We start from the raw sequence: 125,102 nt of genomic DNA, 5'->3' as shown, positions 1-125,102 counted from the left end.
GCTTTCCCTGCCTTCCCATCATGAGAGCACTTACAAAAAAAGGCTCTATGTCCTTACTTCCTTGCAAAAATGCAACAAAATGAGGAGGGAGGTAGCAGAGGGATGGTTGAGTTGACTTAGGAAATTGGGGGAGAGAACAGCCCTAGCAGGGTGGGAGGGGGCTGCTGTCGGGAGAGGGTGCAGCCTGGATCTTGGCCACCTCAACTGATAAAGAGGTTAAAACGTGGGGAGTGATTTGGGGTCTTAGAAAGACTCCTGACATTGAGCAGCAGGAAGACCCCATTAGGGATGATATGAATCTTACCAGGGTCTTTAACACATTTGTAAACCGTTAGTAGAGTTCATGGCATCCTGACATGCCCCTGGTAAAATCACACCTCTTCCTGAGCTGTGGCTCTTTCGTTCTTTGTATTTTTGTCTGTTCTGGTCAAAGATTGTTATTTTACATTTAGAGAAAAAAACTGAAGAAGAGGAAACAGATTTCTTGGAACAAGTGGACTTTAAAAGTGGAGCTTTGGGGACAGAGGTGCTCAATTTAAAATGCGGGCAACAACAAATAAATAAGCAAAACAAAGAAGGAAGTAATAGAACACATATACATTCCTCCAATATCACATGTCTTATATGCAGTGACTTTAAAGTCTTTCATTTATGCAATAAATATTTGTTAAATACTCTGCCATGACAAGGAACTGCATTGTTTGCTATGGATGAAGCATACGTGAACTAGACTTGGGGAACCCAGGGTCTGCCAGGTGAGCTGAATTGGGTAATATAGGTAGATGGTGATAAGTGGAAAATGGAAACCCAGAGCCAGTGCCGTGGGGCTCAGAGGTGGTGAGATCTGTCTCAGCTGGGACAGTACAAGAAAGCCTTGGGGGAAGGAAGCCCGAGAACTAGGACTTGATGAATGGTGGGTGGGATTTGGTCTTGTTGTCCAGGTTGAGGGACATCCTTGGGGGTGGGGGGAGACTAGCAAGGACCAAGGCACAGAATGAGGCCGTGCAGGGCTCAGGAAGAGGAGAAAGCCCGGAATAAAGGAGGCCTGATGTTGGCCGGAAGAAACCCGTGTTGGAAGGAAGTTCAGAACCAAGATGTGGAGGTGCCTGAATTCCTTTATGGTCACTGGGGAGTCATTGGAAGTCCTGGACTTGTCGAAAGGTGGCTGGAAGGAGTAGCGTGCAGACTGTGGGTAACGATCTGGTCTAGGGTGACTGCAAAGCCCCTCTCCTGCTTACTGGAAATGATGGCGTTGTGGGGGTGATTATCAGTGGAGCCAGGCAGCATTAACCTGATTCAGGCTGCAAGTGGCTGTGGCTGATGGGAAAAGAACTATGAGTGAGAAAGAAGTTATAAAAGTCAAGGACGTTGCCAGGCAACTCTGTGTGATGGTGAATGATGAACACTTCCAACCCCATCAATAGCTTCTCAGTTGTGATTTGCTCTGAATCCTGCTAGCTCAGCTCATGCTTCCCTCTATTACCATTTGGAAGCTGAACAACCTCGTTTGTGGAGAGTTTGCACATTAAGCTTCAGAGAATGGCCTGGCGGCACGTATCCTTTAAACAGACACAGATGGTCACTGTTCTTGGGATGGTGGCTTTGCCTCCCCATCATACTAACCTTCCAGGCTGAGGAATTCTGAAGAACTAAGTGATTTGGAGCAAATGTATGGAAAGATACAATCCCAGATCGTCATGACCAAATCATGCATGTTCCTAAGTGTTGTTCCCCCACCCCCACCCCAGGTGAGCAATCCTGTAGCTACAATAAAGTAGTGTTATCTAGCAGTTGAGGATTTGTGCATCTTATGGCAGTTCAGCACATCAGCACCCACGCTCCTTTTGAGGAAGGGTCGTCCACATGTATATTTAAAGCTGTGGTCAACCACTCTGGGTCCCTGGCTGATGGCGCCAGTAGAGTTCCCAGTCGACAACCAGCTCAAAGTAGCCACGTGATAAGCCACGGCTTTAAAACATGTGGCTGATCCTTCACAGAAATTCCCAGACATTTGGTGGCATCTGGCCAGTTATCTGTGCATCATAGGGAAAAGATACAGATCATCATCTTTTGATAACCCTTCAGCTACTTAGAACTGACCTCTTACAAGCTTACTCCATAGAAGGGAGACTCTCTTTCATTACTCCCTAGTCTCATTCACCTTTCTTGTTTGAAATTATTCTGTTTATTTGTTTGCTTCTTGGTTTTCTGTCTCACCTGCTGAGAATGTAACCTCCATTGGTTCATCCGCTCCTGCTGAGTTCATGCCTGGAATAGTGGGGAACTTAACATTTTCCTTTTTTCCGTTTGCTGGGGCAGGGCCTCTGCATGCCTCTCCGTGGGTCTGACCCCTAGGTGTGAACACTTTTCATCAGCCCCCTTGCCCTTCATCTTATGTTAAGCATTAAATAATGTACCTATTTAAGTGCACATTAAAATCTGTGTTCACAGGTAAAAGCACTTACCTTTCCACTCACACCCTTTGACATTGGTTTATAATGTAGTTACACAGAAGTCCTGATCTTTCAAGAAGGATTAATTGATTTATGAATTATGAAATGTGTTTCCTCTGGTTTTCTAAATTTATGATACTTCTCAATGACGTGGGATGGCAAGTAGCCAGTGACATCACTCTTTGGCCAAAATCCATCAGGAACTCACCTATATTTGAAGAGATGGGAATTTTTACTCATTGCAGTGGGGGAGGACACCCACAATGGGGTGTGAGAAAGAACTGATAGGATTTGGGCTTGTGTTTGGTGCTACTGGGGAGGGCTAGAGGAAGGATGGTTTTGCTTTGCAATGGATGCTGTCAGGAAGTGGGGGAAATTCTATGGTTGGGTATCTTAATAATTCTTACCTAGAAGGCAGGAAGAACGCAGGAGCCTAGAGCTGTGATTGGTAAAGAAACAGCTTCCCTTCATATTAACTAGGACAGGGAGATGTTGGCCCTTTTGTTCAAGCGATGTTCTCATGTTTGTTTGTGTTCAGATATGATTATGAGAGAGCCTTGTTTTCTCTTGATCCATCCTGGTCACACCTAGCATTGATGTTCTGCAAAATTATTTTTATTCAACAGAAAAACATCAGGAAGGGCCTTGCTGTGGGTGTCAGGCCAGCTCCTGGTGGTCCAGGGCTTGTCTCTTTCTCACCAACATGTCACAGAGAGCTGTAGGGCGGCCTCAACCTTGATTTGGGTGTAACTGCAGGAGGCAGATAAATGACATTTGAGCTGCAAACTGAAAAAACCTACCTTGACACTTGGTCCTGAAATGTAGGTTACTTTCTCAACACACAAATGTTCTTTCATGAAGGTAAAATTTGCATTTAACATTTTAGTCGGTTCTGCTTGTATGGGAACGTGGAAATATGTTTTTTCTCTAACTTTGCCCAAATAAATGGGTCTGGGTTTATTTAAATGATGACAAGAGCCTTGCCTTTCTAAGTTCTCTGTTCCTCCCACACCCCTCAGCATCTTCGTGGTGCATCGTGAGGGATTTCTTTTCTTGGGATCCAAACACTACAGAACTACCGGGTGACCCTTCTGCCCACTGGCTGAAGCAACAAGCAGGTCTGAGATGGGATGTGGTTGCATGCGTTTAAGGAAGAATGCTTTCTGTTAAAACCTGGTAGAGGAGGCAGGAGTGTTATTGTTTAAATTCACAGACTTTGGAGCCAGACAGACTTTGGTTTGAATTAGTCAGGCCTTCCACTTACCTGCCATATGACCTTGGGCAAGTTACTGAATCTCTCTAAGTCTCAGTTACTTTACCCGCAAAGCGGGGACAGATACACTTACCATGAGTTTGTTGAGAGGAGTCAACCAGTTGTGACAATGGGGAACACATTGCTTGCGTGCAATATACATGGAATATGTGGTAGCTTTATTTAAAGTTACCAGTTAACTATCACTCAGCAGTCATTCCTCTGTGTAAGTTCAGGGGGAGTCAGAGGGAGATGGCAGTGAGAGTTTTCCTAGGGTTTTCCTTTAATCCTTGCGTGAAGGAGACATGGCTGATGGTTGCAGAAGGATTCTTTGATTTGGATTCAGGTGATCTGAGTTCTAGTCTGGCTTAGTCATGAATTATTTGTATACCTTTGAAAAACCTCTTGATCTTTTTGAGTCTCAATGTATTTGGGCTGTTTCTGGCTTCTAGCTTTTATAAGTAAAGCTGCTATGAACTTTCTTACCTTTTAATGTTGGTTCCTATTATAAACTTTCAGATGTATTTCCTGGAAAGCATTTGGACCTTGATGAGTAATAACGGAACATCAAACATTTCAAGTGTAAAGAATGATGATAATTTTGAATGGCATCTTTCTTGTAAGTAAATCACAACATTGTAAGGCAGAGTCTCTGGCATTATCTTTCCCCTTGGCACACAAACAGAATAGTCCACAGCAGTGTTTTTCATATTGCAGACTGGGAACTATCAGTATATAGTAAAGACAAAAATGCTGGGTTTTTTTTTAGGAAATAGAAAATAAAAGGAAAACTCAAATTCTTTAGACTTGGGAAGAGTAAGAAACATATCTTAGGACTTCCATTTCAATGATACATGCCTGTGCTTTCTGGGTTGCAACTGTAAAGGGAAAATTGTCTCAAATTTCAGGATAAAACCTTGAATATGATGGAATTCACAACCTCCTTCTGGGAAGAAATTAGCAGTCCTGATGGAACACTGCTATGGTTTTCTGATGAACTTAATGGGATTAAGATTTGCTCAAGGAAACTGGTTACCTACTTACCCAGTTGACTGTCAGTATCAGTCAAGAGTCTAGTGACCTTTTCCCAAAGATTTATTTTCTCTTAGTAGTTAGTCTAATAGTAACCATCTTCTTTTTCTATAAAATGTTCCCACCACAAATCTTTGAGTGGGCTCCTGGAGGCCTTTCCTTTGCAGCAGGATTGTAAAAACAACTTTGAAATGTGTTCAGAATTAGATTGATGAAAAGTTTCTTTGACAATATGTTATATATGTTTCTGTGAATCAGGATCAAAGAATTCTGAAGGTCATTGATTTAAAGGGGCAGGACCATGGCCAATGGATGGGGCAGGACTCGTGGGACTCAGCAGTTTCCTGGATTCGGACACCGATCTCTGCAGGGGTCAGAAGCAGGGCTGCAGGGGCTTCTCTCATCCTGGGACAACACCTACAAGAGAGGAGACCAGGTGAGGGGCTCGATGGGGGAGCTGTAGCCACGCACAAGGATGAGGCAACAGCTCTCCATCAGGATGTTACCTTTGAGCCAAGTTGCATCTTTGCATGGGTGGGCTGAGTGGCCTCAGACAGAGCTGACTAGTGTGGCCAGTGGGTGGAGGGCGAGACCTGAGGGCAGAGGGCAAGAAGCTGAATTCTGCAACAGCCATGGGGGTCATCATCCGTGGGTCTTGTTTCCTCTTGGGGGTCTTGACTGTGGCAAGCAGCATCTTGTGGCCTCATTCAATGGTAGGATCTACGAAGGCAGAAAGTTTCCTGTCTTGTTCAGTGATGTGTCCTCTAGCATGGAGTAGGTACACAGTAACCACCTGTCAAATAAGTGAATGTGGCCTTTCTGTCACCAAAGGGTCTTGACATGTCTCCCTCTGCCTGGAAGTCCTCTCTGTGCTTCCTCAGGCAGGTCAGGGCCCAGCCCATGGTGGGCTGGTGGTTGACCTCTCTGTTCCTGGGTTCCCACCTTACCTGCTTCTTTCCCAAAGGGGTAGTGGCTGGAGCCTCATAGGTGGGCCCCCAAAATATGTGATTCCCTGGATCCTATTTTCAGGGACTTTGTGGCAGCTGCTAGCTCTTAGTATGACCAGTCAGAGGAGAGAAGAAATTGACAGAGAAAGAAAAATAAAGAATAGATGATTATTGTGCACAAGACAGAAGGTGAAGGAAAAGGAGTGTGTACTGACTGTACCAATGAACAGCGGTTGAAATGCTGGATGAGCAAATTCCTGAAAATGACTGGAAGTATCTGAACATTCTATAAACGGGGTCATTAGGCAATATGTGTTGAATTGACTTCCTGATAAATACATTTTGAAATCATGAATGTCAGGATATAAAATCTAAAATAAACCATGCTGTTGACTCTGCTGGAAGTAATTTGACCTAGATTATAAAAACCAGTTTTCAGAATGGGCTGGTAGTACTTAGTTCCAAAAGTATGTCATCTTCTTTCCTTTTTCCACATAGTTGAATATTTAAAAGCAGATGGATAGTTTTATTTCTTCACTTGCTCATTTCCGTTGTGTTTTACCTTGGGTTCTGCAGAAAGCAGAGGCTAAATAAAAGGCTTGTGTATGAGGATCTTACTGGGGAGTGTGATCCCAGGGAAGGAAGGAAGGTTGTGTTACTGAGTTGCCGGCAGCAGTGGCCACTGGTTCACTGGGACCACCTGAGGAGCCATATGTAATGCATCTCAGGACTGTCCATCAGGGGAAGAAAGGAGAAAGGACTATGCACCCACTGCTGTTCTCTGCAGATCATAGGTTTGTCCTGTAAGGTGTTAACTTATTCATCTTGCAGGTTGGAAATGCGCAGGCACCAAGTCGGTTCCTGAGGCATCCCACCCTATAATGTCAACAAAGAGGTTTTGGTTTGAGTGATGAGAGCCTTGAGGTGTAGGTGAAACTGACTGAGCTGTCCCAGAGCTGGTTCCCCAGTGGAGGCTGAAATAAAATGTAGGTGAGGCTGAGGGAATCCAAAATGGTAAACGAGAGATGTCCGATTCAGATGGGGAAGCAGTGACACCACACAGCATTATTTTGGGGGACAGTATTCTGGTCAGCAAGATAGAGAATGACAATACCTAGACACTGGCTTCAGCCTTGGTTTTGGATTTTTCTCAGTAGGGATCTTAGTAGAGCATGTTCTTCTCAGTTAATCTGCTCAAAGCTAGGAAAAAGGATACAAAGTTCCAGTTGTGTGAAGATTTACCAGCAGGTCTCACTTTTGAATGCCGTCCAATGATGGTGCTTTGCAAGGTATGTATTCTTCCCAAGAGATCCTATCCATACCCTGGGTATCTATACAGTTCCCAACTCTGAAGTTCCATCTCGGCCTCTCTTCTGAACTGAGAGTCCATTAACTTTATTACCTTTTAGAAGATTCCACTATGGATTTCCAGTATAACCTATTCAAGACAGAAATCGACACCAGAATCTTCCCCTCTTCCCTTCTCGGACTTATAAACGGAACCCACAGAGTCAGAAAACTGGGAGGGAGCCATTTCACTCCCCACTTTCCTCCCTGTGTCAGCCAGCTGTGAAATCCTATCAACTCTACCGCCTTCTAAACTTCAAGTCTGTCCTCTCTTTTCTGTTCATTGGGGTAGAATCGTTCAGGGCTTCATGTCCTCCTGCTTGGATTGTAGCCACAGATGGCCTCTTACCTCATCTCCCTGCCTTTGGTCTTCTCGTTTGCCAATCCACTGAGAAGAATTTACTGACTGCCCAGAGACTAGGGGATGACATGAGGAGTCATATGGTCTGGTGATTCTCAACCAACAAAATAATGAAATTGTCTAGGTGGGACCTGAGTTTTTTCTGTCAATTAAGATAATTGCTCTTGCTTGTGCTCTAAGTCCAACAGTAAGTGTGATAGGATTCCTGCTCCTCTTTGCTGCCGTGGTTTATCCACCTGTATCTTCTGGGGGGTGGGCTCTTGGACACTCAGTATTGTTCTTAATCTCCCACAAGGGTTTATGACATGCTGCCGCTGTGACTACATTTATGTATTTGGTGGTTTGAGGTCTGGGGATGATGTTAGACCTACAACACAGAACATTCTTCGCAAATACCACAGGAAGGTGGATGCCAAGAAGGCAGCCACTGTCCATCAGGGACCTTCCTAATTCATAACCCAGCCTTGAGTTCCTGTCTCCCTGGTTAGGGAGGGAAAAAAAGATGGTTTTTGTCAAACTCTGGAGAGGAGGGAAAATTTAGAGTGGATTTTGGAACACATTGTTTGAAAGTTTAAAAACCACTGACCTAGAATAGCCCTGTACTTTATAACATATAACCTATCCCCTAATGTTGTAGTAATGAGGATTTCCCTAGGGCCAGCTCTGTTCAGTCTCACAGGGCACTGTGACTTAAAACATGTGACATATACCCCTCTCAAAATGCAGGAGGCAATGTATATGCATGGACCATTAGTACAAGGTCAAGGAAGCAAGTGCTGAATTGTATGGGGCAGAGATGGAACTGTTAGAGAAGATTTTACAACACCCGGAGGAGCCGATCATGGGGAAAAAAATCTATGAAGGAACCACCCTGTATTTTAGAACTGTAGCTCACAACATATCCAGTGTATTTGTTTGTTTGGTTTTCATAAAGTAGTATGGTGAGAACATATTTGACCTGATTGGAGTTTCACTGAAAGTTCATAAAGCACTTTTTACTGTAATTCTAGTCACTGGCTATTTTTTTCTGTGGTGATGAGACATGGGTACAAAGAGAAAAATTCAGTCATCTGCCTGTCTTTAGCTTACTTTGCAGGATTGAATTTTAAACTGTTCTTTTGAATGTTGGCAGCATGTAGACTGAGACATGGCAAATGATAGCTTCTAATCATACGCTAATGAAAGCTGTAAGGAGATAATCGTGGACATGTTGCCTTCTGTCAGTGTTTACTGCATGACGTTGAGATTAATTTTATTTTAATTAGGATCATTACTGAGGCCTCCATTTTTTTAATGAATGCCAGGCTAAATCCATTATTCATTTCGCAGCTATGAATGGTTCCATTCTTTGCTAACATTTGTATATTCCAGAGGTCAGGTTTTTTTCTTTCTTTACAAAAGAGGAATTTTTCCTTTTGTTTCATGTTTAGGATGTTTAACTTGTTGGTTCTGTCAAAAACTGAACAGAAATAACAAGCATGCTCACTGTTTCTTAGAGTGAATGGACTCATTTGACTTAGGGTAAAACTTTCCAAAATCTAACAAAAATAATTTATTCTTAAGACAAACTTTAGGTAATTCCTTCAGATAGGTCAAACTGAACATATCTACTATGAGCTGAATTGTGTCCCCTAAAATTCATATGTTGAAGCCCTAATCCTCAGTACCTCCAAATATGACTCTCTGGAGATAGAAACTTTAAAGAGGTGAATAAATTAAAATGAGGCCATTAGGCTTAGCTTTTATCCAACCTGACTGGTGTCCTTTTAAGAGGAAGTTTGGATGCACAAAGAGACACCAGGGCTGGGTACAGAAGAAAGGCCATGTGAGAACCAGTGAGAAGGCAGTTGTCTATAAGCCAAGGAGAAAGGCCTCAGGGAAAACCAAACCTACCGACACCTTAATCTTGGACTTCTAGCCTCTGTAACTGTGAGAAAATAAATTTCTATTGCTTAAGCCATCCAATCTTTGGTAATCTCTTATGCAGCCCTTGCAACCTAATACCACATCCAAAGCCAAATTTGTTATTTTTCTGTTCAAAGCCATTCATTCTGCAGCAGAGGCATTTCCTGCGCATTTAATATCCATGTAATTCCCCCTGGAAGAGCTGTCCACCTGCCGTCAGGTGGGGCTGTGCGCTAGCTCTGGTCTGTGGGCATCTACAGCCTTAGCCCTGTCCCAGTGACCAAGGAGGCTATTGTTCCAGAGGGGAGCTCCAGTATGGTGGGGTTTCCATCAGGTCCCTGGGAGACTGAGCAGAACAGAACCTCCCCCCAGCCAATGTAGGGTATGTCCCATGTGAGAAATAATTCATTACTTTATTGGGTCTGGGATTTGGAGGGTTTAATTTGTTTCTTCAGTTTAGCTTTGCTTATCATGACCACACACTCTCCAGCCTCTTAGTTCACCTGGGAGTGTAAACTTAGCACATATTTGGACTCATAACTTCATAATTTCACATCTGACTGATCATTAGTCCTTTCCAGTCTACTTTCACAACGTTGCACAGACCTACCCCCACTTGCCATTCACAGAACTGCCATAGTTCTCTCCCTAAACAAATGATGACAATGACGATGATGATGAAGATAAAACACTGTTCCAGGCACCGTTCTTCTGCTTTATGTATATGTAGTCATTTACTCTTTTAACCTATGAATTACATACTATTATCATGCCCTGTTTCCAATGAAGAAATTGAGGAACAGAGATTTTAAGGAACTTGTTCAAGTTCACATAGCTGGTAAGTGGCAAAGCTAGGATTTGAACCTTAGTAATATGGTTTCCATTGCTTTCAAGTAAATTAATAGCAATGACCCTTCCAGTCCTAGTCCCAGTGTACTCTCTCCATCTCTTCTCCCATCAAGGACAACCATCCACTACTGACCATGTCAACCCTTCACTCTAGTTACAGTGTAGATTGTTTCTGTTCTCCAGATAAATCCTGCATTTGCCAACCTCTGTTTCATTGTTCCAGATCTTTCATTAGTGTTGCTCTATTGCCCATTCTCTTTCCCCCTTGGCTCTGCCTATCAACAACCTGTGCATCCTACAATGCCCCATTCATTTGCCACCTCTTCTGGGAACCCCTCCTTAAATCATCTATATTCAGCACTCCCATAGTCCTTTGCCTGTACTTCCCTGTAGGAACTCATGGGTCACTTATTGGTACGTGTCTATTTCTCTCTCTAAAGAATAGCTCCCTGAGCACTGGGGGCATGTTTTTCTTTGTCTCCAAATCTCTTCTGCAAGCAATGAGCACAGTGCACACACACAACCCTTGGGTTATAAATCTTAATTGCAATTAAGTGAAAGGAAAGTTTCCCTGAATGCTTTGCTACTTAACAAACGATACTAATGTTACCTGTTCTCACACTGGCCACCATGACTTAGGATTCCCAGTCACATTGTGTGAAAGTGACTTTGTTAACATCAAATCGTTTTTCCTTCATTCTTCTATCTGCGCTCGTTTCTCTGAGTTTGATGCTATCCCTTCTCATCTGTGTCATGTTAGCAAACTGCCCCTTTGGTCTTTATAGTAGAACTGAATTTCACTGGATTTCAATTATTTCTTACCTTTGATTTATTGATTAAGAGCAGTCTTTTATCCTGGTGGCACTTTTCAAGCAGGTGGTAATATACGTTCCAATCAGTTGCAAGAGAAGAGAATAGTGTTCCTTCCTCTCTTCTTTCCTGCAGGTCTCCCCTTTGAGCCTTTTCTGCAGCCTTTAGTCCTCATCTCTCAGGGATGGACTGAAGGTTGAAAGGAAAGTGGAGTTCTGTCACTTCTGCCACAAGCATTTCTGGTTCAGATGCAGGATGGATTTGAAACGTGAAAACAATTGGATTTTCTGAGGATTTCAGTTATCATTTTCCCCAAGAATGTATTTGTGTTTGCCATGTTCTTACGTAGACATGCATTTTCCCTGACATGGCCCCCGGGATCTTCCCCTCATGCCATTCATGCTTTTGTCTGGTCCCCTCCCACAGTAAATAGGGGAGCAATCCTGTTTAAACAGTCGGATATAGCAGGAGAGACAGGGTGTGACTTCCAATGCTAAATTATAAAAGACATTGTGGCTTCTACCTTCCACCAATCAACTGGATTCCTTGCCCTAGGGAAAACCAGTTTCTGGGTTGTGAGGACCTGAGCCATGCTGTGGAGAGATCCATATGGCAGAATTCAGACCTCCTGGACGGCCAGCACCAGCCCAACCTGACAGCCACGTGAGTGACCCATCTTGAAGCAGATGCTCTGTCCCCAGTCAAACCTTCAGATGACTGCAGCCCCAACTCTAATTCATGAGAGACTGGATCTGGGTCAGCCCTGCCAAGCTGCTCTGCAAATCCTGACCTCCAGAATCTATGTGAGACATTAAATGTTTATATTTATTTTAAGCCGCTAAGTTTGTCAGCATCATTTGCTGTGCAGCAATAAATAATATACATGGCACAGGAAGTTTCATTTTACTGGTTCTTTGAGAATCCATAGTATTGTGTTTTCAGTTCTAACAGTATTTTCAGCATCATATAGAGTAGAAGTAAAAGTCTGTGGTATAAAGGGAGAATCACCATGGTTTGGTCAAATGCTCCGCGTAGAGAGACTGCATCCGTTTCTTGCTTCAGTGGTGTCTGCACTCCTGGAACTGCCCCAAGACGTGCTCCCCTGTCCTGTTCCACCCCACGCTCCTCTGCTGCCTGCTCTCAGCCCCCTTCACCCCTCTCACCAGTGACTATCACTGCCATCAGGACTCAGAGGCAGCCACCACCCCCCAGGTTGACGTGGACCTCCACGCTCCTTACCTCTGCCAGCATCCCGACGGCTCTGATGGGGATGCCGTGACTTTGTACTTAGTGAAATATTTTCTTCATCAACCCCAGAAGGAGAGCTGGCATGCTGAGACACGGATGCAAGTGCGAAATCACAGAAGAGGCCAAATCTTCTCTTGGCAACTGAAAGAAAGCACTGAAAGCAGTGAAGTCTGCATTTCACTGGGGAAGTGAACGTGAGTCATTCATTACTTCATCAGAACAAACTAGCCCCAGACACAGGCAACCCCATGCCTGAGTGAGCCAGATATTGAATATAGTTCCCTGTGCTATACAGTAGGTCCTTGCTGTTTATCTATTTGGTATATATTTGGTAGTGTGTATCCGCTAATCCTAAGCTCCTAATTTATCCCTTCCTACCCCGTTTCCTCTTTGGTAACCACAAGTTTGTTTTCTATGTGAGTCTGTTTCTGTTTTGTAAATAACTTCAGCTGTGTCATTAAGACAACCACAGCTGGAGTCCAGTCGTGGGCTGCTTCCCTCTGGCTTTGAAAAAGTTGGCCTTGCCGTTCCTCTCTGTTTCAGGAGGGGCCCCTGGCCATGCGGGGCAGTCTGCATCACCTGCATGAGACACTGAACCTTTCGTGCCTCCTCCCTGTCCTTCCTCCCTCTGCCGTCCTCCTTCTCTGCACTCTTATACACTGGCACGATTATACAGCCCATCTTTAGCATTCTAAATAGTGTGTTTAAGGCACTTAGTTATTTAGTGGAAATTCTGTCTTGCTTTATGGGCCATGAGTATGGAAAACTGTGGAAAATTCTTTAAGAATTAATTCTATTACTTGATAAAGATCAAAGCGAAGCGAATATATATTAAGTATATACACGTTTCCTGTAAAATGTTTAAGAACACAAGCCATCTCCAACTTAAATATTTGCCCTGGATCCAAACAATTTAGGGAGAAATGAATGTTAAAATCTACATGGTTAATGTATTCAGTGTTTGAAACCATACTGGGTAATTTAGGCAAGAAAATATACTTCATCTACTTTGATTAAACCTGCAAGACACCATAGCTGCCAAATTTTCAATTGGCTCCATATCACGTGGATAGACTTTTGGAAAGATGTTCTCAAAAGTTCCTGGAGAAGGATACACACAGCACCCGTCACTACCCACCTCAGATCACTGAGGCTTTTAATGCACTGATGCTCATGCTGTGAACAGGCTGGACTTGGCTAAGTGCCCTTTGACAGTGGCCTTTGGTGGTCTGAGGCAACTCTGGTAACTTACCTGAGCCCCAGGGCCTAACGGAGGATGATTCTGGTCCTTTCAGGCCTCCTTGGAAGCTCAGGTCTTCCCTGAGGATTACGGTCAACTCCAGGTCTGCCTGTCGGGGCAGGGTCAGCTGTCCACCCCTCCAGCTCCTGCCTCCTCTTCCTCCCTTGCTCAGAGCTGGCCCACTCAGACAGCTCCAGGTAACACAGCACATTCTGGGATGGGCTGGTGTCCGACTGCCTTTTTCTATTCATGGTGTCAACCAGGTGCTTTACAAAGTTGTCCCCCACCCTGCCCCACCCATACCCAACAAGAGCTATTGTGTTACTTAAACTTCCTGGGAACGTGGAATTCATCAAACAGAAACCCACAATGAGAGGTATGAACAACTTCCCCAAGTGTTTGCTCCCCTGAGTGCTGCCAGGGAAGGAAAGCACTTCGTGCTTCTTGCTCTTGGAGAGACACTGGGCTGCCCAGCTGGCTGACTCTAAGTCACAATCACGAGACATGTTTAGAACTGTCTGCAAGGGCACACTGTTCTCCAGGAGAGCTATCCATCAACTAGGACCACAGCCTCATTGTGACCAGTGCTCTGATGAGGCCTGGACACCAGGGGCCAACCTGGTGAGCTGTGCTGTGGGTGGGCTCATCTCACTGTCTCCCTCCTCTGGGCCTCTCTCCTCTGGCGCATCCTTTCCAAGTTTCCCCATCCTCTCCTCTCACCAGCTCTGTGCCACCGGCCACACCCTTCTCACCACTGGTCCCCAACCACCCGGGGCCAGCTGGCTTCACTCAAGGCCAGTCTCCCTGGCTTGTTCAGACACCCCAGGCTTCAACTCCTCACCTTCTGCTCCAGGCTTGTAACCTGGTAAGGTCCTCCCCGCTCATGCCCCTGTCAGAGACCACAGCACCTTCCAAACCTTTTCTGCATTTGAGGGAGCAGACACACATCCTATGATGCTCTGTGTGCACATGGGTAACATTCACACCTTTCTGTGACCCAGGAGTGACTGTTGGAGAAGAAAGTGCAGCCTTAAGGAGGGGACACTGTCACAGGCAGGCTTCGGGGAGGGGCTGTGTAGGTCCTGTGGAAGTAACCCTCCAATGAGACAAAGTTGGTAAACTGCAGCTCACGACTGAATAGGACTTATCTTTTGTTTTGCTTGCACAGTTTTCTTAAATTTTTATTCAGTGGACAATATTTTAAAAATAGGAAATTTCACATGAAAAAATCTATTTTTGGTTTCTAGCTGAATTTAATATACACACGGTCTGCTATGCTCCCTTCCTGGGGCCCTGAGGGCTGCCGGCTGGGTAAGTTCTTGCTGGCAGGGACGAGGTGCTGCCAGGGTCGGCTTTGCTGGCAGGTAACTGGTGCCTGGGGAGAATTTGTGTTACGAGTCCAAACTCGTTCTGCTCGCTTCACGACAAGGCAATAAATCGGGATACGAGGTGTTGGGGCAAGGAATAGCAATTTTATTTGGAAAGCCAGCACACCAAGAAGATGGCAGACTAATGTCTTGGAGAACCATCTTACTCAAGTCAGAATTCAGGCTCTTTTTATACTAAAAAGTGGAGGGAGTGTGGTTGGTTGTTGTAAACTCCTTGGTGTTTGAATTCTTTGTTCTTGTAGCTGTCCACGTGGGTCAGGTCATGGTGCCCCTGTAAAATCTCTAACAAAACAAATGTTATTTTCTATTCTGCAACTTGTTATCTTTATATAAGGACAAAAGTGTTAATATCCTTAAAGGTCAACGCCTTGAGGATAGGCTTTCCTGTATATTTCAGGCTAAAGGCAACATTCCTCTACAAAAGGTGCAGAGCCAGCAAGACCAAGCCTAGAAAACAGGGCACAGGATTAAAGCCAAAGAAACAGATCTAATACGGAGTCAGATTTGTTCTTTTCTGTTACATTTGGAGGAAGTTGGGCAGGGAGGGTACAGCGCAAGTGGTAGAGCGCATGCTTAGCATACACAAGACCCTGGGTTCAATCCCCAGTCCCTCCTCTAAAAAAAAACAAGTAAACCTAATTACCTGCCCCCCCCCCACCAAAAAGCTGAACAAATTAAAAAAAAAAGAAAGAATGGAGGAAGTTGGAGTCAGGATTCTCTGCTCAGAACCTGCATGCCTAGAATTAAGAGGTGACAAATGGCTTTGCACCTGAATTAAACATGGTTTCACAATGGAACTGATGTCAACGCTTCTAACCGACTCAGAGGCTGTATTGCCTAGGAAGTTCCTAGGCTGGGTGGAGCTCAAGGCTGGCCTCGGGGGCACGTGACATGTGCAGGGTCCGTGCTAGGCTGGGCCTCAGACGTGGTTTAATACTCCGCTAATGTTGTCTTGAAGTGAATGATAAGTTTTGAACAAGGATCCCAGTTTCATTTGCACTAAGCCCCCTCCCCGAATTATGTAGCCAGACCTGACAGAGTTTACCCAAAGCAGGACCCCCACCTGACCAAGAAGATATTTTTGAAATGAGTTGCTTTAAAGAGACTTGAAATGTTGATGGATGCCCTGTAGCTCTGGTGTTCTGAGCAGAGAGTAATTTTGTGTAATACTGTGCTGATCAGTGAAATTAGAGCATCCACTTGTTTGAAGATAGTGCTTCCAGGAGAGTGTGGGAATAACTGAACACACTGTTAAGTGATCAGAAGGCTACTGCTGTCTCAAGGAGGGTGAAGGTAACATCTTTTCTGCTTTAAGAAATTTTGCAGTATTTTGCAGAAACCAACCTAGAACATACAGGTTTTCCTCTGTTGGAAGGATGGACCAGAGCCAGCTAGGACCACATGTGGAGCAATGGTGGTGGGAAGCAGCAATGCCTCAGAGCCTTCATGTGTAAGTAAATGCTTTGGAACCCTCTGGGAAGTATTCTGCTCAGGGTTGCTACTTTCCTTCCAAAGGAGTGCAGCATAAATGTCAGGCTTCCTCAGCGCTAACTCAACCAAATGTTTTCAAAATTTAAACCCCCCAAATGGAATATTTCTGCAAGTGTGTTATCTAAGAGTCTCGTGCTAAATATCAGAATTTATATATAGTGTTTATAGTAATTATGAAGTGAATTGGGAGGTTGTTATGGGTTGAACTGTGTCCTCTCCAAAACGTGTGTTGAACTCCTAACCCCCAGTGCCTCAGAATGTGATCTTGTTTAGAAATAGGGGTGTGATGGATGTAATTAGTTAACATGAGACCCCACTGGAGTTGGAAGGACCCTTAATCCAATGTGACTGATGTCCTTATAAGAAGAGGAGAGACCACAGACTCACGACACCATGTGATGTGAAGCACTCCAGCTACTGGACGGTGAGTGTCAAGGTTAGGTGCCCCCTCTCCCCTCAGCAGTGGGGGAGGCAGGAAGGCTTCTTCCCTGCAGATCTCAGAGGGCTGTAGCTCTGCGGCTCTTGATTTTGGACTTTCCTCTGGAACTGTGAGAGAATACACTTCTGTTGTCTCAAGCCTCCCGGTTTGTGGTATTTTGTTACAGCAGCCTGAGGAATCCAACCTAGAATATATAGGTTTTCCTCAGATGTATATATTTTTTCTTTTTGGGTAAATCTAGTCCTTTCTAGATGTCTAGATTTAGAATAAAAAAAAGAGGCATTCTATATTTTTTGATATCTGTATCTCATTTTAAGCTCCCCAAATTTTGGCATCATGAGTAAACTTCAGTTTTTTTTTTTTTTAATTGAAGTATAGTCAGTTTACAGTGTTGTGTCAATTTCTGGTGTTCAGTATAATGTTTTAGTCATACATATACCTACATATATTCCTTTTCATGATCTCTTTCATTATAAGTTACTACAAGATATTGAACATAGCTCCCTGTGCTCTACAGAAGAAACTTGTTTATCTGTTGTTGACTTTTCATGATTAAAATGGCAGCCCTACTCTTGTTTATGTTAATAGCTATCTTATCTCCTTGGAACTCATCATCTTCTAACATGCTTTTTATTTTACTTATTTGCTATATCTATTTTTTTTTTCTGTCTCCTCCCACTAATAGATAAGCTCCACAAAGGCAAGATCAGTGTTTTGTTCACTGATGTGCCCCAAGCACCTAGAAGAGCTCTTGGCGATAATAGGTGCTCAGTTAACATTTGTTGAAGGAATGTATGAATTAAAAAGGAATGCACCACTTTTCTGAACTTGATCAGCTTGGAAAGCTAACTTTTTATTTTTATGCTTTTTTGTGACTTGGTGGGAGTTCCCCCTCCCCCAGCCCAGTCCCAAACTCATATCACTGGGGTCTCTGACTCGCGGCTCTTTAAAGTGGGCGAAACACCTCTGTGGCCTCTGGTCAGTTTTGCTCCATGGCCCCTGATCCCTGGAAGTACTTCTTCAGCTGCTTTATGCTGAGATTCCCAAACCCTCCCCAAGGGCCCTCCAGTCAGGGAGGGGCCAGCCTTTGCCTCAGCTCTCTCTCCGCTGCCCCTGGTTCTCACTGATGCTGACTTTCGGTTCACAGAAACACATGCTTTCTGGACAGACTCTGGGCTAGTGACTGATCCCCGCGCAGCCCTCTCCTCCTGCTCTGCTGACCCAGCAGCTGGCCAGCCAGGCTCAGTTAAGTTCCTAGGCCTGACTCAGGCACTAGCCCACCGTGTCCCCAACACCCCCCCTCAGCTCTGAAGTTAGGGGCCAAGCGCCGTCACCTGTCCTCTTGGGGGTGGGTGAGGGGGTCTCTCAGCAGCAGCGCTCCCCTCCAACCCCTTGCTATTAATACCCTTAACGGGAGAGAGGGGTTGGAGAGTTACATGACCCCTCCCCCACAATCCTACTTGTTACACGGTGGTTGCACCCCTTTCTTTGGCAGTTGGTATCTGTTGTCATTTGGGGTCTCCGTGAAACATGATTGAATCCTGTGACAAGGGCTCACTCTGTGCCAGGCCCGGTTCATCACTGTCATAAGGGTGTGATCTCAAGCCCTGCTCCCAGCACCTCCACCAGAGAGGGGCTGTCCTTGCACCTGTCTTACTGAGGCTATGGAAATTGAATGTCTCGCCCAGATCAACCAGCTACTTCCTAAGGGACAAAGCTCAGATTCAAATCCAGGTCTTTCAGACTCCAGGGCTTAATATGGATTACTGCAATGGTTCAGATTTTTGTCAGTTTTTATTTGTCTGGAAAAGCCCTAAAAACCGAACTTGAAAATATTAACTGAAAGTCTTCATGCAGCCTACAGCATCAGAATGGTACATTGTTACTGAAAGTGGAAAATAAGGATCAGGGTTTGTCCAGAATCAGACAACTTGTTGTATAGCAAAGATGCTAAGGGCTCATCAAAACCTGTGTTCTCATTTCCTTCCCAGAAAGTTCTCAGCTCAACACCTTTTCCCAGGTCCTCACATCTTTTGAGTTTCTGGACCCAATTCCAGCATGTGTCGAGGAGCTTCCCACACAACAGCAAGCAATTCAACTCAATTCTGACAGTGTCTACCTGGAGGCAGCATCAGATTTCACAAGTTAAGCGTTCGGTCCTACAAGATTGCCCCACCTCAATCCTGAATCTGATGCCAATCACAGGTCCATAGTGTTACCTGTGCTTCTGACCGACTGGCTGTAAATCAGAGGTTCCCACAACCCCTCTTTGGGTTTAATTAATTTGCTAGAGTGGCTTACAGAGCTCAGAGAAACATTTTACTTACCAGAGCACTGTTTATTATAAAAGGATAGACCTCCGGACCAGCCAGAAGGAAGAGTTGCACAGAGCATGGTGGAGGGGCAGAGCTCCTGTGCCCTCTCCAGGCCTACCACCCTCTCAGCACCGCCCCGTCCTCACCAGCCTGGAAGCTTTCGGAACTTAGTTCTTTGGGGTTTTTATGGAGGCTTCATTACATGAGCACGATTGGTTAAATCATTGGGCGCAAGTGATTGATTCAACCTCCAGCCCCTTTCCCCTTCCTGGACCTTGGGGGTGGGACTGAAAATTCTAACCTTTTAATAACAGGGTTGACTGTACTGGCAACCAGCCCCCATCCTTAGGTGCTTTCCAGAAGTCAACTTACTAACCTAACGAAAGACACCTTAATCACTCTCAACACTTGAAACAAAGTTCCAACGGTTTCAGGAGCTATGAACTAGGAACTGTGGATGAAGCCAAATATAAATGAGAAATGTAACTCTGGTCACCTGAATGATTTATTTCTCATAAATCACAACATCACAGCTTGCAATTAGGAGTGGCCCACATGACCGAGTCTTACCTGTTGGAATATGATGTGTACCGTTTCCTGGCCTGGCTTGATTCCAAACCTAGGGCTACATTGAAAGTCATGAGTTGAGCATGGAAGAGCTCTCATGGGTCTGGGTATATTTTAAGTGACTGCATGGAGGAGGCTGCCAGGGAGGAGGGCTGTTCATCCATCCAGGATTAATATGTCAGCACAGATTGAACATCTGTAGTGGTGGGGCTGGTACACATTTTGGGGCTTGGCCATAGCAGTTAGCTGTTCTAATGAACACACGCTGTGTTACTGATACACAAGCAGGTGCATAAGCAGAGCGTGTAGCTCAGGGGCCAGATGGAAATGAGTGCTGCATGAATCCATGTGTGATATTTATTTCCCAGAAACATAATGTATGGATTAAAGTTTTTCTGAATAGTTTCAAGATAACGTTTAATGCCAGTAAAAGCTCTGCTAACTAGCTAGAGCCTGGGAGGTATCCTGGGGATGGTGTAGGGAGTCCATAAAGAAACATGACCCACATATTATCTTGGCCACATCAAGCAAATGATCCCCATTAGCAAAAATCCCTCATTCTCATTCTGATTTCTCACGTGTATTCAGAAAATTTACTAAAATCACCAGGAGGTTTGGCAAAAGGAAGGCATCAGTCTTGATCCTGCAAACAGAATCATTGCTGCTGGCCTCCTGCTTGTCTGTTTAAAATGTAATTTCGGTTGTGGCCATTCCATTCATGTCCAGGGGAAATGTGACATCTGGGAAGATAGCTACTTAAGCAAACAGACAATTTGGCTTTTAAAATAGGCTAAAGGAATTTATTTGCAAACACTGACTTTCCCCCTTAGGAAGACAAGCCACTGGCACTAGGTCCTTCCTAGTTAATGCCCCATGATTCACACCTTGGATATAGGGTGTTATATCTGAAAGGATTCTCCATACCTACCTGCCTTGAGGGAGAGAGAGCTGAGTAAGTGACAGCTTGCCAAGTCTGAACATCAGCTTTACAGAGGAGGCTGTGCAGTGTCAGAAGCTTGGATTTGGAGGAATGTGAGTGGGCGGTGATCTCAAAGAGACTCCGTGTGATGGCTAAACTGGGTACTCACATGTAGTGGATACTTCATAAACCTTTGCTGAAGGAATGACTCCTCACGAGAGGCTGCATGATGTAGGGGGCTACACTGGCTGGCTCTGCCCCTTACTAGCTGTGTGACTTGGGCAGGTTACTTAACCTCTCTGTGTTCGCATTGCCTCATTTGCAAAATGATGGGTTTTTGTGAGGATTAAACAGTTAGTAGATGTAACAGAAGCAACGGTGACAGTAGCTGGCATTTAGTAGGGTTACATGTGCCATGTGTTGCTGTTGTTATTACAGTAGCAGTATTAATATTCTTGAATGCTGACTTTCAGAATGTTGAAATGGTTCTGCGTCTCTCTCTTAATAAGCTGAGGAAAAGAGTATAGAGGAGTTACAGCTTATCAAGATGATATTTCTTATGTCCAAATAGCATTTGGTATTTAAATACCTTTATTTTTTTTTTAAATTAACATATGCAGTCGTGTACTTGTTCACTGAATTTGCTGCTTGCCAAATCCCGAGCTAGGTACTAGGGAAATCAAGCTTACACAGTGAGCCAAATCCTCCTTTGTTTTTCTTCTGAAATCTTATAATCTAAATCCTGTTGGTTAAAAACCATTTTTTCCAGCCTCACACATTTTCTGAAACCACATTTATTTGTTTATTTATGTACTTACTTACCTACTTACTTACTTACTTATTTGAAGTATAGTCAGTTTACAGTGTTGTGTCAATTTCTGGTATACAGCATAATGTTTCAGTCATACATACACATACATATATTCACACATCAACCTTATATCTTAAATATTCAAACTTTTATAAGCTGGTCCTGTCTCGCAAGACCCTTCTGCAACATTCTTTGGCTTCCTAACCAAGTTTCCACTGATGAAATCAACCGATATTCAGTGTGTTTGTTTAAGAATTCATATTCCACCTTTTTAAGAGATTAGATATATTTGAAAAAGGTTCTGAGTGTGTTATTTGTAGTTATTTCCTTTTTTCCCCCCATAAAGTGGAAAACCAGAAAATGTTTCAACAGAGTAGGACAGCGGGTGATCGTGGGAGCCGCTGACTATAATGTGGGTACCGAGGCTCTGAGCCCTGAGCTGGCATTAGGGCTGTCACTCCCTCTTCTGGGTTCACGGCAGAGAACACTAGTGTCCAAAGGCATTCTTCTTTGTAGAGCCTGGACACCGCCTCACAGCCCAACTCCAAGCAGAGCACTAAGTGGCCCCCGGGAAGCAACATGAGCCACAATATGAGATGAAACTTACTTTCCACCCCAAGTCTGCAGGAGACTGTGGTTAGCAGCCCAGCACACGCTTACCTTGAAAGGCTCTGCAGTAGTTCCTCGGGCTGGGGCGACAAAGTACTACAAATTGGTGGCTTAAAACACCAGAAATGTATTCTCTCCCAGTTCTGGAAGCTCAGAGTCCGACAGTCAAGGTGTAGTCAGGCCATCATGCTCTCTCTGAAGGTTCTGGGTGCCTCTGGCTTCTGGTGGTTCCTGGCGATCCTTGGTGTTCTCTGGCTTGTAGATGCAATCCTGCGATCTTGCCCGTGTCCTCACACGGCAGGCATCTCTTGCTCTCTTCACACTGTCTTCCTCTGTGTTGTCTGTGTCCCTGTGTCTCTTCCCCTCAGTAGGGCACCAGTCATGTTGGATTAGGGGCACACCCTACTTCAGGATGATTTTTATCCTAGCTACTTGCATCTGTAATGACCTTATTTCCAGTACAGTCACATTCAAGGTTCCAAGAAGGAAGCGAATTTGGGGGGTGGGGACGCTACTCAAGCTAGGACAGGTTCTGTGCCTTCTGTCATGATCACACAGCCAGTTTATCCCCGTCAGGAGTTACTGCCTTGGTCTTGGAGGCTGGCAGTAGGCAGAGAGGGGTGGGGCATGTGATGGGGGAAGGATGCAAGAGGCTCTGTCCGCCCGGCAAAAGGTAGTGATGGCAGACAGGGCACTTGGCATATGCACTGGCGTCGGGGGGTGGGGGGACCTGGAAATCAGGAAGAGGGACACTTATCACCCACTCACAGCTTGGCTCACAGCCTGGAACCAGCCCGCAACTGCATTCTAGGATTAGCAAGTGCAGATGGTGCAGCAAACCCCCCGTGTGTGGGGTCTGGCTTGTTCCTTGCCCAGCCTGACTGATTTTACGGGACAAAATAGGGGATACAGCACAGTTGGTAAATTCGATTCTTACCCTGTTTCCCAGAAAGTCTTCACATTTCTTGGTTCACTAGAACCATGAATTTACTAGAAGTTTTATTTTCTAAAAATATGGCTGCAGTCACAATCACAGTCCTGCAATATCTCCAGTGACAGATTTGAAAGGACCTTGAGGCTTATCTTCATTCATTATGCTCAACAGCATTTCTGGGCTTTTTGGTATGGAACTTCTTTCTAAGGGTTCAGCTAGCCAAAGGGCATCTGTGGAATTTTTAATAATTTCCTCTCTGTGGGCTGGGCATTTGGGGCAGAGGAGGTTAATGCCACTTACTACTTATTCTGCAGCTTACAGCTTTGCTGTTTACACTGGGGACGTTATGCGCACTTACTGCTCTCTTCTTTTTCTGGGCTGTAGCATTATTGCTATACCCTGACATACAGTGTTATAATTTGGCCTGGTTTTCAAACATAATGTATGCAACATAGTGCAGTCGATTTTTCTGTTATCTTAAATATGAAAGCTGGGAAGAAATGCCATTCTCTACTTTTCCAACATATTATGTTGTCTAGGATCAACACAATTCTCTACCCAAGGTTCTTTTATTTTCTTCCTAGTTAGATAATTAGATTTCTTGGTGATATGATAGATTTACTTATTTATACAATTATGTAACTATTTCTGATCCTTTTATGAGTCCATAATTGAGATGTTTTTATCTGTCCCTAAAGATCCACTCTTTTTATATTTCAAAACAGTTGCCAAATTACTTCACCAGTTTCTGGCTGTGACTAAATAGTCTTTTCTATAGAAATCGACGTATTTGATTAAGTGCTTATGGGGGAGTTGATGATGATGGTTCTGAGGTTTCCGTGAAGCAAAGCCGGAGAGAGTAGTTAAGGGCAGGAAAGAACAGGAAGCTGAGAAAACAGGGCAGTGTCTGGGGAGTCTAGTTGTCATACGTAAGATTCTCCCCAGATGGTCTTGGGGGGGGGTGGTCCTCCACCCTAACTGTACAGTGGACTCTCCCCGGAACTTTAAACAGCACCAGCGCCCAGGCCTGACCCCCAGAGATTTTGACTTCATTGATGGAGGTGGGACTATTTGCATCCCACGTGTAAGGGAACAGGGAACTGGGAGCTGCACATCTCGCAGGTGCCACGTATAACTGCCAGTCGATTTCAGAATGTCTCAGTTCTCAGCGCAGAGAAGTGGAAAGGAAAAACTGGCTTCCTCACTTAAAAACCACACTTGGCTACTCCAAACTTGGAACTGGGCCAGAAATCTCTGTGAGGAGTGACCTCTTGGTCCTCTGAGGCTGCCTGTCCCCTGAGGCTCCCTCACAATGACCCCAGGCTCAACCACCGCAAGCTCGAGCCAAAGCAAAGGGGATGCTCTGTGTCTATACCCCGTGGCTCTGCCCTAAGCTCACAGCCCTGCCCGCGGGCCCCTGCACAGAACTGAGAGGAGGCTGGAGCTTTCAAGCAAGACCGCACTACTGACCAAGTGAGCTGATAAAAAATAGGATCACGGCTCCATTAGCCACAAAACCTCAGAGCAGAAGCAGGGGTCACTTTGCTGCTCGCACTTGGTTTCTTTATCTTTGAAGTGAGCATAATCACCAACCTTGCAGATAGATTGTCATGCAGAGTTGTGGGAAAACTTAATGAGACAGCATTTATAATAAAGTGCCTAATGCAGGGAGGAGGGCATAGCTTAGTGGTAGAGCATGTGCTTTGCATGCACAAGGTCCTGGGCTCAATCCCCAGGACCTCCAATAAAAAAGTAAATAAACCAAATTACCTCCCCCCTCCCAAAAAACAACCCTAAAAAAATTTTTTTAAAAAGGTGTCTAACGCATAATAGATACAAGCGATGGAGAGTTTTTGGTATTTTAAGACCCAAACTGTTATAAACTTGGGCCATGTGCTCTGCGTAAGACTAACTCATGATTTGCTGACCTGGCTGTGGGCCCACTTCCCCGTGGGCACGGTTAAGTCTAAACATCTCCTCACAGTCTTATTATAAGGCTAAGGAAACATCGCTTCTCCCACCTCCTTGTGCAGCGCCTAAAGAGTTTGCCTTCTAGAAAGGCCTTCCAGTTGTCCAGATAATTGACAGTGGGAACACCAGGCCCTTCATGGACACCCAGCCCTCTTTCCACTGGGATGGAGCCCATTGTAACACAGTGCAACATACAGTACAACACAACACAATGCAGTGATCCCAACAGTCCTGAGAGACAGGCAGGACCAGGGATGCTGATTTCATCTTTTCTTTTAGATGGAGGCACCGGGGATTGAACCTAGGACCTTGTGCATGCTAAGCATGCACCCTACCACTGAGCTACACCCACCTCCGAGATGCCGATTTCTAAAGGAAGGATTCTAACACCATCCCCCTCAGCACACGGTGTGCGAAGTGTGGAGGCCACGCAGCCTCATCAGAAGGTGAGCCTCTTTCTGGGTCACTAGGATGGGCTCTATTTTTATCAACGATTTCCAGAAGCAGAAATTAAAACCAGCTCCTCATTCTCTCAAGCTGGAGGGCAATGCCCAGCTATTATTGCTATTACCACAGCGATTAGGGTTGATAAGCCAATCCTAATTACAAAATGGGACCTTTATCACAGAGCTTTTCAGAGGGTGGTTCCTGAGCTGGTGCCAGTTGGTGAACTGTTTTGTTTTTGGGCAAAGGCAAGACAGGTTTGGAGCATGAGAGCAGATGTTTAGAAAGTCTTAGAGACATTGGACCAAGGGTACAGACTGGTACAGAACAGCACCTGGAGCAGGTTAACTGTTGCCAGACTTGCTTGGTGAGTCGAAGGTGTCACAGCGGCAGATTAGTTGTGCCTGTAGGACCACGCCTCGGTCAGTCCAAGGTGACCTGACCCTTCACCACAGATGGCCTGGGGCGGCGGCCTTGGGAATCATTCCTCCTTTTGTAGATAGGAAAACAGCTACTCGCTGATGGCAGAGGCAGGTAAGAATAGAGCTGGAATTACGATTTGATTTTACACCTGATTCCTCAGCCACTGTCTCCTAACAGCCTCAAACCACTAAGGTGCTGAAAAGCTGAAACTAAATACTAGAAGAAAAGGTGGTTAGAGCTCCAGCTGGTGTGTAGGACCTTGGGAGAATGGAGTGACAGTTATTTCCTTTGTTTACTATGGAAACCCAGGAGTGTCTCTGTAGCGGGGAGAAGTGTGACTTCCTATGATTTAAAAGAACAACCACCACCAGACTGAGCCTATCCTGAGGAGAGACGAGAGAGACCTGCAAGTCTGTATATTTGTATTAGAGAGTCAAGAAAACAAATGTAAAGCCAGAAGTGGAGATAGTTTTACTCATGTCCTATTTTGGGGCACCTACCACGTGGTAAGCACTGTTCCTGGTCCTGAGAAACAAACCCCAATTAGCCTTGCCCTTGTCTTCAGGAGTTTGGAGTTTACAATCTAGTGGGAGGGACAGATGACTCAACAGACTCTTGTCAACAGTGAGACACTGGGTGCTACTGGTGCTCTCATGCGGTTTTAGGAAGCGGAGAAAGTGAACAATGGAATCCCTGCCCTCATGAAATTTACTTTCCAGTGGGAGAGCGAGGCGGTTAACAAATCACTTTTCAAGTCATAAGAATGAGGAGGAGAAAGAAAGAGATCGAGGGGATAGAGGGTGCAGAGAGAAGACCTACCCAAGGAGGTGACATTGGAGCAGAGACCTGATTCCAGAAAGGCTTGATGGGGGATGTGACAGATGGTGGCCAACGGGCAAACAGGAGAATAGTCTCCTAGCTGAGACCGAGGAAATCACAGAGAGCTTAGTCAGGGAGGCGAGACCAGGAGCTGATCCTGGAGGGGCGTGGTGGTGGTGGTGTTGGGCCAGTGGTCATCCTGGGACCATGGGAGCTGGGAAGGGAGGTTGGAGGCACAGGCAAAGGTAGACGGGGAACGTTCATATTTGGGAACAACACATTCAGTAAGGTATTGGGCAGAGGGAGGCGTGTATGCGCATGGGGGTGGAATGGGGAGTGTTGGAACAGATGCTGAAGCAGAAAGCAAGGGCCAGAGCAAGAAAGGCCTTGTGTACAACGCAATGTTGTCTGGACTTTAGCCTGGAGGGAATGGGGAGCGTGGGGGTAATTTTAAGCATATGATATAGATTACATTGCTTTTGGAAATCTCTCTGTGGGAGCAATACAGAGAATGAGGTAAGGCGGGTGTGATGATAAACTAGGACAGCACGGGAGAAATGCAAGGAGCATGGAGACCAGAGGAGGAGGCAGGTCTGAGATCCAGACAAACATGGAAACTTTAGGATTTGCTTATTGATTGGGCACGGTGGATAAGAGAAAGAGGTAGATGGTTCTCAAGTGTTTAGATTGAACAAAGAAGTGAATAGTGCTAAACAGTCCTGGCAAAAGGAAGCTAGGAAGTGAAGCAGGTCCAGCTTGGGAAGATGGTGATTTCCCTTTGAATCGGTTAATTTGAGGTGACTTCGAGGCAACTGGGTAGAGGTGCCAACTGAGAAAGCAGTGGGTATAGGTGTTTACCTCCATTTATTGGGACTTGACAATGGGAACGCTAACTGGATTGTGTTTTATAGTGATTGGAGCAGGTTCTCTATGGAGATGTTTTACCACTGTTCTTTTCACATCCCTGAAGTCAGGGTGTGCCTGTGGCCATAATTTCTCTGGGACGTTGTTGAAACTGTGGTGAGTCAGTCCTCTCTGTGGTGTTTACAATCCTTGCACACATAACCGCAGGCACTGTTCTAGGTTCTTTTTCCCCAGTAACTCCTTTTCCCTCAGAAAAACCTGTGAGACAGACCTGTGCTACTGATCATTTTATAGATGGAGGAATGGAGGGACAGAGAAGTTAAGTAACTTCCCAAGGTCACACAGTACCTAAGTGGCAGAGGCCAGATTGAATCTAGGCACTTGGGTCTGGGGTTTGTGCTGGTAACCACTGCCATACACTTGTCTTGAGACTGGAGGCTCTACCAATATTGCCCTAATAGCCTTCTATTTTTACCCTCTAGGCACTCCACCATTTCCCAAGAGAGCGTGGAGGTCCAGCAAAGGCCCATCTTAATGTTCAGAATATTCTTCTTCTTTGCTGTCTTGTGGCACTTCTAGAAGGATCACATGCATGCTCTGTGTCAGTTATTTTGGGTCAAAATTGTTGACCAAACACTTCACTTAATTGTGATAGAAGAGAGTGTCAGGGAAATAAGTCACCAGCCTGGAGTATGCCATTAAGACTGAGGAGAGCCAGGACTGGCACTTGTAGGCATAGTTCAGGCCAACAGCAGCGCCTCTCAAATTCTGGGTTGAAACCCTTTAGTGGCTTGGGATATTGTGAGTGGCATTCTTTAAAAATAATGAAACAGAACAGAACTGAACAGGACATGTCAGAGTGTATTACATGTGATATGGGTAAGTTATGTGTGTGGATATATATTTAGGTCATGCCAAAAATGTATTTCTTATTGTGGCTTGTGGTAAAAAATGTTTGAAAAAACTGGACTAGAGCAGCCTTTACTGTGCTGACCATCTATGGCTGAAACAATATTCGCTGTACCGTTTTGCTCTCTGATGAACGTCTATAAGTGTCTGTTGTGTACTTTAACTATCAATGTATTTGCATAGTGCATGGGCACTGAATGTGGTGTACCTGTGCATCTGAAGCTTGGACCAGCAATCTGCTTGAGGTTGTGATTTGGGGAGTCTGTGGCAGGTAGAAGGTAGGGTGTCAAAGCAAAAGCTTCAGCAGGAGACAGAATCACCTGGGGCGAGTGTATGGATGAGCAAAGAGGAGCTGAGGGTAGAACCCTGGAGAACCACTCAGCTCAGAGGCGGGAATGTAGGAAAAGGAGTTCACCAGAATCACTGCGATGGAATAGAGAGAGGTGGGAGCAAAACCGGGGGTGTGTTGGCAAGGAGAGGTTCAAGATTGTCAAATGGGGCAGGAGGTCAAGTCAGGTAAGAGCTGAAAAGCACACATCGAGTTGAGCAACACGGAGTTCGCTGATGACCTTGGTCGGCTGCACTGCAGAGGGCTGAGCAGGAGCAGGGAAGACAGGGGCATGGGGAATAGATAGCTCTTACAAAACACTGGAAGTGAAAGGGGGAGGGCAAGAGGCCATCGGCTAGACAGGGTGTTACAGAAACGTGAATCCCGTCGACACTTGGAGGGTTAGAGAACTCAGGTTTTATTACACCGGCGGCGCAGAGGAGTTAATACTCCAAGCTCTGGACCCCGTCTGTAGGTTTTCACAGGCTTTTATAGGGTTTTAAGTTTCAATTAAATTCGTGCCATATGCAAATGAGGTATTAGAAGTGGACCAATCAAGAGTGAGCTTTTGGGAACCAGTGGAATTTTAGGGGTAAGTTTCGTTTTCCTAGAAGCAGGCTGTTTCACAGAAGCGCAGAAGCAGGAAGGCAGTGGCCCTGCCTGGGAGGTCTTGCTGGTCCCTTTGTGGGCTTTGCCCCCTTCAAAGGGATAACTGGCTTTACAGAGACAAACTATTCCACAGGCTGGAGGAAGGTGTAGGGATACTAAGTCTTTGTTGAAAGAGATGAGATGAAGCTGTAGATTTCTCCTCCTGCTTTTCATCATCTCTAAACAGTCAGGTAAGAATATTTGAGACAAAATTCTAGAATTGCAACAAAGGCTGCTATTGGCTCTAATTATTTATGCAAGCAATGGCTAAGTTTATTTTGGAATTATGATTCCAAATTGTAGTGCATGATAAAATCAAAGGCCCAGAATTAGGAAGGGAAAAAAGGGGGATGAAACAGTAGCCCAAAGAAAACAGCACTGATAATGCTGTTGACAATACTGCCACTCTCACTCCGTAAAGAACAATGAAATAATGGTGTGAAACAATTTTCAGAATACAGATATTCTGAAAACTGAAAATGCTGTGAGTAACTGATAGAATCCTAAAGAACAGATGACTTTTTTTTTTCTGCTTTCATAATGAAAACCAGACTTAAAATTACTTTTTGTTTGTCTTTTCACTTTATCAAATCTTTGAGGGAAATCAGGTGCCAACATCTTATCACTGACTTGTCTTACTCAAGAGTTCTCTGTTGAGGTTTGTAGACCTTGGAGGCTGAAATTATCACAGTCTCAAGGTAGATTACCAAGTATTGCATAAGTATTTCAACAACTAGTCTTTCATGGGTAAGGAAATTTGCAGCTGAGTATAAACATTTGTAGTTAGTCCTCGTTTCCCTGGGGAGTTAAGAAAGCCCTGGGACCCCTGGTTGTCACCATTTCTAACAACCCTTGGGTATAAACATCCTTTTCAGGGATAAAGGACCTATATAATTCCTAAAAGAAACTTTCCCCAACTCAGAAAGCAAGTAAAACATGGCCAAGTTAAGAAAACACAAAGCTATGAAGAAGAGATATGCTCACAGCAGGGAGTAATTGCCTTAAGGCAGAAGGTAATCTCTTGTGCTCTAGAAAATTCTCAGACCTTTCAACTCATTAAAAATTCTTCAATGTTTTAAAAAAGTATATTTTTTAATTGAAGTGTAGTTGATTTACAGTGTTAGTTTCAGGTGTACAGCAAGTGATTCAGTTATACATATACATACATATATTTTTTTCTTTTCAGATTCTTTTCCTTTATATGTTATTACAAGAAACTGAATATAGTTCCCTGTGCTATACAGTAGGTCCTTGTTTATCTAATTTATATACAGTAACATGTGTCTGTTAATCCCCAACCCCTAATTTATCACTTCCTGCCCTTTCCCCTTTGGTAACCATACTTGATTTTCTATGTCCCTGAGTCTGCTTTTGGTTTGTAAATAGAATTTGTATCATTTTTTTTAGATTCCACATATAAGTGATATCATATGATATTTATCTTTGTCTGACTTACTTCACTTAATATGATAATCTCTAGATCATCCATGTAGCTGCAAATGGCATTATTTCATTCTTTTTTATGGCTGAATTGTATAAATATACCACATCTTCTTACCCAGTCATCTGTTAATGGATGTTTAGGTTGTTTCCATATCTTGGCTATTGTAAATAGTGCTGCTGTGAACATTGGGGTGCATGTATCTTTTCAAATCATAATTTTCTCCAGATATATGCCCAGGAGGGGGATTGCTGGATCATATGGTAAGTCTGTTTTTAGTTTTTTAAAGAACCTCCATACTTTCCTCCATAGTGGCTGCACCAATTTACATTTCCACCAACAGTGTAGGAGGATTCCTTTTTCTCCACACCCTCTCCAGCATTTATTATGTGTAGACTTTTTAATGGTGGCCATTCTGACTGGTATGAGGTGATACCTCATGGTAGTTTCGATTTGTATTTCTCTAATAATTATAGATACTGAGCATCTTTTCATGTGGCCGTTGGCCATCTGTATGTCATCCAATGTTTTTGATTAACTACCATTTTTAAAAACTTGTTTAAGTTAGAAATGAAAGTGCTCTGAACAAATATATACATTAGTCTTACTGTTGAGAAATATCACTGGTTTTGCTGAATTTAGTCATCTATGTAAAGGGTTTCTGGTCTGGGAATAATTCCCTTGTTCCCAAATATTTTGTCTTCAATATTTGAAATCTGCAAAAACAGTAATTCTACTGTCTGTCAAGATTTGAACACTGAGTTTTGATTTTTCCAACATGGAGTCGTGTGTGTGTGTGTGTGTGTGTGTGGGAGTGGGGGTTATGGAATTCATTTCAAATGCAAATTATGTCCTTGGTGGAGCTATTGGATTTATAGGATGAGGAACTCTTGTTTAGGTCAACTCATAATTCCAAGTCAAAGTGACTCATTTGGGCATCTGAAGGTCAGTGTACCTGTGCCTGTGGAAAGAGACTAACTCTTCCCTGGCTACTTTTCTACAAGTTAGGATACCTAAAACCCTAAATTTCTTCTTAAATGTCTCTTAGTACTTGTCATTTTTGAAGTCATACATGAAAGCTAAATTTTAAGCACAGAGGAAAAGCATCTTATGCAGTGAGAAAAAAATTGACATAAGAAATTCTCAGAAAGAACTTAGTGAATTTTTATAAATCCTTTGAAGTTATTCTTGAATGACTGAATTCATTGTCCAAAGACTCAAAGGAAGGAGTTGGAATTTCCCACTCTGCCACACTCCTGGATCACAGGCACAATTTTCAAAACAATTGGTATAGCCAGACTCCAGCACCAGAATGAGGCTGCGGGTTTATATAGTTTCTCCTTCATTAAGTAAAAGTTTATCTGTTTTTGTTTCGATTGAAATTCTCTTGTTAGTCCAGTTGGTTAAAGCTGGTGCTGGCTAACTTGGCTAAGTGCCAGATGTCTGGAGGGAGACAAACTTATTCTGTGTGGGGAGATTTGATTTGCTGCCCTCCCGCCTCCTCCTCCTCCTGGCTGACAGAGTTCCATTTTGTTGAGGTGCTTGCCTTCTTGGCTCTGTGAACAGGGTTTAAAATGATCTACCCTCCGAGGCAAGTGAGGGTGGAGGTGATGTGGAGAACAGCCATCAATCTCTAGGAGCCAATCCGGGTAGCTTCATCTCCCTTCTCTGTGTAAGGTCGGTGGGAAACTTACCACTTTAAGGACAGCTGACTCTTCCAGGGGGGCAGCGACTTTTAGCCTTGACCCCTCTAATTGTGAGAGGGGCCCAAGACCCACCTTATTTACACAATCCCCGCTAGATCTTTCCTTTCACTGTCCAAGACCAGACCTGTCTTGATGTTGAGCTTCAGGCATGGAACACTGGGAAAATCCCTTCTCAGGTTCTGGCTGGAAAACCCCAACCAAAGGAACAAAGCAGACACAAATCTGGGTAGAGCAGATTGGGGTACCAGCTGCAGAGCCAGAGGAGTCAGGACAAAGCTACTGACTACTTTTATTTTCATTGTCTGTAGCTGGGAGTCTAGGAGCCCACACAGAATCCTCTCTCCATGGTAGAAAGTATTTAGAGGAAACTGACTTGATTCTTTATTTTATCTCTGAGAAACTTATTTGAGTAGCTGCCAGTAACCTTTACCAGCTTAAAAAAAAGTTCATAAAAGCTACTTGCTTGTGTTTGAACATCTTTGTAGTTTCTTTCAGTTGCCTGAACAGAAATGTATTGTATATAGAATAGAAATACATTAGTGTCCCCCTCTTAATTTTACAAACATACACATGCAATTTTCTGTTTACAACTTCCCTCCTCATCTCCATGCCCTAAGCTTTATAATAAGCTCATTCATTTGTAACTCTACTTGGCTGCATGATGTTTTAAAAGTAGTTAGTGTTGTTGCTTTCCTAGCTAAAAAGAGGTTGTTTGGAAATAGTATTAGGAGAGAGGAAAGCTGGCTATGCAGGGAATACTAGAAATGTAAGGTCAGTAACCGCACTGACTCTTAGAGAAATGTTTGCTGTCAGAATGTCCCCAATTCCTTAGCCCAAGAGATGATCAGCCTCCTGCCCTTTAGATATAAAGATAACTTACTACTCTGCCTAGGATGACACAAGACACTGTGTAAGGGGAGAAAAACTGGTCTGAAGGGAATTCCTTGGGCGCGGTGATTGCCTGATTGCACAAACATCGCCTCGTCAATTTTTCTCACAATCCCTGAGGGGAAGTGGCGTGAATAGGAATGGTGTTTGGAGTGGCCGGGTGGGGCCGAGAGGGGAGGAGACACTTTCCTGCCATCCGAGGAGGCGGTAGGGAGAGGAAAACCTTTGCAAGGAACCTGCAGGCGCGATCCCTTCCCGCGTGCCCTGCCCAGGCGGTCGCCTGTCCCCGGCTGGGCCGGCCGAGGGCGCGGGAGGTGGCAGGTTTCGCGCGCTTCGGGACGGCGGGAGAAGCGCAATCCCGGCGTCCAGGAGGACAGGACACGGTGTCCAGGAGGACAGGACACGGTGTCCAGGAGGACAGGAGGCGCAGAGGACCATCCCTGGCATCAGACCCCACCCGCTACTCCTCTAGGTGTCTACACCCGTGCGCCCGCGCGTGTCTGCGCGCACACATTCCTGCCGCCGCTCGCAACTCCCACATCCCGGGCCCGCTGTCTGCCAGGCGCCGGATCCGCCTCCCGGCTGGACCGAGAGGGTCCTCGGCGGCGTCTTTAAGGCTTCGGTCCCCGCCCTACCCTCCTCCCCGCCCTCCCCCGCCTGAGCTCCTCGGTGTCGCCTCGGCTCCTCCCGACATCCCCACGAGCCTGGCGGTGGCGCGGAGCAGGTGCCGGCGAGCCCCTCGCATGCCGCTGCCCGGCCCGAGGTGGTAGCGGCGCCGGGCGCGCTCCGCCTGTCCCTCCTCCCGGCCGCACTAGGGCTCCGGCGCGCGCAGGGACATGTCGGTGGCGACGGGCAGTAGCGAGGCGACCGGCGGGGCCGGCGGCGGCGGCGGCGCGCGGGTTTTTTTCCAGAGTCCCCGGGGCGGCGCCGGTGGCAGCCCAGGCTCGAGCAACGGCTCGGGCTCCTCCCGGGAGGACTCGGCGCCCGTGGCCACGGCGGCCGCTGCGGGGCAGGTTCAGCAGCAGCAGCAGCAGCAGCGGCGCCACCAGCAGGGAAAAGTGACAGTGAAATACGATCGTAAGGAGCTTCGGAAGCGGCTAGTGCTGGAGGAGTGGATCGTGGAGCAGCTGGGACAGCTGTACGGCTGTGAGGTACCTGGGCGCGGGGCCGGGAGGGTCTGGGGCCTCCCTCGCCCCGCCGGGTTAACACAGGAATTCTCCAGGGCTCCGGCTCCTGGCCGCGCACTGACCTGGCTGTGCGGGACGCAGGGCTGGGAGCGCGGCGCAGCGCGTTCTCTCCCCACGGTGCCCTCTGGTACCAGGGCGCAGCGACTGGGACGCCTGGGTTCAGCTGCCTGGTGGCCGGAGAGCTCCGGGCCCCCTTGGTGGCCGTGGGGAGGGCTGGGTCTTGCTCAGTGATTTTCCTTTCTCTGAGCTCTGGGCGCTTCTCGGCTCCAGCTGCAGCTACCCGAAGTGGGGCTCGGAGGGACTCACCCCAGCTGCGCACAAGCCCACGAGAACAACACTCACTGCTGGGGTCCCGGCAGCCCCGATATTGGTGGAGAGGGAGCAGGGAAAAGACTGCAAGCTGCTTGACGAAGAGGAGAGGTTCTGGGGATCTTGGGGGCCCTACAGGTTCCTGAAATAATACATCGAAATCATGAACGGAACACTTTCCCTTTACCCGCGGGCCCCGACGCTTGTCCCCATAATTAGTCCTTGCATTACCAAAGCTGCACACGTTGGGCTTTGTTGAAGCAGCTTTCTTTTTTCCTGCCCAATTTCATTTCGTCCCGTTGATGGACGCAGAATGAGAGCCTTGGGCAACCTGGAAGTGTGCCTGGGTGGAAGGAAGGGAGCCTGCGGGTGGTGTGCGGGATGCCTGGAATCCCCCAGCTCCCCCTCCGCCAAGACATTTACTTCCCAGAGTTCAGGGGCTAAGCTTAAGGAAGTCTGATTGCCGTGTATACATTCGATGTAAGGAGAAATATTTAGAATAAGCTATATCAAACGTGTAGTAGAAAAAAATGAGTGAAGCCAGAATGATCTCCCATGAGTCTTTCATGACAGTAATTGTAAATGAAGCATTCTACTACTCTTAAGGGAGTGAAGTTTGGAAAGGGTGGAAGAAAGAAGAGGGTTAATAATTAAGGATGTGGCTTCTGAGTTAAAGATTGGTTGCATCCATAGGACTGTTACCTTCTTCAGCAAAAATGAAAGCCAGATGAACGCACTGGCTTTTCCACTGGTTTAGATTTCACACATTTTATGGCCTGTTGTGAATACATATTTTCCTTAACATTCTCATCCTGCAAGGAAGCAACATTCTCATTACAGGTTCCTGATGAATTATTATGATATAATGAAGCTTGACTATTTGACTAATGGGCTTGTAAAAATATAGTATTTCTCCAGACCAGCTCTTATAAAAAGCCATTTTAATTGCATAAATAAAAAGTGGCCAAAATAGAAAGTGTTTATGGGATTTTTTAAATAGGAAGTTGGCAAAACTCTTTAAAGAAACAATATATTTGATTTAGCTGGGATTACTTGAGGGGGATGGCTGTGCTCAGTCTTGCCCCTGTAGAATCCAATTAATTTTCATTTATTTCATACTGGTCTTTATACTCCATTTTGGGTTTGGAGAAGATTTGGGTTAATAGAGAAACTATTGTTGAGATTAACAATGCTTTAGCAATGCTCCTTTTATGGGAGACTAATTAAATGGAGCTTGGGAAAGAGCTCCAGCCCCTCAGCAGGTTGGCAAATTATGCGTTTTGAAAATTCTTCAGAATAATTGGGAAAAAATGAAGAATTGAAAGCTCATGGTATTAAACATATAGATTAGGTTCCTGTTTTAAAGGGTAAATATGACAAATCTTTTCCTTGTACTTCTCCCATTTCAGAGCTCAGCCTATAGCAAACAGCTAGAGATTTGAGAGGTTTTGTGGTAAAATGATACAAGATGCTATGTGCTGCCCGCTTGTCATTAAAATGTGGCAGGTATTTCTCTTCAAGTTGTTTGTTCTGTCATTGTTGATTGAAAAAATATTAAGTCATTGAGAAGGTTGTTGGCAATTTGTAAATTCTATGCTGATGGTACACCATCGAATAATAAAAAGCATGTGGCATAATAAGTAGCCATATAAAGGTTTGTTTTCTTCCATCAATTTCTCCACTGGCAGAACTCTATTTTTAGCCTCCATTCTCTGGTCTGGTAGCCTTTCCTTGCTGAGAGTTTCAAGTATTTCAGCCTCTGGTTTGTGAATCAGGAAGGACCCACCTGGCTTATAGCTCTGAATCTCATGAATATGAAGGTTAGGAAATGTTCTCTTTACAGTTAAAATTGGTAATGTTTCCAAATGTTTATGCCACGAACTTGACACCAAAAGCCAACTTGCCAGAATTCAAACTGGCCAGAGGCCTACGCTGTCTGCCAGGTTGAGGGAGAAGATGAACACGTATTTAATTTCAGAAGAACTTGCATCAGGCAGGTCAGCAGTTAGATGACTTGTCCTTTTCAGAATGGAAGACAGTGGTCTTTTAGAGTGGTGTAACGCATGATACTTTAAAATTAGAACGGAGTGGGAAAGAAGAAAGACACAGGATAACTTCCTGGCTGTGGTTTTATCTAGAAGTTTGCCCTGGCCGATAGGTTTTGTATGGAGAACAATACAAAGACAACATTTGCGAAGTACTTACTATGTATTTGACGCTGTTCAAGGCCCTTTGTACGCACTGATTCATTTAGTCTTTACAACAACCTATATGAGGAGTGTGCTGTTATTATCTCTGTTTTACAGACGAGGAAACTGAGACATAGAGCGGCTAAGAGGCTTTCCCAAGCTCACATAGCTGCTAAATGGGAGAGGGTTGCGGGTGGGGGTCAGAACCCAGGCAGTGTGGCTCTGAGTCCTTATTCTAACCTCCAGGCCTGCCGGTAACTCTGCAGGGTCTCATGCAAGAGAACAGATGGAAGCCCTCAGAGCATATGTCTACATATTTAAAAACTATGAATCAAGCTAATGAGCATTTATGTAAGATGGGTTCTATCCTCCAACCTTGACAACAGTATCTTCATTTCGGCCTGGAAGGCTAGGTCTGAACTTTGAATTCTCAAGACTTCCCAGAGCTCGGAGCTGATTGGGAGGATCTTCCCCTGGTCCAGGGCCTGCTTCTCTTGGCTTTTCACCTGTGATACAGTCTTACCTGGCGAAGAGCGTTGGGTCTACTTGCACAACCAGTCTGGCCACACCCTCTGCCACCCCTTAACCATGCCTCTGGCTCCTAGCAGTGGCAAAGTCCCCAACTTGGGAGGCCAGACCTGGGAGGAGCCTGTTCATGCCTTGGAAATGTCTTGGTATTTGATCAGGGAGACCTGGGGACTTGGACTGTAGCCTAAAACCAGATGGAGGGACACTGGTTCTGGATGGGTAAGTCCATTTGGTCCCAGGAACCCTGTAAGAAGGGAGTGTGGCCGGAGGGGGCCCAGGGTTATGGTCCCTCTTACCCAGTCTGAGGGTGGTATCGTTAAACACCACATCACACAACCTTTTGGTTACATAAATAAATGTTTTTTGTAGATTCTAAAATGATTGTGTGTTTATAGTCATTTTCCACTTAACCTTTTTGTACAAGTAGTTCCATTTTCACCTAGGAATTTGACTATAATGGAACTGAAAGGTTAAATCTATATCTACATTTTAAATATTTCTGTTTTAAGACATTTTTATATCTCTTCCAAACTCTGATGGTTTTTAAGAGCATTTGAAATCTGGCATAGTGTCTACTTTGACAAGTATTGCAAGATGACTTACTGGATAAGTCATATCAATTTCTCCTATCTTGCCCAGCATCACGATAACATCTGTACCTCCAGTTTTGCAATTTGATTTGCTTTGGAACTAAAGCCTGTTATTAACCTCAGATTACTGAAACGCCTGCAGAAGCCTAGCCATAAACAGGCTTGTGCACGGAGGGTGTCTTACTGGGTTATCCTGACTGTCTGTTTAGGAGGTCTCTCCTTTTGCTACAGCTTGTCTACATTTTAAAAAGTGGTTTCCAGCACATTACACCTTTCGTCTTCCCTTACTCCCTCCCATCCCCATTCTGTAAGTCAGTGGGTTTTAAAGGTTTTTTGATTTTCCAAAATTGCTGGTTATGACCTTCTAAATTGACTTTGTAACACATTTTTGGGGATTGGGATCTGCCATTTAAAAAATCCTGCTGCCGAAAGGGAAAAGGCTGAACGTATGTAAGAGAATTAGCTGACATTCACTGAGTGCTTTCTGTGTATCAGCTATGGTTCAGGTACTCCTAGTAACAATCCCTGATATTCCCATTTCATGGATGGAGATGTGGAAAAGTTAGGAAGTTGCTCCAGGGCCCTCAGCTGGGACGTGACTGAGCAGGGCCGTGTCCAGGAAGTCAGGTGTACGTTTATCACTGCTTCCCGAGGCAGGACAGAGCTGGCACCTTCTGTGAACCCTCTTCAGGTTGCCTCCTCCCCAGATGCAGCTGTTGTAGCTTCTGAGTTGACCAATATTGCATTTGGGGGAGCCCTGGTGTCAGTGGGTTTGTTCTTGTACCTGGATCAGGCCTCTTGTTTTCAGTTCAGGTCCTTGCTTTGTATCTCGATTCCCGCCCTGCAACCTCAAATTAGCCTGCTTTGATGCTTTGTTAGCACCTCAGCTGGAAGGCAGAAACTGCTGTTTAGAACATGATTTGTGGATTATTTGGTAAATCCCCATTTGGATAGGTATTTGAGAATGAATAGGCTTTTAAACAAAACTACTTAAAAAAAAAACTCCATAAACTGAATCTGTAAAGTATTAAGGAATAAATTAAACATGTTAAAAGTCTGTGAATAAAAGAATTCTCAACTGCCAAAGGATGAAAAGGAAACTGTACTTAACATATTTCTCTGTAGAACAGTTGTTAGGGAACTCTGGGGTGGAGGCAGTGGGGACAAGAGTAAAAGCTTGGAAGCAAAGTGAACCGAAAGGTGAATTGTGGCCCCAGCATTTAGTAGTGCTTAGAGGTTAGGCAATTTCCATAACGTCTCTGAGCCTCACTTTCCCCCAGTGTTGGAGGAAATCATTCTGGCTGCTTTGCAGGGTTGTTTTGAGGACCAAACGGGCAAGACACGGAGCTGGAACGTATCTGGTGTTGTAGTTTACCAGAACCAGCCACTAATTGTAGGTCATTCTCTATGATGTGGGAGAGGGCAGGAGGGGGTTAGGAAAACAAAGTATTCATACTGATTTGGTGGTAGAATTTGGTGACAGGTGTGTGGATATTTCAGGGTCAGAGGTGTTAGTGTGTCTTTGAACTTGAACATGGGTAAATATTGGCTAGGTCATTCTCTTTTCTCCTAGAGTCTTCCTCATTCTGGAAGTTCCTTTGGATTTTTGTGTATGTGGAGAGAAGTGAGGCATCAACAATTTGATGGCAGGATCGGCCTTAATTTTCTTTGTATACGCCTCTAATAGAGCACAGTTCTTCAACCATCAAGCATTTGTTTGACTAAATGATAAAGGGCCAGCCTTCAGAGAACCTTTTTAAAAGTCACCAGTGTTTTAGTATCAGATTAGTTGGTGGTGTTTCTTCATCATAGTCATGGCTAAGGAAAAAAAGTCGATCTATGGTTTTGTTAATAATCCATACCAGGCTCCTGCATCATTACTGTTTTTATTTCATCATTATTGAAAAGTACACCTGTCTTCATCGACTAATTTGTTCGCAACAGGAATTTAAAGACAGTAGTTGCAGCTAATTGATTTTTAAGCTTAGATTGAGAGAATGCTTTTCAAAAGACTCCCATCCTCCCTTTTCTTTTGCTTCTACTCTGCTCGCTGCCACAATCGTTCTAAGATCTTTCTCACCCCATGACGCCTACTCTTTATCCACCGCAACCTGATGTCAGCTCCCGCCCCAGCTTCCCTGAGGACCTTCCCGTTTCTCAATCCAGTGGGTTTATGGGTCTTTATTTCACTTGATTTTCTGCGGCTTGAGGTGCCCTTCACCATTTCCTTAGGGAGCCTCTGGCCTCTGAGGCAGACCTCTCCTGGGTCTCAACTTCATCTCTAGCTACTCTTCTAGACTCCATTCTGAGTTTTCTTCTTCTGCCCGCCTCTTCAGTGATGTCTCACCAGGTCTTTGGGCCCCTGCTCTGTGCTCTCTCTCTTTTTTTTTTTTTTCGCTCTTGCATCCTCCTTCTGGGTGATATGACTATTCCTGTGGTTTCAGTTGCTGTCCATATGCTGACAGCTCTTCAATCTATATTTTTAGCCCAGATCTGTTTTCTGAGACTTATTCAGCTGCCCCATGGGAACCTCATATTCAACTGGTCTGCAAATGGGCTTCTCATCTTCCTCTGCAAACCTACTCTCCTTCCTCAGTTCCTTGGGTGAAAGGTGGGCACGCTGTCCATAGATGTCCCGGCCAGAGATGATGCTGGCGTGTTTCTCTGGCCTTTCCCTGCGGGTCACGCCCAGCAGTCGTGAGGTCTTGTTGCTGCTTGCTCCTCAGAGCTCGGGAATCTGACTCCTTGACGTCTCACCACCACTGCTTTAGTCCAGCACCTTGTAATTTCTTGCTTGTATTATAGCAATAGACACTCTGGTCTGTGTCCCTCAAATTACTGCTGCGGCTAGCGCTGCACCAGACTGCCACCACCCCTCGACCATCGCTGCTATTATTACAACTTTGCTGCTCAGTAGATCTCAGTCGAGGACCAGGTGATGTATACATTGTATCTCCTGCAGTTGATCCTGACAGTAACTTCATGGGACTATTATCTTTACTTCTTCCAGTTACAGAGGAAGCAACTGAGGTCAGAGAAGTTGTTACTTGTCCTTGTCCAAGGTCACGCCGATTCCAAAGTCGCGGAGCCTCAGTTCTGCTATTGCTCCCAGCAGCTCTGTTCATTAAGTTGTTGCTGCACCCCCGTCCCTCATGAGTTCTCATCTAATCCTTGCGGTAACTCTGCAAGCTGTGTAGAGAAACTGAGGTCCAGAGAGCCTGAGTGACAGGTCCTGGTCAGAGGCCACATCACTCTCAAATGGCAGAGGCAGGAGTGAATCACTGTCTCTGGTTCCTGAGCGGGAGCCTCCTCCTCTGAGCCCTCACTGCCAGCTCTCCCTCACCCGAGGGGCTTCCAAGCCCCCTCCCCATGGCTGGAATGTTTCTAAAATCCAGGCTAGATCTAGTCATTCCCCACAGCCTTCAGGATACAGCCTGCAGCAGGGATCGGGGGCTTGCTGCTGGCACCTCTCTGGTCTCATCTCTTGCCGCTGACCCCCTCCAGGCCTCCTCAGTTATCAACCGAGATCCTATGGCAGGAACCCCTCCCCACTTGCTTCTCACTCTGCCAGAATCACTCCCTCCCTCCTCCTCCTCCTTACCCGCCCACCTCCTACCTGTTCTCCTCCAGGAAGCCTCTCTGATACATGTCATCACTGGCAGGCTGGCTGACAGGCCTTTGCTGACAAGTGCATACCTCTGTCTTGGCACCTTTCTGTAATCCTGTCTCCTGGGCTGGTGATAGCTTCTTGAGGGGAGACTCTTCTGGTCCCTGCAGCCTTGGTGCCTCTCACACACCTGGCTGCACTTAGGTGTCCAGGACCTGGCTGTCAAGGGAGTGACACAGAACCTGGCCCTGTAGACCAGCTGGCAGCATCTTCCAGTGCCGTTGCATTTCAGAAATACATACCCCAGATTAACTGCATTAATGTGATTTGGCTCTGCCCATATTAAAAACGTGCTCTTCTGTCATTAACTTGGAAGGTTCTATTTCATGGTTATGGATTATATCCATGCGGTTTTTTGAAACTGTGAACTAAAAGGAAGTTGTGATGGAATAAAGCACAGATGCCCGGACGATTGAAGTCTTCAAAGGAAGTAATCACACGTTATTGCCATTCTTCTCTGTAATTTTAATTTTTCACTATGTACATGAATACTATTTTGTCTGCACAGTAATTGTTCATTTCTTTGGGAGTGGAAATGCTTGCTGTGTGAGGAAGGGATGAGTGCTTTCCCATTAGTAGATAAGATTCAGAGCGACAGGCTCATGCAAGCTTGATGTAAGGAGGAGTGAAAGCCAGGATTCTTGCCTCTGCTTAAAAGTTTGGGCCAATAAATTCTCACAGGGTTTTTCTTAGTCAGCACTGGCAGTTTGGAAATCTGTGCCACTGCATAAAAATTCAGAAAAAAGAAGAGGCCAGAGTGGGGATTAGTCTCTAAAACATCACTTTATGGTTGAGAAAAAATAATCAGAGAAAGTCTTTTCCTTTTTGAAAGAATCTTTAAAGCGAACTGGGGAAAGAACCATGGAGGGCAGGAATATCCTTTCGTTCATTCACTCATTCATTCCAACAGATATTTACATAGATGGGGAGGGGAAATAGGAAAACTTCATCCTTTTAAACCGTGTAAGAGAAAAAGAAGTGGAGGAATCCTTTCTGTTACAAGAGGAGCATGGAGGTGTCCATATGATGGGAAGCCATTTGAGGTCAGCATACAGTTGTGTTAGTGTTTTCAATACATTTATTTACTGTATGGTGGTTGTGCTCTTCTTCCTTTACTTGAAGCCTGTTTTCAGGAAAGGGTATCATAAATTCATTGAAAGTATAATGCAAATGATTAAAAACACTTGAATTATCTTTCATTTTAATAGGAGGTAAGGTGTTGAGGAAGAAAAAGTCATCACTTTAATAGCTGAATTTTGGGAGTTCATAAACCAGGGCTGTATCATCTATGGGTTGTGGAGCTTTGTTGGCATCTATGAAATCTATGAATCAAAACATGTCCGTTGTTCCCAGCATGATGTTGTGGGAAGGGCATGGGCCTGTGGAACCCTGTTCTAGGTTCTAGGTGACCTTGGCAAGTCATAGTCACAACAGGCTTTTGTTTTCCTCATCAGAAAAAAAAGAAAAAAGGGAGGGAGGTCTAGAGCTTTCAGGCTCTAACCTTTAAAGATTTTATAACAAAGCTGGCCATGCATTGGGAAAAATGAGATTAATAAAGAGAGGGTGATATTTGAAGCAGTAATAGAGAGTCTTTCCATCTCAAAGCCAACCTGAGACCATCGGACTAGTTCACCAAAGGATCATCTGATTTACATAGCTGATTTCAGGAGCTGAAGTGAGTGTATCCATCCTTCCCTTGGGTGATCTCTTGTGTGACACCGCTTGGATGGAAAGGGTCAGCTGGAGAATTTTTTTTTTTTTAAATCTTCCTTCCCCTCCAGTTTTCCTACCCACTGTTGACTTCCAAGTTAAATTTGAAATCTAACAGTACAGATACTCATAGCTTCCCTATCTGCCTTTTTTTTTTTTTTTTTGCATTTAATTGGGTTAACCTTTAAGAAGAGCTGGCATATTTGACTTAAGGCTTTTAGGCATATAATTTATAATTTTGGCTGTTAGAGGCCTTTCCTGTTCTTATTATTTGTCCTTTATTTTGGCAGCTCATAATTAACTAATGGTGGTGTTTATTTTAACTTGAGAAAGATTTGTGTTGAGATATAAAATGAGCATCTGAGAGAGAAAAGTGCAGCAGCTTTAGGAAATAAATTTTTAAAAAGGCAAAGACTACAAATTAGCCTAAATAAGAGACTGATTAAATCTGTACTAAACAAATTAATTTGCACTGGGGAATTTATTCCTAGAATGTCACTATAGTTGGTTTTAGAACTAACATGACAGGATAGAAAAAAGAAATTAAGATTTTTCATAGACAGTTCTGGTAGGAAGTAGAAAGGAGAACTGATTGCTCTTTATAACATTTGTTTATTTTGTTTCATGCTAGAATCCATAAAGCACCATCAGATAATTCCATTCAGTCCATGCAAAAGCTCTGTGATGTAAGCAGTTACCCTGTTTTTGAAATGAGGAAATTGAGGCTTAGACGGGCTTAGTAACACGCCCATGTTTAGATTGCCAGTAAGAAGAGGAAAACTCAGACTTGGAAACCTTGGAAGCCAAGAACATCAGTTTCACCTTCACTCTCTGATCATTTCCATGTATTCTAGCATGTTTGATCAATACACTGGGCAAGCCTTTTCTGCTTAACTTATTTGATGTACTTCTAAATATATTGTATCTTAGTTGAACAATTTATAGTGTTCTGGGTTTTTTTTTTTTTTTTTGATGGACCATTTACAAGATTCAGCTGGTTCTTTAGAAAAATTCAAATCCATCCGTTCTCGACTATACATCACAGTTAAGTGTGCTACTTACTTCTGATGGCCAGGTTAGTTCTGGAGTCTTTCTGCTCTCCGTCTATTTGATGGAATTTTCAGGTAAAAAGTTGGAAACTCACTTTAAATAAGCCATAGGATACAGAGTGGGTATTTTATCCTACATGTTTGAAAATACCAAATATTACCATTGACATGAATACAGTAAAGAAATTATGCTTCATCAAATTAAAATGTGAACAACCCTTAACTTCTTTTGTTTCTGCAAAAGGATGTTTTTGCATAGCCACTTCACTGGTTTCTGCAAACATTAATTGAATCAAACCTGTTTCAAGCCAAGCAGGTAAGGTGCTCAATTTTCAGATTGGTAAAGATGGCTCTTCTGCTGAGTTCTAGTGAGCTAATAATACTCCACATAACAATTCTAATTAGTCAACTGGTTTTTCTCCTATTTGCGATGGGGTGTGGCAGCTTTCTGACAAGTCAGAAGAAAATGAGTCACTGATTTGGTACTAAAACATGATTATGCTTGCTATAATGAAAACGCACTACAAATATTACAACTGAAAAAAGTAACATGTACTATCTGGTAGACAAATGCCTTTTGTTAAGCTAAAATATTCCATTTCTTCATCAAATCCCAGATGGTTCAGCACTCAGTAATCTTATGCCAGAAGCATTTTATATGGATGGATGTTGAGATAATGGAAGTGTGTGTGAGTGTGTGTGCGTGTCTGTATCTAGGTAAACAGACAGACCATCACCCAAACGAGCGCGAGACTTTAAAAGCATTTAGTTGTCAGTCACGCCTCAAACTTCTGGGATATCCCCATGTTAAACTTTGGAGAGGGACTGTGGGCTGCATTTAATAAGTGAAAGATCCTTAGGTTGAGTTAACTCCATTAAAGAAGAAGAAAAAGAAGAACTCGTTTCTTTATCCTTGACACCCTACTATAAATTGTCTTGCATAAAGCAATTTAAAACAGCGAGGGAGGGCAAAGAATGAGATACAGATAACGTGTTGAACAGTAAGGTCAAATTCAAATTCTCAAGCCAGCCGTTATAACTAGGGCACTGACCACTCGGCTGCCTCCGTGGGTGCGAGGCTGAGCTCTGAGCAGCCCGGGTGGGCGTGGGTGTGGACTTCGCCTTCCTCCCAAGGAACTTAGGTGATCTTTTTTAAGTCACAAAATCAAAACAAACTGAAAAGTTTTTAGATATGGTTTCTTCCTGGTGGTAGGAAATAGGCTGTCTCATCTAAGAGACCCCTGTTGGTTTGGATCATGGTTCTTTTTCCGTCCTTTTTGCAGGACATCACCTTTTAAGATAGCCTCTCCCATCTCCCTGGGGAAGGACTGGACGTTGTCTGCCCAGAAGGACAGGGGAGACTCTCCCCACCCGCCTTTATTCGCAGACTGGTCATGAGCCGTCATCCTTGGCTTCCTTTAATTTCCGCCTTTAAATAATATAGCTCTCTCAGGGGTGTTTTGAGTATTAATGTCAAAAAATCATCCTAAGAAAAGCCCAGGATATTTATGAAAGCGCCATTAGCAACAGCTGCGATCATTTTGTCATGATTAATTCCGCCTTATTAATACATATATTCAAATGAAATGTAGGTCCTTTGGCCAAATAGAGAGAAGAGGCTTTTGAAGGTTTGTTTTGTTTTGTTTTGTTTTGAATAATTTTTGGTGGGCTTTACACCTTGATTGAAAATTTGAATCACACACCAGCTTTTGTGAATGTAGAATAATCTAATTAATGTCTCAGCATGAAAAAATCTTCTTATTGGGTTGCTTCAAGAGAATTACCTTTTTAATTCAAGAGAATTATCACGTCTGAGTTAAGTGACGATAGATAACATACATTCTGGATATAAATCTTTTTCATAGGATATCTTTTTTATATGCCTAGAAAAAAGACTGCAAAGACATAATAACTACAAATAGGGCTTTTTTAGTGTTGTTACGGGTAGTTTTTATTTTATGTTTTGAACAATGAACGTGTTTTCCTTTTATTAGAGAAACTTAATGTTATTTTTGAAAAGAGGTGGGCGTGGGATCTTGCTGTTTGTTGTCACCATAGCAAAAGGGCTCCTTGCTCTTCCGTGACGTGAGCTCTTTTTGTCACACAGCCTGACAATGTTCAGAGCAGCTTTGGGGTGTTTTGCCTTCTCTTCTTTTTGAGATAGCCAAATGTTTTTATTTTTTAATTGCAAATAATTAAGGGAAAAAAATGAACCGACAAGTTTGTTTGATTCTTTATATTTTTCAGAATAAGTAGTGGTCATGCTTTTGGAAATTAGGGTGTCTGTATTTTGGGTGGAAAGACCATCTCATGGTGCCACCAACCATGGGGCAGAAGGAAGGTTAGATGGAAGAGAGGATCACCTTTTATCTTCTTTCAGGAGCCCATCCCCATCCTCCTGCTCGAGGAGGGGCTTTCTTCATCTTCAGCCTTTCCTTCATGTCCAGAGTCATGGAGCTGTCTGTACTCTTAAGGTCTGTGCATTTCAAGTATGTAAATGTTACAAAGTACTGGACACCATACACACAAGACGCTCCCTCCCTGTCTCTTCCTCCCTTTGCCCAGATCTAACTGGGAGCTTGTCAATACTTTTTGTCCACATTTTGTCACTTTCTGCTCCCCCCAACCCACTGCTGTGTCACTGCCTCCCCTTTCTGCCAAGAGGGCTCATGCCCTCGGGTTTCTGAGTCCCTGGTTCCCATCCCAGTTCTCGTCTTTTGTGCCGTCAGCAGCGTTTGACTGCCCTGCCTTGTAGAGCCGCTCCATCCGTCATCCATCCATCAGCGCCCCCCGCCCTCCGCCCATCATCCCATCAGCCACTGTGTGGTCCATCTGTTCCTTTCTCCAATATCCATCCATCATTCCTTGCAACCACCTTCGACTTGGCCCACTTAAAAAAAAACTTTATTTTTTTAGATGGTTTTAGATTTGCAGAAAAATTACAAAGATAGTACTCCATGTACTTTACAACCAGTTTTACTTATTAGGAACATCTTAATTTAGTGTGGTATGTTTGTTACAATTAATGAACCAGCATCCATACATTATTTTAACTAAAATCCACACTTTATTCAAATTCCTTAGTTTTTACCTAGTGTCCTTCTTCTGTTCCAGGAGTCCATCCAAGATACCACATTACATTTTAGTTGTCATGTCTCCTTAGACTTCTCTAGGCTATGACAGTTTCTCAGATTTTCCTTGTTTTTTAATAACCTTGACAGTTGTGTGAAGTACTGTTTAGGTCTTTTGCAGAAAGCTGCTCAAATGGGATTTCACTGATGTTTTTCTTATCATTAGACATGGATTATGGGTTTGGGGGAGGAAGGCCATAGAGGTAAAGGACCATTCTCATCACATCCTGTCAAGGGGCTTCCTATCAACATGACTTATCACTGATGGTGCTAACCTTGACCACCCGGCTGGCATAGTGTCTGTCAGGTTTCTTCACTGTAAAGTTACTCCCTCTCCCACTTTCTGTACTGTATTCTTTGGAAAGAAATCACTATGAGCTCTCCGTTCTTAAGGAAAGGGGAGTTATGCTCTAACCCCTTCTGTTTCTACATAATTTGTATGGAATTCTTCTGCCTGGGACATTCGTCTCCTCTCCTCCATTTGTTTATCTAGTCAATAATTTATTTAAATCATTATGAACTTGGGGGTATTTATTATGTACTTTGGGTTAAAAGTCAGTGCTTCTGTATTTATTTTGTTGCTTAAATTGTTCCAACTTTAGGAGCTGTTTCAATTGGCTCCTTTATTATGTTTGACAAACTCCCATCATTGTGTGTGTGTATATGTGTTTAATACTTCTTCTCTTTCTGGTACTACAAGGTGTTCCAAGTTCATCTTGTATATTTCTTGTCCCAGGCGTAGAATCAGCCATTTCTCCAAGGAGATCTAGTTCCTTTTATTGGAAAGTGGTATTAGAAACCAAGACATGGATACTCAGTGTGCTTGTGGCTACTGGGGTGTCATTATTTCCAGGGTCTCTCAGCTGTCAGAGTAAGGAAATGTATGCGTGTATACTAACCTTTGAATGTACATGTGTCTGTAAATATTTCTATAAGTGACCATCAGTATCTGGATTAAGCAAACATGAGTTCAAGATGATGTCTTCAACTCTAATCTACTACCACATGGATTAGCCTAGCCTCTTTCTCTTGCCCATCTGTAAATTCTCACTCCATCAGTGAGACACGTGGGGTTCCCACCACCTGCCATCCATTCACTTAGTTGTTTGATTGTGGCATACATGTATAGCAGTGTCAGAATCATTAACACACACCCCTCGGAAAACAGCGTTATCAGCTAGAGTGCAGTGCTTATGTGCAGTTCACCTTGCATTTAGACTTAGACTCTACTGGTTTCCAGTTACTTAGGTCAGCACCTTTTCCCCATAGTGCCTTCAGTGGGCTTGTTTCATACATTTTTAATATAGTTACATTGTTTTGTCACATTCTGCATTCCATTTTGGGATTCCCCAGTCTCTTAAATTATTTTTAAAAAATTTGCATACTTGAGATTTATTCTTTGTCTCCTAGAGTTCTATATGTTTTGACAAATACATGGTGTCATGTATCCACTCTTACAGTGCCATATAGAATAGCTTCATCACCCTAAAAAATCCCCTGTGCTTTACCCATTCAGCCTCCCCCACTTCTCCCTGAGCTCCTGGTGACCACGAATCTTTTTGCCATTGCCACAGTTTTGCCTTTTCTAGAATGTCATATAATTGGAACCATGTAGTATGTAGCCTTTTCAGGCTGTCTTCTTCCATTTAGCAATCTGCCTTTAAGATTCATCTACCTCTTTTCATGACTTGATAGCTCATTTCTTTTTATAGCTGAATAATATTCCATTGTGTACTCAAAGGCACGACAATTCCGTAGCTGGAAGGACATCTTGGTTGCCTCCAGTTTTTGGCAATTATGAAACAATCTGGCATAAACATTTGCAGACCGGCTCTTGTGTGGATATAAATTTCAAGTCATTTGGGTAAGTATGCCAGATATACTTTTAAATGCTAGGGACGCAGATGTTAGGGATGTGGCAGGGAACCAGAGAGGCAAAGTCCCTGTGCTCTAAAACCAAATACCATAAACAAGACAAAATGATTTCAGCTTGTGAGAGATGCTGTGAAAGAAATAAAACAGACTAATGGGATAAAGAATAAATGACTGTGGCCAGGTTGATGGGACCAGGAACGGCTTCTCTGAGGAAGTTTGTTGCATTTGAACCAGGACCTAAATTACAAGAGATGTCACCAGCTGTGCAAAGACCCAGGAAGCCGAGCTTTCTCCCAGTGGGCTCAGTCAGCGCTGATGGAACCTGACATGGTCAAAAGACTAGGGACAGAAGAAAGTGTGAGATGAGATCATGAGTGAAAGTATTTTTTGAAAAACTTTTTCTTGTAGTGTAACATACAAAATACACAAATCCTAAGTGTGCAGGTTGACCAATTGTCTCAAGTTGAACCCACAGTGTAATCACCATCCAGGTCAAGAAACAGAACATTGCTAGCACCACAGAAGTCCCTGTTGTGCCCTCTTTCCACCGTTAGCTCCCCACCCACCGCCTGCAAGGTAATCTGATTGCCTTTTAAAATAGTTTTTATGTCTGTGTCTTTTGTTCAATATTGTGTGAGATGCACCCAAATCATTGTACGCCATTGAGATTTGTTCACTGGAGTTGCCATATAGTATTCTATGTGCAAATACATCACAATTGGGTTTTAATCTGTTCTGCTTTTTATGGGCCCTGGGGAGATTTCCAATTTGGGATTATTCTGAATTGAGCTGCTGTGAACATGATCGCACACGTCTTTTAGTGAACATATGTCTGCATTTTTGTTGGGTTATAGCCATAGCGGTGAAATTGCTGGCTCGTAGGGTAGGCATATGTTCAGTTTTGCTAGATACTCCTAGACAATTTTCCCAAGTAATTATAAACCTACATTCCCACCACAGTATCTGGAAGTTCCAGTTGTTTCACATCCTTGCCAACACTTGGTATTTTCACTTTTTCATTTTAACCATCTGTTAGGTATATAATGTTATTGCAGTGTGGTTTTAATGAAGTTCAGTCCTTTTTCATGCTCATTGGCCCTTTGGGTAGCCCTTTTGTGAAGTGCCTGTTCAACTCTTTTGCCCATTAAAAAATAAAACTTTGGATTGGGTTGTCTGTCTTACTGTTTTTTTAATGTATCCTGGATACTAGTCTTTGTACATCCTAGATATCAGTCCTTTATCAGAAATATGTGTTTTTTAAAAAAGAATGTACCTGGTGAACACAGCCCCCCAGGGGCTATGCTTCCATCTCTGTTTGGCAGCTAGTTGCTGGTGTGCTCCGTCCTGCCCTGTGGGCAGGGCTGAGGCCTCCTCGATCTATGGGGACAAAGCAGGGACAGGCATGAGTGGCTTCCAGACTCTTGTCCCTCCTAGGATCCATCCCACATTCCCTTGACCACAGCCTGCAAAACTGAACAGAACTGGGACCTTTCTTCCAGCTCTGAACATTCATTCTTTTCTATTCATGTTTGTTCGTTGGCCTTTGGTGCTGGCAAGTAACTTACACTTAAAAGTTTTTCTGGTATTCTTTTCTCTTATAATAAAATAAAATATTCTGGAAAAAAAGAAATATGTGTTTTAGTATTTTCTCCCACTTTGTGAATTGCTTTTTTCACTCTTTTAATGTTTAAGTGTTTTTGGTGAACAGAAGTTTGTAATGTTGGTAGTCCTGTTTACCAGTTTTTTCCTGGTTAGTGCATTTGCATTCTGTTCAAGAAATCTTCGTCTGCTCCAGGGTCACGAAGATGTTCTCCTCTATTATCTTTTGGATCCTTTGTGTTTTACCTTTGGTAATTAGATCTGTAATCTGTCTGAAGTTGATGTTCGTGAATGGTATACTGTAGGGATCCAGATTCAGTTTTTCCCATGGGGGCATCCAGTTGCCCCAGCACCACTCATTGAAAAGATCACCCTCTTCCCCACTGTGCTGTGGTCACAAAACAGGGGACCTTGTGTGTGTGGGTTTATTATAGATTCTGGGGACTGTGTTTTCGTGCTGGGTGGGACCTTCCCAATTTCTTCACCATACTCCATCTCCAGTTCCTGGCACCGTGGCCCCTGTGCTGTAAATGGTCAGTAAGTGCCAGCTAGTTGATGGTCAGGTCTAAACCTGCCTTTCAGTAAGAGTATGTGAAAACCCTAGGTTCAGGTTCAAAGAAAAGATACTAAGATTTCATTTTAGAGAAGACTTTACTTGACTAGTTAATAATATTTCTTCAACAGGGCCAGATATGAGTTTGGACAGGTCCTGCTGGCCTAAGTCCTAGGGAAGGCCAGTCAGCTTCAGACCGTCCAGTTGGTAAGGCCGCATCTGTGCAACGACCCAGCCAGCCACCCAATAAATATTTGTCACGGGCCTACTATAGGCCAGGCGTAAAGTAGAGCTATGAAATAATGGGATTCATTCCAGAATTTCTATTTTTGATTTTAGAACATTGGTTCTAAAATCTTTCTTTACAAATTAGACGCTCAGTGCAAGGAGGGTAATTTTTGGAATTTTCTTCTATTTCTGAGATAGCTTTGTTGTTCTATTATAGTTATTTAAAATTTTTGGTGTGTGACAGTCTGGGGTAAACATGCAACAATCCTAAGAATTAGAGGTTTTATGTTGCTATCAGCTATTTTAAAACAAAACCCTACAAAAGAAAAGGGATTAAACAAAAAAAAAATTTGAAGCACATTATTTCATCCAGTGAATTTAGTGAGCAGTGAGCTACTCTTCTTATTTTTGTAGTTTAGCATCAGCCCAAAGCCCACATTCAGGGAAACAGAGACACGCATTTTCAGGAGGTTGGCCTCGTGCCTAGGAGGGGAATCAGGGTCTTATATCAGCTTGCCCTGCAAGTGGACCTTCTGCTGGGCGCTGCTCCTGGTGCCTGTCCACCGGGGACCTGTCAGTGGATGGCATGTCCATGGCCACCATCTTGCTCTGTTATGCTGGGGACCCGGTTCATGTCCCAGGACCTCTGTGCTCCCTACCCCGGTCCAGGGCTGTGAATGAGAAGGGATGGACTGGGCGGATGCCCGAAGCTGGAGCTGGACGGTGGGGCCGTCTCCACTAGCACTTCCTTGCCCACTGCTGCCTGTTTCTGGTGGTTTCCAGTTGCAGCTGCTCAGAGCCCTTTGTGCACGCTGGGAGAAGCAGCCCAGGAGCTGGGCGTCCGCCTCGAGAGCGGGGCGTGGACTGGCGAGAGAACAGGGTGTCTGTGCTGTGGAGTATTGCTTATGGGCAGCGCTTTGATTTGTTTTCTTATTTAGTGAATGTTAGCCTTTCTTTTTCTTTTCTTTTTTTTTTTCTTTTAGTTTGTCTCAGTTGAATACTTTCATGTATCGAGTGAAACCTCACCTATCCAGAAGTTACTCATTTGGAACACAGTGGAAAACCTGAAAGAAAGCCGAGTGGGTAACTCTGAGAACCTGAGGAGCTGCCCTGGCGTGTTTGTTCGTTCTTTCTTGGAGAGAGCCTTAGGCTTTTGAGAGGGGCTGTTTACTCTTACTTTAGCCATGGTTTTAACAAGCTTGGTTTTCTGCCTTCTTAGTTCACTGAGACTTAGAAGCAGCAAAGCAGGCTGCTAGTAAGTACTGGGAGAACATCTCAAAGTGACAGCTGACAGCCTGACAGTAAGGGGGTTGACAGAGAATCTATAAAAAGCTCAGAAGATTGGAGCCATCTTCACAGGAGACAAAGAGCTCTCTGTGCATCTGTGGCCTGGAGGGATGCGGTGCAGCAGCATGTCTGACCCGAGTCCTTAAGAAAATACCCAGTTATATTGGTAGCCTGCACATCAGAAGGCAGGTTCACTTACAGCAATTTTCAGAAAAAGAGTGTAAACATTGGTTATCTGGAATAATTTGCTTACATGGTTAGAGCCACTGTTTTCCTCAAGATACTAAGCAGATAAAACAGTTCTCCCTTTCTCCCCTTGTCATCCCATCTCTCCTCCTTCTCTCTCCCCAGTTCCGCTGCCCTCCTCTTGCTCTCTTCCCCCCTTTTCTGTATCCCCTTCCCCTCTCCACCCTCCTCCCTGCCTTCCTCCTCCCGCCCCGCTGTCTCCCCTTAACTGCTTTCCCTTCCACTTTCTCTCCTCTCTCCCCATCACCTTCTCCTCCCCAGAACAAGACCATTTCCCATTTGCATTGTCTTTGAAGGACACTAGCATCTAGGGGGTTGCTGGTAAAGATAGAACAACCACCTCTCAGAGGAAAACTCCCCCGATGTATAGCACTTGCCCATGTCCTTGGTGTAAACACTCCTTCCATGGTTGATTTCAGGCTGCCATTGTAAAGTCACTGAACTTGGAGCAGGGAATTAACCTCAAGAGTGTAGACAATAGTGAAATGCAATGCAATCATCAGAAAGCGATGAGTTTTGAGTATTTATTAACTTTAAAAAATATAATTAATTTACTTGTGTGTTTCTAAAATTTAATTTTTAATGATGACTAATTAATAGCTGGCTTGTAAAATTCCTGAAAATCTGACAGTTCTCTCTCCTGAGCTGGTATCAGCCAGCTCCAGCACCCCATCAGAGCTGAGGGATGCTATGTAATCTTCCTAACAACAGTCTGAGCTCTGTGAGAGCATCCCAGAAGCTCAGAGATCATCTATTCTGGCCTCTCTGCCTGACACCTTAGTTCCACCTGCAGCCTGGTAAAAGGATGTTGCAGGACTCCTGCTGCTCAGTTTCTCCTGCCCCAGTATGGCATCCGCGACGGACACATTTGAAAGTTCAGGCACTTTCTTCAGCCCAAATTGGGACTGGAATTTAATCTCTTTCTCCTGTTGCTTTCTAGTTTCATTCTTAGGAAAACAACCTGATTTGTGATTTCATTAATTTAGCATAAGACATGTGTTTGTAGGGGTTCATTTAAAGACCACCAAACTATGTCATTAAGTAAAATCAACAATATTTTTTAGCATTTATTATGTGGTAGGCATTCAGGATCTCTCCTGTTTTTTGCTGAAGAATTTATTTTACTGATTCATCACTCATATTTTAAAGGATATTCATTATATAGGTTTTATTTAACCTGTATGTGTTCATTATATGGTATATTCATTCACAGGTATGTGTGTATATATATATATATATACCTGTATGTATGTATATATACATACACACATATGTATTTATGTATTTATTATATTGTACTTTCAACATTCAGAACTTCAAGTTATCATAGGTAGGACATACTTGATTCTCTCAGGCCAGTGAGACTAGACAGCTTTCTAGAAGATCTCTCCAACCTTGGGGCGCTGGTGCTTTTACGACCTGGTGAAGCTCTTTTGTGAGTATGTTTTTGGAAATGCAGCAGACCACGCATGGCCTTCTGTATGAGGCCCCATGGAAGGGGTGGGAAGAACATGGCCTCAGAGTCAGGAAGACCTGAGTTATTGAAGCTGAGGTTACAGGTTTTTTTTTTTTTTTTTTTTTCCTTAAGAAGCCTTGGCTTGTTCTGGGTCTCAAGATAAAATTCTTTGGAAATGCTATCTGACACCTCTCCTGGAGGGCGGAGCTGCTGCAACAGGAAGCAGTGTGGGTTGAGGGTGCTGTGGGTGTAATGGGTTGGGGAGATGGGCTCGTGACAGGAAATGTGAGCACAGTAACTTGAGAGGATGGCACGGCAGTTCCATGTTCCTAGGAGGCCAGGTCTGCCATGGGGCTGGGTGTGGGCATGAGTTCGTGCCCTCCATGTTGGGCTTGGGCACCTGCCTTCTTGGTCTTGCATCAGCCACATGGCTGTCTAAGTTGGTCGATCAACTCACCGCCTGAACTCCAAACCTACTTGCCATGGCTTCCCTTTTTATTTATCATGTGAAGAACCACTCAAAAAGAGTTGGAGGGTTTTGATTTTGTTTTTGAAATAATTTTGAGTTTACAGAACAGTTGCAAAGATAGTACTAAGTTTTCCCACATCCCCTTCACCCAGCTTCCTCTAATGTTAACATCTTATAACTGAGTACATTTTTCCAAACTAAGGAATCCACAATATTCTTCTTCTCTTCCAGGACATAATAATCCAGGATATTTCATGGCATTTAGTGGAGTTTCTTTTTGACCCCTTCTCTCATGTCCCACTCGCTCTTGGAGCTGCCTAATCCAGGCCCTTACACCTGTCCTTCTTTTTCTGGAACAGGTGCCTGGACCCAGCCCCAGCCCCTTACCACTCACATGTGGACCCTGGCACATTATTATTGGACCCCTGTCCCCAGTTCCCCCACCTTCTTCTGAAATGCCCAGAGCATTGACTCTTTGCAGGTGGCTCAGATCTCTCCCTGCGTGAGAGCTAGGCTCCCCACGGCCTCCTTCCTCACCTTCCAATGTCATCCTTCCACTCTCCAGTCAACTTCCACGTCTTCTGCTGATGCCGGCTCTCTGGGCAGCCTCCTTCACACTGCTGAATATCTCATAATGGCTAACCTGAGTCCTACTTGTGTGCCAGAAACCGTGTTAAGCTCCTGACATGCTTTATCTCAATCTTCAGGACAGTACCAATGAGGGGGACTGATTAGGAAACTGAGGCACAGAGAAGGTAAAGTAACGGCCCACAGTCACAATACTGGTATGTGGTTGAACACGGATTTGGACTGAGGACCTTAAAGTTCATCAGCACACCAGTCTCTCGTCTCAGATTCAAGGTGGCCCAACGTTCCCCTCCCCCAGACCCTCCCTTTCTCAGTTAGGCTCCTACCCATCACCCAAAGCCCCAGTCAGGTCCCATCTCCCTGGTGTTTTGCATTGTAGGCTGAACTCAGTCTCCTTACCCAGTACTTCTTAGTATTTATAAATCAATTAAAAATAAACGCTATGGTCTCACTGCCCTGGCACCTGCCGTGTGCTGCCGGTGCTGTGCTTTCCTATGAGTGCGTGTCTTATTTTCCTAATTCGTCTGTAAGCGCCTCGAGGGTAGGAACTTTGGTTTATAACATATTGTGTCCTCCAGAAAGTCCAGCAGATTTTCCCTGTTCAATAAATGTGTTTTAAAAAGTGTGATTTCCTGGAATATCATTTGATCATGAATAGTGAAGTGTGCTTCTTTCTGGGTCTCATTCTACTTGAAACATACAGTGAATGGCTTGAACACTGCTTACAGTGCTGCTATGGCATTTAATCCCCATCGAGCAAATAATAAAACCAAAAAACAATAAGCCTTCCCCATATTAACTCTTTATCCTCATAACAAACCTATGAGGTGGGTGTTATCTTTAGTCCCACCTTAAAAGGGTGGAAAGAGGTTCAGGAACTCACCGAGGGCCACAGAGAAGCTGGTGGAGCAGGAAGGAATGTTCCTCGTGGGCCGAGTCTCCTGGATCTGTGACAGTGGGGTCTTTGCCAGCAGAGGTCATGGATGGATAAGGAGCGAACCTCCTCTTTTTGTGAAATCAGAGCGGTCATTTATTAAGGATACAGAACTTTGGAATATGAAGCATATTTTTGAGAAAGTGAGTTTGTTAATATTGTGAGACTTGATAAATGTTTAACTCCTTGCTCTTTTTATGAGTGCTCAGTAATATCCTTTGCAAAGTATCACATAAAAAGCACAAATAAAGGTGAGCTCCCTGGTTTGGAGCCTGCGAGGGCATTTCTCACCGCAAGGAAGTTGCTGTGACATTTCCAGGGTGGGGGTTTTTGGGGCTTGGTTTACCCCCGGGTGGAGGTAGGTAATTACCAAAATTCTTACTTTGTGTGGTTTGTCAGTTCCAAAGCTGAATCATTTTACAACATCTGACCCTGTGTTATTGGGTAACCATAACACATGGCCTTTAACTGTTTCTGGTTTCAGGCTGGTGTTTTTCTTGGTTAAATTGGTTAAAGTAAAACCTGGATGTCTGACTACAGGTGTGTTTTGAGAAGTGCAGTTTGAACCACAATTTTGAAAATACCTGTGGTATTTTTAACCACCATTTGGTTTACTGTCTTTTTCTTTTTTTCGACGTGTGAAAGTTTATTGCTATCGTGCTTTCGCCATCAAAACTTACGATCTTGGCCTTTCCTCCTGGCCTTTGTGTAAGGCCAGAGGAGAGACACTGGCTGCTCTGACCACCTTAAAGCGGACTCCAGGTATGTCACCAACAGCATGACCTTTGCGACCAAATCCAACAACCAGAACTTCATCATTTTCCTCAATAAAATTCAAACAACCATCATTGGGTACAAAGGCTGTGATTTTTTTTTTTTTTTTTTGCCATTCTTGATGAGCTGAACCCTGACACACTTCCTGACGGCAGAATTTGGCTGTTTGGCTTCAACCCCTACTTTTTCGAGCACAGTTCCCTTTGCATGAGAAGCTCCTCCGAAAGGGTTGGCCTTCAGGGCTGTGCCCAGATGGGCTTTCTGGTACTGTTGATCATGCCATTCTGGTCTCGCCAGCGGCTGCGGAGCTTCCTGGTAGGACAAAGGCTGCGACACTCGCCTACCCTGCCGGTGCCATGGGCCGGAGCAAAAAAAGGGTTTGCTGGTCTTTATTGCTTCAGCGGGTCCTGAACTTTCTGAAGTTCTCTCTTCCGTAACAAGATCTCTAAATCTGCCACACTTAGGTCACAGGTTACTCCAATAAAGGATTGAAAACTCCACTGGGGGTATTTGGAACACTGGCCTGACACAGCCTGTGGGTTTTTTCCCTTTCTTGTGGGATTATTCTTTGACCCACTACCTGGTTTTTTTTTGGTGGGGGGAGAAGGGGGTTCTCATGTTTGAGGTGAACAGGGGGGCCCTGTGGGGCACCACGAGGTGAAGGAGTGTGGGTTGGGGGTAGAGCCCATGTGATGCTTACAGTCGCCCTGCTGGTTAGTCTGGACAGGCCAGCCCTGGGGGCTGTCTCCTGCTCAAAGGGGTGCCCATGGGCTCCTTGAATTACAAAGCCAGGAATTGCTCCTAAAATCAAGCTTGAAGCAGGATGCTTATGGTACAATTTGTCTCTGATTCTCTTGGGACACCTACCTCTCGTCTTGCTTCCTGTTTCAAGGCAACATCTTTTGGTTTATACTGAACTTTCCCCTTGATCGTAAGTCTTAGAGCCGAAGGGAGGACAGAAAAGCAACATCCTGTTTCTTCCTCTTTCTGTCTGTGCTGACACTGAAAATACTGAGTAAGTTCAGGCTCAATAAATGTGAGAACTTCCGTAAGGCGTTTGAAGGAATTACTCTTTGTCTAATTCTCGCTCTGCTTCTTTCTACCGATATTTTGGCGGGTTAGGGGGTTGGCGTCTTAGGAGCCAGGAGAGCTCTTACGATCATCTTCAGCCAGTCCACGTTCAGACAGATCCCTTTCAGATCATAGAAGTGAGATTTTTCTTTGAAGCTGTTGTTGGCAGGGAGGCCCACGTCAGGTGGGTCCCTGTCACCATGCAGGTGTCTGGGTTCAGCTGAGGACAGCGAGGAGCCTCCGAATCAGGAGAGTCCTGTTCGCTGTGTTGGGGACCCTGACTGACGAGGCCCCTCAGGAGCTGGGAAGAAAGATTGGCAGGAACAGTCAATTATTTAAGGCAGGTACTGATAAATTTTTTTTTTCACATATTGAGATATAGGGAAGTCATTCTGGCTTGTATGTGAGTTAACTTGAATTTTTTGCTAACTAAAATAGCATGTTTGTGGCCTATCAAACATACATTGTACATCTGCTTTAATTGTTAAAGCAAAGGGCACATTGACCAGAAGTAAAGAATGTCCATGTTAAAAACAAAGGTTAAACGTCCTTCTTCTTGCTGGCCCTCTTTTGATGCTAAGACTATCCTCCCAGGTGCCAAGGGCACACTGTACATACTGGACGTGTATGTGCTGGGCTGTTTTTTCTTTTCTTTTTTTTTAAACCTTAAAGAAATGTATCCCTTACTTGTTTCATGTTCTTTGTTCTGACAAAATACAAAACTGTGCTGAAAACCCTGCTTCTCCGGAGCAGTTTCTCAGAATAATTTAGGAAGCGGGCTTCTGGGCTAGCCCTCGGTTTGGCTCAAATCAAACTCTTTTCTTCTTATTGATTGATTATTGATTATTTTCGTTGGCAGCACCCCCGGGCAAGTGCCCTGGCCTCTCCCCTAGTGTCAGCTGGCCTGTCTATCTGTCTGTCTGTCTGTCTACCTTCTGGCTTCCTGAGTTCCTGACTCCATGTCCTGTTCGCTGCCTCCCTTTTACCAGAAATTCTGACATCCGTGTTCCCAGGCCGCACACTTGACCCGAGTTCCCGACAGACGTCTCGCTGGGTGGTTTGGCTGTAGATGTTTTGGGCCCTGTGTTGCCCTCTGAACACAGTTAAGGCCAGTCTTAACTGCCAGCAGAGGGAACGCAGGCCTTTCCCCTGCACCGTGTGTCCGCAGACAGGGCAGGAGCGCCGGCTTCACGAGGCACGTCGGACGGTTCCAGAGGAACTAAGACACGGCACTCCTGTACCTGTTGCTTCTGTGAAGGCACCGGGGAGAAGAGATGGAAAGTGGAGTGGCAGTTTGGGCCCATATATGGGTCTCACTTCAGGCCAAGTTTATATTGGGAAGGAGGCTATCTTGGGAGATAAGTGAAAATTCTTGCCATTGTGACCGAGGACTGGACCCTGCCTGTTGACAGCAAAGAGAGGAAACAGGGTCATGTGAGGCATGTCCGAGGGGCTGTGGGGTTGCTGTCATTTCCCCCAGAGCTATCCATGCTGTCCCCTTCTCCTTTCCATGCTGCTGTCCTGTCTTTCTCTCCTGGGGATGGATGCAGCGAGCAGGTGGGGGAGAGTTACTTTAATTGGGCCAATGGCACCTACATCGGAACCCCAGGGGCTGGATTTGCCCAGTGACTCTCCCAGCGATGAGGGGACAGACCTCATCGCCAAGGCCCTGTCTCGGACGAGGAAGATGGGCTTCTCTTTACTGTCTGTGTCTTTCCTCTTTGCTGTGCACTTAGTCCTGGTTGTGGAATGAACATTGTCCAGCTGCTCATCAGTTTCGTGGTTCATGAACACGCCTGCCCCACATGGCTGAGTGCTGTGACATCGTTTGTGAGTGTGTCCTGGCCTCCGGGGCCCTCACCAGCACCCGCAGGTACCATGAGGTTTTTGTGCCCATTAAGTCTGTCTGCATGCTGTGATCAGGGGCTGGCGCCATAACGGAAAGGTTCCTGGCAACTGTCTCGGGCCCACCTGGGAGCAGTGGCTGGAGATCTGGACTAAGGATCCGGTCTGTCTGATAACAGCCTTTGTGGGAGGCTGGAGGAGACCCTAAGTGTGGGCAGAGGAGCGTGTTGGGAGCCACAGGAACAATGGAAGCCCTATGTAGGCTGCAAGACTGGGTCAAGACCATCTCAGGAGACCCTGGGCTCTAATCGCAGGGGAAGTGGGTTACAGCAGGTGGAGATCTGTTACTCTCCTTCCATGCGTGACCAGTCCTGGAAGTTCAGTTCTTCAGTTTTAGTAAAGCATGAATGACTTATAGACCTGCTGGAAGTATCTCAACCAAGGAGATAACCGTATGTCTAAGCAAAGCATGGTCACAGAGGCGTTACCTTGATGGCTGGGTTTCCACTTTCGTTTTTTGGAATCTTTGAAGATAAAGTTCCACCTGGCTTTCAAAGTTGTCATGATGATACAAAATCCTGTATCAGAAATGCTGAAGAGAGGATTTTTGTGCTGTTGGTTATTGTGTTACCACAGATGGACGTGGTCATCTGAGACGAAGAGCTGGCTCACTTGCGTTTGTTTCAAATATCCTAACCCGGGTGGGGAGATGCGCTCCCTGATATGTGGGTTTTCAGATCTCACAGCTGACTCGTTCCTTCATCCACAGAGGAGAGAACACGAGATCCGTGGACCTCTCGGACGCCGCAGGCCCAGCCGACCCTCCAGACAATATCAGTACTTGTTAGCTTTCTAGACTCTGTCGCTCCGAGTACTGAAGTCCTTTTCAAAGCTCTGTTCTACTTCCTACATTACCCTCCCAACCTACTTCCTCCCAGGAGGAGACGAGGCCTTCGGTGTCTTCTGTCCTGAGAGCGGAGCCAGTGTGGGCAGGCTCAGGGAGAACCAGGGAGAGACTTATGGCCTCCGAGGACTTCGTCCTCACGGTGAGGGGAAGGGACTCCTGGGGGCTGAGAATCCCAGTAAGTGTCTGGACTTGAGGGCCTGGCCACGCAGGCCTGTCTTTTTACATGGGCACTAACCTGGCAGATTCTCCCTTTATTAGAATCTGAATCTGCATCTCATGTTAAATCTCAGGTGTTGCTTCAAGAACTATTGAAAATCGTTGTCATCAGTCATGATGATGACTTTATATCTGTGAGCTGCAACATTCATATTATTATTTTTTAGTGTGGTTTTGATGAAACTGAAAAATAATATCGTGCATAGAACGAGTGGGGAAGATGAAAGTTTGAGTCCCAACAGCTCATCAAACTGACTGCGTGACCTTGGGGAAATTACTTAGCCTCTCTGTTCTTTGTTTTCATCATCCGTAAAATTGGGACTAATGAAAGGGACGTTGTGAGAATTAACCGAGGTGATGATCCACGTGGTAAAGCATTTAGCACGGTGTCTGGTAGATATGAAGCTCTAAATAAATGTTAGCTATCATTCTGCTTGAAGCAGCATAGCATAGACTGATGCAAGTCTTGGCTTCCCCTCTGGCTTGTGACTGTGGGCAAATAACTGAACCTCTTTCTCTGAGCCTTGGCTTCTTTGTCTGTAAAATGGAGTGACTAGTTCCACCTACGTGGAAGGGCTGTCACAAGACCTACACATGGTAGCGTTTGGGGAAAACGGTTTCACAAAGTATAAGCATTTTGGACTGTCTGACCTGGTCGTTTTATATTTCATCCAGCGTAAAGGACTCTACCCATGTCATAAACCTCACGAGCTCCTTGGTTTGCCTCTGGTTGTCTTTTCTGATGTGAATGTTGTCACAGCCGTACAAGCCCTCTGTGGAAGAGTGGTTTTAAGCGTGTATCTGGAGGACCTCCCTGTGGTCACTTCAGTGGTGACACAGGAGGAGCCATCTGTGTAAGCTGCGTGAGAACAGGTGACACGGAGACGAGAGCGACACAGCAGAGTGATTCTGCAGAGATTCAGGACTATCACCAAACAGCGTGGCCGGGGGAAGGCGTGGGTGAGTCTGAGAACTGCCAGTTTGAACTTGAAGGAAGCCTGGGTGTGGGGCAGTTTGTTGGGAGAGATGCCTTCGTGCTGCTGAATGCTGATGCTGAACATCTCAGCAGGGCTCAGAGGGGCTCAGTTTAGAGTAAGAGATGACTCAGTGCCAATCTGCATCGTCACTAGAAAAATTAGCGTCACATTCTTCTCACAGTGCATCTGAAATCAGGACAGAACGTCAAGGTTTAGGTTTATGTGGGTGAGAGGAAGATAGACAGACTATAGCTTCTCCCTTAGGAACTAATAGTTAGACTTAAATTTAGGAGGACGTGATACACGTATATTTTTAAGTGAAATCTACTAGATCTGTCTTCAGAAGTGCAGTTTTTCTTCCCTCTCCGCTTGTGTATGTATCTGTAAGTGGTTGAGTGCTTCTGGTGAGGCTGGCGGTTGAGGAGATAGTCTTGATAAGAATTGCCCAGACTGCTGGGGGTTGAGCTCACTCATCTCCCAGAGTTATTATGTGAGGGTACCTTTCAGGGAGGGAGGCACTGGTGGGCATTTTCCCTTCCTTTCTGCTTTAGGATTCAGGTTGTCCTTAGAGGAGAAATGTTAATAGTGTGGTAGAACCTTTAAACAATCTTGTCTTGAATATTTAACTGTTCGCTGTTCCTGTTCTTTTCTGTTACCCCACAGCTTTTCACTTTCACTGTTTCCTGTTTCCCCGGGTGTCCCACTTCTCAAACTAAAAAATGGTTTCTTGTGCATAATGCTTTTCTTGCTTATACCTTAATTAGGAAAAATGTCACTTAGGAGCCTAGCCTCCTTGTTTCTGAACATAATAAGATGCTTCGTCCTTTGCTGGAGATGCAGGTTGCTCAGAGTCTGTGCGAGCCGTCTTTCTGACAAACGTGGCACACTTTGTCGGTATCTTTGTTAAGATCTTTCTTGAATGTGATGCTTTATTTTTGATTTGGGGCTCTTGACAATTTTTCTTTTTCATCACTTCTCTAATTTGAGACTTGAAATAAAATGGCTTTGTGCGTAAACGGTCTGCAGAATGTTTATCCCTTTCTTCTTTTTCTTCCGTAGCTGTTGCTAGATACCAGGGAAATTGGATGCAAGAGTAGAATAAAAATCTGGTTTCTGGAAATGCTGAGCCTGACCTGGACTATACAGCTAACTGGTTTGGGTGTAAGCAATATTAAAGAAAAAGAAAACTTAATTATGTCACTTGACTAAATTGAGCCGTTTTTACCAAATTGGTTACGGGCGCAGAGCACATGGCCAAGGACACATACTCAACATCCAGACCTGTTGGGTCTGAGTCTGGCCTGTGACCTCCAAGCTGTGCACCTTGGGGCAAGTTATTCAACCTCTCTGTTCAGCTGTAAAATGAGGATAATAAAGGTGTGACTCTACTTTATAGGGCCAGCGTAAAGATTAAATGAGAGACACCTAAGGTGTACAGTATAGCACCTGTCACCAGATAAGCGTGCTAGAACCATAAAAATCCATAAATACCCATAGGAAGTACAACATCCTGCTAGTTTGTGGGTTGTCTTTCATAATTGCTGTGGTAACAGACTTTTCACATTTGAGAAGGAGTGATTTTTAAAATGAATTATCTTGGACTAACTAGCTAAGCAAATCTAGCTAATGTTGGTCATAAATTTCACTTGAATTTTCTATAGTGCAGTTAGCCATAAAACTATAAAACAGAAAACAAGTTGGTGAAAATGGATGTATAAATTCATCTTATCTCTCTATCTCTACAGAATGGAAATAGAAAGATAAAATATATTTTGTCTTAGGACTTCAGAGAAGTTCAGTGTTCAGAAAAATCCTTCCAAATGTCATAGTATGTGGAGAGTTATTACAAACCTACTGTCTAACATCTGAGTGTTGGTTTCCACCTGGATCACTATTTCTTGAGATGAGTAAGTAAAACTGAAAAGTCTGAGTGATTTATGGAAAATCTCACACCGACACAAACATTAATAAGCCTGTTTATTTTAAACGTCTTGAGAAAAGTGGAGGAGACGTGCTACGGTGTAATGCTCTCCTTTTGACAGTTCATATATTTCTCAAGTTTTGAGTCACTTTTTGAGTGTCAGGTCAGTGATTCATCTGGCTTTTGAAGAAGGATTGGTTGTCAAAACTTGACGAACAGCTAAATCGGGCAGGTTAAATATCATTTTCTTCTTTGACATAGACAGACTCAGAAGTTAATGTCTGGGCTCCCCATTAATCTGCAGCTGTAGTCATGCATCTGCGTACAGTAAAAGCTGCACCTGGTGAACAGGTATCCCAAGTAGTGTGTGATGGTCTCGCAGGAGGGGCTCAGCATAGGTCCTGTCACGTCTCTGAGCTGAGGTGGCTCTTGTGTGGAGTATGGAGGGGCCGTCTCCCTCACTGATACCTCCTCTTGCTCACAGACGCGCTGACTTCTCCTGGATGGGCACATCCCACCATCTCCTGACAGATAAGGATGCCCGGCTCTTTGTCCCCTTCCCCACCGCACTCCCTTTATGGCCATATGCTGTGATTCGCCATTATTTGCAGTTTGAGGGATCTCATTTTTAAGCCATGTTTAGAGCTTCTCTCTGCCAAAGTTGTGGATAAGTGACTCCAATTTTGCCCAGGGGATCTGCACTCCCAGTTTGTCTGTTTTCTCCACTGGAATGAAAGGCTCCCAGAGAGCAGCCTCTGCCCAGCTTCATGAACGATTGTATCCCTGAACGTGCAGCAGTTCCTTGTACATGCAGGTGCCCCCAGAGATTCGTGAATGAGTCAGCGAATGAATGAAATTATGCCTTTGAGCCAACCAAGGCTGGCACATGTGGTCTGACTGAGATACAGGCAATCAGGAGGTTGTGGTCAGGGCTCATCTGCTGGGCGAGGGAAAGACTAATTCCCCCTTCGTACCCTCGATCCTGTGGCTGGGCAGCCAGGACCTTCTCTTGGCGAGCCATACCGTCTGTTGTTGGATCTTGGCTATCGCATTCTGTTACAGATCTTTCCCTCTTTTAACTTCAGATTATTATTAACAATGTGCTTTTTCACTTTCCTACCTCTCAGCTTTGCTGGGTTGCTTGGGGTGAGTTATTGAACTTCTTTCCTTATCACTTTCCTTATCTATAAAATGACAACAGTGGTACTGCCTATCTGATAAGCTGGCTGTGAGGATGAGCGGAGTTAACGTATGTCAAGTACTTAGAAAGTGCCTGGCAATGGTCGGCTCTGATCACTAACAGTCACTCACAATGCCGTGTCCATGGGCAGAGCTGCTCCTTCTGAGGCCCGTGGCCATCTCTCCTTTACTCTCGGCCCTACCAGCTACCTCACTTGGTTTCCTGACTTTGTTGAACTTGCTACAGGCACCTTCCTCACAGCCGCCAGATGAGTTTTCCAGCAACAGTCCACTGTACCTCTAGGACTTAGCCCAAAGTCTGCATGTAATGCGTTTCAATAAGTGTTGATTGGAGGATGCTGGGCTTCCCTGCTCGCCCCCCTTGCTGGGTGTGGGGCTCAGGGCTCCACAGTCTGAAGGCACCTATTGCATAAGAGTTCTGCCGACTCCTGGACTGTAAGAAAACTGGTGATGACTTATAATTCCAGCCATCAGTGACAAATCAGCTCAGCATTATCAGTCAAGGAGGGTAGTTTATGTTGTGATTAGGAGAGACTCCGAATTTCAGTGGCTTGAAACCACAGAATTGTGATTCTCACTCACGCTGTGTATCCGATGTTGGCTGATGTAGAGGTTCTGCTCTTCATTGTCACTCAAGGGCTCTGGCCAATCAAGGCTCCCTCTGGACCCGTGTTTTGCAATTAGCAAGGTGGAGCAAGCATCACGTGAGGCACCCTTTGGCTCTTAGAGCTCCACCAGGAAGGGCACGCACGCAGCACTTCTGCTTCCCAGTTTATTGGCCAAAGTGAGTCATACGCAGCACCTAACTTCAGAGGGAGCAGCAGAGCACAGACCATCCTGCACCAGGGAGGAGCCGCCAGAGTATTTGCAACCAGAGAGATTTTGCTGATAAACGGAGTGTTACTGTCTCTCCTTAAATGGATTGTTCCCTGTCACAGTTCCACCCTCACATTAACTAATTATTTTATTTAGTCAAGGAGAAAAGACATTAATCCCAGGAAGCTTAGCAAATGAGATATTCCTTTGTGATGGTCTTCCAAACCTTCCGGAACAATCTTCCCGTCCACTAGGAAGGAAATAACTCCGCTGTCTGACTGAAGAGCACACGTCCTGTGCAATCTAGTGCCCGGCCCCAAACAGGAGTGTTTTACAAGAAAAGCTCCTCAGTTAACTCAACTATGTGACCCGGCATTTGCCAGGGCTTTCGTGTGTCCGGGTGGTGTATATGGCCTTTCATCCAGACTGCCAGCGGGGCTTGTCACTGTATGGAGAAACTCCACATCTAGTGAGACTGCTTTGATAATCTCGTAAATCACCCTTCGGAGAGTAACCCCGCTGTGCCCAGCACTGAGCAGGGGGCTGGGGTTCTATGGGTAAGTGGTCAATAAACACAACAATGGCAGCTTGAGGCAAGAAGCAAAGCCAAGCGTTGGGGCTGGAGTATAAGGGGAGGGTTAGGTCCCCTGAGGTAGCAGGCAGCTGGGGCCTAGCTCAGGTGATGACTGGGAGCTGAGATGCCAGCTCGCCCGAGGTGAAGGAGCGGGCACTTCAGGAAATGCTTCCAGGCCAGCGTGCCTGGCCCCAGGCACAAACTGAAGCTGGTGGGGTCAGACCATGAGAACCTTGTAGGCCAAGTCGAGGAGTCAGAATTTCTAGTTTAGTTGGAAGCCTCTGAAGCAGGGAAGGGAGGTGGTCAGATTTGACTTTTAAAAAGTTATCCTTTTTTTTTTTTTTTGACAGTTCTAAATATTAGTTTTATTTAAGGATTTTGTCTGTTCCATACCTCACAGTTGCAAAGAAAGCAGACCTTTTTTTTTTGAGGAAGAGCTGAAAACAAAGCAAAGAGCTTTGGTAAGAAACATCTAAGGCTGTGGCACATTCTAAAAAGTTATTCTTGATTTACTCATTATTTTTTATGTTTCACATGCTTTACCTCTTGATATGATTTATAGTTCCCCAACTACTGACTCTCCACAATATTTGTCTTAAACCTAAAGCTGTATTTCACACTGAAAAACCATATTAAAATCTGTTCTTCTCCAGTATTTTCCACTCACACAGAAAATTCAACAATGTGAAAAAACCCGAAGGAAGATTTTATTCTCCAAGGTGGATTCAGTCACTGTGGAGAGAGATCTGTTTATTATCAGGGCTTATTTATTTCATTAGGTGATTGCTACAATTTGTTGTCAAAATGTAACTTTGCACTTAAAGCATGAAGTGTTTCTAATTTAGAACAGATTAAGCTACTTCTGGTTTTGCTGGTTTTATGGTGAGATAATCTATTTACTTTAATCTTTTTTGGTTAAAGCTTGATTAGATGATCAGACAAGTGTTTATCCAACACGTTCTAAAACCATAAATTTTGTTTCGAAATGTTTGAAGGCAGATTAGAATTTTGACAAAGCCCGTGTGGTTTCTGTGCCTAGAACAGGCCCAGCAGACGGCACCAAAGGCCGGGAGGGAGTCGGGAGGCTGGAGGGGGCCTGTGACCTGGACCAAGGGGGTGGGGGTGAGGAGAGGAGGGCAGTGGCAGGGGCTGTTGGGAGGTAAGATTTGTGGGACCTGCCAATGGGTAGGTGTGACGTCCAGCAACTGTGGTCATTTGCTCAGGGCAGCTGTCTTGGAGAGCAGGGCACCTGGAACTGAGAAGGGAGATCAGAAGATGGGTGGTGAACAGAACAGAGGGAATGACCTTCAAAGGAGACATTTTAATTACCCTTTGTTCACTCACTGAGTTCCCCCTCCTTTGAGTTATTTCTTCTGGATATCACTGAAATCAATCCTTGAGAATCGGGTCAATCCCTTTGCCCCCCAGAGTACCAGATGAAGAGTGATATATTTAAGATGTTCACCTCCACTCCCCAGCCCCGCTCCATGTGCCTCTTAATATGTTTCTTTCTGTTGACATAGTGCCAGCTCAGACGGAGGTCAGAATGCAATAGCACAGATTGCAGTGTTCTTTGATGACTTAATTGACGTCCTCGTCCCATTTTTCATGGTCACTGTTACTGGGTTTGAGGGAGACCTGGGTCTCTTGATTGGATTAGGAAGACACCTGCATGACCCTGATTGAATCTGGCAGACGTTCTGGTCTCCTGGCAGAGGACTGAGGAAACACCCGAGTCTCATCAGCAGTGTCTCATCAAGCCGTCTTTTACCTTGGAGGGGTTTCTGGTGATGGCTAAGCTCATCCTGTGGGTGTTGATTGTTTTAGGTTTCTTTCAGGGGAACATTGTCTGACCTCACATTCTGGGGATGCTCGCGTTTGGAAGCTTTAAAGCCTTTCTTCAGAGTGGTAAGGAATGTTTTATTATCAAGCACACTTCTGGGTAGAGTTTGAAAGCCGTAGACATCTTAACACCAACAACCACGGTTTGGAATCTTAATCCTGGCTGGTTTTCTACTGAATCCAACAGCTGCCACCTCCTTCCTCCTTGTCTTCTGAATCTATCGCGTCCCACAGACCTGTTCTGGGTTGTAACCACCCACTGCTCCCAACACAGAGCTCCTCCAGGGACTACAGGAAGGTGAGGCCAAGTAGCAAGCCTGGAAGGCTCTTAGCCTGGCTTTAAGCCCCCATCTCCCTTGTAGGTTCAAGAAGGGAAAAGATGTTTCTGGTCAAACCCCCTTTGCATCAAGCTGCCTGACCCAGGACAAATCATGAAACCTTTAGAAGCCTTCATTTCCTCACTTGTAATATTAGCACCACAATTAGGGTTGAGAGGAGAAGTAATTCAACTCTTTTTTAAATTGAAGTATAGTTTATTTACAATGTTGGGTTAGTTTCAGGTGTTCAGCAAAGTGATTCAGTTATATGTGTATATATATATATATTCTTTTTCAGATTCTTTTCCATTATAGGTTATTACAAGATATTGAATACAATTCCTTATGCTATACAGTAGGTCCTTGTTGTTTACCTATTTTATATATAGTACTGTGTATATGTTAATCTCAAACTCCTAATTTATCCCTTCCCCCACCCCTTTCCCCTTTGGTAACCATAGTTTGTTTTCTATGTCTGTGAGTCTATTTCTGGTTTGTAAATAAGTGCATTTGTATCATTTTTTAAGACTCTGCATATCATATGATATTTGTCTTTCTGTCTGACTTACTTCACTTAGTACAATAATCTCTAGGTCCATCCATATTGCTGCAAATAGCATTATTTCATTCTTTTTAATGGCTGAGTAGTATTCCATTACATATACATTACATACATATATATATATATATATACCACATCTTCTTTGTCCAGTCATCTGTCAGTGGGCATTTAGATTGCTTCTGTGTCTTGGCTATTGTAAATAGTGCTGCTGTGAACATTGGGGTGCATATATCTTTTCAAATGAGAGTTTTCTCTGTATATATGCCCAGGGGTGGGATTGCTGGATCATATGGTAACTCTATTTTTAGTTTTTTAAGGACCCTCCATACTGTTCTCCATAGTGGCTGCCCCAGAGAAGTAATTAAACTCTTGATTGTAAAAGTTACAGGCACAGGGCCTGGTACAGAGATGCTGATAAATACTAGTTATTATTATTTTGAAAAAAAGAGGACTGTCTTATTCAATTTTGCACTACTTGACTAGACCAGACCTAGGACTATGCTTTTTGATAGTTTGTGTCACACACAAATTCCTCAAAGAAAATAAAAATGTTGGCTCTAATTCACTATTTGTGGCTGATTTATGGTTTAGGACTTTGTCGGTTTATTATTAATTGGTGGAGATCATGGTCTCTATTCTGGGGCTTTCCTGATTCTCAGAGGCTGTAAATCAAAAGGTTGCTAAGCCATCTTCTGGAAGGAGGCCAGTCAGCCTAAAAACCTGCCTGATAAAATAGTGAGCTCTGTAAACAAAGGCATCACCCAGATATGACAAAGAATTTGAATTTTTTCTCTGGCCTGGCTCCACTGCTGACTTCCTCAGAAGCGCTCACTGGTGAAGGGCTTACCGTGAGGCAGGCACATGTTAGGCAAAGGGCATGTTATTTAATCCTTGAAACAGCCCCGTGAAGTAGGCTCTTTTATTCCTTATTCCCACTTTATGGATGAGGAAACTAAGGTGCAGAGAGGCTAGGCTGCACAGCCTGTAAAGGGCAGAGCTGGGACCCAAACCCTAGTCTACTTGGCTCTAATGTCTGTTCTGAAATACTAGTGTGGCTTGAAGGTGCAGCTAATGTTGGGGTTGAGAAATATTCCTTTGGGAGCAGATATTTAATGTAGTGTCAACAGTGTGCAGTGTGAGGTCCACTAGAAAGGAGCCTGCTTTACTTGTGTTTAATCCTGGGTTTCCGCCCCAGCACGACCCGAGCGTCGGGATCACTGGGGAGCTGTGATGTCCATGGTGCTCAGTCCTATGGCCCATTCTCAGTCCGTATCTCACTTGCAGGGTCTGGCTCAGCTGCTCAGCCCCGCCTTCTTAAAGCATGTTCTTCATCTGGCTTCCCAGGAACCACACTCTTCCTAGTCCCTTTGCTGGTTCTTTCTAAGTTCTATACATCGGAGGCCTGAGGAATTAGTCCTCAGACCTCTTCTTCTACATTCCACCTCTTGGAGTTCTTATTTAGTCTTAAGGCTTAAAATGTCATCTATGTACTTGTGAATCCCCAATTTATATCTCTAGCCTGGACCCTCCACCAGACTTCATTCTTACATATCCGACAGCTCCACTTGGATGCCTAGAAGGTGGCTCGATCTTATTGTGTCCAAAACCAAGCTCTGATCGTCAGCCCTTTCCTCCCTCAACTGCTCTTCTGGCCCATCATGCTCATCTCAGTCATGGCAGCCCCATCCTCACAGCCACTCAAGTGGGAAATCTTGGAGACATCCTATCCTTGCATCCCGTATTCAGTGGGTCAGCAAGTCCCACTGGCTCTACCTTCAGAGTCTACCCAGAGTGTGACCTCCCCACTGTGATGTGTATCACCTGCTTCTCTTGCCTAGATTCTTTGAGCTCTTCCTGCTCCCCTTTCTTCCTCCTTTGCCTCCTGCCCCTTTATTCTCAACATAGAAGCTCGAGTGAGCCTGTTACTGTAAGTCCAATTATGTGTTTGTCTTTAGACCGACCTATGAGGCCTTCGTGATCTGATCTGCCCACCCCATGACTGCTCTGATCGTCCCCTTCTTTTCCCTTCCCTGACTCAGCTCCCTGACACTGGCCTCCTCGGTTCCCATGTGTGTGTTTCCTCTTCAGGGCTTTGTTCTTCTGCTCGGAACATTCTTCCCCTGGACAAGTGCATGGTTCACTCCCTCACCTCCTTCACAGCTTTACTCACGATGAACCCTCCATGATCAAAACCTTTGGGGCTTGCAATACCTCAACCCATTCCTGTCTCCCTTCCTGCTCTAATTTTCCTCCTAACACTTATCTCCATTTAACATTCTTCTGTGTATCTAAATTCCAGGTGGGCAAGGATTTTGTCTATTTCATTTCCTACTCTATTCCCAGTACTGAGAACAATGCCTTGCATATAGTAGGCACTCAACAAATATCTGTGGAATGAACGTATCTGCCAAAGGTTTATTTATTTTAACCATGCACGAAGAACACTGCTTAGAATTGGGAAAGGCATAAAAATAAATCAGACACGTATAATGCTCTCAGAGTGCTCCCCGTAGCATTACAGAAAAGACATGTGCATAACACCTACTTCTAGAATCATTATTTAAGTGCCATAGTGATGCGAGGCTTTAAAAGACAGAGACCTTACCCTGCCAGCTGTTCCAGAAGGAAATGGTTTCAGGCACCAAAGTGGTCTTAAGCGGGAAGTGAGATGTAGCTGAGGATGGAAGAGCATTGCAGGGGTGGAGGCCCACGAGCATGGAGGTGGGAACTTTCAGACTCAGTGTGCATAGTGAGTCACTTGGCATGCAATTGCGTTTTGTCTGTTTCTGAGTTTCCAGTTTGTAAAGAATAGTGTCTCCCTAGAGGGGTACTGAGTGCCTTCCCTTGGGTCCTCCAAAAGCATAGAAATTCAGTGTTTGAGATTTGATTGGCTGTAGGTTTGGGCTGGTCAATTTTTGACTTTTCTCATCCGTTTTGTGGACTTGATTTGGATGCCAGCCATTCTGTATAGTTGTTTACTTGTCTCTCAGCCCTGGCCTGGATGGTTTGTGTTGTACTTGAGGTGCTGCAGGATGCCCTGGGTGCAATTCCACACCTGGTCAGCCTTTTAGCTGGAAGGACAAAGAGCCTGGAATATTCTGAGTGCTTGGTTCCCTTTTCTGCTTGTCTCCTTTCTTAAGCTCTTATTTAACTACAAAGTAAAAATCACTAATACAGGCTCTCACTGGCCCACAGGTATGGGCCAGGCTTTGATTCACGGAGAGGTGAAAGCTTAGAGGTTATCAAGGCCTGTGTTTCCCAAACTTGCTGTTTATCAGAGCCGTTAAGGGAGCTTTTTTTTTTTTTTTTAAGTAATTTTATTTTATTTAATTTTTTTAAAAATGGAGGTACTGGGGATTGAACCCAGGACCTCATGCATGCTAAGCACGTGCTCTTCCACTGAGATATACCCTCCCCCAGGAGGGCTGTCTAAAGACACTCCAGTCCTACTTAATCAGCATCTTCAGGGAAAAGGCCCAAGAATCAATATTTTTTAAAGGAGACTATAATCTGAAGGAGGGTTAGTACCTCCATCAGCCTTTACTGGCTCATTCACATCTGGAATGGCCTTCCAACGCAGGCTGTTCTGATTTTGAACAGCTGTTCTTGGCAACAGCTCATTCCCCGTTCCCTTCAACTGTCCCTCCTATGATGTGGCTCCTGACCCCACTGCCCTAAGCCTCCTTACCCCGCCTCTCATCCAATTCTCCAGCAGACATTTATTGAATGCCTGGTGTCTGCGTGGTTTTCCTGTTTCTTTTTTCCTCAAATCCCTCTTCTATTTTGATTACCTTTCTCTTATCCCAAGAAATGGTTACTCAGCCCATTCATGACCCTTCTGAGCGTGAGCCAAGGTTTATCTTTGTACTGCACAGCCGTATTTGTTTTCTTTTTAAAGCATGTGTACAAAAGGACACAGTCAACAGGTTTTTTAAGTGGTGTGTGTAACTTAGTGACGAAAACCAAATAGTGTCCCACCACAATTTGTATGTCAATTATAAACCGTTCTTTTCCCCTTAATTAAATGAAGAACTCTCCAGTTGTCTACCAAGCAATAGTTTATTATTCTAGGATTTCTTTTTTGTATGTTGCATTAAAATGATGTTTAAAATAGTTTACTTTTTATTAAGCTACATTGGCCTCTTCTCACTCTGAAATTACTAACCCCTTTACTTAGTAGGAGGCTGGCTCCTCTTGCTTCATCTCACCTTTAGTGCAAACAGTTCTGGCATTTGTTAACCTGATAAAATGCCTGGCTTGGCCGACTGCAAGATGTAAAAGATGCTCTTATAATTTGTTCCGTAATTTAAGACCCTGTTTTGCTCTTTAAACTGCTTGGTGGTTGATGTTTACTATTTTTTAACATTTCAGTGAGTCAAGGGGAAATCCTCGTGTTTAAGTACTGATGCTCGTTGAATATAATTATTGACATGGAATTTAAAGGTGAGATCGAGCCAGTTCATAAATATAACAATTGATCCAAGAGACTCTCCGTCTGGGTTGAACAGATCAATGAACGCAAGAGTTATGAAAGGAATTTGTGCCCACTTTCCCTTTGGAGTATCTTTACTTACATACCGAGAGCAGTTACTATTTATAGCCTCTTTTATATAACGGTTATTGTATCGCCAATTCTGGGTCAGTTGCAAGAGGAAATGAAGTCCCCGTGCAATTATATGGGTTTTTAATTCTTGAGTATCCTGGAAAATGTGTTCAATAGTAAGTTTAGGCCTAAGCATTTTATTTGGGAGAGAGCTTCAATTTATTCACTGAATAAAAAATTTTCCTGTGCATGTATGTGGGTTGGGTGCCACGCTATGTATGGGAGCTATAAGAACAAAGGAAGCACAGCCTCCGCCCTCCCAGAACTTCTAGTTTGCTGGTGGAGACAGCAGATACACATCTTGATGCGTTTTAACGTGCTAGTGACCATGATGAGATTTAATGTGCTGATGACCCCAGAACGTGGGCGGCCAGAGGATGGGAGACTCCAGGTGCTAGCGCAGTGTCGGGTCCTGGGAGTGGCTGGCCTGAGTGGTTCTCACCCAGTCTCCTGGTGTGCACGGGATACAGAGGGCAGAAGCCTGAGACCCTTCGGCCTGGTCACTGTCTGGACAGGAGAACCTGTGTCAGTGAGTGGAGGAGTGGGACTCCCCTGCCCAGTGTCATAGACACTGAGAGCTGTAGTCTGAGTAGGACTCCCCCCTCCTTTCTAAACAGGAGTAACCACAGGGTTTCCAGAAGGGAATCACCACTGTATGCTGTTGTCATGCCCGCCGAGCACTAGCTGGGCTGCTTCAAACAGCCTTTCCCTGGAGCCTGGCAAAGATTTATGGTCACTGGGGGCAGCTGCGCCATCATAAATCTTCAATCCTGCCTGCCGTTATAGCAACCGAGTTAGCTTGCCAGTGCAGAGACCCACTGGGACTCAGAATAAACCATCCAGTCAGTCACTCAGCAGATAATTATGGCGTGCCCACTTGGTGTGGGGCCTTCTCTTCCTCTTTTGTTTGTGTCAATATTGCAGAGTAGGAACAAGGCATCAGATTCTCGTGTCTGATTTCTGCTCTAAAGACTTTTTAAAAAAAAATTTGTGGGGTGGTTTTGAGTATGTCATCTTCAAATTGTTCTCAGCTTACGACAAAATTAAGCTTTGGGAAAAGATTTGATCTTTCAATATCTTTCTGGGAATAAAACCATAATAAGGGTAAAAAAAATGCCCTTTTGTTATTTGTCACCTTTTTTCCCCCTTGAAAAATAGATCTGAGTTCAATCAATCCCTTTGCTAAAATTAAAATGGGCACCCCTGCTCCCTGTCCATCTGCCGCCATCGTGATCTCAAATGCATGTCTGCCCCAGGAGCAGAAGTAACATGTGTGGGAGGGGTAACAGCTCCTGCCTCCCTAGTTGAAGTTTTCTTTGGGACTGAATCAGAATAACAGAATTGGGAGTTTCTGGAATTAGATGCTGCTTGCCTGGCGCCTGAGCTACAAAGCCGTTACTGTGGAGGTGAAGCGCTACCGTAATCAGGGCTGACAGCATTTGTGGAAGTCAGATGAGAATTTCCAGGTCTCAGGAAGGCCTGGGCGCCCCTGCCCTCCCTTGCCCTCCCCGAGGCTCTACCTAAACCCAACTAACCCTCCACTCGCCGCCGACTACGGCCTGAACTGCTGTTGCCTGCTTCACCCCTTTAGTTTCCAGATGTGTAACCTGGAGAGTGACTCAGGTTTCAGTCCTTGAAGGACTGCAGTGGGTTACAAGGATTATCAGCCCCACTTGCCTTCCTCTGGCCGCGGACAAGTGGAGGCTGGGAGAGTATTTTTGTGGGAGGGAGAAAGCCAGGAGAGGAGCCCAGGGTCAGACCTCAGCTCCGCCTGAGAATTCACACTGGACCCGCTGCAGGTTCAGTTCAGGTGAAGACCACTTTCTCCTTCCTGTTGTTGGTCTAGGAGTTTACACCATGGGCCTCTTGCCACCGGTGGTCACTTCCAGAAGGCACTCCAGCAGACCTCTGGCTCCATGTAAAAGGCACCCAGTGCTTGAGTTGAATTTGATGTTCATCCCTGCCCTGGGCTTTGTGAAATTAGGGAAGGGGTGGGGGCAGATGGCCCAAGAGTTAAAGGGCTGCTTTGTAGGTTGGGAAAGTGCTGATTTCCAGGCTGCTATGGGGTGTCTGCTGGTGGGTCTCGCCTTCCAACGCGGAGGCAATCTGCCTGTGACGTCTGTCCCCTGACGGCCCCGGTCAAGGCAGAGGAGGGTCTGGGTTAGGCCCCTGTTCTGGCTGCACTGTTGTCAGATGAGCTCCGCCCCCGGGGGGAGGAGGGCTGCTCCGGGTGAGCGGCCGTGGCCTGGCTCAGGCTCCCTGCCAGAACTTCTTTTTTCCTGGGCACTTTCACTGGTCTTGCCTCGTCCCATGTTTAAGACCGGCACAATTACAAAAGCTGTGGAAGATGGTTTTTTTTTTCCATTTGTTTGGACTCATTTTTCAAAATAAAGGCCCTGACAGGAGGTGTGAAACACTCAAGTGACCTCCGCAGTGCCATCTGTTTGCGGAGGGTCCCAGGAGAAGCGAAGGCGTGCGGTGGAGGCCTTGGGCCTGGGGAGAACCTCCCCGGCCCCTGCTCTGGGGACAGGGACAGGGCAGGGCAGCGGCTGGCTCTCTCTCACTCAGCTGAGCTTTGCTCCCCCTGGCCAAGCAGCAGCGTGCCTTGTGTGGCGGCCACCTGCCTCCCTCTGCAATGTCCCTGCATGCTTTGTCTTACCCCTAACTGCTGGTGTGGGTCTTCCGTCTCACTGACTGTTGAGTCCTCAGCACCAGCCCAGTGCCCGGCCCTCGGTAGGCAGCCCGTAGAGAAAGAAGGTTCTAAGAGGGGCGTGGAAGTCAGCGACCACGCACAAGGAGTCCCTTTCCCTTTTTTGTTGTCACTATCTTAAAAGAAATGCAGAACATCCTGATGCAGTGACTTGCAAGCTGTAATTGGCTTGCAAGTCACTGCATCAGGATGCAGGATGCACTGGGCTCCAGTGACCTGTGGGGACTCCCAAGTTCCTCCCTGCACGTTAGGGCCCAGTGACTCTGACGGGTGTCCAGGCACCTGCATCTGCACAGCGGGCTTCAGGGGCAGGCAGTCTATGAGTCCTGACTTGCAGAACATCACTCCCAGCTGCTAGCGGAGCAGCGCTCTGGAAAGTCTCTCCAAGTAGGGAATGGACAGTTGGAGAAGGGATCTCTGGCCCATTCCTCCTTCTTCCTTCTCACCTGGTGTTTCCTAGCCTTTGGTTTCTTTGGTCGCCCCCCACACTGAGTCTCCTACGCTCGCTTTACAGTTCTCTCCAAGTACACTTCATATTTTCAGTGCCATGGTTGAAACCAGTTGACATTTAAAAAATTGAGTACTTTTATAGGCGAACAACAGCAACAAATTACTGGGCACCCATTAAAAACCAGTTAAGTTTCCAAACATTAGGTCTTAAACTGATTTTAGCCCCAGGAGACTGGTGATCTATTACAGTCACCCCTCAAGGTGTCGGGGTCCTAATTACTTGCTTCTGTGGCACAGTTGCCTTTTATTCTCTGTAGCCTTGAACTTCTCCACCCAGGCCTCCAGACGTTATCCTCTGCAGCCTGAGGCAATCCGTCCAGTTCCAGCTTCAAGCCTAAGGAGCACTCCTTCCTCACCGTGGACCAGAGGGTAGTGGGGCCCAGCCCCCGGCTCTGTCCCTTGGACAGTTCCCTCAGGGGCAGATGTGGCCGTCTCTGAACCAGGCTCAGAGAAGAGCAGGATCTAAATCTTCCGTCTCCACTGTGTTTGTAACAGGTGGGGCCCAGGCCTCCGGCTGGGGGGTTAGCATGTTCTCTAGAAATGGTTAGTCATTCCCCAACTTGCCTGAAAACGCCAAGTCCATTCATGTCCATCTCACAAAGGGTGTGGTCCATGGAAATTTAGAGTTGCCTCCTGGGTTCCAGATTGCCGCCGGTGCCCCGGCTGCTTCTGATGTGTCGGGTGCCTGGGGGACTCCCTGGCTGCCATCCCCACACCACTCACTGCCAGGGCCCTGCCATTCTCCCTCACTGCTCCAAAAGTCACTGACACCACAGGGAGAGCGCTTCTCCCCAGCAGGGCCTCATCCTGAAAGGCGGAGAGCACACACATGGGGCCAGGTTGTCCGGGTTTGAAGCTAAGCTATCAGCCCCATGGGTCAAGACCCTCAGACATTCCATCTATAAAATAGAGATGATAATAATACCCACTTGGGGAACTGTTCACTCTAACTCAAAAAGTGATTAGCAAGGGCTTACCTGGCCCTGTGCAAGGAACTCTGTTCTATGGACTTACAGTTTAGGGAGAGACACCAACAAATGTAAATTTTACCTGTGTGCTAAGTGCACAGAGGAGAGATGCACAGAGTGAGGCTGGAGAGGCCAGGCTCTGGTAGACTGTGTTAAGAATTTTTGTTCTGAGAACGATGGGAAACCACCCAGTGGGGCCGTGTTCTTTTTTTTAAGGGATTGGTTTTATTTTATGTTTTGTTTTTTTTTGGGGGGGTAGGTAATTATGTTTATTAATTTACTTTTTTAATGGAGGTACGGGGGATTGAACCCAGGACCTTGTGCATGCTAAGCACGCACTTTACCACTGAGCTATATATACTCTCCCCTTCTAGATTTGTGTTCTTTAAATTGCTACTCTGGCTACAGTGGAAACTGATTGGAGGAGGGGATAAGAGTGAATGTGTGGGAGCCATTAAGAGAATCCTGAAGTAACTTAGGCAAGAGATGATCTAGCTTAGACTTGGGAGGTGGTCAAACGTACAAGTTCAGGGCACAGTTAAGCTATAGAATTATTTGTGAAACAGAAACAGACTCACAGACATAGAAAACAAACTTATAGTTACCAGGAGGGAACTGGGGAGGGGAGAAGGATAAATTGGGGAGATACTAACTACTGTATGTAGAATAGATGAACAACAAGGTCCTACTATAAAGCATAGGGAACTATATTCAATACTTTGTAAAAGCCTATGATGAAAAAGAATACAAAGAGGAGTATATATGTATAACTGAATCTTTATGCATACACGAGAAATTAACATAGCATTGTAAACCAGCTAAACTTCAATTAAAAAAAAAGCCCTGTGCTTCACCCAGTCGTCCCTCATTTCCCGCGAGCCTTTGACATCTACTGATCTTTTCACTGTCTCCACAGTTTTGCCTTTTCCAGAAGGTCACATAGTTGGAATCATACAGTATTAGTCTTTTCAGACAGGCTTCTTTCACTTAACCATATGTCTGTAAAATCCTTCCATGTCTTTGCGACTTGATAGCTCATTTCACCAACAGTCTTTCAAATTCCATCTGCGCCGTGCCTGCTGGGCTGCACCTGGAGGTCTCCATACGGGAGCCACAGTTTCTTTTTGGTGCCTGGTGTCTCTTCAAGTGGCATTTCCACATCAGCTTCTCAGTCTTGCTCTTCTGTGCCCCTGTAAATCCTGAACACATTTGGCCATAGCTGATTTAGAAGCCTTCGCAAGGTAGGAGGTGGACAATGACTGGATTTTGTGGTCTGTGTTCAGGAAATCTTACACCACAGTGACTTCATAGACCCACCAGAATGATTCAGTGAAAGTGTTGGTAGCATGAGGGGGGCCCCCTTCTCTTGAAGAGTTGGGCTGTACCAGGCTTTGCATTATTGTGCTTTTGCAACACCCTGGGAGTAAATTGAGGGTCTCCAGCCTGAAGAATTCTGCTTGGTCCCTACGCAGTTTTACTGCAAAAGTGGGTGTGCACCGTCTTCTATTAGAAGACAGCCCTGGCTAGATGACTAAGCAGATGGGAAACGGGGCGTAGCCAGGTGTGACTTCCTAGAGACAGGCTGCATGGCTGTTGCCTCATGCTCTTCTTGGGCGACACCAGTCCTTTCCTTCGGAACACTCCTTTATTCTTCCCCCTTACTCATTGCCTGCAGTCCAGGGCCAACTTGAGATCACTGCTGAGTTGCCTGGTCCCTCCTGTCTTTCTGTTTTATATCCTAACGTTTGTGTCCACCAGCTCCCTCAGTACCCACTTGGGAGCTTAACATGTGGTGTTCCTTGTGATGCAGGTTGTCCCTGCTGTCCTTGTGATCCGTCTCAGCCATCGCTTACTTTCAAACACTTTATGAGGAACAACCTTCCAGTTTTCTTGTCACTTTGGGATTGTTAACGACCAGCCATGCATCTCTAATGTTCCTGTGCGGAAGTGCAGAACCAAGTGTTACTGTTTCCAGAAAGCTGTGCCTCTGGCGGGTTTTGCTTACACTTTTTCTCCCTCTCTCTATTTAATCCTTGTGCTTTTGAACAAATTTGTAATGTGTTAGGTCATTACTTGCCATTTTCAGGCATCAGGAATGAAAGAATCCTTGGAAGAAACATTTACATTGAACTTTATTTTGTTTGAGAGGAGTCAAGTGATCAAAAGTGCCCAGTCCACTGAGCACCTTCTGAGGTCATGTTACCACTTGCTAGTTGGCCCTACCCAGCCAGGCACCTTCAGGCCAGTTTTTGTCCAGCCCTGAGAACGAGGTAGTTGTCCTCATTGACAGGCATGGGAAGAAAGGGTTAGGAGGGTGAGTTACTGTGCCCCAGTTCATGCAAGTGGTAAGCAGCAGAGACAGTTTAAACCCGCCTGTCTCTCTCCAAACTCCGTGCACAGGGCTGCCACTCCCTGTCCCCTGACTGAGGGGTCTCATTTGTGCTGAGAAGCACAGCTACCTGGGGCCTGAGTGAGATGATGCAGGTCCTGTTCACTGAGATCCCCCCTGGGGTCTCTTTATCACAGAAGGAAGATAAGCCATCGAGACCAAGGATGGGACATCTAACACCATTTCTGCCCTGACACTGAGTCCTTTTATAAAAACTGCTTGGAGAGCTGTGATGATCTCTCCAGAGATATTCATTTATTAAGATGGATTGCTAAATGTCAGGTTCACAGGAAGGGCAGAGATTTGGGAGTGGAGAGGCCTGCCCCATGCTGCCCCAGAAACGGGGAGCAGCCTGCGTGGAGGGCAAGGATGAGAGATGGAGTTCAGCCTCGGGAAAGCCTCTCTTCACCTGGTTCCGTGCTGTCCTGCCGCTTTCCCAGGCATCTCAGCATCTCGGTTGCCTCCCCAGCTCTCGGCCTGGGTACCCAAGTACCATCTTTCACCACCATGTCCCTGTCGCTGGCGGCTGACCGCTGCCATCGCACCATGGGCTCCTGCCCGATAAGGTGCCCTTGGTACTGGCACCTGGCAAAATGCTCCGGTGCAGCTGCACAGATACCAGTTTGCTGTCTGAGCTTTGGATTAGTGGTGACCCAACTAAGAACAGTATATTTTGTGCTGCTGCTGCCCCAGTCTAAGCCATTGTTATTTCTTACCAGGTTATTCTGCGGCCTCCTAAGTGGTCCTGCTTAGGGCCTCGCCTCCCACAGGCTTTGTGAAGACATTCACAAAGCAGCCAGGGTGAGGCTTTGTAGAAGGAAAGTCAGATCACACCACGCCTCTGCTTGAACCCCCAGGGGCTTCCCTCTCACTCGGAGTCCAAGCTTGAGCCTTTGCAGGGGCTCGGCCCCAAGCCCACTGTAGTGACCTGAGAACCTGGCTTCTCAGGCTCGCCTGGACACCTGCTGCCCTCCCCCTCGGCCCTCTTCCCTCAGATGTCAACATGGCTTCCTCCCCCACCTTCCTCAGGGCTGTTTTCAGATACTTCTCTCGTTACCCTGACCACCCTGTTGGAAATTCCAGCCATCCTGTTTTTCCCTGTCCCTCTCCTCTGCCTGTTGTCTCTTGAAACTATTCATCACGATTTGCTGCACAATGTATCGTACTTAGGTGTTTATTGTCTGTCTTCCTCATCAGAGTTTAATCTTCATGAAAGCAAGTATTTTTGTCAGTTGTCCATTCTTTTTTGTTGTTGTTGTTGTTCATTCTTTATGCTTGGCATCTCAAAAGTCTCTGGAAGATAGCAGGTCCTCAGTAAAGAGCTGTCACATGGATTTGCCTGGGGTGCTTAGACCCCAGTGAAGATGTGCCTAGCTCCAGAAGACTCTCATGAGACCAGTAGTGTGGATCTTTGTATCTCTGAGCTGGCATTTGCTTTGTGCTGTTGATTGTTAGGGCAACAGTTCTTAACTGGGCAGCTGTGACGCGAGGGTGTCACAGTCATTTGTTCAATGATGATAGTGAACGTACCAAAGAAAGCTAGTGAACTACCAAAAAATTAAAACATGATGCATATGTAAATGCATAACTGAATCACTTTGCTGTGCACCTGAAACTAACACAACATTGAAATCAACTATATTTCAGTAAAAATTAAAAGAATACTAAAACATATCCTGGATATTTATAAAATACTGTCAATTTTGCTCACTCGTATGACAGTGTGTTTTCTTGAGCGAGAGGAAAGAGGGGTGTCTGGGTGGAGTGCTAGGGACAGGGTGTGCCCTGTGGCTTTTCTGGGCTCTGCTGCAGCCATCGTTTGTCCGTGCTGAGCGCTCCAGACGTGAACCGTAGCAGTAGGGGATGCGGGGTAAAGAGGGGTCCAGACCTGCTCTCCCAGGTGGCAAGGACAGTAACCTCTCTGGATATTATTGAAAATATTCCTTCACTTTATCAGAGGATCAGGAATGGTCAGGCTATCTTCATTTTTTTAAAGTAGGAGTTTAGGAGATTTTGCTGTTTGGCTCTAAGCAAGCTTCAGCCTTTGAAGGTTATTTAACTTTTAAAACAAGTGTGCGTTAGGGACATGCTGGTAACGTGGATTGTACCGTGTGCCTGTGTTGAAGCTGGAATGACCTACATTTGTTTACCCTATTTTAGCTCCACGTAAGGCCTATCCTTCCCCAGCCCCTCTCAATGGCCCTGCAGGTGTGCCAGTAAGGCACCGGACCTCGGGCCTGTTAAAAATGGGCTCATCTCCTCCCCTTTCACTTAACTTCCCAGCTCCTTAAGCCTCCATCTGCTTTGTCCTTCACTTCCTGGCCTCCCAGTTACCCCTCCTGCCTTAGTCTTGATTTTAGTATCTGTCCTTTGGCCTTTTACAGTCCTTTTCAAACATTATTATTATTGTTGTTGTTGTTATTTTTGGTGGTGGGGGGAGGTCATTTTATTTATTTATTTGTTTATTTATTAATGGAGGGACTGGGGATTGAACCCAGGACATCACGCATGCTACGCATGGACTCTACCACTGAGCTATAGCCTCCTCCCTGGCCTTCATGGTCCCCAGCTACAGTTGACTTTCCTAGTTTATTTCTTTGTTTCTCTGGAGCACTTCCTCCCAAAATGGGAGGTAAACCTATTAAGACATAAGACCTGATGTGTCTTAAAATATCTATGTTTTTTTCCTAACCCTTAGTTGATGGTCTGGGGGAATGTAGGTGTCCAGGCTGGAAGTCATTTCCCTGCAGGATTCTGGCATCATAGCTTCCTTGGCTCCCAGCTCACGGCGCTGCTGCTGGGATGCCTGTCGGCACTGATTCTCTATCCTTCTGAAAGCTTCCCGGATCTCCCCTTCCTCCCCATTGTTCTGACATTCCATGGTGATGTGCGTAGGGTTGGCTGGGCTCCTTGTTAAGTAGAAAATTTTTCTTGCAGTTTCCAGGGCTTTTTTAAAGGCTTAATATGATATTTAAATATGTACCACTTAAAACCACTTGTAAGCTCCCTATGCTTATGGTTCTTCCAATTAGAAAATAAAAATTGCAAATTAAACATAAAGTACCCAAGTGATGGAACTCAGATGCACATTGTGAAATTGATACAGGACAAATGGATGCGGGGTGTGAGGAGTGCCGTGTCCCAGGATTCGGTTGAGCCCCTGGGACGTGCCCCATCCAATGTGGGTCCTTGGCTCCACACAGGAAAGAATTCAAGAGCGAGCCACAGTTGAGTGAAGGTAGATATATTTAGAAAGATACATGGAAAGGCAAGAGAAAGGCCACGAGGTGTGCAGGTTGGGTGCTCAGATTAGAGTAAAATTAAGTACACCCTCCATAGTGCAGGCCGTCTCCAAAGGGGGACAGAGGAGAGGGCTGCGGCCTGGTGTTGCTAGTTTTTATGGGCTCAGCGGCTTCATATGCTAATAAGTGGAAGGACAAGTCTAATTACCCTGGGGAAGGGGCAGGGATTCCCAGGAAGTTGGCCATTTCCCACTCTTTGGCCTTTTGTGGCTAGCCTTGGGGCTGTCATGGTGCCTGTGGGCATGTTATTCACCATGCTGATAAATTACAGTAGGCATATAATGAAGCTCAAGTTCTGCTAGAAGCGAAATCTCCCACTATCTTGAGCCCCAAGGCCTACTGGGGGTTGAATCTTCCACCATTTTGATGTTAATTGCTGTATCATTCTTTGAATGGCTGTGCCCTGTGCCCTTCCTGTCTCACAATGACTGTGATGGCTGGTGTCATTCTTTCCATGAGAGGAATTAGGTACAGTGTGGGGCAACACAAGAGTCCTCTGAGCGATGGCATCTGGTTTCACTTCGGGTAATAAGTCATTTACGTCCTAAGTCTGCCCTTTGGCCTTTTTCTCATTAGCCCATGACAAAGAACATCATTCTGCTTGATGATAAACGCAGGGCTGACTCGGTTATAGGATGGCCACCTGGACAATTCCTAGACTAAATATGCTTGCTTACAGAAAAGTTTTTGGATTGTCATTAAGATGAAAACATGAAATGCAAATATTTTCATAGAAAAAATGATAATAGTCCCCTAATGCCTGGGAGTGAGTGTGGCGTGCGTTCTTTGTAGCTGTCTGCAGTGCAGTGTTCCCTGGAGGTGGACAGAGAGGGGAGCCCTAGGGGGTGTGGGCCGTCAGGATGGCCAGTGCCCAACCCGGCTCCTGCGGCCCCACGTTTCTCCCCTGGCTGCGACGGTGGCCATTAGTGCTCTAATCCCAGGGTCCTTCATGTCCCACATTCCAGAGAATTGGGAGCCACTGTCACATTCAGGGAGCCCTAGAGCTGTGTGTTGTGGAGCTTGAAAACCATAATCCACTTTCAAGCTGTGTTAGCTTCAGCGTTCCTGCCCCCTTCCCTGAGAGGCGAGCATTTGTGTTTTTTTTTAACGGCTAACACCACACTTGACAGGGTTGGTGGTGTACATTTTCTGGCTAGTTAGGAGTGTGTGTGAGTGTGTGTGCATGTCTGTGTGATGTGTGTGGTGTGTGTGTGGTGTTTGTGTGGGGTTACCGCAGGCCGTCTGTGTTGTGGAAACACCATACACGGTGGCATCACTGCTTCCTGAGCCCGTGGTGAGCCGAGGCCATCTCAGGCTCACGTCTGAGGTTCTGCCTGCGTGGAGCTGGGCCCCTGGCCCTCAGCACTGCTGTGGGTCCCCTTGTGGGGGCAGCCTGGGGGTCCCCCTTCTGCTTAGGGCTGGGGGTGCTGGAGCTGGACTGCCTGTTGTTTTGTGAAGTGTCTTCAAGGTCCCACGTGTGCTCTCTGTTACTGCATGTATCTCCCAAACCTCCAGGGCACAAAACTTGGATCTCACCTTTCCCTTCCCCCTCCTCCAGCATCCGGTTCATCTCCAAATTCCATCTCTTTCCCTTCCTATTTATTACTGTTTAAAATCTTTCCATTCTTGCCAACTTGCATCAACTTGCATCCAAGCCCTGTTACCTCCCACCGGGATGAGCACAGCGGCCTCTGCCTTTTCTCCCTTTTGCCTGGGGCCCTTCTGCTGAGCCCACGCTCCCAGCATTTCCCACCCTTGCTCTGGAGCCCTCGGTGGCTACAGACTCTGCAGGCAGAGGAGAAGTTGGCAGTATGAAGGCTGATGGATTTCATTTGTCTTTCACAATATTTTAATGAATTGTAAACCAACTTTAAAAAAACAGGATATTTTAATGTTAAAAATCTGTATTTTCAACTTTCCTGCAAACTTGGCAGATCTAACAGCACTGGGCACATCTTCCTAAACTGTTCCTGAATAGTCAGGAGTGGAGTTTTCTTTGCTGCCTTTGTCTTGTTTGCCACACTCCCCACTCCTCCTTATAGCCCTCCAGCCTGCCTTGGCTCTCATCGCTGTTATCTGTCTGGCTTTCATAGATATTAATATTTGCAGCCCAGAGCTCTCTGACTCCCAGACCATGGGCTTTTCTACACCCTGTATTTAGAACACACCTTCTATTTTTGCCTCCTGTGTACCAGTCTGCCTCTTTTGGGTGCTCTCTCCCCCTCTAAACTTGTCCAAATCCTGCCGTTCAACAAGGCCGGCTTACATCCTTCTCCTCTGTGAGACCCTCCCTGCCTGACCCAGGTGGAAGTTCTCCCTCTCTTTAATTATAAAGCACTTTGGGTTTGTCTCTGTCTTTTGATGCCATTGTGTTTTATTTTGTTTCCATGCTTTGACTGCCCCTCCAGGACAGGGCCTCACAGCGTTGACACATGGGGCTTCCCAGATGGTGGATCCTCGGCAGATGTACGACCAGAAAGATACACAGACATGATCAAGGGCCTCTGACTCAATGTGGGTTAGCTTGTGGTTTACCCCAGGCGCCCTGAAGAGATTGTTTCTCATCTTGTCGCCAGAGCCCCTGTTGACAGATCTATTTTTAATGTGAGGAAATCCCCAAACACAACTAAATTCTGTTAACCAGAGCGAGGTGTGTGTGGAGTCACTCCCTTGTCAGGGGATTGATCTCTCTCCAGGGTTATTCAGTGATACCGCTTTATACAGAAGATAGAACTAAAGAGAGCCTCCATCAAATATGGAAAATTCCCATGCTCATTAAGTGTGAAATACCGAATGCAGGCAGGATTCTATGCCGGGCACTAGAGCAGCCTTTTCTTCCCAGGACTCTCCCATGAGCACCTCCAGGGCCCATCTCTGTGTCCTCACCCGGGCTATGGTTTCGGCATCACCAGCCTTCAGAACTCACCCGTGTTCCACGCTCCGAGCGCCCACGCTGAGCCTGAACCCCTCCTGGGCTCTGATAAAAGTAGGTGAGGGTGACGAGGAGCTCGTAGGTTGATAGGAAATGCTGATGCCTAACGATTGCTATAATTACTCAGCTGGTGAATACTTAGCTTGCATCAGCTGTCCCACTTAGAAAGCCAAGCCCAGGGTGCCCCAGCCACATGCCCTTGGGACATGGCTGTGACCTTGCGATGCTGGGGGTTTTCTTGACTCCTGTCAAGTTCCTCTGAGAGGGGAGGGGACTTGCTTCCCCATGTCTGGGCCCAGAGGGTGAGTGGACTCTCAGGCCATCCTGTCCAATGGGAAAGAAAGGCCCTGCGTCTGTCTGTCCGGGACACCAGCTGCTTGCCACATGTGGCGCTGAGCCCTGGACTGTGGCTAGGGCAACCGAGGAACTGAAGTCTTAATTGTATGTCATCTTAGCGAGCTTAAACTTACATCCCACTTGTGGTTGCCGCATGGGACAGCCCAGATCTCAACAGTTGGGGGTCAGATGCGGTCAGCGTGCCTGGTGGGGAGCCCAGGGCAGTCGTGATGGCAGGACACCTAATTGCAGACGCTCCCGTGTGGGTGTGCCTGTACACGGCGGTGCAAGTAAAAGCCCGTTTGACCGAGTCTGGCAGGGCTTCAAAGCCAAGCGCTGTTTGCAGGGAGGCCCGTTGCTGTGCTGTTCTGACGAGGGCGTTATTTACTTATTCTTTCACTTCCTTCAAGAAATCAGACCCGGAGCCCACCTGGCCTGTGATTCCTCGAGCCATTTCTGTAGCCTGCCCTCCTCTGCTTGATTTCATTAAACGGTGACATAAATACATACTGTGTATCCAACCAGTGTGTGTAAATGCTGAACCCGAATGACTGTTTGGGGGAAGTTGTGGGGAAATTTTAGGGGGAGGGTGTATAAACCTTTACATAGACTGTAACTTGTGGGTTTCTCGCTTTTGCTTGGCTTTTCTTGAGTAAAGTCAGCTGAAACTGGCTCCGAGTATTCTGGTTTCACATGGTGTTTATTACAGCCACACCAGGCTATGGACAAAGCTGAATTAATCTTGAGCCACATTTGCTAGAACGCACACACAGCGTGTGCCTGGCTCTGCTCCAGAGGCTGAATGGCCGTGGCTTCAGCATTTTTTGGCCTGGGGAGGGCCGGTCGTGCATGTGTGATTTATCCACACTGCGGCTTCCCAGCGGCAGTCTGCGTTCACAGGCTGCCAGTGGTTCTGCAACCTAGTGTTTCTTATTGGTGTTTCAGTTCCCATCAGTCCTTTCACTGTGGAAAGTCTGACAGACCTTCGAGAGCTGTACCGCTATCTGTGGATCCTTAAATGACTCCCTTCCTCTCCTGCCAGCCTCCCCCACCACCCCTATGGTCTTCCTTTCAGCCATGATTTCAAATATACGCAAAAATAGGAAGTCAGGCACAGGCAGTGCTGGGGGCAGAGAATGCCAGTGCAGAAGGGATGCCGTGGCCAGGGAGGCTGGTACCCACGCAGGCAAGCAGCATGCACACCCAGTGTGGTCTCTCCCAGCATCCTCCGAATCCTCCAGCATCCTCCTCCCCGATGGAGGCCACATCTCTACCCACCTCCCTGCTCTGCCCCTGGGAGCACTTAAAAGTGGCATCTCTTTTGAAACAGCAGCTCTGAAAGTGGAGGAGGGAACCACAGCAGCCCAGCCATCTCTAAGCGGAGGGCAGTGGTGTGTGTTCATTGCCTCACGTAGACTGACTCTCCAGGACCCAGCAGGCACCGTCAGGTATTCGCATAGGCAGATACGTACTTCCACCGCATACTGCTTTTCTGATGTCCTGGGAAGCCAGGATTGTGATTGTGTTTTAATTTTATTCCTGTCACTGTTCTCCAGCAGGAAGCATTCTTTCCCAGTTCTGAGGTCATTCGAATTTTCTAAGGAGTTATGCTTTTTTTTTCATTCTTTGTTAGTAATATTATTAACATTTCTAAAAGAGACTTTAATCTTAATAAGACTAAGATGTTAGACTTGCCCCTTTGCTTTAGGTTCAGTTTCTCCTTTACTTTATCTGAGCTTTTCAATGGATTGCATATCTTAAAATGATAAAGAAACAAGAATCAGAACCCCTATTTACAACAGTTTTAAGAGCTCTATGTCAGGAACCGGGGGCAGAGACCAATATATATATATATATATATATATATATATATATATATATATATATATATATATATATATATATATATATATATTTCTTGTAACTTCACAGTAACATATCAGATTCCTCAATTTCCTCAGAATGCTTGGGTCCTCACATTTGTGTTGGAGTAGGGAAAAAAAATTATGGAGTGTGATTCCTTAGGAGATGCATTTACAAGAAAAGAAGTACTCAGGAAGTCGTCCTCGCCCCTGCAGACCAGGTGATGCCACTGGCACACGGCGGCTAAGCCCAGGTGAATGCACAGGTGTCCCCCACACAGGCTTCTGCCGAACTTCTGCAGACACTCCTCGGCCAGCCCTGGGGCTGGGACGCGTTGGTGTGCAGGTGGCTCCCTATGGGAAGGGGAAATGCAAGATGACAGCACTGGCCTAAATGCGATTTCATCTCAGTGTTCTCAGGTGTGGGGAAGATCAGGTAACAGACGAAATGAGAGGTTGCAAAGACCTCCTGTGGGTTGGAGGTGCGGATTCCAAATTAGTGAGGTCTGTTTCCACACTGCAGCTGGACTCTCTTGCCCTCCGTTATGGACTGGATGTCTTTGGCTGCAGGAGTATTAAACCTGACTCACAATAATAGGGCTTTACTTGGGTGTAGGTGGGCTACAGAAGTGATTCTATCTGGTGGCTCAGCAACGTTATCCAGAGCCCTCTTTTCTTCTTTCTCCCCACCCTGCCCACCGGGAGTCAGACCCTCCCACTGTGGTTGCGTGATGGCTGCCAGCAATTTCCGGGTTACGAGCTTCCTCAGCCTGCTCTCCAGCAGGGACACTTCTGCTGAAAGGGCATCTTTTCCCAGAACCCCCACTGGTCTCATTTGAGTCCGGAACCGGGACTGGGGCGACGATGACCCAAGAGCGCAGCCCCAGAAACCCGTGGTGGAATCAGGTTTTCCCAGACCCAGAGCCAGGGAGGGAGATACAAACCCCCAAATAAAGATCAGATAGTCGCCAAGGGAAGTGGGGAGATTGAGTAGGAGACTGCCACTCTCACTACTCGTCCTACAATCAGCCAAGCCCCATTATATACTCTTAAGTGCAGTTTTCTGCAGAAAGTAGAAAATTGTCACTTTGGAAATAGCATGACTTTCTACTGCTCTGTGCCTCTGAAGTCTTCTTTGTTCTGTCTCCTCCTTCCCTTCCTGTTCCCTCCTCCTCTCCTCCTTCCCCTTCCTGCCTCTTCTTCCTTTTTCTCCTGCTTCCCCCTTTCTGTCTCCTGCTCCCCCTTCCTTCTCCTCCTTTCCCTCCTCTTCCTCCTTGTCTCTTCTTTACCCCCCTTAATTGTCGACGCCCCTTAATTGATGGTCTGGTCATTTATTTAACTCAGCCAAAGCGGTTCAGTACAATGCAGTATCTCACTAAACAGAATGTCTTCACATTTGCTCCCCAGGAAGAAGAAATGCCAGATGTGGAAATTGACATTGATGATCTTCTTGATGCAGACAGCGAAGAAGAGAGAGCTTTAAAGTTACAGGTAAGCAGCGTTCAGAATCTAAACCCTTTGGTCACGGATACTTGGACCCACCTGTGTCCCCAGAGCATGGCTTGCACTGGTTCTGCCCTAGGGCAGTATTGGCCCCAGCACTCAGGCAACGACAGTTTGCAGAGAGAAGGCAATGGGCTGCTGAGTTTTCCACCTCCCAAACTGCGTGTCTAATGATAAAGCAGTTCTTGACTATGGTCAGTTCTCAAAGTGCCTTACGAACATGAGTTTCTCCAGCATCGTCCTCTTGGGACAGAGAGATGGTTCTGCCTCCAAAGGTCCGTTGTATGAGAAAGAGAGGGGCTGAGCCAGAACCGGCGTATCTAAGCCCAGGATTCTGGTCTTGCAATTGTGGATTAAATCATTCATGAAATTAATTTCTAGTTAAGATTGTTTACAACATAATTCTTTTTAATAAAATATAATATTTTTATTTTTAAAGATTTTAATAAAATATCTTTTATTGGAGTATGCTCACCTGACAACATTCCAGTATGATGGATGTTGTGATGTTCTGTGTTTCCTTTGTCCAGAGCAATAAAATATTTATTTCCATTCCCACAGGAGGTCAAATCTATCATTTTAAAATCTGCATTTGGGAGTTTCTAAAACTAATTAACCTTTGACCTACCACTTTTCTTAATGTTCATTGATAATTACTGTTAACGGCCATCGGTTATCACCGATGGCAAATGATCGTTACAGGCAATTAAAGGGCACATTTTAATGTATTAATAATTACTAGTGTCCTTGAGTGGTGAACAAGCTCAGTTTAATGATTATTTCCTGTTGGTAAATTTAGTTGAGAGGTGGTAGCATCCTAGTTATGAAAGTTACCAAAAAAAATAAAGCAGGCACCAGCTCTATAGAAAACGTAACCACTTAAAAAATTTTTCTTAAAAGGTTGAACTTGAAAGGCGCTTTAGCTGCTGTCAGGTCATCCCCTTTGGTTCCCGGGTGAGGACACTGAAGTGTGCAGAGGTGTGACAAGCTGCTTTGTGGCTGAATCACAGCCAGGACCTCGGTCTCCACGTCCAGTGTGATTGTCACCATCTCTCACAGGCTGTCTCAACTTAAGTGTATCCAGCTTATTATTAAGCAAGTTGGCAGCCCAAAGGACAAGTGTGTGTGGCGTGTGTGTACGTGTGCAGTCTCTCCCCCGTGTGTGCGTTCTGAAGAGTGCAAGACATTCCTGCAAATACAGGGTACAACTTTTTGTATCTTCAGAAGGTCAACGGATGCTAAAATGAAGTGTGATTCTAGACTGTCAGTATGGAATCTTGAATTACCATGTTCAGAATAATACTATAAAGATGAAGTGATTTTTGATTTCACTTTGAAAACGATGCTGAATTTTAAAATAAAATTTCTGTGTATTTTATTCTAGGAAGCTCTCGTAGACTGCTACAAACCAACAGAGGTAAACAAATCGCTTTTCCTAAATGCCAAGTTTGAATTGGTTTTTATTAAATCAATTTGCCTGTTTTTAAAGCTAAACCACAATAAGTGGATTTGAATATGTAAATACATGAGAACCATTATTATGAAATGCATATGTTTGAGTAGTACTAACTTCCTTACTTGTAAACCTAAATGTGTCTGGTTAAGGAAGACTTAAAACTAATGGAATTGGGTGTGTTGTCTGCTGGTATATAAAAGCTAAACTTCAAAGGAAATTGTGAGAGGGTTTGGAATTACGTTAGTAAAAGTTTTAGATTTATAACTGGAGAATACATTCTATTAGTGTTGAGTTACGTATTTTTAAAAAGCTTAAGACCAATTTTGTTAGTCTGAATTGAACAATTACCTTTATTGGAAGAGTACATTTTATGCTTTGGATAGTTGCAAGTGTATAAATATTAATGTAAAAACAATGGCTATTAGTTTGATTAGACCAAGGAACTTAGTGTATACTGTAATAACCAGAAGCACAAATGGTGTAGAAATTAAGGATTTGATCAGTTATGAAAATATTGGTAAAAGAGGTACATTCAGCTCCTGTGATAAATCAGAGAAATTAGAAGATCCAGCAGATGTCCTGGAGTTTATTTGCAATATCAAAGCAATGGTGGGAGGACTTTGTAAGCTGTCTTTGAAGATTCATGCCTTTCAGTTCTTCAAAACTTGTCTTTTATTATTTACTATTTTTATTACATTTTCCCAAGTATTCTATACTTTTGGCTCTCCTGTTATTTAGATGTTACATCTTCCGGATGGAGGCTTTAATTTCTTATCTTTTCTCTTTTGTTTTTCATCTACTTGATCTTTTGTTCTACTTTCTGAAAGATTTCCCTGACTTTATCTTCTAGCCTTTTTACTGATATTTTAAAGTTTCAGCTATTTTATTTTTAATATCCAACAGCCCTTTCTTGATCACTGTTGACTGTTTTGTTTCTGTATTTCTTCTTATATTATGGATGCACTTATTTCTTTTTTCTCTTTGAGGATTATCAATCAAGTGTTTTATTTTCTTTGTTTTTGTTTTCAAGATTATTTTGCTGTCTGCATTTTCTCTGAATCCCACTTTTCTTTTCTTTTCTTTTCTTTTTTTTTTTCTGTTTGTTTTTGTCTGTCTTTACTGGCTTGGGGAAGTATACCCATGTTTGGATGTTGGGACCCAGTGAGTTGATTAGAATCTGTGTGTGTGAGCACACCTTGTCCATTGGTGGGTCTCACTGTGGAGTGACAAGCTTGCAAATCAGATTTGTTGTTGTTGTTGTGTGTGTGTCTGGAGCAGGGGGCCTCCTCAGACTGTCACTATGTGGACATTTCTTTTCTGGAGAGATTTGGGCTGTTGAGTTTTGTTTTTTGTTTTTGTTTTTGTTTTTTTTTAAGAGTTTGACCCTGTAAACTGCTGTTGGAGTGTTGATAATCCGACTTCAGGCTTTTTGGAAGTAAGGATGAGAAGGAGGCAGGAGACCTCACTGTTTAGTTTTTTGGGGACTAGAACTCCTTTATTTATAGTTAGTTGGGAAATTGATCTGAGAGTTAAAACAGATATTTGGAGGGCAGCATCAAATTGTTGTGAAAGGTTAGACAAGACTAGTAGGGTTGTTGTAGTCAAGAAAAGTGATGGATGAACAAAGCTCAAATTTTCTGTTCACCATTGTTCTTTCATGACCTCTGATGGTGAAAATGTAAATTGACATTACAAATACCAACAGAAATGATGCCACGAATTCCATTTACGTTGTTACTGAAGATCCTTTTCCTTCTTTTCATATTTATTGACCTTGAGAATGTAATCGTATCAATTATTCAACAATAGAGAAAGAGTGTTGGACAGTTTTATACTACTTCAAAGCATAAGAAATCCCTCTTAATCACAGTCTATAAAGCTCAAAGTGTATGTGTGCACATTAAATATAGTAGAATGGACATTTTAATGATATAACAACTTAGTACTGTGACTACTAGCTCTCAAATGGAAATTGAATAAAGTTTGGATAAGTTGAAAAAAAAACCAAAAGAAAAGTGATGGATGATGCTGGTGAATTAGCATGTGGTGTCAGCATGGGGATCATTACTGAGAGTATATCCGGACTGGTGGGTGTAGACATGCCATTAACTCACTTTATCATTCCCATTTGCTTCAGCTCTCCTCCTGGGTGGAGAAGTTCATGTGTTGGTATTTTGGTGGTAAAGGTTGGATATACATGAGCCTCCTTCCTCGTCCCAGTTTTTGCAGTGTCCAGGGAGCAAAGTATTTACATTCATTAACACAGTTAGATGAAATGGAGGGTCTTGTCCCCCGGGAACAAAAGTGTCCGTCACCTAGTCTCTGTAAGGAGGCTTATGAGCTGAAAGGATGCGACACTAGAATGCTCCTCAGAGTTCCAAAGAAAGAGGCGCTGGAATTTACAGGAGAGCATCTCGTGTTCCTTGTTTAGCTTGTGGTTTCTAAGAATGGAAATGGTGTCAAACACTGAGGAGTTTCAGTCAAGCTCATTGATCTATTAAAGGGTCATTTCAGAAAAGGTTGGGTAGTTTTGCCTTTGAGCTTATGTTCGTAAGAAACAGATTTTACTGGCACCTGGATTGTGATGATGAAAATAAGTGCTTATGTTTCCCCACAGCCCTCAAGTTGACACTGTGGTAACAAGCATTATCTTATTTAGTCCTCACAACCATCGCTTGGTGTAGAGAGTCTGGGTAACTTGTCTAAGACCTCACAGCGGTGAGCAGAGGAGTGGAGAGGCAGGGACTCAGTCCGGAGTTTCTAGTGCCTTATCTTGTGCTCTTTTCCCCATCCTGCCCATCTTGCTAAGCTACTTGCAAGACATCTAGGACATTAAAGGACTTTGTCTTATCTCAGCTAAATGCCTGACAATTAATGATGTTTCTTTTCAAGTAGTCTTCTCTGGAGGTGCTATTTTTTGATCAAAAGAATTTTACAGACAATTATTACACCACTTTGAAGTTGTAAATGTAAGGAAGCCCTCTTTGCTGATTCAGACGCATTTATTTATAGCTTCATTGCAGTGGCGGGGGAGGGGCTGGTAGGGAGTGGGAAGACTAGACTTTGAATCAAGGCTCATATACCAGCGCCAGCACTAAATGCGTGTGACTTTGAGCAATTTTCTCAACCTCTCTGAGCCTCCATTTGCTCCTTTTTGAAAATAGAGGGAATAATAACCACCGCCCCAGGTTTTAGTGAGGGTTCTTTGCAATGACAATAACTTTAGTGATAGTAACAACAACAATGGTTCCTAAATCCTCACTAAGCACGCCAGGCACTGATCTAATCGCACGTATTAACTCATTTCATCTTCACAACAGGGCTATGAGCTTGACACCATGATCATTTAGAGAATTTGAGACGTAGAAAGGCTGCCAAATATGCCTAAGATGACATAGTGAGTAAGTGGGGAAGTTAGGGTACTTAGGAAAGCACATAACACAAAGCTGGATGCGTGCTGGCTGAGTCTGGTTCTATAAGGGTCAGTGCTCCTCCATTACATATTAAATATGCAAAATGCCCAAATTCACCAGTAATGCTGTTCTTGTGTTATTCAATTTGAAAAGCAGACGTTAAAGAATCTGCTGATTTCACCCACGTGACACTGTTTTGGTGTGTCACTTTCGGTTGTAGACTTTGGGTCCGTGGTTTTATGTAGTTTTATCCCATGTGGGTCCTTGGCTAATAAGAAGAGAACTTGTGTTTCCCCATTTTGATTCATATTCCAAACTGGGGATTCCAGGCATTTAAATCTTTCCTGACTTGGACTCTTCAGAAACACAGCAGTAATTGTGGTCACCACACTGACGTGTTAGTGATTGACTTATAAGAACGATGTTTTAATTTTTTCCCCTTGAGTGAATGCCATTTCTGATGTTGTTGATATTATAATAGAGCTGATTTAAAGGTAGAAAGGATGTTTCTCTATAATGCAAGAAGGGCAGTCATTTTGTTTTGGTTATGACTTGGATTTGAAGGATCCATAGTGATCGCCTAGTGGACATTATAGAAATCAGGGGTAGGGGTGTTGAGGCCAGCTAGCCAGGCTAGGGAGGAGCTTCTTTTACTCCTTTTTGCATGGTTTTCAAATCTTAGGATCACAGTGGAGCACCCCCATTGTAAGGGAGTTGCCAGTCTGATCTATTTATTTCTATTAAGAAATCTCTTTTTAGAGTTGAAGGTGGCTGAGCCATTGTTCTCTGATAAACATTTGATTTTTCTTTCTGTGCATTTATTTCATTTTTGTAAAGTAAAGGTTGTGGTATTACCTATCATCCTAGCAATCAAAGCTTGTAAACTGATCTGCACCAGAGGTTCATGCCGAATGACGAAGTCTGGGAGTGGGTGGTGAGAGGCATTTCTGGGTCCCAGTAGTCAGCCGGGTCATGGAAATACCATGCCACGTGGTGGTGCAGAAAAGGGATGTCTAATCATTGTTTGCAGATGGGAATTGAGCTGTGTTTTCAGAAAGGCAGGCCTGCTTTTTTACTCGTCCTGGGTTGGTGGTAGAAGGGCGGATTCTCCTTCATTGCTTTGGTGTCACGATGAGTGACTGCATCTTACTTTTCTGACACCCTTTGGTGATGACCATTGTTAGCTCATCCTACTCACAGCGGCTCTCTACCAATTTAGCATCTTAGCCTGTTTAAAATATTGTTCGGTTTCTGTGTACATGGAAGTGCTCCCAGCCCCTGACCAGTGAGCCAATTGCTGTGGGGAGAAAATATAAACTGGGCGTTGACAACACAGAGAGGCTGCGTGCGTGACTGGAGGAGGCACAGCTTGGCATTTTGCTACGTTCTCTTTATTTATTTGCTCAACAAATGTTTACTGAACATCCATGTGCCTGTAACTAATATAGGGACTTAAGGAGGGTAGTGAAGATGCGTGTCCCTTTTAAAAACAATCTCTTAGATGGCCACAGCCAACTCTGGTCAGAATTTAAGTGCCCAAAGAATATTAAAATGGGAATAAAAGAACAGAAATGCCAGGGGTGTCAGCTCATCCCATGGCTCTCTAAGTTAGGAACCAAATTACTTAATGGAAAATGATTTTAGGGACTGTGTCCTTACTAGAGAAAGCCGAGGAGGCAGCCGTTTGGCTTGTGTAATGGGTCTGAGCGCCTGCAGCCCGGGGAATCTTTTCAGCTGGCCTCCCATGGGGTTTCCTCAAAAAAGACTGCAATTTTGGGCAGAGATGAGGCATAGAGCTTGATGCTAGATTAATGCATTGAGATCACCCTTTGAAAGCTGGCACCTTCAGAATGATGTTTCTGAAAAGGGAGAGAATTGGGGAACTTACAAAAAAAGATCAGAATCAGATGAGAACGGCATGCTGGTGGTTGGAACCCCCCCTGGCTATGAGGGCCTTAGGATGTTTTAGTGCAGTTAGGCAGGTGAGTAACAAAGGGTTGGGATTTATTAACAAGAAACATGGGAAGCTTTATCTAGTGGCCCAAAGGATTTTGCTCCCATTGTGTCCGTTGCTCACACATGTTATTAAAGTTCTTTCTGCTCCAGGCCGCCTCTGCCCAGGGGAAGAGCCCGGATGTGCGGGAGCAGGCATTTGGACTCATGTTTGGGTAGGCATCCTGTGCTCTGTCTCCTTCTCACTGTCTGTCTCTGAACTCTTACTAGGTGAGCACAAGTTCTACTTCGGGGTATTTCTAAATCTGAAGGTTGTCTTCATTAAACGCAACCCAGAAATGTTAGGTAAGCTTGCCATAGACATGCGATCATTGAGCAAAACTCTGCATTTACTTCCTGGTCTTTATTCAGTACTCTTTGCAAAGTTAGGCAACAAATGGTCCACAAGACCACTCTCACTTCTGACACCATTTGCAAGTTCAGGGGCCCCCAAGACCATACTCATGTTTGATGATTTGCTAGAAGAACCCACAGGACCCACTGAAAGTTACTCACACTCACAGTTAAAGTTTATTAGAATGAAAAGCTACAGAGGAAAATCAGCCGGGAGGAGAGCTTTGTGAGACAGGGTCCAGGAAAGGTCCACATGCAGAGTCTCCAGCTGTCCTCTCCCTGGGGGTCATGGGCAGTGTTGAGTCTGTCAGCTATGCTGTGTGGCAGTATGTACAGAGTAGCCACTCAGGAAAGCTCACCTGGGGCTGGGTGCTCTGGGTCTTTGTTGTGACTTGGTCACATAGCCATGGTGGACTGTGCACATGGCTAACTCGAGTCTCCGGCCCCTCAGGATAAGGAGCTGATACCATGTGACCCAAAGCCCCCACCCTAAATCACAGTTAGACTCTCTTGCAATGCCCAAGGCCCCCAGGTAAGCACAGACACTTTTTATCAGGGAGTAGTCGTCCAGGGGCTTAGAGCTTGCCTCTCAGGATCTGAGGACAAAGACCAGAACTCCTTCTGGGTCAGGTTTAAGACTTCACTACAGTCTTAGAAGCAGGATGACCATGAGAATAATGATAATGATGCTGACAACAATAATTGAGACAAAACATTAGGAAAGAAGAAAGAGATGCCATTATAGGGAGAGCCACATGCATCTTGCCTTCAGATGCTTCAGTAATTAATGATTGTTATTTTTTTTAAAAAGAGTCGGTGGGGGAGGTACAGGCTTTAAAGGGCAGTGGACCTTTAAATAGTTGGCATTTCCCAATGATTGATTGTGATTTTATGGCCTTTTCTTTTTTTCATTAAACTCAGAAGTAATGATCATATTTAAAAAGCCGATCAACTCTATATTAAAAACAGCTTCATATTTTCTTCTTGTGTTTAGACTTATCTGGACAGAAGAAAAAAATATGAGTTAAAGGTAATTTGACACATGGCTTTTGGATTTCTATATTTAGCAAAGGGAATCACAATTAAAAAAACGAATTTGGAAATGGGTTTCTTTCATTTAGTCAGGATTTCGGTATTTGTAGCAAATAATATTGTTCTTCATTGATAATGGAACCCTGGATGAAATTACTTTAGTTTCCTTAGTGATTATAAAGTGGTAGATTATAATGTTGATGAATTTACTCCACTGATTATTTACTATGGTTGGAGTACTGATATGAACTTTATTATATGTTGTCTGAATTGCAAGTGTGTGAATTGTGAGAAACCCATTAGTAAGTGAAGGAAGAATTAAATGCTGGTGAGGTTGAATCTGGTAAGAGCAAATGGACTGTTCTGCTGCATGTAAATAAAGGTTAGAATTTGGGTACAAAATAAATTAGTCTAAGAGCAGTGGTCTGGATCTCTAAAACAGATGAATGGGCCCGCTCTCACCAACAGAACAAATTAATCTTTAATGGCAGATAGTCAAGAAAATAAATGGACAGAATGGTGTCAGTGGTTTTAAGTTAAAGGAGGGGAAACCAGGATGCAGTTAAGACCTTCAGGAATTTATGTTGGCAGAAGTGATTATAAGCCCAGCAGGCACAAACCCTTATCCAAAACAGATTCATAAGCCTCTTTGCAGATAATGAAAAATAGGATCAGTTCTGGTGTGCCCTGTCAGCCAACGAACCTCTCTGAAGATAAACACTCCTCCCTCCCGCCCCCCACCCCCCCAAAAAAAGAGAGGGGGAAGTGAAGTATTTCAGTGATGAGTGATGATGGCACTTGTGGTGCTAAATAATGCCAGTGACTGCAGGGAGCAAATCCCAGAGTCACACAGGGCTGAGGATGCCCCCCACAGAGCTGTGTTCATCAGGGAGGATTCACTGCCTGCCCCTTTGGCCTCCCGTGTGACCTGGATATTCAAGCTGATGGAAGTTCACAGCGTGATTTTTAAATGCTTAGCTGGTTCTTTGGATGAGGACATGTTGCCACTTGGAACAGTTTTCAAGTGTTGCCATTACATTTGAAAACAGATACGTGCTACCTACCCTTCCCTTGTTCTCATGTGTCTAAACCTTGTTGGATCTAGAAATTCTTCTCATAGAGCCTGGTGACTATAGTTAGCAATACTGTAATGTATGTTTGAAAGTTGCTAAGAGAGTAGATCTTAAAAGTTTTCATCACAAGAAAAAAAATTGTAACTGTATGTGGTGATGGATGTTAACTCGACTTAACCATCATGTTTTTTTGCGGTATATACGAGTATTGAATCATTATGTTGTACACCTGAAACTAATATGTTGGCATATGTCAGTTATTCCTCAATTTTAAAAAATTCTTCTTTCCTTGTCTGATCACAACTTGCGTGATTCCCATGTTGTCTGTTGAATGTTAGGCTTTTTGGAAGAAGTGTCACGTAGCTATGGAAAAGGTGTATGAGTTGACTTGATCTGCCATGTTCTGGCACTGAGGCTCAGGACCGGGAGCAGATGGCCCCTGTGGATGTGAGATTTTAGGAAATTGATTGGGGTGACAAAGAGGAAGGAGCACACGGGGCAGTCACTGACCCCCATGCACCCCACCCTTCAGAATCCCTACTGTTCTTTGCCCCGGCCTGTACTCTGTATAAGGGGTCAGTGGCTGTGTTTTGGACAAACAGGTAGAGCACCAAGAATTCTGCTGGGAGCCCTTTCATAGGAACTTGCAGGATCCACACAATCGCTGTGGTCGGTGACACCATTCACGGAGCAGCAGTTTTAAGCATTTCTTTGGAAAGTCCTTATGTCAGGAAATGCTTCTCATCAAAAGGCTACTGCATAAAATCCATGTATCTTGTTTATCTTTGTCAATGACTCAAAATGCGTGAAAGAATGGCACAAATGCAGTTTACTCATGCTCAAGGCGGCGATTTGCCGTGATACCGTGGTTTCTCCTTTTCCCACTTTCCCACGGAGCCGTCTTCACTAAAGCAGTGTTGTGTCATCAATGAGTGTAACAGATGAATCACTTTGAGCGACTAGGGAAGGGGCCCAGACGTCTGGCTGTGGTGATAATTACAAAATGTGTGTCCATCTGCCGCCTCTGGCACAGGCCGGAGCGGGCGGGAGGGGGTGGCAGCTGAAAGCCACAGGGCCCAGGAGGGATCGGGGGACCGGAGCTCTGAGTAGAGCGTGGCCACCGCGGGCCATGCCCTGTGACGGTGTCACACAGCTGAAACTCCAGAGCGAGGAGGGACCTTCTGTTTTCACTCTGCTGCTGCCAGAACCCCTCAGGAACATGCTTTGGCTTCTTTCTTTCTTAGAAGTATCTCGTAAATCAGGTGGCTGCATGTCATATAAAGTCAGGTTTCCAGGGGTCACTGGAAATGTTTCTTCTCTTTTTTATTGCTTCTTTGATCTCTCTGTCTTCTGTGTGTGTTTGAGAACGTGTGCACACATGCACACGCACACACACACAAGCATCCTAGGCCCCCACCTTCCGCCATATGCTTCTTGTCTTCCCTAACTCCCCCAGATGGCTAGTGTTCCAGTGCTGAAAGGTACATTTCTAGAACCTTCCTTCACAGTAGCTGGGGCCAGTTGATACTTTGTACGATTCCAGTCCCCTTTATTGATATACGAAGATTCTAACGTCCCCTCTCTCTGCTCCTTCACTTTAATGCCGCAGTTGTTTGAATTAATTGCTTCACACACATTTCTTTACTTTGCAAACCTTTGCTGAGCACCTCCTGTATGTTAAGCACCAAGCTAGGAAAGTCAAGACGGATTGGATTCTTGCAACCAAGTAGGAGTGTGAAGTATGCACGTGGATTATCTTGGGTGCTTTATAACTATATAAATGGTATGCTGCAAGTTTTCTTCTTCAACTTACTTATTGTGCCCAACATGAGATTTCTGAGATTTGTCCATGTTGCTACAGGAGGCTCTAGTTTATTCATTTTTATTGCATTCCTGTGCAATAACATTCTTATGTATTAATATATTGTAATACATTTATCCACTCTACTGTTGATACTCACTTAGGCTGTGTCCACTTTTCCATTATTGTGAACAATAATAAAATAATTTCTTAACCTATTGCCTTGTGCACAAGAGTTTCTCCAAGGAATATACCAAAAATGGGATTGCTCTCAAATGTTTGCACCAGCTTGTGTCCGCCCCAGACCTGGTACAGCCAGACTTGAAAATTTTCACCAATCTGATAATATCTCGTTTTTGAAAACATACCATCTCCTGACTGCCAGCTAGTAAGGTTGAACACTTTCCCCCATGTGCTTATTGGCTGTTCGTGTTGTCTTCTCTGGGAATTTCCATTTCAAACCCTTTCTCCACTTTTCTTTTGATGTATCACCCTGGGTAGAGCTTGCAGAGAGAAGGAATTGTACCCTCCATCCCAGGACAGTGATTCCATATGTCTTATGCCTTTATATCAAAGTAAAGTTTGAATATTGGTCTGACCACTCAGTAGCTGAGTGACCTCGGGCAAACCTCTAAACCTCTCTGAGCCTATTTTACAAGATAGTTGTAATGATTAAATGACACATTATATGAAGATGCCCAGCGTGCTTGTCACATAAAAGGTGCCCAATGAGTATGAGCTCTACCTGAACCGCAGACAGGCATTTAGAGTCGGTGAGAGAGCTGTCCTATGCTAAATGAAACAGAAATGTGCATCCTCTGGGAAAGAAGAGTCCCCACAGGAGTTCATGGATAAAAGGTGAATGCAGAGCATCTCAGATACAAAAATAGTGCCCAGACTGAGGTTGGGGCTGAGGTCCCCGGGGTCATTTAGAAAGGTGTTTGTTGAAGAGGTGAAATTTTCCGCTGTTTTAAGGGAAGAGGGTTAGTAGGAGGAAGGGCAAAGATTTCACCTGCAGTGTGATGGAAGCCACGTTCATAGACCCAGAGTCAGAAGGAGGAAAAGGATGAGCTAAAGGAGGTGCGAGGTGGGTGGTTGCTGCTGCTACTGTGTGTGTGTGTGTGTATGTGTGTGAGAGAGCGTGTCTGTGCATGTGTGTGTGTGCCAGGGGAGGGAGCGGACGGGAAGTGTTGCTGAAGGGACGTTTTCATGTCATTTCAAACACTTCATGATGTGAGGATTGAATGTACTCATTTTTAGCCTTCCAAGAGGGAAAGTCAGGCAGGTGAGCTGGCACCAGAGTGGCTGACTGTGGTCCTGGGCTGTGGCCGAGACCTCGGGGAGGCGAGGTCAAAGGCAGGGAATCTGGTGGGAAGGTGCAGGGGTAATTGCAGTCCTGGACTGGGCAGGATGAGAGAGGCGTGAGTGCATTTATTTTCTCAGCAGTTGTAGTGTCTGTTGCCTGAAGCTGGGGGAGCCTACAACCACGGAGGGAGAAACGTTTGCTTGGCCAGTGATACTGACAACTTCTTTGGAAGAAACTCATTTGTGCTGCTCATAGCCTGACATTAACACCCTGACCTGAACGCCCATGGTCTCGCTGGATGTCACACAACATACTTCTCATCTGCCTTAATTTTCACACCTTTTCTAGGGGACTGGGGTGGGGAAGATGGGCTACATTTTTCTTAGTGATTTTGATTTGAACTTGTACAGACTGGAAATATTCTTATCAATATTATCTCCATGGTCATGATGATGACAGTGAAGAAGATGTTGATGGTGGAGATGATGTTGATGATGATAGTAGCAAGCACTTAACACAGTACTTCTTATGGTCTGAGCACTTTCCCAAGCACATTATATGTATTAATTCATTTTCTCATTTAGTTCTTGTAGGAACCTGGAGGGTAGGTTTTATTATCATTGCTCCCACTTTACAGGTGAGGAAAACTGAAGCACAGAGAAAATGATTAGTCCTTAGGGATGTGCAAGGATTTGAACCCAGCCTGGCTCCCAAGTCCCTCTCTTAACCATGTGGCTCCACTGCTTCTTACTGTGTGCACAGAGGGTTACTCCTTCCATATAGGAACAAACCCATCTGAAATCTTTTTAGGCATTTGTTTCAAAGGGTTCTTCTATGTCTGTAACCCAAGATCTTTATTTATCTTCCTTTTCTCTGCTTCTTGCATCACCATTACGATTCACAGACTTTGGGACACAGAGCTTCACCCCCTCATTACAAGCCAGTGCATGCGGTGATGATTGTCCAGCTGCAGTTCAGTCCCCTACCTGGGCCCAGCCCACAGCAGCCCACAGGAACGCGAGCTGGGAGGCAGATCTGAAGGAGCAGACCTGGGATCTTTTAGGTAGTGTTTTGAGGACAAAAGCTGCTGAGTCAGTCTGAAAAACTACATGTCTTGAAATGATGGGTCAGGGCAAAAATTATGGCATTTTACTGGAATAGTATTTCAAACATTATGGACCAGAATGGCCAGGTCTTAGAAACTGGTGGAAGATGTTCAACTAATAAAATGTGTACCTTGAAGAAATGCTAGAAGAGGGAGAGGAGGAAGAGGCAGGAGGGAGGGAGAGGAAGCTAGACCATCACTCCAATGCAGCAATTCTGGATCCTGTAATCCTTATGTTAATGCAAAGCTTCTGATCTTTCAGAGTCTCCTGGAACTTCTTTTAACTTGCCATCCATTGTGAGAGGCAGAGTGGGAGAGGCAGGAGCTGTGTCTGGCCTGGGCCGGACAGTGTGCCCTGTCCTGCCCGCGGGGCACCTGTACTCACTTAGCACTGTGGCTTGTGCTTTACTCTGACAGGTCCTGTTTCTGTGTCTTCCTTCCCTGCTGGCCTGGGAGCTCCTGCTAGGCAGGACCTCTACCTTCTTCTGCATGTCAGCACCCAGGGTAGAGTCTGGCACGTGATGGAGTCTTGGTACATATTTACTGAACTCAATTGACATCAAGAGACCTAGATTCAAATATTTTCTTTGTGACTTGGGCAAATGACGAATGAACTAAAGTATCAGTTTTTCTGATCTGTAAAATGGAGATAATAAAACCTACTACAATGGATTAAACATGTAATATGTGGAGAGGCTACCACAGGTCTTCAATAGGGTTAATTTCCTTCACTTTCTATAGATCAGGAATAACCAGTGCCAGATTCAAATACAGAACCCACTAGGGATTTTTGTTGATCCTCATCCATCCTTTTAGCTGGGGGTTGAAACATCAAAAGAGAGTCAAGAGTGCCTTTATTTGAGTATCGCAAAAGAGCATACCCTTTGTGGTTAAAGGATTGCCCTAAATAACTTACATTTTCACTTGGAAATCCTGCATCTGGGAACCACTCATGTTCCTCCTTTCTTTCTACATGTTCAGTGCATGTACAGGTTACATGGGAGGAGACTGTATAAAGATAGTGGTGAAATGCCCAGCTTGAAGTCAGCTTGGTTCTTTGTAAATGCACACAGAACATTTACCAAGACACACATATTCTAGGCCATAAAGCAAGTCTCAAATTTAAAAGAAGTCAAGTCATATAAGATATGTTCTTTGAATGCAGTGGAATTAAATTAGAAATCAGTAACAAAAAGATAACTGGAAAATCCCCAAATATTTGAAAAGTAAAGCATACATTTCTCATGGGCCAATAACTCGTGGGCCAAAGAAGAAATCAAAGGGGAAATCAGAAACTATTTTTAAGTGAAAGAAAATGAAAATCCAGCATATCAAAATTTGTGAGATGAAGCTAAAGCAGTGCTTGCAGGTGACTATCTAGCAGTAAATGTCAGCATTAGATAAGGTCTCAAATAAGTGACCTCAGCATCCACCTCAGGAATAGGAAAAGGAGAACAAATTAAATTCAAAGTAAGGTGAAGAAAGGAAATAATAAAGATGAAAGTAGAAATCAATGAAATAGAAAACAGAAAAACAATAAAGAAAATCAGTAAAATAAAAGCTGATTCTTTGAAAAGATCAATGCAATTGATAAATCTCTAGCCATATTGGTAAGTGTTAATAAAGAGGGAAGACTAATTATCATATCAGGAATAAGAGAGATAACATCATACAGATTCTACAGATATGACAACCTCCTGCCCATAAATTCAACAACTTACATGAAATAGACTAGTTTCTTGAAAGATACAATCTGCCAAAACCTCCCCTCAAAACAAAACAAAACAAAACAAATCCAGGCTCAGATGACCTCATGGGAGAATTTTACCAGACATTTAGGGAAAAAATCGTATCAACTCCACACAAACTCTTCCAGAAACTTGAAAAGGAAGGAACACTTCCCAACTGATTCTGTGAGGCCAGAATTACTTTAATGCTAAAACCAAAGACATTACAAGAAAAGAACTGTATAGACAAGTATCTGACATGAATATAGATGTAAAAAAATCTGAAGTGAATTTTTAACAAATTGATTTCAACAATATATAAAAGAGAACAAAACATCACGGTCAGGCGAGGTTTATCCCAAGAATGCAAGGTAGGTTTAACATTTGAAAATCAATGTAATGCACCATATTAAGAGTCTTTTCTTTTCAGGAAAAGAAAAACTCTATGATCATATATGATATCAATATGTCAATAGATGCAGAAAAATCATTTAACAAAATCCAGTATTTGGTAAAAACTCTCAGCCCATTAGGAATAGAAGGGAATGTGTGAAGATACTCTTGATAAGCATATCTTTGAAAAATACAGGTAACATACTTAGTGGTGAAAGACTAAAACTCTCCCCTGACATCAGGAACATGGTCAGGATGACCACTCTCACCACTTTTATTCAACATTGTATTGGAGTTTTTAACCAGTATCATTAAGCAAGGAAAAGACGTAAAAGGCATCCAAATTGGAAAGGAAGAAGTGAAACTGTCTTTATTCACGGACAACATGATTGTCTATGTATAAAATCCAATAGAGTATACAAAAAAGTTAGTTCAGCAAGCTTGCAGAATATAAGAGAAATATTTAAAAAATCTACTGTATTTCTATATACTAGCAATAAACAATCAGAAATTGAAATAAAAGCATACCATTTACTATAACATCAACAATATTAAATACTTAGGAATAAATCTGACAGAAGATGTGCCCATTAATTTAAATTTAAGTAGCTGTGTGTGTGGTTAGGAGCTACTTTATTGAATAGTCTGGGTCTAGATCATGGTGTTTACAAACTGTGGGTGGTAACCATTAGGTGGTCTTGACCTGTATCTCCTCAAAATAAAATAGAATAGAAAATACTTTATATATAGTAAAAGTTATGTTTTTACGTGAAACTTTTGTTTCCTTCTTGCATCTCTGTGTGCTAGGTTACTATGACCATGTATAGATCACATGGAGATTTTTAGGATTTCTTGTTTTGCTTTTAGTTGAAAGCCACTGATGCCCATATTTATGTTTTCTGCCATGAGCTGAGACCTGAAGTTATGTTTATCTGACTTCTTGACATTTACCCTTAGATACCCAGTAGGTAACTCAAGTCTGTAAACTTACTTTGTTCCTTCAAGTTATCCCCCATCTCAGGAAATAGTGGTACCTTTCTTCCAGTGTTTTTCTGCTAAGAAGCAGTGACTTTAATTTCCTTTTTTCCTGTCCCTGCCCCGCCGCTGCACCCTACTCCCACTTTCAGTCCAGCAGCAAGGCTTGTTGGCTCTGTCTCTGAAGTGGATCCCAAATCTACCCATTTATTTCCACCTTGGTTTCTCTAAGCCACCAGCATCCCTTGCCTGGACCACTGCAACAGCTCCAAGCTGATCTCTCTCTCACTCTTGTCTTTATAAAACTCATTCTCCACACAGTAGCCAGAGGGATCGTTCAATAACCCAAATCAGAGGATGCTGCTTCCCTACTTAAAAGCCTCCAGTGGTTTTCCATTACACCGAAGATGCACCCTCATGGCCTCACTGTGGCCTACAGGGCCCTGGTGAGCTGGCCCTCGCACCTCCAGCATGGTGCCCATCATGCTCATCTTGGCCTTTCCGTGCCAGGAACACCCACTTCCTTGCTTGTTTCTCTGCAATGACTCTGCGCACGTGCCATGACCCAGACCCCCAGAGCTTCTCCAAGGTAGCCTCTCTTTGTTAGTTCAGGTCTCGACTCAGATGTCATTTCCTCCAAAGGGACAGCCCTTCCCTGACTAAATTACTGTCCCCAGCCCAAGTGTGAGTGACCTGTTTTGGAAGTAAATGAGATATGTTGTTCTTTTTATAAAGCACTTTTGAGAAATATAAGCCAAGAGCCATCAGTCAGTATTTTTGATTAGACATTCTTGAATCTTATTAGAGAATCATCTGTAATCAACAGAATCCTTCTGTGCAAGTGGTATTGTCAAGTTTCTGTCTGGAGAATAAATATTAGTCTTGCTGTTCTTTGACTTACTCAACTGAGCATCTCATTATGCAAATTTTATGAATGTTTTAAAATATGTACAATATAGTATATTAAGTTACAGATACATAAATTGCATTAAGATAAAATTTAAAATTAGAGTTTTTTGCTAATGTCAGTATATCATCAATACAAGAGGAATTATTTAATTAAACTTTTAATCACTGAGCTTTATGTACAGCATGACTAACTTTCTGAGAGAATTTGAATTTGATTTAAATTACCAAATTTCTTTTAACTTGAAGAGGAAAGGGTATGTAGTTTAGGGTACATCATTCCTGGTGTGATTTTAATCTTAACTTTTACAATGGTCTTTATGAAAAATGTTATTAAAATAGTGCAGAAAATTACCAGAGTTAAGATAAATGATAGGGTTTCTGATTTTTGATCTTTGCTTCAGAAAAAAAAAAAAAAAAGAAAAGGAATCTGCACCCAGATGGTGAAACCTTTCACAGCAGTCATTTGAGTGAGTAACAGATTCCAAAAACAATGAAATTGAAACTGTGTGTGCAGCATCCTATTATGTTGTTTAAACCACACAGGAAAGGGGGTAACAGGAAATGCATTTAACTTTATAAGAAGAAAACTGAATGTAAGTGGAAAAAATATAAGTGGGGAAATTTGGCATTATTCATCCTAGAAGATCCTTAAATTAGGTAAAACGGCGTTCAGAAAACTAAAACATGACATGATCTTACTTCACATGTATTCCGTTCTGTCCAAGTTCAGAAATGGTGGTGATTAAAATGTTTGTGTCCTTTGACCCACCTCTGGATAGCTCTTCAAAGGGAATAATCCAAATTGCAGACCAAGATTTATGCACAGAGATGTTAATTGCGGCATTGTTTATAATTTTGAAAAGCCAAGCACCAACCACATATCCAGTGATGTGGATATTAAGCAGCTTGTAGAACATCCATACAATAAAGGATCGTATAATCATAAAATTAATTTTTTAAAAGACTGTTTAATGTTGTGGGGAAAAGTTTTGACATAATGCTAAGTGAAAAAAAAAAAGAGTACAGTTATACAGTATGATCTCAATTAGGTAAAGATAATTTGCATAGAAGAAAATACATTAACAGTGGTTCATTCTGAGGAGTAATTGTTGCTGGTTTGTATTTTCTAGTCTTTCTGGAAAAAGCACATTACTTTTATAGTAGCAAAAGGATTATTGAAAAAGGAAATTGTGGTGGCTAATAAAATATTAGCTATTTAAGCTTACTGTGTTTCAGAGCTGGAGGGTAGCACCAGGATCATGTGGGCTGGGAGCTGTGACTTAGGGGTTGTAGTTGGTAGGGCAGACTGTCTGAGATCTGCTTTTCGGGAGACCGTAGCAGAGAGGTAAGGCTTCTTAGTGTTTTTGTTCTGGGATGTCCCTGATGTGCCCAGAGCTGACATTCACTGGCTGTCACTTGCTGATCAGAAAGTCTAACTGGCTGTCAACTTTGCTTTAACAAATATAATAAAGGAGGACAAAGTAATTTTTATCTAAGTGTGACTTATTTGGTAGCCAGAAACTTTAATACAGGAGACAACAATGAAAGATTCCTGATGGAGTAAAGTGGGAAGCATTCTAGATGGTCCTTCAGTCCTTGGGTTCTCATCCATGGAGAGTCATGAAATCATTTTAGTGGGTCTCCCCAGCGTCACCTTTTAAATGAAATTGGAACAAGATAGAAAAGACTGGGAGCATGGCATATATTAAGTATTCATTCTTTAAGGTTTTATTTCAGGTGTGCTTTTGTATGTACTCAGTTGTAAATGAGAAATGTGTTTTGTTTTTCTTTTCAAACTATGATTTGCAGTCAAAAAAGTCAAGAGACTCCCATTGGGATCTAGGCTAGTGGTTCTCAGTAAGATCCTGGGACCAGCAGCATAGGTGCCACTTGGGAGCTTGTTAGATATGCAAATTCTTAGGCCACACCCCAGACCTACTGAATCAGAAACTCTAGGGGTGGGCCCAGCACTCTGTGGTTTATTTAATAAGCCCCCTGCGCCCCAACCTTACCCTGTGCTTCTGATGCACACTCAGATTTAAGAACAGACTTAGAAAATAATCTTGTGGTTATGGTGGGGGAGGAGGATAAGGAGTGGGAAAGGATAAATAGGGAGTTCGAGATTTGCAGATACTAACTACTATATATAAAATAGATATACAACAAGTATATACCGTAGAGCACAAGGAACTTTATTCAATATCATATAGTAACCTCTAATGAAAAAGAATATGAAAAGGTACATACGCATGTATATGCATGACTGAAACATATGGTACACCAGAAATTGACACAACATTGTAGACTGATTATATGTCAATTGAAAAGAAAAAAGCAAACCACTGAGCCAAAAAAAAAAAAAAAAAACCAAAAAACTCCACTGGTCTAGTCTTGTTCTTCCTGGTGTGTTCCAGAGACTTTAACGTTGGCATCACTTAGCAGCCAGCTGGAAATGCCGTCCCAGCCTCAACTGGACCTACGCATTCAGCATCTACAAGCTCCCCAGGTGATTCGTAGGCACATGTGAATGGTTTATTAAAGGTCGAGAAGCACTGATCTAAACCGCATAGGCCTTCAGGGCTCAAGTAGATAATGTCAATGAGTCACTGGTTTTCTTTCTAGAGTACAGCAATGAGAAAGCAAGGTGATGTGAAGTTGAAGCATTTTCACTTATTTAAAAACGTCATGTATTGTACCAGTGGGGGTTAACACGTCCAGCCAAGCTCATAACTAAGGTTAACTGCAACTGACATCAATGACTTCAAGCAGATTTTGAACCTAAATTTTAATAGAGCTCATAATAACCTCTTCTGATTTCTTTTAGGAATTTATTAAGGAGCTGCTCTCTCGGATAAGAGGCATGAGGAAACTGAGCCCCCCGCAGAAGAAGACTGTGTAATTCTGGCACAAGTGGAACTTCCCCGGAGACCGAGGAAGGGATTTGGACTTCATGAAGACGTTTATTAAAGAATAGTTGTCCTTATGAGCAACTATTTTGGGGGAGGGGGGTGGTATCTATTAGACATTTATTCAAGAGCATTTTTTGTTTGTTTGTTTTAAAAGATTTTGTTAGTGTAATATTTGAATTGCAAAGATATCATTACTCTGGTTTCAGCCCAACCGGAAATTACCAAACCAGGCAGACATGCAAGGATGGGCTGGTCCAGGCAGCATCTTTTTGGAGAAATCAGATGTTTAGGACTTAACTATACAGGGATGACTGTTTTCTTACAACTAGCTTGGTAATACTTTTTTCTTAAGTTGTACATTTGACTCAGATGTCGAATTTCTCGTACTTGTATATATCTACACGCAACTAAGTTAAAATGTAGATGTGAGTTTTATTTCACATGAGTGGAATAAACTTGTGGTCATCCTTTCATTGGAGGTCACAGCACGTGTGTTTTCAAGAGGCCACTAGGTATTCTTCATGCAAATACTGTTGACCTTCAATGTTCACTTTATGCACCAAAGTGAAAGAATTCAGTGTATCCGTTATTTTAATGAGCTACACTACAAAAATGTGGACTTGGTCAAGGGCTTAATGTATGGACTTTGTATTATTTCATTAATCAGGATGCTTTGCCAGGTCATGTACTTATTGCCTTGTTTGTGGTATTTTAAAGTTTTATGAACCTTTTATTTGAAGAACTATTTGGATTTCTAGAGAAACGCCCACGCTATCTGAGTGCTGTTTTGCGGTGGAACAAGGAAGCACCATGTAGCAATTCATTCTCTGCTTTCAACCAAATAGTGTGTATTATTCTCTCTCCATGAAAGCAGGTCATAAGGAAGTTAGCGGAGGATGTATCTTCCTCCGTAGAAGTAGATCTGGTCACTTCTGTGTCTGGGCAGCATCAGATCAGAACAGATGAGCTGAGTGATGGGTGGGTGTAAATGGGAGAAAGCTTCACCTCCTCCCAAGAAAGCTGATACAGGAGCATTTGCTGTTCGGAAGCGGAAGCATGGTGGCGATTTCATTGCCAGCTTCCCTCTATGGCATATGGTCAGGACTCTGGCTTCTGGCCCTAATTTTGCACCCCATCCCCTTGTTTGGAGCTGAGCCTGGGGCACCTGCCCTGCCCTGCTCCTCTCAGTTGTCTGCCAGCTCCTTGGAGAAGGATCAAAGTTCAGACGAATGTGGGCGGGGTCAAAGGGCAGGGTAGAAACTCATCCTTCCCTCCGGGAGGCCCCCACTGCCTCCCTGCAGAAACCCCACGTACTGCAGGGTGTCTCCAGGTGGCCCTGTCGGAGCACAGGGGTCAGGCATTTTATATCAAGGGTGCTCTGAACATATTTTATTTTTTCAAAGAACTATGTTTGTGAATTTTATGTATACTGGCAAGCTTTTGAAAATGTATTTAATTTTGTAATGTTTACCAATGATTTATTTACATGCTATTTACTCGAATAAATGGAGCTGCTTACAATTCTGCTCACATTTTTGCCTCGCAAAACAACGCTGACGTGATGATTTTACTTTGTTCAATGCTCTGCAGACAAGGGCACAGGGTGCCTAGCTGGCTTTTTATTTTCAGGTCTTTTCAGGTATTCGATCGTGTCCTTGGCCTGAGGTATCTTCAGATCAGGGGGTGAAAGCAAAGGAGCTAGGACACGTTCCCAGCTAGAGAAGGAGACAGAAAATAATTCTGCATGCTCAGCTCTGCCGGCCTTCTGTTCCCACACTCTCCCAGGCCACGCACCTTGCATTTCATTAAAACTCCCTTTTGCCCATCTGATGTAAACCCTCAAGAAGATTTTAGATTAGTCAGATATTCCAGTTATTGTGAGAATGCCAGGCACCCTATAAGTACAGAAAAATACAGAATTTGCAGGGCTTCTTAAGGCTTGACCAGCCCAAGTGATGGTCTTCAGATGAAACAAGAATGAACTTTTTCCTCCAAAGGCTTCTGATCCTACCACGTAACACGCTCCCTGCCTTTCTGCCCTTCCCTTGCTCAGGGCCTGGCGTCGCCGACTCCCCGAGTTCTCAGGCCACAAGCTGGGACCTCCTCCTTGATTCCTCATCCCTGTCCCAACATGCCCTTCGTCACCAAGCTCTTCCTCCGCTAATACCTGTCAGCCCTGTTCATTGTGGGGTCTGGCCTCGGTTGCTGCTGCCGTCTTGGAGCTGGCTTCCCTGTGTCCAGTCTCACCTCCCTCTCGATTCTCCACTCAGCAGCCAGAATAATCTCTCCACAAAACGGATCTGATCACGCCACCCTCCCCTACTTAAAACCCAAACCCTTTGTATCCCTTACAAAGAACTCTTCCCTGCTTCTCCAGCTTCATCTTTTGGCCTTGGACTGATGTCCAGTCCTACAGAATTCCATGGGGTCTGGAATGTTTCATATATATTTTTTCCTCCAGAGCTTTGCAAAAAGCTATTGCCTCGGTCTGGAACACCCTCTCCAGCAACAGGCTCTGTCTGGAGAGCTGGATTAGGTCCCTTCTAAACGTATGCAGAGCTTCTAGTGTTTTCCCTGACATAGCACGTCCCCGTGGTATTATTACCATCTGTTCACCTGTGGTCTCTTCTCTTAGACCCTAGGATCCTTGAGATTGGGACTGGGTCTTATAAATCAAGCATCTGCTCCTGTGCTTGGCCCATCCAGGAGATCCCCCTGTGTTTGCCAGTTGAATATATGCGATAAAAGATTCTTCAAAAAAAACTGAGCTGTTTCCTTCCTAGCTTAGAGAGTCGTTTTTAGACCTAAGTGTATGTTTGAATCACTTGGGAAGCTTTAAAAACAAGTGACTCCTAGACCCTAATCCAGATCAACTTAATCAGAATCTGTAGGAGCAGAGCTTAGGCATTTTTTAAGGCCCCCGGGTTGAGGGCCCCTGGGCTGCTGGGTCCTTCTTGTGTAGTCTGATCTGACCGCTGCTCACCAGGTTTGTGCTATTGCAGTAGGTGGCAGTGATGACGTCAGCCCATTCACTATTTCTCACCTTATTTTCTACTGGAGACAAATTAAAGCACAGCACTAAGGGAATGACTCCATGGGACCCAATGTCTAGCTCAGTGATGGCTTGAACACTGGGAAGTTGAAGTTTAAACTTTATGGAGTGGCATCCCTTTACAACAATCATAATAGTAGTTCCTGTTTATCACTGTGCTAAGTGCTAACTTGCTGTATCTCATTAAATCTCGATGTTAATCTTACGAGGTGGATGGCATAATCCTCATTTTACAGATGAGGAAATCAACTCAGAAAGGTTAATTAGCTTCCCTGAGGTCACAGTTACAGAGCTGAGATTCCAACCCAATTCTGTTTCACTCCAAATTGTCTGACCGTTCGGCTTATCTGCCTCTTACATGGTGTTACTTTCAGTCCCACCCACAGGCGTGAAAGCTGGCAGCTGTACTGGTGAGTCGGGGCCCTGAGCTGCTGGTGGGGGCGTGAGGCTCTGTGGTTGGCGTGGTCCTCGGCCACCTGCCGGTCCTTCCTCGGTCCTGAGGACCAAGGGGCTCTCCGGTCCTGAGCCGTGGGGCAGCCAGTCTCTGTGCTGCCGCTTCTCTGTTTCAGGCTCTTGCCTCCCCTCTGAGGAGACGCTCCTGGACTTGGCCTTGGCAGCTGAGCACGAAGTACCCTTTCATCAGTTTTCTGAGAGGGCAAAATTGGGAGAAGGAGCAGCTCAGGGTAATGTGGGTTTTCAGTTCTTGCAACACACAGTTACTTGATTTTTGTTTCCAACCTAGAGTCCCCATAACAGATTGTGTGCTGTGCAGAATCAGTTAATCAGCAACAGACTAGGGTGTGATTCTCCCTGACTCTTCCCAAGAAGACGAGATGGTTGGGAACATGAGCTCTGAGTCGTGTCTATCATTTGACAGAGGGTAGCAGACTGCAGCGGCCCCTGCCAGGAGATAGCCAGCCAGGCATAAGCCCACACCTGGAGATGCAGGTTGGTGAGCACCTGGGACTTCTTCCCTTTCCAGGGTCAAAGTAGGAGGCAGGTGTTGGCCCTGTGGCTTAGTGCTGCGCTGGGCACTGCTCCTCGCCCAGTCTACTAGGATTGCGCTTTTCATTTCTTTTGCTGTCCCTCCAGTGTCACTCAGCAAGACGCCCGAGCCCAGAGCCAGCCCTGCATGTGACCGATTGCTCAGGGAAAGGCAGGCCCCACTGCTGATGGACACCCCCCACACCCACCTCATTTTTTCCTTTGCACATGTTGGGGATTCCCTCAGCTTCTCGGGGCCCTTCCCTGAGTGCAGGCACTTTGGGGGAGTTTCTTGCTGGCCCTGTCAGCCTCCTCCTTCCACCCCTGCTTCAGGCACTAGCCGCAGGACCCTTTGATGGTATAAATGATCTAAGATGACATGGTGGGGAAATCCTGTGGGAGGGGACCTTTTGTCTGTGGTCTGTCTAAAAACACAAAAGAACTCAGTTTATTTGGTAATTGAAACTTTGGGGAAGCCATTTTCAAATTGGACACAGACAGAGATACCAGTGATTTTCCCCACTGCTGTGTCTTCTTCCTTCTTCCATGAACTCTCCAGGATCAACCCAAATGATCCTGGAGAGTTCATGCCTAAGAGCTCACGCCATTCCCTTTGGGATCTGGGGTGTAACTTACTGAGTGTTTGTAATTTGCCTGTGGAAACTCAGATGGCTTCTCAGTCTTCTCTGTGTGAGAGAGAATGATCTGGACTTCCTGGACTTCCCTTCCACCCCCACTCAGACACAAGGGCTGGAAATGCTTCACTGAAGTGTTCTGAGCCACCATGGTGTCTCTTGCCTGGGGGTGAGTTGTTTGTGTAAGACTGGATTGTTCTCCATCTGTCTTGGCTGTGTGGGTGTTCCCACCGCAGCACACCAGACAGGCATCTCAATGGAGCACTGATATTAGACCGACCGCGAATTAAGGTCCTGGAAGTCTGGTTTTCTGGGGCTTTTATTGGGGCCATTAGATAAATAAGACCAGATTTATCTCTGGTTCATATTTTCTTCAGTTTCAGGGATTACGGTATTAAATGGTATATCAAGTAGGGTATTAAATAACCTTGCTGGCTTGGGTTCATCTTGTTCTGGTGGATTCTAGAGGCAGGAAGTCCTATCAAGCATAAAGGGTTAAAAAAAGTGCACTTTTAATGTCAGTGCTATGTAGACTTGATTGTATATATATACATTCAGTGTTATTGGGGGGCAGTTCTACATAGGTCTCTCATGTTTCTGAGCAGACACTGACTTGGCTTTGGACAACTGTTTCCAAGTATGTTTGTATGTACAGCAGTCTTGGAGGATAGAGATAATTTCTCCCCCTAGAGCAAAAAGCAGGCGAACTTACAGCACATTATGAAAGATGTGGGTTCCCTCCGTTCAGGTTCTCTCTCCCATAGTGCAACCCTCTGCAAGTGCCATTGTCACTCAGCCTTCTTTGCAATCCCCTGTGAGAACTGGGACTTGCAAAATCACCCCCTCAAAAATGCCGCTACACTGGCTGTCACTACTGCTGTGGGTGATGAGCTGTCCTTTCTCTCTGACCAGGGATTGTCAGGTCTCTGGTGAGTCCATGACGCTGTGACAGGCTAACTTGTCAGCTTGGAAGTAGGGTCAAGTCTCTTCCCTGCCCAAGTGTTGACAACGGTAGTCTTGTGGATCTCTTTGAGCATGACTTGCATCATTCTTATAAACAGCAGAGCTTTCTTGTTTTGTTTTGTTTTCAACCCTAATTTAACCCATCACTTTCAACTAGGCAGGGTCAGAAGTTTTCTTTGAAGAGACTTCATGTCAGGAAATGATCGTTCTGTGGACAGAATTTACTTTCCCAAAAGTCAATTCCTATCTTCCTCCTTGTTCACAAAAGGGGGATGCTGCCCGTGGGAGATCAGGGAAAATGGGTCAATTAGCGAAATGCACCTAATTTACAAAAAAATGACACTTTAGAGTGAGGCAGAGAAGACAAGCAAATGGCAGTTCTTGCCTTGCATCTTCCTCTTTAAAATATGTGCCTAAATGATGTGCACAGCATATTATCACCTGAAATTTTCAAGTTCCCAAATTAAACTCCAAAAGTAGTTTTACGATCATAATTTATTTGCAGGGTCACAATCCACCCAGTGGTCACTGAACCCCAAAATAGGAAAATGAACTCATGGAATGAATATCTGGCGCCCCCAGATCACAAAGCAGTCCATTAAAAGTGTAACCTGACAACGCCCCTCAGGGTCACTAGTTGCTTGAGGGTAAGTGGTGTACTGTTTGGTTTTCCTATGGTTAGTAGTAGAAAGTTACTCCTGGAGTGGATTGGTTTCTTAAAAGGGGCCAGTACTGACTCAAACCCCTTTCCAATTGTTATGGATTATGGGACGAATAAGACAATTTATCTTTTTAAAAAAATACATTTTTATAGCACTCAGCACAGCACTTCGCTCTTTTTAGCTGTCATCCCAATATGGGGAACCAAAATGTACAATCTACAGTGTAGGCTTGTATCTCTTTAACAGAATCTTAGCGAATCACCTCTTTCTGAAACTGGTGATGGGTGAGGAGTTGAACAAAACCTCCGAAACTGTTAAAAAAAAAAAAAGCATAGTCCCCCCACCGCCCTGAATCTTATTTTCTGTTTCAAAACATGTTCTCCTTTTAGAGCTGAGAATTTCCCGCCTGTGTTTTTAACCTAGGAGACCTTAAAGTTACAGCTCATGTAGGCTTAAGGAGGTCCTCAAAATCTCTAAAACTTTGTAAGAGAGAGAGAATATTTTGGGGAGGAGAGGGTCTGTGTTATCATCAGGTTCCCAAAATGTCCATACCTCGAACAGCTGAAGAACCAGGGCCCGAACTTTGGAGGTGGCAGCCCCACAGGTTGCCAGGTGCCCCAGAATACCTGGGGACAAGCCCAGCCTCCCCTCCTCGGCCTCAGACCTCCCTGATCCAATTTCCTGATCTCTTTTGTTCTCACCTCGTACTCATATGTTCCATTTTGCTGAATTCCTTCCATGAATAATAGCTTCTCCCTGAGATGCTGCTTCTGCAGCAAGTAGCAGCCTGCCCTGCAGGGAAGCCCAGAATGGGGCTAGTCCCTTGCCCCACCCCCAACTTTCCACACAAACTGGCTGGTTCAGGAGGTGGGTTCCATGTCCCTTTCCTCTTCTGCTTCTTGTGATGTGTTCTGTCTACAGGTTCTGGTGACCACAGGCCTTTGGTGTAGATTTACCTCCAACAGGCTCTGTTTCACAAGTCTGCTTCAGTTGCCAACACCCCTTGCCTAATCTGTGCACAGCAGGTGTGGACAGAACACCTGGAGAAATACCGATCCTTCCCCCCAATCCCCTTCCAGCATTTTGTTCAGATTATCCAACAAGCAAGCACACGAAGACACACATGTGAATACTGTCTGTGAATACAACTGAGCAAGGAGTGGAAGAATGGTTCACACTTTGACATCCTGTCCCTGGGAAAAAAATGAGGGAAGGAAAGATAAGAATGACACCTTGTCTCTCGACAAACGCATTTTTTGTACGTTCTCCTGTTGTTTCATACGTGTGCAAAGAAAGCAAGCTGTTGTGTTATATTTGGGCTGGGAATTTAAATTCCATGAAATATTTTATAATTTCTAGGGAGAAGTAAGCCCTTAATTGCTCTTTTTGCTTATGCTTTATCTTGAGTCTCATTTAATCCAAAGTGTTGCTTCGTAATTTATGATCTTTATGTGGGGGAAACAGGAAAGACACTCCTTAATGCCGTTATACGAGCAGGCTGCACATTTAATGTTTGGAATAGAAGTTGCCCTGGCTTAAATAGTCCCTCACCCTTCCAGCATCTGAAATCAAGAATGACTCATCCATCCATAGGATGGACCAGACAAAGCCGTACTTCTTATGAGCTCCAGAGCCTCAAGGCAGAAACCCTGTAAGAGCTGAAATTCCCATTTTATTGCCAACAACACATACCAAACTTAACATTCATTCACTGATGATTGTCCAGGGAAAAACAAGCAGAAATGAAGGTGTTTTCACATCATAATTGTCAACTGAAATAAAATCACCCAACGTGAGAGTTGTGGGTTGTTTTATTTGGGGCAAAATTAGGACTGTAGCCTGGGAGACAGCATCCCAGATAGCTCTGAGAAACTGTTCCCTAGAAGCAGGGGGAGAGCTCAGTTTTATATATGACTTCAGTGGAGGGGGGACGTGCAGTCCGGCACACGTTTAGGCAGAGGCTGCCGCTGGTCACAAGGGGCAGATGTCACCATTAACGATTTTAGTGCTTTTCTAGGTATGAGGAGACGCAAGAATTGGGGCTCATAAACTCTTCTCCTGAAAATATCTAACTATCTGAAGGCCTGTTTAGCCAGTTTTCCCAGAGCACAGAGCACCTCATTCCTGATCTCCTCCTTGGACTCCTTTCAGGGAGTGTTGGAGGTCAGCGGCTGCGGCGGCCCGTGATGTAATCCAAGCAGGGGTAGATGGCAAGTGCCAACAGGATCCAGTCTTTGTAGAGGCAGATGGCCAGGGCCAGTTTTTAGTTAGCAGAACCAATCATCAATCCAGTCAACTCCCTCAGATACTAACTTCATTACTAAGGGCACCATTAGTTTTGTGTTGTCAGAGTTGTAGTGAAAAGTCCTTGGGGGTTAGTTATTGGTTGCTGGGAAAGTAAACGTTAACGTCTGCCATGGATCAGGAAAGAGTGTTTCATGACTAACTGGTCAGATGCTTATATGGGATGGGCTGAGTTTGGAAGCTGCCCTGGTTTTCCACCCAAGGCTCCACAAGATCTTTTAAACCACCTGCAGCGGTCAGAGGGGCTGGTCTCCCCAGAGGCGGGGAGCTGGTCTCCCTGGTGGGGGGCTGGTCTCCCTGGGGAGCGGAGGGGCTGGTCTCGGGGGGGGGGGGCTGGTCTGGGAGGGGGAGGAGCTGGTCTCCCCGGGGGTGGATGTCGCTTTTCCACGTACTGCATTTCAGGTTTTAAAAATAAAACCTGTGGCCTCTGCTCTCTCTCTTTCATTTTAAATGGGGGCCCTGAGGCCAAGCTGTAGTGCAGCTCACTTTAGAAGAAAGAATCCTATAGGAAGCAAGCTTAGATTATCGTGAGAGGTGGGTTAGCAGGCACCTACTATGAAGAGTTCTCAGCATCTGAGGGAGGCCCCTGGGCCCCTGTCGTCCCCTCGGCACATTAGTTGGGGGCCCCAAAATCAGACATCCGTCCTCCTTCCAGTTAACCAGCACATACTTCTGCTAGGGGTCTTAAGCTTTAATCATTTTTGCTTTTGTCAGATTCCTTATGGGGGCAGGGAGGGTCTGGGTGTGTGAAGGCTGTGAGGGGCTGGCGACAGTGTGGGGCCATCACATCTTTCGGTTCCCATCTAAATATACATTGAGGCAGGCCCTCCCTCGGTGCCAGGTGAAGGAGTCTGGGATTCCAGTGCATTGGTCTGAATATTTCCTCCACAGAACACTTCATACAAGACGAACATTGTAGAGAAAGATCTGGCTCAGAACAATACCTAAGGGACTGCGGGGCTGAGGCTTGCAAGGGGATGGATGGGGCACGTATGGTCTTCACCAGGATCAGGTGCACTGTGGGCCTCGGTGGCCTCTAGGAAGTCGCAGGAGTGAAGAGAGCCCTTGGATCTGTCACAGCCCAGCCTGCTGTCTTTGGGCAAGTGGTTCTTTCTGGACTTTAGTCTCCTCATCTGTAAAATTAAGAATTATTTGCCTTAATTATCTCATAGAGTAGAAAGGAGCAAATAAACAATGAATGTGAAAGATCAGACCTACCAGAAGCAGGGCAGCCTGCTCGTTAGACTGGAAGCTTGAGGAGCTGCAAAGTGGCTGCCAATCAGTGAATCAAACAATCAATCGCATTGGGCTTGGAATCAGCCCTGCACACTAGCCCCAGCTCTGCTGCTTCCTGTCTTTTGCTGATTTGTGTCTGCCCCTTGCTTTCTTTACCTGTAACGTGGGAAGAGAACAGGATTAGATTTTATATGTATATAAGCCTACATAACCATGCAGCGCCTTCTTACTCTTGCAGAATTAGGGAGATCCTGCATGTAGTTACCTAGAGCACTCTTGCTCATTTTCAGTTTAAAGGATGATAATCACCACCCTTAAGGCCCTTGCTTTTTCTCCCACCTCGTCCTTCTTAATCTGTTCCCATTGTTGATCTGACCCTGCTCAACTGCAAGTGTGAAGCCAGGCAAGTCCAGTGGAGTTGACTGCACACCTTAAGTCTGCAAGGCCTCAGTCAGGTGTCTCCAGAAGCAAGACCAGAGCCCCTGCCCATGACGGACAGATGTCTGCACCCTACAGTTCTCAAGCTCTCCGATTCCATAGTGAGAAGCTTGGAGGACCTGAAAAAACTTTTGATCTTTGTTGTCTGTGTAATATCCTTTCTCTTTTTCAGTACTGAAATGTGTTTGTATCATTTCTTCCTCTTGGGGTTATAGTTGGCTGGGGGTGAAGGTGGCAGTTCAGCAAGTATCCTAAATCTAAAGCCATCCCTGCGGGCTGAAGTTTAGGTGGAAAAACGGCCCTCCACGCCTAAGGTTCAAAGGAGGAGAAATCCATCTAACAAGGCGCACATATTTTTTCCCCCAGCATTTCTCAGGGCTGATGTTTTTTTTTTATCAAGGACAAGGTTATGGAAAATCATCTTTAATTAAACCTGCAGTCAGCCCCTCTAGGGCTTTGTGCTGTGTTCACCTCTTAAATTATACACTCCAATTAGCAGAATCCTTCCTCCTGGCCTCGAGGTTTTATTTTCAGGTCTCAGGGTGCTCTGGCAGCTCCAATCTGTTTCGTTCTCTCTGAAAGCATCATCTGTACAATTTCTTCCCCGGCTGCCTTAGGCTGCATTCTTTTCCTTTCCCAGGGTGTCTTTGTTGTCGCCCCAGCCAAGGCCACAGTCTGCTTTGTGTCTTAACCCCGCACCCCACCCCCGCCTATCGCTTCCCTGCTGACTTTCATTCCTGGCTCTTCCCCGAATCATTCTCCACCTGTCTATGTATTTAATAAAGATGTTAACCAGAATTTCTTGCTACTTTCAGAAAGAAGCTTATGGAAGTAATGTTCCCTCCTTTGGCCAGAAAAACCAAGATGTGAAAGGACTTCTAGGGGGAAGGGGTGAGGGGCCTCCTTAATCAAGCACTGACCCAGCTGACACTGCCCCCTAAAATGATTAGAAAAAGTCATTTCAAATCCTCATCACTTGATAAATTAATCTAAAAAGGGACCAGAAAATGTGGCATTTCTTTCATGTGATCCATGCACTGACCCTTAAAAATTTCAGCTTCCTGGAATATTGATTAAGAGCTTTAAATTACTGAGCAGTGATTTAAAAAGAAATCATTGTAATAAAATATTTCTAGAGTACAAAAAATCTGAGGAACCATATTGAAATATCTCCATGTATCTACATCTGTATACATTTCTGTATCTACCTATCATCTACGTAGTTCTTGTCATTAAACTTAAGAAGTGAAACATAGATAAAAGTGAAGCCTTCTTTATGCCCCTTGATGAAGCGACCTATGTCTCTGAACCTACTAGATACTGTCAAATGCTCTGAGATGATTTTGGAGAGCTACAAAATCTGTCATTTCCCCTTAATCCTGATAATCTATGACTTCCTTCCTTCCTTCCTTCCGATATGCTGCTTGCATGTTTTATGGCTCCTACAAGAACTTCTTGAATTCAAACGTTCATCAATTACATTTGAAAAGCAGAGTGCCAGAGTCACTCTTCCTCTATGAAATCCTTACGGAATGAGGCTTATCTGACTTCTAGAAACCAGCATGTGGCCCGGGCAGGCAGTACAGGGTGGGAATATATCCCGCCTCTAGGAGTTGGGGCTCCAGAACAGACGTTGCTTGGGGACCAAGGGGACAGGCAGTGTTCACTGGACGCAGAGCCATAAATGTGCTTGAATTACTTGGCACACTTAATGGTGCATGCTAATGAAGGCTTTTAATTTTTATGATTATCTAGGGGGAAAACATATGGGGAATGGAGGTAATCCCGGAAAAAAAAAGAAAACATTAACACAGAACAGTCTTGAAAATACAAAAGGAAAATATGACAAGTGTTGAGGGGGTGAATATGAAATCAATATTTGTAATGAAAAATGTGTGGTAAGGAGTGTTGAGAAAATGGGGAAATTCCAGACCACAGGCTGCAGGGCTTTGAACAAGCTCATCCCCGTCACACTTGACGCTTTTTAAGTGAGCACTGTAATATTAGAGGAATATGGGGTGGGTCTGTTGGATTTGAGAAGAAAGCATTTTGTTCTCAAAATTACTTTGTTGGCCTGGATAAAACGGGGAAGACTGAGGAAACACTGAGTGGCCCTGTGGCCCTCCAGGTGTGGTGTCCTTTGGCTTTTGATGTCATTGGCTTAAAGACGAGTGAAGAGAAGGGGGTGGGTGAAGGCTGTTTTCCAAACACCTGAGATGGTGACTGCTGAGCGCTCTGTAAGGCAAGTCACCAGGAGGCTCCCGGAGGAACTCAACCAAAGCAATAGCTTGGCCTCTGTGTTGGGTAGACAGGGAGCTAACTGCAGGGCGTCCCAGACACAGTGACGGGGGTGCTGCGGGGCAGTTTGGCAGCTGGCTTCACACCTTCCTGCGGGCAGAGCACAGGATGTCTCGCTCACAAACACACACTCCCTTGGGTCCCCGGCATTCTGCGCTCCATCTCTGTTGCCTTTCTCAAGTCTGCTAACCTACAAGGAGGCACCAGCCAGGTGGCACCTCTCCCAGGGGACATCGCTCTTAATGCAGGCAATGGCTGTACACCTCTGAAAGCCTGTGGTATGTTGAGGGGGTCTTCCCCACCTCTCAAATCACAGAGGGCTGCTCAGCTGGAGCTCAGGGACATCCAGGCCTAAGCTCTCAAATCTGCAGGCAGCAGTCCCTGCACAGCTCGATGCGGCCACAGTGCCTGTTGGTTTTCCTGGTCACGCGTCTCCTAAGAAAATTGCAGGGCTGATGGAAAATACCTTCTTTCCTCTGTCTCCATGCCAACAGTGAGCTTCCCAGTCCAGCCTGCCTGCCTATGTCCTCACGGCGCCCCTGCACGGACAGCCCCGGCGCGCCGTACTGATCACCGCCTTGAACTGACTCCGTGTGACCTCCAGCCCCCATCCTTGCTCATCCCTTCTGATGCTCAGCACCGCCTTGTTAGTGTCCCACTTTGTGCAAAATCAGAAAGAAAAAGAGTCATCTATCGTCTGTAAGAAATATGCCGTTGGAATTTAGTAACCAATCCTGGAGTGGCATTTGGTTGTTTGAAACATGCTTTCATCTGTGCTATTTGATACTCACATCAACTCTATGAAGTAGGTGAGGCAAATACTATTAATCAAAAATATTTTAAATTGTCAGTTTATAGATGAGGAATTTAAAGTTTGAAGAGAGTTTCTGAAGATAATTTTTTGGTCTTTTAGAAATTTCTGAAGTTTTCAGAGCTGAGATGGGATGGATCTGGGATTCAGACCCAAATCTTCAACTCTTAACCTTGTGATTTCC

The 125,102-nt window shown here is 44.7% G+C and overlaps 1 protein-coding gene, 3 long non-coding RNA genes and 1 pseudogene across 7 annotated transcripts; 2 read left to right on the top strand and 3 right to left on the bottom strand.

Annotated features, from left to right (window-relative positions):
- Positions 1-4,220: 4,220 nt before the first annotated feature.
- LOC141578463 (uncharacterized) lies at positions 4,221-25,329 on the top strand. 2 transcript variants are annotated; one of them, XR_012508849.1, is made up of 7 exons: positions 4,221-4,324; positions 4,996-5,173; positions 11,512-11,619; positions 12,274-12,398; positions 13,500-16,282; positions 16,603-16,747; positions 25,168-25,329. It is a non-coding gene; the product is annotated as an uncharacterized LOC141578463 (long non-coding RNA). The 2 variants fall into 2 exon arrangements; XR_012508848.1 differs by having other exon boundaries at positions 16,597-16,747.
- Positions 5,021-12,369, bottom strand: LOC141578464 (uncharacterized). Of its 2 annotated transcripts, none has more exons than XR_012508850.1 (4): positions 12,196-12,369; positions 10,969-11,145; positions 5,244-5,530; positions 5,021-5,154 (listed from the first exon to the last, which is right to left on the bottom strand). It is a non-coding gene; the product is annotated as an uncharacterized LOC141578464 (long non-coding RNA). The 2 variants fall into 2 exon arrangements; XR_012508851.1 differs by having other exon boundaries at positions 5,244-5,457.
- Positions 25,330-33,545: 8,216 nt separating the features above from the next.
- Positions 33,546-113,056, top strand: PPP1R14C (protein phosphatase 1 regulatory inhibitor subunit 14C). 2 transcript variants are annotated; one of them, XM_074368167.1, is made up of 5 exons: positions 33,546-34,509; positions 90,995-91,078; positions 92,475-92,507; positions 98,066-98,127; positions 111,451-113,056. In XM_074368167.1, the coding sequence occupies exons 1-5, from the start codon at positions 34,195-34,197 to the stop codon at positions 111,479-111,481; spliced, it is 525 nt and encodes a 174-aa protein (XP_074224268.1). In that variant the 5' UTR covers positions 33,546-34,194; the 3' UTR covers positions 111,482-113,056. The 2 variants fall into 2 exon arrangements, with proteins under 2 accessions (XP_074224268.1, XP_010964007.2); XM_010965705.3 differs by lacking the exon at positions 98,066-98,127 and having other exon boundaries at positions 33,555-34,509.
- Positions 48,743-57,065, bottom strand: LOC105077319 (uncharacterized). The gene is made up of 3 exons (XR_006728489.2): positions 56,903-57,065; positions 50,867-50,970; positions 48,743-49,932 (listed from the first exon to the last, which is right to left on the bottom strand). It is a non-coding gene; the product is annotated as an uncharacterized LOC105077319 (long non-coding RNA).
- LOC105077386 (small ribosomal subunit protein uS12-like) lies at positions 57,604-60,734 on the bottom strand (annotated as a pseudogene).
- Positions 113,057-125,102: the final 12,046 nt, after the last annotated feature.

This window comes from Camelus bactrianus, chromosome 8 (assembly GCF_048773025.1).
Source record: "Camelus bactrianus isolate YW-2024 breed Bactrian camel chromosome 8, ASM4877302v1, whole genome shotgun sequence".
Lineage (NCBI taxonomy): Eukaryota > Metazoa > Chordata > Mammalia > Artiodactyla > Camelidae > Camelus > Camelus bactrianus.
The sequence above is the reverse complement of the archived record's forward strand: the minus strand, read 5'-3'. Positions and strand labels throughout refer to the sequence as shown.

Coding starts and splice junctions, on each gene's coding strand:
- PPP1R14C (XM_074368167.1), top strand. CDS start 34,195: ATGTCGGTGGCGACGGGCAGTAGCGAGGCGACCGGCGGGGCCGGCGGC. Junction 34,510..90,994: donor GACAGCTGTACGGCTGTGAG/GTACCTGGGCGC, acceptor TTTGCTCCCCAG/GAAGAAGAAATGCCAGATGT. Junction 98,128..111,450: donor GCATTTGGACTCATGTTTGG/GTAGGCATCCTG, acceptor GATTTCTTTTAG/GAATTTATTAAGGAGCTGCT.